The 107,120-nt window shown below is 47.3% G+C and overlaps 6 protein-coding genes across 10 annotated transcripts in view; 1 reads left to right on the forward strand and 5 right to left on the reverse strand.

Moving 5' to 3' along the window:
• Nucleotides 1-1,262: 1,262 nt before the first annotated feature.
• On the reverse strand, nt 1,263-23,708 carry myo7ba (myosin VIIBa). Its single transcript, XM_018757034.2, has 47 exons — nt 23,691-23,708; nt 23,435-23,536; nt 23,195-23,347; nt 22,509-22,693; nt 21,632-21,753; nt 21,375-21,517; nt 21,109-21,222; nt 20,358-20,511; nt 19,988-20,064; nt 19,760-19,879; nt 19,409-19,551; nt 18,183-18,393; nt 17,920-18,055; nt 17,562-17,725; nt 17,227-17,367; nt 16,566-16,724; nt 16,291-16,383; nt 16,078-16,172; nt 15,812-15,896; nt 14,763-14,981; nt 14,158-14,361; nt 13,810-14,022; nt 13,526-13,690; nt 12,952-13,236; nt 12,638-12,789; nt 12,378-12,504; nt 11,968-12,087; nt 11,673-11,846; nt 11,315-11,542; nt 10,561-10,728; nt 10,313-10,430; nt 10,037-10,163; nt 9,745-9,911; nt 7,782-7,963; nt 7,546-7,667; nt 7,302-7,456; nt 6,641-6,794; nt 5,770-5,925; nt 4,179-4,284; nt 3,974-4,087; nt 3,657-3,744; nt 3,426-3,532; nt 2,913-3,098; nt 2,662-2,778; nt 2,486-2,569; nt 2,241-2,360; nt 1,263-1,520 (listed from the first exon to the last, which is right to left on the reverse strand). Exons 1-47 carry the CDS (start codon nt 23,706-23,708, stop codon nt 1,425-1,427), a joined length of 6,669 nt encoding a protein of 2,222 aa, XP_018612550.2. The 3' UTR covers nt 1,263-1,424.
• A 4,167-nt stretch (nt 23,709-27,875) lies between these two features.
• On the reverse strand, nt 27,876-31,469 carry LOC108937266 (volume-regulated anion channel subunit LRRC8D). Its single transcript, XM_018757077.2, has 5 exons — nt 31,287-31,469; nt 30,522-31,220; nt 29,907-30,157; nt 29,337-29,714; nt 27,876-29,007 (listed from the first exon to the last, which is right to left on the reverse strand). The coding sequence occupies exons 1-5, from the start codon at nt 31,467-31,469 to the stop codon at nt 27,876-27,878; spliced, it is 2,643 nt and encodes an 880-aa protein (XP_018612593.2).
• Nucleotides 31,470-34,017: 2,548 nt separating this feature from the next.
• Nucleotides 34,018-63,943, forward strand: LOC108937456 (EVI5-like protein). Of its 2 annotated transcripts, XM_018757450.2 has the most exons (25): nt 34,018-34,203; nt 38,791-39,105; nt 40,142-40,331; nt 40,636-40,860; nt 41,068-41,142; nt 41,696-41,821; nt 42,433-42,576; nt 42,808-42,897; nt 43,178-43,275; nt 43,829-43,889; nt 44,565-44,618; nt 45,229-45,261; nt 46,719-46,859; nt 51,613-51,729; nt 52,330-52,470; nt 52,738-52,902; nt 53,268-53,414; nt 53,578-53,673; nt 53,903-53,998; nt 54,870-55,151; nt 61,369-61,711; nt 61,807-62,000; nt 62,171-62,314; nt 63,175-63,340; nt 63,507-63,943. In XM_018757450.2, exons 2-25 carry the CDS (start codon nt 38,885-38,887, stop codon nt 63,701-63,703), a joined length of 3,546 nt encoding a protein of 1,181 aa, XP_018612966.1. In that variant the 5' UTR covers nt 34,018-34,203; nt 38,791-38,884; the 3' UTR covers nt 63,704-63,943. The 2 variants fall into 2 exon arrangements, with proteins under 2 accessions (XP_018612966.1, XP_018612967.1); XM_018757451.2 differs by lacking the exon at nt 45,229-45,261.
• An 817-nt stretch (nt 63,944-64,760) lies between these two features.
• Nucleotides 64,761-73,862, reverse strand: engl (endoglin, like). Of its 2 annotated transcripts, none has more exons than XM_018757057.2 (18): nt 73,806-73,862; nt 72,896-72,994; nt 72,316-72,488; nt 72,087-72,224; nt 71,746-71,920; nt 71,355-71,523; nt 70,966-71,110; nt 69,502-69,694; nt 69,217-69,410; nt 68,663-68,818; nt 67,756-67,842; nt 67,395-67,625; nt 66,670-67,263; nt 66,464-66,542; nt 66,244-66,303; nt 65,735-65,836; nt 65,519-65,633; nt 64,761-65,386 (listed from the first exon to the last, which is right to left on the reverse strand). In XM_018757057.2, the coding sequence occupies exons 2-17, from the start codon at nt 72,954-72,956 to the stop codon at nt 65,521-65,523; spliced, it is 2,670 nt and encodes an 889-aa protein (XP_018612573.1). In that variant the 5' UTR covers nt 72,957-72,994; nt 73,806-73,862; the 3' UTR covers nt 64,761-65,386; nt 65,519-65,520. The 2 variants fall into 2 exon arrangements, with proteins under 2 accessions (XP_018612573.1, XP_018612572.1); XM_018757056.2 differs by lacking the exon at nt 73,806-73,862 and adding an exon at nt 73,108-73,435.
• Nucleotides 73,863-85,578: 11,716 nt separating this feature from the next.
• LOC108937133 (serine/threonine-protein kinase N1-like) lies at nt 85,579-101,600 on the reverse strand. 3 transcript variants are annotated; one of them, XM_029254421.1, is made up of 22 exons: nt 101,489-101,600; nt 98,066-98,366; nt 97,754-97,911; nt 97,361-97,469; nt 96,038-96,183; nt 95,204-95,426; nt 94,602-94,799; nt 94,359-94,468; nt 93,894-94,037; nt 93,730-93,805; nt 92,885-92,996; nt 92,593-92,677; nt 92,053-92,141; nt 91,831-91,906; nt 91,487-91,578; nt 91,083-91,259; nt 90,927-90,989; nt 88,376-88,452; nt 87,941-88,083; nt 87,617-87,724; nt 87,415-87,495; nt 85,579-86,746 (listed from the first exon to the last, which is right to left on the reverse strand). In XM_029254421.1, the coding sequence occupies exons 1-22, from the start codon at nt 101,504-101,506 to the stop codon at nt 86,543-86,545; spliced, it is 2,790 nt and encodes a 929-aa protein (XP_029110254.1). In that variant the 5' UTR covers nt 101,507-101,600; the 3' UTR covers nt 85,579-86,542. The 3 variants fall into 3 exon arrangements, with proteins under 3 accessions (XP_029110254.1, XP_029110253.1, XP_029110252.1); XM_029254420.1 differs by lacking the exon at nt 101,489-101,600 and adding an exon at nt 99,945-100,246 and having other exon boundaries at nt 97,754-97,899; XM_029254419.1 differs by lacking the exon at nt 101,489-101,600 and adding an exon at nt 99,945-100,246.
• A 2,775-nt stretch (nt 101,601-104,375) lies between these two features.
• LOC108937198 (trichohyalin-like) overlaps nt 104,376-107,120 on the reverse strand; it is a 2,958-nt gene continuing 213 nt past the window's right edge. Inside the window, exon 2 of the mRNA XM_018756994.2 lies at nt 104,376-107,120. This exon is cut by the window's right edge and continues 53 nt beyond it. Coding sequence (XP_018612510.2) covers nt 105,936-107,120 — 1,185 coding nt within the window. The 3' untranslated portion in view covers nt 104,376-105,935.

Here is a 107,120-nt window from a genome sequence, read left to right on the forward strand (position 1 = left end):
CAAAGCCTCTGCGACGCGCCATGTGCCCCATCCTGAGCCCAAGCATCCATCGCCTTATGTACCAACACAAGGCAGGCTATCCTCGACAAGGGGCTCCGTTATGAATTAAGGGCACAAAGATTATGCCTTAGTGCTCCTCCGTGAAAGGGCCAGGGCGGGAGCGAGCAGGAAAGACAGGGCCCCTTGTTGATCCCCTCACCACAGGGGACGCCTTACACAGACGCCCCAAAATAAGCGCTCATGTTCTCATCGGACAGATGTGGAGGACGAAACGGCGCTGCGGAGAAAATATTCCTTTCATACGAGGAGATCACAGCTGTACCTCCGACACATCGGCCCATTCTCCCCCCTTTCAGGGCAGCCCCATCGATATGTTAATGAGATCCGAGACCAGAATGAATGCGATGTTTTGTCAAGACCCCGGCAGAGTTGCTCTCCCACACTTTCTTCTTGTAGCACGAGCACTCGTTGACCGGGTTGCCTTTTACCTCGCCGCGCATCACCGCTTCCCCGTCGTCCGGGTCCTCCTCCAACACGGAGCGCTCGGCATCACTCGGCGAAGATCTGCTTATTCCTGCGGCAGAATTCACGCGGCTCCTCCTCGTCCTCCGTTTCGTACCGAGCGAACCACGAAGATGCTGGGGTTAAAGACTCGTTAAAGTGTCAACGTGGGACTTTGGAGGAAACACACGCTGAAGCGGATGAAGAGCCGACAGCAGACCAGAAGTTGGATAACAAACTCCCGGTCGGGTTTCACTGGGTAAAAAAATGACGGACGTCTCACAATCAGTCTTTTTATTTTGGTTTTTAATGTCATTGACAACTGCGCACAAAGTTCAGTACAAGGTAAATTTGACAAAGAGCCTGATTGTTAATGAGTTTACAGTAATTATCATTGAAATGGAAATAATGAAACATAGCGCTGCTGTCTCCTCCAGGTGCTTCAGTTTTTTATGATGCTTTATAACGAGGAAAGATTTATAATTAGGAAATAAATTCATCAAATTGGAGTTTGTTCATGCTGGTTAAGTTCAAATAAATTCTGGTGTTGTTTCCCTCAGCGCAAGTGCCCATTTCTGGAAACGGGTACTCATTGGAGTCCGCCCTCCTCGCAATGGCAAAGCTTATTGTTTATTCATATTGAAATTGAGATCTGTTCTACCGTATTGGCCCATCGTTTCATGGACTGGGATGCTTCACCCTTCATTCAGCAGCACGTTTGCATGTTTTTCAAGAGCGAAACTTCAGAGAGAGATGCTTTATATTGAAATGTTGCAGATGAGCGGAAAGCCGCGCTGTACTTCACCACCACCGATTCGCGTTTCACCAAGTAGCACACAGTCGGAGTTACATCAGCAGTCCCGCGCTTGGCACGGGTTACACCGTTCGGCTCACGTTCTTCCGTGCCGTTTGGCCTCCGCGTCTCACTCGGGGAGACGCCGGCTTCTTGGCCGCACCGCCTTCCTCTCGCTGAGGTACAGGTTGACGTAGGAAGTCAGCAGGTCGTCCATTTTGTAGCCCTTGGGAACGGAGACAAAACCGGCTCAGTTCTCAGCTCTTTTCCCCTCAGAAACAAAAAGAACTTTACCATGAAATTTAATACATGCAGTATATGGATTAAATTGATACTGAGAGTTCTTTTTTGCAAAATTTTGCAACCCTCTTGAATACAGGATTTTGTAAAATAGAGCGGCAAGAGTGTCTTATAGGTAAAGGTTACACATGGGGTATGATAGGGTACAATAGCCTTTACAGAGGAATAGAAGGGTAATCGGGTACAACACCGATTTTAGGGAAACGGTAGGGTACAACAGCTATTGCAGGGAATGACTGGATATAACAGCTCTTACAGGGCAATACTAGGGTACAACAAGTATTACAGGGTTATGTGCGAACTACTGTGGTGCAAACAGCAGACTGGCAAAGTCACACAAAAGTGTGCTCTTATTTCCCAGGAAGCAGCAGGGCCAAATAAAGAGCTGCATTGGGCCCAGAGCATCTCAGTAGAAACAAGTGGATGGAACGTCAGTCTACTGCAGTATTAGTACTACTGCTGCCATTAAAGTTTAAGGCCTGCTGAGATCCATTAAATATATATACAGATACACACAAAAAAAATATCTTTTTACTTTCTTGGCCTTTTCAAACATGGCATTGCAATTTCCACCCTTATTGAGCAAAGGTCAACGAGGTGGCAGCAGGAAATATGAGAATGTGAAACATTTCACGGGCGGCCTTACCAGCGAAGTCTCGCAGAGGAGCTTGTTCCCCTTGATGAGGTTGCCAATCGTCATGTGAAAGTAGGTGCTTCCGCTGCACCAGTTTGCGATGCGATTGAATGGGTGTGTTGCCAGCACATCCTTCGGTTCAGGGAACGGTCGTTTTTTTGTCAGTTTGTGATGTGAGAAACGCACGTAAACTATAATATCACATGTTCGTGAAAACACTGTAAATAGACAGGATAAGCGCTGAAAAGAGGCCTTACTTTGGTCTTGGGATGGATGATGGTGACCCCTTGTTTGCTGATGGCAATTCGTACAATGTCTGGGAAATTAGGCTCAGATGTTTGCTGGGACAAAAGGAACGTGAGTTTTACGACTGAGCGAAAGGAGATTCCAGCATCGTGAATTTATGTCCTCTGAACCATCATGCTTCGTTTACCTTTACTTCAAAGAAAGCGCAACCAAACGTAGGCCATCGGTGGATGATCTTCAAGAAGGCCACCTTTGCATCTTCCACAGTCACATCAGATTGTTTTTTGTAAGCACTAATTATGTTCTGCCAAGAGGAATATATGTGAGAACTTGCATTGACATCTTTTTTCTCATTGTTCACCGCAGCACATTTTGGACCTGCAGACGTAGTGCCTGCAGAAATCCACTTTAGTGGAGCTGCATGTCTCAGGTACCCACCTTCTTCCACTCCTCTGACGACATGGCCTTCAGCTGGTCGCTGGGCACGAGCTCCTTCAGCATCTTAGGGATCATGGGGAACTGCGACGTGTCACTGTCCACCTTCACCCTGAAGAGCAGGCCTGCCACGCTAACCATGTCCTCCTTTCTGCATGAGTGGTATCCACGCAAGTACTTGGGCAGCTCCTAAAAAACATGGTAAAGCTATGCCAGCTGAACAGTTGTCTGGGCAACAGCTGCAATTACAAATGGTCACCCGAGACTAAAGACACATTTACTTAACAGTCACTGTCCTCACAATTTACTTGATTACACATTAGCTTCATTGACAGAGAGTAAAAACGCAATATTTTACAAGAAATGTTCTAATTTTGAGTTCCTATTATATTACCATTATACTGTGGACTATCCAATGGAATCAAAAAATGTCAGTCATATGTTTTTTGAATTTGGTGCAGTCCTCTCTATAAGTGGAAATCCTGACTTTACAAAATCAGTGAACTCTCATTGCACCTGCGGGTAGTGGAAGATAAGGTCAGCCTCCAGATCTCTTCCTGGGATCACGTTGAACCACAGCTTTCTCATGAAGAACACCATGTAGGTCACGCTCACTGGCCCTCCTGCATGGCACAGTAAATTACTGAGACGCAGCAAAGGACCACCACAGCGAAGTATTGAGGCGTAGTAAATGGCATGTTTGTAGCGACACTAGAATCGCTTCTTTGTGCGAGTAAATTAGTTTACCATCCCTAGTCCTCCTCCCAAACTTTGACCAGTCAGTGATCTGTCTGAGACTGTCGAAAAAGTAGTCGGTTTCGTTCAAGCTAAGGACCTGAAACGAAGGAACAAAGTGTTACTTAAAACTTAAATTACTTCATGGCTGTACGAAACGTCAAACTTCAACATCGATTTTCATTTTTAATCCGCAATATTTCATTCATAAATATTTTATATGTTATAATTTGACGTTTAGTTACTTTTTACCGAATAGCATTTATTTGCAGCCCATTGTATATGACCCACGATCTTCGAAATAAGGGAGTCGTGTTTTTGCGACTGACCTTGTCCGGGGTTTTCACAAATATGCTGAATCCGTCTGCCGATAAGAGCACGAGCTGCTGAGCGATGCTCTGAATGAGGTCTCGGACCCTGGTGCTGGTGGCCACCTCAAAAATCTAAACCGAGACAAGTTTCCATGGGTGAGCAAACGGACACGGAAGGCAGCTGTGTGCTTGCTTCACTCTTCCGGTGACGGAGGGCCCTCACCTCCTCGGTGTCGTTGGGGAAGTGCACCTTGTGAAGGATCTGAGTGCTGTTCTGCTGGATCGCATCGACCTCCACCTGATGAGGGGGAAGTTTTCGAGGTTCCATCCTGCAGGAGAAATTTCCATGTAGCAGCAAGAAAGGATACCTTTTGGAGGGTGCAGCACAGTCCCCGGCTCGCACCCCGCAGCCATAAAGTGGTCTTGTTCTGAACCAGACTCCTACGCAAAACTGAAATGTGCTCTACGTCCTGTTTAACTTGGCTCAAGAGCTCGCTCACCGCAATTCATTACTTAGCGTCCGACTCCTACATGGTCAGCGGGGAGCAATTTGAACATGAAAAATTGATCATTACTTTGCATTTCCCAAAGCAGTATCTTTTCCATACGTTACTCAATAGCCTGGCGCAGGACCAACGTTTTTAGTAGGAATTATTTTGTCCTTGACACCAACTGCTGGTGCAGTATTCTTGTAAAGACATGAATTATGATGAGAAAAATCTTTCTCACGTCGAACAAAGGATAAAATAAGCCAACAAAACAGATAATTTCATTCATTTAAAAAATTCTGTAATTTGATACCCGTTCTTATTTAACTGATGAAAGTGACTTACAGTGATTTACTGCTTTATACAACAATTTTTACTGGAGCAGTTCAGAGTAAGTAACTTGCTCAAGGGTACGACAACAGGAGGTGGGATTTGACCCGGGGTTCTTAAAAGTTCAAGGTGGCCCTTTTGGGCACTACGCCACTGCTAACCGGGGAATGGAGTGGATTGCCTGAGTCCAGCCAGCATGAGTTGTCCAACTAGAAACTTCTGGCAACCAAGCAGCAACCATTGTTTTCCAAGTTCTCAAGCCACATTTTACTTTGTACCCGGTTTTCCAGAAACATGTTAATTTCAGTCTAGGACTGGCAGCACCGCAAAAATACCTAATTCACCAAAGCAGTGGTTTAGGGGGCAGAATATGAAGCATCAACAGGAACTACTAAACACTGACATCACAGATTGAAACTCTGCTGTATTTAGCATTTAAAAAGGTGCTCTGATCCACCATTACCTGCAACTAATTCGTTCCTGAAAACATTCAAAAAAAGTCCAGATAACGGGTAGAATTACATTAAATCACAAGGGAAAAATTCAAACTTGTTCCAAAACTATTCCAAGTTCACTGAGAAATAACCTTAAATACCATAATAAGAAAGTTGTGCGGCACGATTACAGAAAATAAATACCATTAATAATATTATACTGATAAAGTCTTAAAAATCAAAATTTATGAGGTCAGCTTATTAATGTGTGTACACTGGCTTAAGCAAAGTAAAGACGGGAGGGGAAGGTGATGGTGTCACTTTGAGCTCTTGCTTGGTACACTCTACCCACAATGCATTGCGTCTCACAGCCTCTAGGTGCAGTTTTTAATTGTGGTCCCAGTTCATACAGGGTGGATCCCCAAAACATTTTGTATCGCTAATGAAAGATGGTGTTAACATTTGCAGCGTGGACAAGTGAGAATGTGGACAGCGGAGATACGGGCACCGGGGTCGAGTGTGTTCTCCTGGTGTTCGGCCCCACTGCGCGGCGCTGGCCTACCTGAGGGATCCCTTCAGGCGCTGCAGGCAGTCCGGCGCTAGGGGTTCCTTGCGGCGGGACTCAATGAAACGCTGCGCATGCTTCAGCAGGGCCTGGCTTGGTGGGAAGAGGCCACAGCAGAGCCACAGCAACTGCCAGCCCCGCTCAATGCTGAACCTGAGGGACACGATACAGGTCATTCCGCTGTTCAGAACCGTAGTAAAGTATCACCCGTCTCCAAGAATTACTTTCTTCTTCCCTGTGTTGTTTTGGAGGACAGTTGCTGGCACAGCAGTTAGCACTGCTGCCTCTGGACCCCAAAGGCCACAGGTTTGAGTCTCACCTCCTGTCGCTTTGGAAAAAAGCATCAGCTATATATAATGTCCTTTATCTCAACATTTCTGTCACTTTCACTTTAAGTCAAAGTAACAAGTTAAGTGATTTGTCTGTAATGAAACCAGTTTTTACAGGTTTAAAAGCTAAGTAAATCGAGCCAGCCCTAAGTAATCATGGTTTACAGCTCCCGGAGTTTGAAGCTTTAGCAGAACCCTCAAATCCGTGATTAAGGACAATAAACATTGTTCAAAGAATGCCAACGTACTGATGACATTTTCATTATAGCCCACTGGGGCTATAAAATGTATTATACACACCAAAGCCAACAATGGACCATAAAGTCCTCAGAAGTAAATATATCTTTGATGCACGTTTCTGGTCAAATACTTCTCTTTCACCGAAAATGTCCAGTGATATTGTTTTGAAAAATGAAAGTTTGCCTAGGTGGAGAGCAGATAGAGGATTAAGACTCAGAGCAGTGAAGGAAGTCTAAATAAATGTCCATTGTGTGTGAGCTAACAGGCTCTAAGACACCTGATGGGCTTTGAAAACAGACCTATTGTTGTTGCTGGTCATCTGCTTCATGATCTGGCAGTATATCTCATCCCGTAGCGCCTTGTTCTGCATAGCAGGGCCAAAGATCTGGTCGGTGAGCTCCAGCGGACTCTGCGCCTGCCTGGTAGGGTAATCTCCCATGTACTTCAGAATGGGTGGAGACAAAGTTAAGGAGAGAAACACGGCGTCCCGCGATCCTTTTCGGGCTTTGAAGCGGAAAACAAACACATCGGAGAATGAAACATGTGAGAGCTTGTGGGCAGGTCACCCACAGAGCACATTTTTCACCAATACAGGGAATTCTGGGAGCTCTTTTCCCATCTATGCTCAGCGGGGCGGTTCTCTTTAACACCGGAGGACCCTGCTAATGCAACCTCGCAAAAATTATAGCTTGCCATATATTTTCAGTTATCATATATTATAAAAATTGAGACGAGGAAAGACCTCTTGCCCAACCTTCTCCGCAGCCTAAATGTTTACGCTTCGGATTAAGTATTTTACATCTGGTTCTTAAATTCTTTGTTTCTCAAAGTAGAAACAAGCTTTCTTTTATTATTATAGAAATATGATATAGGTAACATCATGATATAACCGCCTCTTTTTGCAAGACAGGAATACAAGAAAATCTCCTCCTTCAATTAATGTCAGCCCAGACTGGATATCGGTGAAGGACAAGCAGGCCTGATGGCTCAGGTCCGAATTGTTCATCAGCGTCTTCAGCAGCGGCTGCTTGATGGGTTCCCGGGAGCAGACCCACAGTCTCTCTGGAGCAGATCCCTTGTTGAGGACGTGACGGTTCAAGTCCTTGTTAGGCTGTCTGCAAGCATAACGTGAGGCACCAGAACGTGATCCCGAGTACCATGGCTCACTGCAAAAGTGCTTACAGGTGTCGCTGCCACGCGTTACCTGAAGTTCTCGAAGGAAAACTCTTTAAGTGAGGCAGGGGCAATCCTCTCCACTGTGCCAACGTCTTTCTGGGTGCTTTGGATGATTGTCTTCCTCTGATCTGGGGATAGGTTCAGCAGGCTCTGGAAGTACAAGCACATTCGTCATATTTGTATGTGTGGTTGCCTAGATGCCCTGGTCCCAGAGAAAAAGCAGGTGAAGTGGGATGTACCAAAATGCATCCCACAAAGCCATACCAGCACTTCATTGGTGGGCTTGTTGAGGGTGGGCAAAATCAAAATGGCATCAGTGGAAACGGCTCCAGTTTGGCCCGTCCTCTCGTTTTTGCCTTTAATCCAGCCATGGTCTGAAGAATATTCCTGGTCTTTGATGATAACGATAAGCTCCCCTTTCTTGTAGCTGAGGAAGGTATTGTCGTCTAAAGAAAATTAAGGTAATGGTTATTGTGGAAGCATTGTGTCTATTTCCAAACTTACCACAACTGTAGTAAGAAAGTGGTTAATTTCCCATCCAGTTGTAGCCCCATAGTGCTACTGGTTTGCTCGTTCATTTTTTTTGAGGGTTGAAGTAAAGTTTCATGATATCAACATATAGTTTAAGGAAAACCAGTTAGAGAAAAGAGGGATGGAACAGACAGGGAAAAGTTCGAGACACTTCTAGAAGTGGTTATAGAGAGTGTTCGGAGTGTGAGGAGAGGGGAGTTCAAATTTTCTGGTTATTCCAAAAACAATGAAAGAGAGAAAATATCGTTATTTTGGTTGTGTTTGTTCGTAGAGTGGAAGATACATTTCCGTTTTTGTCCAACAAGACATTGTGTTAAGAAACTGGGGGTTTTCAGCCCATCACCTCGAGCTGCCACGTAGAAGGAGACCACATAGCGCTTCATGCTCCCGGCAACACACCAAGTCGATCGGGCCTGCAACGTGGGGGTGTTTTACGCAAAGTTTAACATACTCCGGAGTATTCTAGGCAGTAGTTATTGCGTTTACGAATGGAAAGGTTCTCTGTGAAACTTCTAGAGTCTGTTTGCATGAAGGTGGAACTGTGAGATTACTGTCACGTCCACGCCCACAACTCAACGGACAGCACCTGACTCTGGTCCAGCACCTGACTAACTGCTCACCCTTTAAAAGACCCTCCTCAGCTCCCATACCTTTGCGGAATCTCGTCAGAGACAACTGCCCTCCTTCGTGACCTCCAGTGCACACTCAACACTTGTTCTCCGTTCTCGTCTTCTGGTTTTCGTCCCTTCGCTTTGTTTCCCGACCACGTCCACAGATCTTCCTTCCAACGCCGACCGCAGACCGACCAACCTTACACTTCATCCCCTGACCTCGTCCATGGATCCTCACTCTGACTCCGACCGCCGATCGACCGACCATTCACCTGTCCCCGACTCCGAGAACTTGCCTTATCTCCTGAATCCAGATGAACCACTCCGCACTTGGGTCCTGCCGTCCCGGTTCTCTCGGCCCCGTATGACAATTACTTGTTGTTTATAATATTTAAATACTTGTTGTAAAGGTTTTTATTTTATTCATCTTCAGGTTGTTTGCTTTTATTTCAATAATCTGCTGTTGAAGGGACTTTGGGTTTTCTATTTACAAGGTTTTTGGAAAATTTATAAATTTGATGTTTGTTCTGCTACCTCGTTGTTTGGGTAATAACATTTGAGGTCTGAGAACAGAACCCAGGGCATCGCCCACATAGTCAGGTAAACGGAGGGTTGCGCTACAATGTATTTTTCAAATGTGCAATAAGCTACTGAACGCTCTCTGGAATTACAGGTTACCTTGGGTGCCTGTCTATGGGTGGCTTATTAGTCGCTGGTTGGTTTCTTCTTGGTTTCTTATTGTGTATTTTCATTTTATTTGAGTCGTTCACTGTTGAAGCACTTTGCGTAAAGGTGAAAAACACGGGAAGAGAAAAAAGTTCTGAGATCCTCCCATCACTATCTCCTGCCTGGTCCTTCCCCAAACCTGACACACATCTACACACCACACTATCTGAAGGACAATACATTACAGTTGTTTCAGGGAAATGGTTCAAAAATTTGACTCGCAACCAAAATACCGATGGCTGGAAGGGCCGAACTGAAAGCCACAGCCCAGGAGACATGAGGCAGTAGCGCCACCCACTGTCCCACTTCATTTAAATAATCACTGGATTAAATAAAATTATTAAAAATAATGTCCTTACCCTGTCGGTTAGCTTCCTCCAAGGCTACCGCATAGACGGATCGCTCCCTCAGTCCCCCTAGGAACATGTGCAGGAGATCGACTATTTCTCCAGCCATGACAGCATTAAGGGTGAAGTCTCCCTTGAGCGTGGAGAGAAAGAGAGACTGCCCAAAAGCCTTTCCGTCCCTGAAGAAAGGGGAGAAAGGACCTTCAGTACAGACGCAGACGTTTTGCATTTCTTTTTTATCCGAGAGGACTATGCTGCATGGAATCTAGCTCCAGCTTCATCCCCCTGCTCTCCATTGCTCTACCTCATCGAGTTGACTGCAGTCACCTCGGGGTAGGACAGCTGCAGCAGTTTCCGCTCCCTCTCGTCAAGGAAAAGAATTTCGGTCCAGTTTATGGCAACAATGAACTTGTTTTTAGCTAATGAAGGACCTGCCAGTTTAAAAAATATAAATATATAATATAATGCAAAGATATTGAAAAGCAGTAAGTATTGAAATGGAGTATCTTATTTTTGTTTCATGCATTTGGATGAGACTGTCCTGAAACTTTTTCTATTAATTTGGTCACATGCATTTTACCTGATGTCCTAACAACTTCGAAAAAGCGGGAGAAGAACACGGGCCACTTCTGGCGAGCATAATCAACTACTTCTGCCATGACAGTGGCAATCTTCTTTCTGGAGTTCATGTAAGGACCCTAAGAATAGAAATGAATGATATATCAATATGGTAAAGGAGGAACTTTCAACGTGAGGGAGGAATAATGCATTTCAGAAAAATCACAATTTCATCTTCATTTTTAAGAAGGTTAATGGAATTAGATTCACCTGAAGGTGTGCAGTGGCGATCATCTGCAACCATTTCTCCTCAGATTTTGCTTCAAGCCAAGAGTTGCTGATGCATTCTTGGACTGCTTTCTTTGCGTCCTCCTGCGCACTGCTTGGCCCATACTGCACGTACAGGTGTTTTGCTCCGAGCTGAACCAGCTCATCCTCCTAAATGAAAATGAATAAAGCAAAAATAATTTCAATTTAAAAAATGTGTATATGACTCAACAAAAAGTTTAAGAATTTTGTTCGGCACCGTGCAACATGAGACGCATTCAGCGCAGTGAACGTAAATAGGGAAGACGAAGTGAAATAATTGTAATAGTTAGTCATGATTGTTTCTGTTATTACGTCTAATACTTAAAGACTCAAAGTTGCAAAAATCAGAATAATGTGTATTATTTTTAAAAAGTTTTTAATCATATTTGGCTTTTAGTTTTAATTTAATTCTTCAAGCACCATGCAATGCAATTAGTTTTCCCGGTCAGACCCATTTCAGCACCTTAATTTTATAACCTTTAGCTTCTTTTGACCTTTTGACTTATTGATCATTTACTTTCATTTAAGTACTTCTTATGCTTCATATTTTATTTCACCGATGTGAAGTTAAAGTTCCGAGAAACTCGTACATATGGTTCATTACAAGCGAAGAAGGAGCATTTCCTCGAGTCACATTCAGCACCCACTTCTGAAATGGCAATTTTATGTGTAACACACAAATATTATGCAGGGAAACGACAAAACACTCTTTTACTTTGTCACACTTGTACTCCCCGAACTTCAGACCACGGATAATCTGCCTGTAGATGAGCTCGGTGCTGATTGGGTCTTCTGCACAGTCATGCCAGGGTGTGAAGACCTCCTTGCGGAAGTACAGGCGCCAGGGGGCATGCTGCTCTTGTCCCCCTTTCCTCTTCACCTCCTGCTCACACTGCGATATTGCGTCCATCACATGTTCCTTGCCGCTGCCGAGCGACCACACCTGGGGACGTCACAGCGTCACAAACAGCAAGACCCTTTGCTTGGAGCACCCGGTGAAGAAAAAGCTTCAGATTCCCTCAAATAAATTCCTTTTTTTTTCACCGTAAAATAGCTTCTTGTCAAATACGTACTTTTTCATATATAGCGACATAGAGGGAGAATCCAAACGTGTCCTTCAGTTTGACTTTTTGAGCAAGGATGGAGCAGATTTCTTTGGAGGTGGAGGCTGAGTCCACGGGCAGGCTGATGTTGCGGCCATCCATCAGAGTCACCGACACTGCCATCCGCTTTTTAGTCCTGGTAGCCTGTCAGGAGTGAAAAAAAGAAGCGTCTATTTGGAAGCACAAGGGTTTTGTACATCAGAATGTAACATGTTTTGAAGTCCGGGAGTAAAGCCAAGCCAGGGTGCACTGCATTCGGTCTGACCTGCAACTCCAACCAGCTCGGAGGCTCCCCTCGCACCCCATTAGCGACGGTTCGCCGAAGCCTGTCGGCACAGTATTGTCCGTAGCCCGAAGGGCCGTTCCGAATGAAGTTTTGGAGATACTAATAAAGAGCAACAGAAGTCACACCAACAAGGGAGTTGTGCAGTTAGAGGAAATGCACGATTACTTGAAAGTTTAACGCTAAATTCCTACACCACAATTACATCTACATTCATTCATTTTGCAGACGCTTCTCTTCTTTTTTCTTAAAGAGACAGGGAGTGAAGGTTTATGGAGTAGATAGATCAGGAGAGAAGCGAATCCAAAAGAGATGTGTTTCAAGACTCCTATAATGTTCAGAGGGATCCGGCAGCTCCGAGTGAGAGAGGGAGTCCCGTTCCACCACTTTACCTTGATGAAGCGCTCTGTTGGAGGAAAGATACCAAGACAGATGGAAAGAAGAATCCATCCTCTGAAGTAACTGCCTCGGTTGCTATTGTCTGTCAGCTGCTTACAAATCTGACAATATATCTCATCCCTAGGGAGATGGAGAAAAATACAAGCAATCGTAATAAAAAGTTCTCCTTCTGCAAGATCATTATTTAAAATACTTAAGTCGGATTTAATATCGTGCCTCGTAAGGAAATTGCTGAGCACGTATGGGGTACTACCTCAGATCTCGTCTGACTATGGCGTATCCCACAATAATGTGCAGTTTCTCCAGGGATGTCAACGGCCGATCCAGGCTAGGTTCCTCATCGGCCGTGTTCGCCTCCTCTTTCACAGCAGCCAGCGTGGGAGATGCTGATTCCTGATCTTCTGTCTAAATGGACACAAACATTTGTTCAGCATTCTCAAGTGGAGCAAAAAATAAAAACACACAACACTTAAACCAGTTGCAGAATGACCAGTGTGATGACCACATTATATATTAGATATGTCTAGTATATACTGTATGCCCAACTAGAGAAGCCATCTCCTTCACCTCCTCCGGAATAATGGAAGGGTTTCTTTTCCGCATTCCTTCCTCTGGGATAGTGGATATCTTTCTGTTTCGTGCCTGCGCTTCAGGTATTGCGGAAAGTTTTTGCCTGGGATTCCCATCCTCGGGTACGGTGGAAGTTTTTCTGTTTCTTATGAGCAAATCTGAGAGGATGGAAGATTTTCGATTCCGAGCTATCTCTTCGGTAACGGTTGAAGTCTTCCTACTGAGCACCACCTCGTCGGACATTGTGGAAGCTTTCCTGTTTTTCTTATTTCTTAACAGTTTCTGTGGCGACAACGAAAACTCGTATGAATTACCACGATAATATTGCAAAGTCCCGGTTAAGTAGCAGAAAGCAAGACAAAGTGGGCAAAAACAAAGCAGAAACATTTCCGACACCATCTGACTGACACATTACTGTTACAGTCATATTATTGGCGATAACTTCGTTCATGGCAATTTAAATTATAAATATATAATCGTGTATTTCGAATGTATGGTTCAACATAATAACCATGGTATAGGGCAAGAGACATGAACGTCATCTGAAATGAGGAGCAAAGCAGCTGCAGACCTGATCGGGGCCAACCAGGCTGCTGAGACGTCGGTTTTGTCTTGGGATCAGGTTTTGCTGAGCCAAGCTGTTGGGCTGAGAATCTGTGATCCTCTTAGTCTGTTTCTTTGGTTCTGGCAGGTCGCCCATAAACCTCAGAATGATCCACCACACCGTCAAAGCAGCCTGTGCAAAAACGAGAAAAGTTAAGGACTTAAATAAGAGCGGCATCAACGTGAATGCGAAAGAAACCACGAACACTACGAAGTTTAAAAAAGAGCGAGAGAGTGGAGATAGTCAGGTACCTGAATATCATTTTCATCCTCGTGAAATAATAAGGGTTGTCGCAGCCTTTGGCGGATGTAGGAGGACGTGGCAGAACCTTGGAAGTACATGGAGGCAAATTTGTGGAAGCTGTATGCAGCAAGTTCGTCGTAGTCTTCTTCTGGAAGCTCATCTAGCATAGTGGTGTCATCGAGGTCTACCTCCTCCATCACAACCCGTTTGCTTTCCAAGTCCTCGACACAGAGGAAGACAATAATACAAAAGTTTCAGGCGGCAAGACCAGAAGCTGTTTAATACAGAGTGGCCAGCTGCAGAATTTGTCCCTTAAGCTAATGAAGCGTTACATTCCCACAATGACGTGTGCTCACCTCGAATCCCACCGGTGCTTGACCTTCTTGTCCTCCGACCATATTAGGCAAGAAGTCGAATATATTGTCCACCATCTCCTGATCGGTGATTGAATCTGTTTTGGCAGCAAGCTCCTTCTTTTGCCTGAGCACCTCCTCCAGCCGCCTCTGCCTCTCAAGGGCAGCTAGTTGCTCCGCTCTGCGCTCCTGGGCCGAGAGGAAGGCCTAGTAGGGGGAACAAAACCATACCGTGAAGGCCGTAAGGTATTTAGCTGGACCACAGGCATTGTTTCTGATCCGTATTTTTTAATGAACATTTTCTGCTATAATCTGATAGGAGGGGGTGCGGTGGCGCAGTGGGTTGGACCGGGTCCTGCTCTCCGGTGGGTCTGGGGTTCGAGTCCCGCTTGGGGTGCCTTGCGGTGGACTGGCGTCCCGTCCTGGGTGTGTTTCCCTCCCCCTCCGGCCTTACGCCCTGAGTTGCCGGATTAGGCTCCGGCTCCCCGCGACCCCGTATGGGACAAGCGGTTCAGAAAAAAAAAAAAAAAATAAGAAAAAAATTTGATAGGAAAAGACTGACAGCAGCTGTTTTGGGATGGCTGGCATCTACACATGGGGAAACTTACATCTTTTTTCATCTTGTTCACAGCCTTCCTGGCCAGCATGCCTCTGGTGTAGGCCTGCAGCACCCTCACAGCTTCCTGTTTGCGCTTCCAGTCCTTTCTCGCAAGGCATCCCCGGGTCTGCGTCTGCAGCAGGATGGCAGCAGCCCGCTTCTGCTTGTAGGAGTGACGAAGCTGCCGAGAGCGGACTGTAGCCTGCAGTCGAGCGAAGCCCAGCTGGACCTGGGAGAAAACATGGTAAGTAACTGACTGCTCAGGCTACACTGTACTGTTATTTTTGTTATAATTACTTAAATAGCTGCACTATTGGTGGCATAGCGGGTAGCACTGGTGCCTCACTACACCTAGGCTGTGCAGATTGTGTGGAGTTTGCATGTTCTTCCTGTGTTTGTGTGAGCTTCCTCTGGGAGCTCTGGTTTCCTCCCACAGCCCAAAGACATGCGCTTCAGCTGGATTGGTGATTCTAAAACTACTCACAGCGTGTGATGTAGGCATTGCGCCGCTCCGGTGCATAAATGGGTAAATGATTGTACGCGGTTTACTGCGGTACATGTAGCAAGTCACCTTGGATAAAGGTGTCAAATACTAATGAATAGTTTCTGTACATGGCTTTGGAAAGAGCAAATGCTACATGTACGTCCTGCAAAATGAATACATGCATAAGTAAGTAAAATGAATAAATCGCAGAGTCATCCATAATGATAATGTCCTTCAAGAGAATTCTACGCATTTCATCAGCGCATCATTGCAGGAGAAGGCAACAAGGAAATGTTCTTATTGTTAATATTTTAATAGCTGCGACACTGTAAGAAAATCTTACATTTATTTATTTATTTATTTAGCAGACGCTTTTCTCCAAAGCCACTTACAATGAATACTATGTCGTGTAGTGTATAGTGTTACCAGGCCACACACCTTATTCACCACGGTGACTTACACTGCTAGATACACTACTTACAATGGGTCACTCATCCACACATCAGTGGAACACAAATAGCAGGTATGTCTCATTTTACTGTTCCATCTACCACAGTGCTTTCAGGACAGCTTACCGTTCTGTAAAGTTTCCTGCCTTTGTAGCCTCTCCAGTGCTTCTGCAGAACCACGGCAGCCCTCCTCTGCTGCAGAAAGCGCATCCTGTAGGGCAACAGAGTGCAAAAGTGTAACAGTGCAGCGATCAGCCCAAATGAAACCAGAGCAGAACAAACTGCAGGTTAGATATAGAAAGGAAAGGCCTTGCTGTATCATCACCCCTCTGCAGCACTACAAATCCATCACGCGAACACCTGATGCCCAATGCCTCCATAGCTCTGCTTACCTGTGTTTGTAACCCCGAAGCACTCTCTGAATAATAATAGCCTTTTTATTCATTGCCCTGTCTCGCTCGAGCTCCAGTGCAGTGTCATGAAAATCCTGATGGAAAGAGCACAGCGAGCACACAAAGGTGATGGTGCAAGTGTACAACTGACACCATGAATGACCAAACCCAGAAGGTATGTTGTTCTTTATTTCTTTGGCTAAGAGATCATACCTTGAGAAAGACCTTTGTTTTTCCCATTTTCCAGTCATCCTTATCCTTGAGGACAGACTCACAAATGCTCTGGCAGCATTTCTCTGGAGGCTCCTAGGTAGAAGGTGCAGGTAGGATTTCTTAGTATCAAGGGTCTGAACGTGTTTGAAGAAGGTCTGGTGAGTAGAAAGTGCACCCAATGGCAGTGACACTACTATCTGAGTGAACTATTTCACTGCCATTATGAACACTTTCTATCAAGGCCAACCAAGGCCAAATAACAGTATTTCTCTCACGGTTTTGGGGTCACATTCGGAGGTCCTCAACAGCACGCGGTAGCGCTCCAGAAACTGCATAAAAGTGTGTCGGATAGGAAATCCTGCTTTGCGGATTCGGATCGTCTCCATCATCCCAGAGTACCGAAGCTGGCGTAGGCACAGGTCCCTGTCAAACAGCTGGAATGCGAATAGTTGAAGGAATATCGATGAGTGATGCGTATCAGCGCAGCATAAACAAAGAACACAAATGAGCAATGATTGCATGCAGCCTTTCAAACCAAAAGTATATAGTCTGAAATGAACATTTATCCAGAGAAACTGAAAGGCAATTCGTTATTTTATTCATTTTACGCAATATTTTAACGCATGAGGACGAGTGACTCCCTGCACATAGCATGTTAGCCATTGAAAGTCAGCTTGGGTGAACAGATGCGGGCTGATACTATGACACAGTGTTCATTGTTTGGTTAAAAGCATCTGCTAAATGAATGAATGTCAATATTGTATTCTGAGCTTTGTTCACCACTCTGTGTCACCTTGGTGAGAAGAGCATGTCATAAAAATAACCTGTATAAATGCGAACTGATTTGAACTGAACTTTACAAGAAGTGGGAATTTTTAACTTGTGAAAAACACAACAAACAAGAAATGGATCATCTTGACATGTGTCTGAATTTACCATAGGCTTCTTGAAGTCATTGGGTTTGATGCAGCGTATGAAGAAGGGCTGGCAGGCTGTAAGGGTTTTCATCAGGGAGTCTAAAGAGTGGCGGAACTGGCTGCTCAAGGTAGGCATACGCTTCTTGGTATCGGTCGTTTGCTGTGGGGAAAAAACACACTGCATGTTGAAAAAAAGCCTTCTCCTTGCGAAGTGTAGCCCATGTATAATTCAGTTCTCATATCTTTGCTTTAATAAATACAGTATTTCTTGATGTTATGGCAAAGTATCTTGATAATATAGGAAAAGTAACTATGTACAGACTGTCCCACTGGGAAAAGACCAAGTGAACTCACTTGTAATGAGCTTTTGGTGGTAACAGTCAGCTTGGGATTGGAGCTCGATGGTGTTTTTGTTGTGAGATCAGCTGCAAAAATCTGTTTGAGGAGCTTGTTAGTGGAGGTTTCCATCAGCTGCAGGAGATCCGGGCTCAAGGCGTCTCGGTTCTTCTCGAGGAAACCTGCAGAAGGTACAGTCAACAAACCGTAAGTCAACAGTTCTTAGTCTTACTCCTGGTGACCCATGTGTATGCAGATTTCTGTGCAAAGTGCACTGGTTATTCTTCTTATTATTATTATTCTTGGAGTAATACACCGGTGTGCTTTTCCTCCAGGCTACCTGCTGCCCATATCAGCCTGTATTGCACTTGTGTACCTTTGGCATCATAGTAAACAGCTCCAGCAAAATGCTGGATTCCAAACTGCGTGTCATGGCTGTTCTTTGGGGGGATGTAGATGTCACTCTTCTCATGCGACTTGTTCATTTTGTTCAACATGGTTGCGTCTGTACCCTGAATCAAACACAAAGAACCATAGGAAATTTCAGCGCTCGCAAAACGAACCGTCACCAACCGATTGCAATTTCTGCAACATCTGCACGGGCAGAGGTGAAGGTTTTCAGAAGGCGATGAGAAGAACCTTAGGAAAGCGGCTCTCCTCGTCAATGAGCGAGAGGATGTTGAGGCCCTTGATGGCGAGCACGTCCAGGGTGCGTTGGTTGTCATTGAAGTCGATGTGCTTCCACACGATGTTCTCGCGACTGTACTCCTCCTGCTCCAGCTTGAAGATGTGCTTCACAAAAAACTGCTGAAGCTGCTCATTGGCAAAGTTGATACAGAGCTGCTCAAAGCTGCGGCACAAAGGGAGCTTTAGATGAGCCCATTCAATTTTTCCACCGTACGTGTACATCTTCACGCAACGTCACCTTCACCTGCTAGCACAAAGTATTTTTATTAAAACGAAACTATGGTTAACCCTCGGGTTGCGTTCCCATCAAATCTGAACTATTTACAACTTTTATCTGTAATAAATAGGGTTGCTTCCATCTAACAACCATGAGGCTTCATGACCTCCGTGAGCCACACGATCCTAAAATACACGATCACCGGTTTCAGAGCATTTAATGTCTTTTATTCACATTTTGTACATCTGTGGTGTGCGCGATCCGATCTGAGCAGTCAGAGGTTATAAATGGGAGAGACTGTAATGCAGAGAAACAAGTATCTAAGAGTCAGTATCTCTCTCTCTCACACACACATGCACACAAACATGCACACACACGTGTGCGCCGTATCATTTCAGGCAAATGGTTGGTCGGGCAGGGGGTGCGGTGGCGCAGTGGGTTGAACCATAGTCCTGCTCTCCGGTAGGTCTGGGGTTCGAGTCCCGCTTGGGGTGCCTTGCGACGGACTGATGTCCTGTCCTGGGTGTGTCCCCTCCCCCTCCGGCCTTACGCCCTGTGTTACCGGGTAGGCTCCGGTTCCCCGTGACCCCGTAAGGGACGAGCGGTTCTGAAAATGTGTGTGTGTGTGTGTGTGTGTGTGTGGTTGGTCGGGCAATAAATTCCAAAAAAAAGTGCAGATCTGGTGATAATGATGAGGAATGAAGTGGGTTCAAAGGTGTTACAAAACATCATCATCTATGTTGTATAATTTCTTTATAAACAGATTTAATTTGCTTCCCAGTTTGGACAAAAACACCAAAAACAACCGCCTCGAACGACCCGAGGGTTAAATACGTGGCCGGTGAGAAGATGAATTTGGGCTACCGACTGCAATATCGTTACCTCTTACGAACCAGCCAATAAAATAGATTTTATAATGTGAAAATGTTTATGGGGAAAATGTGTATAACTGCATACAAACCTATTTGTGCTGAAATTCTCAAAGCCAAATATGTCCAGTAAGCCAATGGAGTGGCAAACATCACTGGAATCCTCAGGAGGGGGCTTGTAGATGACACTGTTAATTTTATCCACAATCCACACAAATAACCTCCCATAAATAGCCTGGGGGGGGGCAAAAACACAACAAGCAAGAACTTCACTCACCACCATGAACGGTTGGGTTTTAGGTTTCACTTTCACTTTATGTGTTGATACTAATTATGAAATTAAAATATAATTCCCAATTTGGTATACTTGATTTGCATGAGTCAGTACCTTTACAGAACTTTAAATAACATTATGAATATTTATTTATTTTTTTTTTTTTTACCTTGACTAGAGCATCCCTGCCATCTGTAGCCTGGGCAGAACTGAGTGGCTTGGAAACACTCTCCCTGTTGGTCATGACAGAGCGCTTGGTCAAGCTGCTGTCCAGAGCTTTAGTGTCCACCTGGGAAGGAAAAAAAGATTTCAGCATAGAGCCATCTGAGTAAAATAATGCGACACCATCGAATGAATGACTACAGTAGAAGTGGGAGTGACCATATGCAGCTCTTACCTCCAGGAGCTTGACAGCCATTGTGAAATGATGAGAGCTGCGAATGTCACAACTCTCCAAGTTATTCATGATGGTAGCTGAAGAGTAAGTATAAGAAAAACTGTTAGTTGTGCCATTTATGAGCATAAATTATGCAAGAATGTTAATTCTGTAGAATGAAATACTTCAATATACTATGCTAGATTGACTTCTTGGTATCTTGGCCGTATATTTTGGAAATTAACCTAAAGTGTTCCTTGCATCTAGGACTTTGAATGCTTTTCTCTTGCAGTGTACAGTTTGTGTTTCTCTTGTTTGTGCTGGAAGAGAAAATGCATTCCAGCCATTTTGAGAGGAGAGCACATCTGTTCTAGAAAGAATCTGACTTCACCCTCAAAGTCCACATTGCCCAAGTGAAGAATTGCAGCCAGTAGTTTGGAGATCTCCCAGGAGTCGTTCTCAGTGAACGTCAGGATCTTCATGGCGGAGCGGAAATGAGCGTACTCCTTAATGTCATCGCGCCCCTCGCAGCTCGTGCATTTGCCCTGCGCAGTCCATAAAGTTCTTTTAATAACACTGACATTAGTTTGTTAGTATATTTTTAGCAGTGATTGCCCAGCAGTGCTACTCACTTCTATACTTCTCTCTCTCAATTAGAGCCAAACATTAAGTAAAGCAGGATTATTGAAAAATCTGCAGGCCGCACTTTATGTACACCTTATTTCAAGCAAATTTCCTTGTTCAGTATTAATAGGTTGATGTTCCATCCAGGGTGTACCCCTCCTCCATTCATACATCGGAGGAACACACACACTCTCTCTGTCACTCACACACTATGGGGGAACCTGAACAGCATATATTTGGACTGTGGGAGGAAACCAGAGCACCCAGACACAGGTTAAAACATGTAAACTGCACACAAAGTGAACCTCTCACACCACCCAGGTGCTCTGAGATAGTAGTGCTACCTGCTGTGCCACTGTGCCATCTGAGATAGGATAGGATAGGATAGGATCACTGTGACCATGCTCAGTACAAGTAGTTATTGAAACTGGGTGGAACATTTATAATTCCATAATGATACAGGGGAGATTGATTTCTCTGATGTAAGGTGTTATACCATAACATAGTAGTGACATTACCATGGTAAGGTAATGATATTCTGAAGGATTCCCCAAAGACAGGATCTTCTTCTGCTCAGCTGGCATCCCCATCAGCATGCAGTAGAAGATGTGGTAGTTTCTCTCCTCTGGAGCCTACAGGGGTATAATACCCTGTTTACCATGAGCATTCACAGTATGTATGGTTGTACTCATTTCTTGCATAATGCATTGATTTTAGACTCGGGCTGCGAACTCAGTAACCTGCTGTGGTCTCCGATCCGCAGCTCGCCTGATCCCTTGCCTACCTGGCGACAGACCCTGGACTTCTCCAGGAGGTACTGGTCCACACGGGCGCCATCGATGGCCCCGCTTTTGTTGAATGTGATGTCGATGTACTTTCCAAAGCGACTCGAGTTGTCGTTGCGGATGGTCTTTGCGTTGCCGAAGGCTACCGGGGGCAATAAAAGAGTAGAAGGTCGACACCGTTGCTGTCAAACTGTCCGGTAAGCTCGGAAATGCACACCGGGGCAGAGACTGTTTTAAAGCCCTATGGATGCGTTACCTTCCAGGATGGGGTTGGCCTCCAGGATCTGCTGCTCTACCCAGGAATGCTGACCACTGACAGAAGCCAAGAACTGCAGCATCAGTTTGGTGCTTTCAGTCTTTCCTCCTCCGGACTCGCCGCTAACAAAGAGGAAAGCTCGTTATACTCATTTACCCCATCGGATGACAGGTATATTTCATCCTGAACTTGCTTTTGGTTCCTTAGAATTATGTACCACTTTCTTTCATGGAAATAAAATAACTTACCTGTTTATGTCATACTTCGATCATGTCCCACACACAGTCATATGAAGTGAGAACGTGATATTTTTTATAATGCACGACATTTTACGGACATCACGTTCCGAGTTGCAGGTACAGTACCTTTGTGCAACTAAAAAGCAAAACCGTTCACCGCAAACAGGTCTAGTAGACACCTTTATGAATTATTAATTCGCTTACCTTTACGATCCTAAGACTACATGTTATTAACATGTCATATATTAAGATATCCAAATTATTAATTTAACCAAATTATATTGGTCACTCTGTGATGGACTGATGCCCTATCCAAGGTGTGCCATATATAGCCCTGCACTCCAGGATAGGCTCTGGAGCACCATGACCCTCATTTGTTCAAGCAGTTAAGGAGTGAGTGAGTGAGTGAGTGACACTTTTGTCCAAAGGGACTTACATTCACTGTGAAGCTACCTAGTGTTACCTGGACAAATTATTTACCAATTTATACATACAGCTGTTGTTTCTGTTTCTGCTTGAAACTATCATCCCCGTTATTTTGCCTCGTGCCGAACCCCGCTTCGCATTTCTGCTTCCGGCATTTCCGGTGCCGCCTCTTGGAAGTCCTGGCAGCTGCGGAAATGCTGTACACTTGGTACCTGATGACGCAGCACTGATCCTTGTGGTTGCGACGCATGTTGAAGAAACAGTTGTCGGCAATGGCGAAGACGTGGGGGGGCAGCTCCCCCAGCCTGCGGTCCGTGTAGATCTCCGCCTGCTCGGCCGTGTAGATGGGCAGCAGCTGGTAGGGGTTGACCGCCACCAGGATGGAGCCCGTGTACGTCTGCAAACGGAAGGAGAGCGCCTGTCTTAGAGCGTTGGACGCATGGCTGGGGATCGGGTTTGTCTCACACTAAGGGGCAACTTCGACTAAACTTTCATATTTACTACCAAAAGCACGTCCCGTTTGCACTAATGTTCTCAAAATTAAGTTTTTTTTTTTTTTGATGGTCTGGAGGTTTTAGTCGTCTCGAGGGGACACAACTTTCAGTGTGGGGAAAGCGGGATAAAGTTTGCGGTGGGACAAATCTATTTCTGGACAGAGTGATTGCACAGGAATGGTCTCGATTATGAAATGGCAACACGCAGCGTCAATAGTCTCTTCGTGAACCCTTTGCCTTATCGAAAACAGATGAAGCAAAGTCAAATCCTCCTTGAATGGGAACAAATTGTCTTTCCTGTCTCTGAGTCTGTGCAGTAATGAAGAAGCGTTGATGGTGGCATAATTTAACAGAACAGCACGGTACTGCTTCAACCACGTGGCGTGGAGCGGAGTGGAACCTACGTAGATAATGCCTTCTTTGTGTCTGATCAGGAGGTTGCGGAGGAGCCCGGCTTCGTTGAGGTCCCCCAGCCGGATCATGTCGTCCACACCCGTCACCGACGTGGGGTGCATGGGCCGAATGGACTTCTCATTCTTCTTGCTGACCGCTTGCTCCTACCAGTACATGAAGATGCGAGTCAACGCTACCCAAGTTTTTCCTCATACCTTTAACGGCTCGTCGGCCTTTCACCCATCCTTTACCTTTCCTTCATCATCGATCAGTTGGAGCTGCCCGGTGTCCGTGAGCTTGACCTCTGCTCCAATTGGCACGCCGAACCCGGAGTCTAACCACACGTAATCTCCCTGCAAACCGAAACTCGTGCTCAGCTCAAAGCAGAGCTCAACATCTGACGGTCGTTGGGCGGACACACCTTATTTGAAAGACCCCTACAAAGCATTAACACCAGACATTACAGAATCCACCGATAAGTTTAAAAAAGAATGGAGGGAAGGTTACCTGTCTTAAAACCACCATCTCTAAGTTCTTCTTTTCCTCAACCTGAATATTAAAATGGACATTGGGTTAATATCAGCTCAGAACCGCGCCTTTGCGTCTCTGCGTTCGTCCCTGTATCTCATGATGTCGTCACGAACCATCTGTCGGGCGGCTTACGGGAAATGGCTGCGGTGCCGCACCCTCGCCGGGCGGTCGGCCTGCGCTACCGAATGCTGCTTTTCCCTGCAGTAACTACTAAGGGTAATTCGCTTCCGGCGAACACACTTTGAAAAGACACACAAAGTACATGTAGAACCTGCCATTAATCATTGTGCTTCAGACACACAAAGCTCAAAATTTTACGCCTTTCAAGAAAAGGATCAGCAAATGAGTGTAACTGTAAGTTAGTATGATAGGAGGACAATATTGTTGTATATGAAACCATCAGCCTGAAAAATTAGATAAACTGTAGCTGCAGTCTCTCTAGTTTTAGTGCTGTTTTCACCGTTCGTGCAGTTTAACTTTGAATCATATGCAGATGTTGACCTGTATTATAGGTCCACACCGTAATACCAGCTACACAACATATTCAACATATTCTATGACACCTGAATTGTAGGAGACAGCTGGGCATCATTGACCCTCCCTCAGTGTTAGGCCTGCGTACCGATATTAGTACCAGGGTCTTCCAGAACCGAGCCCCGCTGTCAATACCCTTATCGCAATGCAGCATCACCAAATTTCCTCATTATTTTTCTTCATCGCATCAACATGCAGCACTCGGGAGGAGAAGCCGACGGCTGGTTTCTGTACCTGACAGTGTGACTCCTGAACTGCGCCGCCGCATCCACACGGTCACAGTGAACGAGGAAGCGACTCGCCGGTCCAGCGCAGCACACCTTTATGGCCCTTAGACTTCGCCCTCGTGTACGATCACCACCCATGGATCCACCCAGAATGGCTGCAGGCTCAGAGGTGGGGGACAGGAATCCCACCCAGCTGTTTATTTTAACCCCCTCCTATCTGGGGCTTTCGCTCCATTTCCTTACACATTGCTTGCAAGCTCCCTGTTGGCTTTAGGCGTCCGCACAGAACGGTTTCTCAGCATCTCGATCTCTCGAGCGCTGAAAAATACGCAATTCAGCCGCAACGTTTCCTCCTCGTTGTGCCAGTAAAAACATACAGAACGGATAACAACAATTAAGTCACTGGTTTCCTAAGTAATACTAAGTTTTAATTAAATTCTTTTTGGCAATAAAAGCATAAAACAGTAGGTCGACCTCTGGACCCTCCATCCCTACGTGAATAAATGAGCTGTTACCAGGTTATAAAGGAGCAGTTATGTTGTAAACGGCAGATACTGGACATTACATCACCTTTACAGGTTTTCTGAGAACAGCTTGTATTGCAGGAGTTACTCCAAATTTTTCAAAGAACAAATATGTATATACAAGCATAATATTCTGCTGAGCTGCATATAGAGTAAACCAGACCTTAAAGAGGTGATTTTCATTTTGTTAGTTAGGCACAACAGTAAAAATGTACATGAGGTGACTTGAGTAGGATGACAGTGCTCATCTATTGATACCAGTAAGATCTGCAAAGTCATGAGCTGTGAGCAGTTCACTTGTGGACTTAAATCGGGGCCCTGATCTGATGGAGCGTTCACGACCCAGGATGTTTTAGTGAGCGATACGCTTCCCGTTATCGCTTATTGCTGCCGTGAGCGTGAGGTCTAGTTGCCAAGACTGAGAATTCCCAGAACGCCAAGACGAACTTGTGCTCCGTGAGGAGCAAGCACTGCATGATGCTCTTTAATTCTAGCCCTTAGAAATAAATTTTAAAAATGTATCTATTGACACGGTTAATGAATGAAAATACAAGATTAAAAGACAAGATAGAAAAAAAAATTGCTAGAAACATTAAATATGTTCAATTTAGGCGTAGTTTAAAATCCTAAAAAGGGCAAGTTTTCATTGTATGTGAAGAAATGTAATTTACTAATGAGCTTTACATGAAATTTTAATTGCAGGAAGGCAGTGGTCTTCAGAACATTAAAATGTATTAACTACGTGAAAAATTAAGACTGTCTTTCTCATAGAAGATTTATTTAAAAATTCAGCCTATGTCCACAGTTTGTATACTTACTAAGAATATAATTTAGTTTTAGCAGATAAATCTAAATATCGTGCCTCCACCAATCTACTACGAATCGCATTCTTCGTACCACCACTGACCACTTTTACTACCATCCTGTGCGAAAGGATCAAAACTAGTCTGCAATTTTCATGGGAGGCCTCCTGTTTTGGAATAAGCATCAATAGAAGAGTGGTCCTCAAGGCTGATCTTAACTGAACCCCTGAGAACCTCTCAGTGTTGGATTTTACTCATCTCAACTGGCATTTCCAGCAAGTAACATAAATGCCATGGACTACATGCGTATGTCGAAGCGTTGAACACTGGCACCTTGTGTTAAGAACGGCAGAGTTATGAAGTTTCAAGGACGTGAATATTTTACAGACTGTTTATCGTTAATTGCATTTTCTTCACATCTATTACGTCAAACACGTCTGTTTATTGTGAAGTATTATGCAATAAGCCACTGGATGTCACTAAATCACACCTAATTCAAATATGATTATTTCAACTCTTCCACAACATGTACAACTTGCTTTTGGTGTTTGTGAGCGTTGATCCCCACTAACATTATGATTAAAATGTGCAAGTGTTGATTGGCGTTAGACTGACGGGAGGACACGTGGGGGATCGGACCCAAGCGCACGTGAGTCGGGCGATGAGGAGAGGAGTCAAGAGAGACGAGGAAGAGGTTGCGAGGGCGGAGGGGAGCTGGACATATAGCGCGGTGAGGGCAGGCGCAAAGGGGACAGTTGTCTCAAATGAGATTCCGCGGAGAAACGGAGGTGGACCGGTTCCCTTTATACCTGGTCTGGCCGATACGGGTCAGGTGCCTGGGGCGTGGTGCTGGATGCGACAATTAAAAATCTACACTGAATAGGAGATAGTGGAAACAATGTTTTTATTTTTTTATTGCAAATCAGTTTTAATTTTAACAACGCTTTAAAGTAAAATATTATAAAATATTATAAAAAGTACGGCAAAGTATTTCTATTTTTTATAGCTGTACCAAAGATTTTTACAGAACTGAATCTATGAATAAATCTGTACCAAAATTTTACTGATTGTTGCTTAGAGGTAAAGGCGACTTTAGAGTCACGAACAAATCGAATTACAAACATGCAATCTCTCCCAGTTGTGCTGATGCAGAAATACGTTTTTTTGACTAACTCATTACCTTAAAGCCTTTATTAGAAAACTTCAAAGCATTAAAGTATGCTTTAGAAATAATTACAGTATATGTTATTAGTACATAATTTAGTACATCCAGAGTGTAGAAATAACAGAATTCCAAGGTGAAGAATGCTCTGCATTCCAGCACAGACGTCCCATTCCAGATGACTGGACTTAAAGCTCCGTGCCCCCAGCTGCTCATCCACTGCACGGAAGTTAGACACCGAACAGTGTGAGCTCCAGTGTAAAATAGCTTTTGTACTGAGCAACTAGTTTGCTCCTCCAGAAAACCGATTCATCACTCATGAAATAAACACAGACCGAGAACAGGTTCATCGGGAAAAACCCAGTGACTGATGTACCGAACAGACTGAGTCACTCTTCGCCCCCTACCAGTCACCTCACTTCTGTTATTCACCTGCCGCGAAATGCAACATCGGTTCCCTCCTATTGTATCTCGTTTACACTTATTCGTTTAGGTAATGCTCTTATCCGAAGCAGCTTACAATTACTTACCCATTTAGACAGCTGGGTAATTTTGCTAGAGCAATTTAGGATCGGTACTTTGCTTAAGGGTACTGCAGCTGGAGGTAGGAACCAAACCTGTGAACTTCGGCCCCAAAGACAGAAGCTCTAACCGCTACACTAGAAGGTGTATAGAGCCCCACGACCTGCTTCTTGCAGTAGTTAAGCTGCTAGACCAGAGTACTCTGACCAAGGACTAACTTAGGTTAAGTCATGAATATATTACCTATAGATAGGATGGATATTATAGCTGCAGCACAGATGGACCGCTGACAGACGGCTAGGTGGAGCTCCGGCTAGACATGGCCTGCGGAATACGTGCAGAGCAGAGGATTTACAGGCGACGTCCACATCGCCGTCCACTGCGTGACTCTATATCTGAGATTCCAGTGCCGAAAGCAGACTCCACTGGGAGGCTGAGAAAGCGGGGAAACTGTCTGAATCCCGAAGGGAATGCGAGTCACAGGAGGGGGGACGGGGACAAGGGGCCGCAGTGGGCTGCTGCAGGAACTCCCTGACATGGGAGGGCAAGGAGTGCAGCAGCCAGTCCTCCACCAGCAACCCGCCCCCACGCAGCCCGACGCAGTCCCCCAGCTCTGCTGGCAAACCGCCGAGGCTGTTGCCTCGCAGGTCCAACCTGGATAATTGAGAGAGGGAGCTCATTCCGGGCGGTACGGCGCCCAGGGAGTTGTTGGCCACAGACAGGCTGCTCAGGTGCGTGCAGCCGGCAAACAGCTCTGGGGGCAGCTCCTCCAGGCGGTTAGCGTTCACATCAAGCTCAGCCAGCATCACCAGCGCCCCTACCTCCGCGGGCAGCTGCTCCAGCAGGTTGCCAGCGAGCAGAAGGCGCCGCAGACGGCGCAGAGTGAAAAGTGCGAGCGGCAGGGCTCGCAGCTGATTGTGCGCTAAATCCAGCAGCTCGAGGCTGCGCAGAGCACCCACGCTGGCTGGCAACACCAGCACCCGATTGTGCGCCAGCTGCAAGCGTGCCAGACTGCGCAGGTGCTGCAGACCGAGCAGCTCCTCCAGCGTCCGCAAGCAGTTGTGGCTCAGGTCCAGACCGCGCAGGCTGCTTAAGGCCATCAGCGTGGAGGGCAGGCGCTCGAGCTGGCAGCCCAGCAGGGACAGCTCTACCAGGCCCGCACAGCGTCGCAGCCCCGTCAGCACCAGCAGCCTTTCACCCTCGTTGTGGACCTCCAGGCGGACCAGGGTGCTGGCCACCTCACCCAGCTCCCCAGGAATGCGATGCAGACCGCCACACAGGACCAGTGTACGCAGATGTCGCAGCTGTCGCAGGCTGCCCAGGGCCCATCCTCGGTTTTGGCCGTTCTCGCCACCCAAGTGGCCATTCACATGCAGCTCCTGCAGGCTACGCAGCGTGTACACCCACGCGGGGATCTCAGCCGCATGCGTGAAGGTGAGATGCAGCGCCTCCAGGTGTTCCTGCAGGACTGCCAGGGCTGCCGGGTCCACCGTCGCAGCACAGTGGTACAGGTGTAGCTCTCTGTTGGGGAAAGCAGAAGGTGTCTCAACCGCTCACAAACTGTCCCCATGTCACCGGCAGAGTGCCGCCTTCCCCGAGACCTTCCTCACCTCATCAGCTGTCTGACCACGAACCCTCAGCTGAAATGGTGGCTCTGAATGTGTTATAAGAACCAGCGCGACAAGATCCTTTGCTGAAAGCTGTGTGAAAATGGTGATGTTCAGAGGATACCCGAAATTTCTGTGAGCTACCTGGTTGCAAGGACTGAAGCTGCGATGCTTCGCTCTGTTAAGACCGCGTCATCGACATTCCTACAAACCTCCCTGTTGTTACTGTGCGATGCGGTGTACCTGAGCGACGTCATGCTGGACAGCTGGGCTGAGAACTTGACATTTGCCACGAGCTCCAGCTTGAGCACCTCTAGGTGGGCGAGGGAGAAGACGGCCGGCGGAAGGCGCGGCAGAGCCACCAGCTGCAACGCCGGGCGGCCCCGGGCATCGACGGATATCATGGATCGCAGCCTGGCTGCGCCCCAGCGCCTCTCCAAACTCTCCTCCAGCAGGCGGGTCTCGCTGACAGGTGACAGGAAGACGGAGAGCCGCTGGGCGAGCAGGGGATCGTACTGGTCAGCCATGTGCAGCAAGAACGCCAGGTCGTTGCGCAGGTCCGGGACATCCCGCATGGGGCTGGACTCGTGCAGTTGCCGGAAGGAGTACCGCCGTAGGGATCTGGGGGTGCGCAGGAGGAAGGCACCACAAGACTAACTCCGAAGATGGAATAATAATACTGAAAGCCGAAGAAACCGATGACAAAGGAATCACAAGCCCTCCGACCTGAGCGGACAACTTTTCGGAGAACATTCCCACCAGGCTGCGTCACACGGCTGGAGAGAGAAGCTCAGAGGCTCCTTCCGGACTCACCTGTAGCAGATCCAGGCGAGGGCGTAGATGGCCAGCAGGCCGAAGAGGCTGAGCAGACCCACGTAGGCCAACAGCAGCTTGTGAAGCACTGAGGCCAGGCTGTGGGTACACTCGAAGGAGCTGTAGCCCGTGAGAGCACGCGCTTGCGGCTCGCAGGTGTGGCTGAAGGAGATGGAGCCCAGCAGCGGTGCCGTGTAGCTCATGATCAGCGCAGTCTTCAACGCCTTGAACACCGTCTGACCCACGTACACCTGAGGCGGGAGTTTGGCCACGGGCAAAGCCAAGAGAAGGTCACCGTAACCCGGAAGGATGTCGTTCCGTCTATAGACCTACCTACGACAGTTCTCGGGCCTTTTTGATAGGCAGGCGTGGTCTTGTTGCAACATCAGCCGAAACATTTTTTAAAAGAAAAAGGTCGATAGCAGGAAACGGGCTGGAGGGGTTAGTATTTCTGGGAGGGGGAGGAACACGGAAGTATGTGGAGTGCAGAAATAAATACTTGATAACTGAACATAAAATTCGGTAAGTGACTTTAATTGCATTCAGATGAAACCTATTAGCTGTCGATGGGCGGGTCGGGATGCGAAAGGTTTGCGGAAAGGGGTGGGGCCAAACCTTGTAGATGACGTCGGAGGCCTCGCAGTGGGCGCGGAATCTGCGCACTCTTTCAAACAGCGCCCTGGCCTGCTCCCTGTCGCTGCGATCCAACCTCGCCGTCTCCGCGGCATCACCGGGAGGTTTGGTGCTTTCGGGTGTCGAGCGGGGAGGGGAGAAGGACAACAAAGACACGGAGGAAGAGCAGGAGAGCGTGGAGGGGCAGGGAGAGGGGGGAGCGGCAGCCGACGGGCAGCCGGAGCGAGCGTTCAGGCACGGGGACATCGCAGGGCTGTCCGTGCCCGAATCCCGACTTGAGCGTCCGCCCAAGGAGGGGGACCTTGAGGCAGAGGGCAGCTGAACGGGCTCCTCCGACCGGCTCGGGGTGCTGTCCATCTGGGCAGTGAGCGAGAGGGCGCGCGATGTCCAAGGAGACTCGGCACACTTGCCCAGGATGACGACAAAGTGCTCGATGCGAGCAGATGTGCGCGGGAAGTGGAACCAGAAGCAGCCGCTGGCCATCAGGACCAGGGAGTGCAGCAGTGCCACATAGGGGAAGAAGCGGGAGTACCACGGCAGAGCTTCGTGATAGCACACCTGGCTGATGTACACATATTGCTGGTAGTCCAGGTGTGTGCGCCGACCTGTCGGGGAGGCTGAAGGCTTGGGAGGTGTTTGGGAGGTAGGAGATATTCGGAGAGGGTTCGGCACGCGTACGTCCTTGGAGGGAGGAAAGGCACCGCGCAAGGCCTGGGTCGGGCCGAGTGAACCGCGGCCGGGCGACACGTCCAGCGGGTCGGAGGGGAGACACACCACCCCGTCCCGGGACAGCAGGAGTGTGCCGGCCAGCACGGACACCATGAGCATGAGCACCACGAGGTAGTCCATGAAAACCTCCCACCACGGCTTCAGCAGCCTGTAGCTCATCTGCCGCTCGTTCAGGGAGGACAGTTCTGACAGGGTGAACATGACCTGAATCTGGCGTGTGGGTGGGTGTATGTTGGATGGACAGTGCAGAGGTTATAACTGCTACCTTTGGCTCCAAAGGTTGCAGGTTTGATCACCACTTCTGGCTGTAGTACCCTTGAGCAATGTACTTACCCTACTGCTCCAGTGAAATTACCCAGCTGTATAAATGGGTAAGCAATTGTAACCTTAATATTGTAAGTTGCTTTGGAGGAGAGCATCAGCTAGAGAAGTAAATGGAGAGTTCAGGTGACCGGGAGAGGGTTCTTACAGGAAAAGGAGCGATGGGATGGAGGACAGATTGAAAACCTAGAGGACCCCTCTTGGGGAGGAAGTGTGACAAGACATCGAGAGCTGTATGACACGCAGTAGAACAACCCCGATCGGTGGTTATTGATTTATTTCTTTTAAATCAGAGCGTCACTTTTGTTACTTTGTTGCGTAAGAGGCTGAACGAGTCACAACAGAGGAGAGGAGTGATTAACATTCCGGTTGTGTCACCGGCTGCTGTTCGCCACCTACAATGACAACAGGGGCAAAGGAAAATATATATATTTACTGAAAGGGCAGAAAAGATGAGAGAGTTGGAAATAAGAAGGAGATTCAACTTACACTTTTTGGACCGGTTTCTTCACTGTTCCGACGCGAAACGAGCCCCCCTGGTTGTTCACTGGGCGGTCCGGCTCGGTCCGGTTCTCCCCAGAACAGAAGTTCTTAGAGCCCGAAGTTGGAGGAAACGTGGAGAAAAGTGAGCGCGATGATCGTGGAGGGGAAACCCTGGCGCGTCTCGGACCGGGAGGTGTGCGCGCCTTTCCTCGGATTATTGTCTCGTTGTCATGGAGAAGAAGCCTGGGGGGGCCGTCGATGGTACAGCGCGTGCATTCATCCCCATCCCCATGATCCCCATCCCAAACACACCGGACTCGCAGCGCTCGCTCACTTTCTCCCGTCGTCCACCCTGACTGACTCAGTGACTGCGAGCACCTTTTACAAACTTCAGCTTCTGCTCGATGCATCATTTTCACAACTGTTTTTTGCAACGCACTCGCATCGCATTTTTTTTAAATCGCTGGTTATACAGTCATGTATTTGCTGCGTTTATCGTAGAATCGCGCGATATGTGGGTACAGACACGTTAATTCCCGACATTGCCAAATTCACCAGAACACCAAAATACCAAACGTGGTATAAATATGGTACAGGACTGCAGACTGTTGCAGAACTTGAACGCTCGCTGCTACTCGCTGACGTCAATACCACTGATGTCCAGCAGAGGCCGCCAAACTCCAGCATCCCGTGGCTGTTAACAACTTCGATGGAGTTTATAGGTTCCTATTAAAAATAACTAATTATCTTCATAAAGGCTGCGCAACGGAGAGCGAGAGGCGCGTGCCGTAAAACTTTAGGAGGCTACAAAGGTTCACTTAATTTTGTTGACGTTTTTAATGGACTGTCATGTGTCTTCGTGTTGTGTTCAATAGGCAAGGTCTTTAAAAGTCTCGAATAACCAGGTTCCTAACAAGCGTGACAGATGATATGTAACGGCATTTATGGAATAGATGTTTATTATTTAGAAAATAATTTGCATGGTGTTAATACGACGAAGAAACAAATTAACAGATAGAAATTTAAAAATAAATGGAAAATTACTGAGTTTGAACACCACACACATTATAGACTCGATATATGCTGGGAGAGCTGGTAGCGCTGTGATGAGCGCTGTTGCCTTTAAAACCAGTGATAGCAGGTTCAATCCCCTTTTAGCTGTAGTATCGTTGAGCAAGGTACCTATTCTAGTGAAATTACCCAGATGTGTAAATAACTATATAAGTATCTTAACATTATAAGCTGCTTTAGAGAAAAGCATCAGCTAGAATGTCTGGAGTTGGCCTGTTTCTTCCCACACTGTAAAGACATGTTGTTCAGGGTCACCCACTCTGTGTGTGTGTGTGTGTTCCACTGATGTATGGATGAGTGACCCAGTGTAAGTAGTGTATCTAGCAGTGTAAGTCAGCTTGGTGAATAAAGTGTGTGGGCTCATAGAGTTCATTCATCGGAAGTCGCTTCGGACAAAAGCGTCTGCTAAATAAATAAATGTAAAACGAGGATGACTGTTCTGCCTTGCCATAGAAGGAGTCGCATTTTTCGGGTTACTTTGACAACAGACAATTAAAAACGTTGCTTTCACTGTATTGCCTTTTATTCTGTGAGAAGGTCTGGTCCAGAACCCCCGGAAGGGACAGATGTTTGTCATGTGAGATGGTGAAAGGGTCTGCGCTTTAAATGTCACCGTGTCCATTTCGCTGGATGCGTGCGGTTGCGAGACTTGTCCAATGAGCGGCCTCCGTTTTCGGCTGGATTTCTGCTGTTGTGACAGCAGCCCAATGAACAGCCTCCGCATCCTGCCGGACCTGCGCGGTTACGAGATTCGCCCAATGAGCGGCCTCTGTTTTCCCAGTGGGCGTGGCCTCCAGGTCTCCTTGAGGAAGCTCCCGCAAACGGACAGCTGAGTGTTTTTTTTTTTTTTTTTTTTTTTTCACCCCCTCACAAATTGGCAATAAGCTTCCATTTGTGGACACCGCTTCTGTCTGTAAACGTTGTCTGGGAAGGGACATTATTCATTACGGATATACTGTGTGTGTGTTTCTGTGTTTTTTTTTATTATAATGGTCAACCGGGAAAGGAAAAAGGAGTAAATATAATATATTGAGAAGCCGGTTACGGGGACTTCACTCAGGTTGGTACCCACACCACCACCACACGACACGGACGCATTCCTGCGTTTTTTCCCCTCATTTGCTCTATTTACTGAACTGACTGTGCTGTTACTTGACGCCGGGTCGGGTGTTGCTGTCGGTTTTTGGCCGTTTTTGGCCGTTTTGGCCGTTTCTGGCGCCTCGCCTCCTGTTGTCTGCGTTCGTTGTCTCCTCCGTGTCCGGTAGGCAGTGTGTTGTTAGTGTAGTGGCGCTGCGGGGACAGTGGCTGTGAACAAAGCGCAGATGAGATGTCACGTCAGTGTTTCTGTCCCTAAATGAACACGGCACGCGCCGCACCTGCCGCCTGACTCCCCCCCTTCTCCCCCGCCCTCTGGATCATCTCGCGCTGTGTCTCGCGCGCGCTCACGCACCCGTCCGCTTGTTAGCGGCGCGTGACGGGGTCCGTGCCGGGCCGGGCGGGAACGGCGATCCGCGGCGCGGGCCAATTATTTCGCGGTATTTGCGCCTCAGCCGGCGCATTTCCGCCGCACGCGCGGGCGCGCGCGCACCGCTGCCATGGCGCTCCGCTATGGTATGGAGGGCGCGCGCGCGCGCGCTGCTTTGCTTTCTGACTGTGACTCAATGGCCTACATTTCCTTTTGAAATGAGCGCGTTTGGTTTGCGTGCACGACGTGTGTCCACCATGGAGAACAGCTGCCCTTTTGTGCTTGAGGGAGATTGTTGTGGTGGTGAACTGGAAACCGTGGTGGGAGCAGAGCACGAGATCATCATCATGACATGTGCGCGTGCAGAGCTGGACACACACTCAGTGATCACTGGACAGTGTTCACGTTATGTGTCACAGAAGGTCTTCTTTTTGCTCCTGATTTGTTTTCCAGATGTTCAGGTAGGGGTCCTGCCTTTTTGAGGAGCGTCTAACATCTGACCGTTGTCGGATGAGCTCTTTTGCCATTCTGGATGAACAGATGATGATGATGATGATGATGATGCTCACAAACGGTTGAGAAGATGTGCTTTTAGATTCGGATGCTGTTGGACCCCTTCTCTTTCATCGTTGTTCAAAAGACTTGGAAATTGCCATGGGTGGGTATCACCTATTGGTGACACACACATTTTCAGAACCGCTTGTCCCAATTGGGGTCACGGGGAACCGCAGCCTACCCGGCAACACAGGGCGTAAGGCCGGAGGGGGAGGGGGCACACCCAGGATGGGACGCCAGTCCATCGCAAGGCAACCCAAGTGGGACTCGAACCCCAGACCCACCGGAGAGCAGGACCTGGTCCAACCCACTGCGCCACCGCGCCCCCCCCCCCCACTGGTGATATGAATGAATTAATATTAATTAATTAATTCCCATTTGTGGCATCACACATGACCACCTCCTGCTTTTGCCTTTTTGTGATCTTCGATCTTACAGTCAAGCCAAATGGAGATACTTAAAGTGAAAATGGAAGCAAATAACTAGTAGAAATAAATGGTGGTTAGAGCTGCTGCCTTTGGACCCCAAGGTTGCGGGTTCGAATCTCACCTCTAGCTCTAGTACTCTTGAGCAAGGTACTTACCTTAAACTGCTTCAGCAAAAAATGACCCAGCTGTATAAACTGGTGAATATTTGTTCGTTGCTGTGCAGGAAAGCGTCAGCCAACTGAATAAATGTGCGAGAGTTTTATATATAATATATATTTTGGTGGAGCACAGTGTGCAGTTGGGAAACCAGTTTTCATAAACTTTAAACAGTACCTTTATTTATGATTTATAGTGAACGCGCATGCTTTAGAGGGGACTTGTGGGCTCTCAGCCTGTTAAAAAGTACATCGTTTCCTTCTTTCTGTCCACCAAACCAGATGACTGGAAAGCGCCGTTATACATGTCAGGGGATGAGAGAGACCAGGAAGCCGAAGAACTGGTTGATCTGGGGCGCTTCAGAGCTCACGTCATCAGCGGAGGCTCAGAGCTCGTTGCCTACAGCCTTACATGTTATAAGCAGTGCCAGTATTAGAGCTTTTGGCAGCATTATCGCTGTCATTATGCTCTGTGTAACCCTGTGACTAATGGTGCAATTATAAGTGTAAGACCATATGTTTTCAGTAAATATATTGCTTATGTGACAGGGTAATAGCCATGCCTAAGGAACCGTAGCCCTATAATGAAAAGAATTATGCCGGACTGTGATTGGCTGTGCGCTACCTTTTATGTATGGTGAATGTTAGAGAGGTTTTTTTTTTTTTTTTTTTTTTTTAAATATATGTAAAAAAAGCAGTGCCTCCTGTAACAATATAAAACAAGTTGGTGTGATGAGCTGAGACTGCTTTGCACCTATTATTGTGCACAACGTGTGACATATTAGTTGCTTAGAACACACTGCAAGTGTATGTTTCCCATACAGCTGGTAGAGTATCATGTTCATGTGTGTAAAGTGCTGGACATCAGAACCCTTTGCACACAAGGAAGTTGTCTGGGGGTGGGATGGGTGTCTGAGGGAGGGCGTGTGGGTGCAGAGAGGGGGACAATAGTCTGGTCTGTTCCTGTGCGCTGGCAGGGTTAGGGAGCACTCGGACACGCTGACAGTGCCATTATTGTGCGTGGCCCGTGCACATGTCCGCAGAGCCAGCGGTACGGCTCTTTACGGAGCACGCTCGCTGTCGGAAACCTCACCCTGTGCTGTGGCACGGACCCCTGGTCAGGACCCCATAGGGATGCTGTTAGACCCACTACTGTTTTTTTTTTCTTTTTTTTTCCTTTGTGTGTGGGGTTGAAACCCAGGTTATCAATCCTTACTCAGTCCTGCAGTGCAAAGAAAGGAGCCTTTTTCCAAACTACTGCTTGCAACCTTTCTGTGTATTTGTGTTTCTTTTTTTTTTTTTTTTAAAAAAAAGTTCCAAATTCAGTCATGGAAAGCAGGGTGTTGCTTGATACATGATGGCTTATTTCCGTGATAAGTTTTAATAAAGGGAGTGCTAATGCCAAAGATGCTGTTTTATTTAGCTGCAGGAAATCTGTTTTGCTGTGCGGTACTGGCCATGAAAAACTTAGCAGTGGATGCTTGTCTGACCTAAGAACACCCACTGAGTTGAGACAGGAAACAGTAAAAGGTAGAGAACCTTTATTTTACATTTATTCATTTAGCAGATGCTTTTGTCCAAAGCGACATACATCTCAGCGAAAGTACAAGTCTTAACCCATTTAACTCGTTCTGTTGTTATGCACTATCATTTTTATTAGTGAGTTACTTGTTCTGTGTTTGCAGGAGGGATTTTTCCTTTACATGAAAAACAGGCCACATGTGAAAGGCTGCTTGGTTTTTGTAAATGAACTGTAGTGTGTGAGAAGTGCAAGTTGTACCTGTCTAAAAGTGATGGGGGTTATACCTCTGGTCCCCCCCTCATTCCTTGCCCCCTGTTGTAGCAGCCCCTTGTTTATGGTGTTGTATCCACAATTGCATATTCATTTGAGCTCAGAAGGTCAGCCTGGAGTGGCGGTTAATGGGCTCTTTGATGGCGCACCGAATGAATGCCAGCCTTGTCTGTGCCCAGTGTCTCTCGCGTCCAGCCCATTCCCGAGGTGCTTCAGCTGTTCGGACCATTTCTCGCTTTACCTTCTCCTTGCTGGGCTGGAGTGGAGTTTTGAAGTGCATCCCTAATACTGGTTGGGTTCTCTGTGGTCAATCCCACATGGAACGTAGAATGAGTTGGAAATTACATGTGTTCCTACGTCTGCATTCACAGCACGTTTTGTTCTTACCAAGCAAGCCCTTGTGATCATGGCGAGCTCCTGGTGCGTGGTTCCATTAGAGCGCTCTTCCAGTTACCGTACGCACTGCGCGGCATGTGCTCGCCAGTGCTGTGTTGCTCTTTCTCTTTCCTTGCATCAAAATCAGTGAAGCAGGACAGTAGACCCTTGTTTGCTCTGCAAACTCACCTTCATCTGCAGCTTTCTGTCCCCCCAGCATCCACACTGAAAAGCAGCAGTGCATTAGAGTGTATGTGTGAATGGGCCAGAAGTGGGGAACCTTGTTTTGTTTTTGTCAATACCGTTATCTCCCGTCCCCTGATGCACTCACACAAGTACACATGCTGGCATTTACATGGAAACGCACGCTTTCTCTCACACACACACACACACACACACACACACACACACACACACACACACACACACACACGCACACGCACGCACGCTGCGGCTAGCGCCCTCCTCTATGGGTTTTGTACCACATTTTTTCCTGTCCACATTCCACATGGTCTTTGCTGTTTTCTCTTTCTCGATTGCCTTTATTCTCTTCCCTGTCCACAACCGAACACTTGGTCAGTGTGGAGTATTTTTCAAAAGGATGCTTTTACACAGAGATGATACACTTTGTATGATGAGACGTGACTCATCCTATCCTATTGTGGAATATGTGTGATTCTATATTCATAGCGCAGTGTATATACAGTACTTTGTTTCAAGTACAGTTCAATGTAGGTGATCTAGCAGTGGGCCTTGGTGCACGATCTCCTACCCTACTGGTGTTAGGTATGGTCCTTTAAACATTGTGTTTGTTGTGAAACCGCAAAACAGCTTCTGTAGCTGCTTCAATGATTCTGCCGCTGGTCTCTTGTCTCAGGTGCCAGGAGTTTTGATGCAGGGTGCCTTCACAACGTAGGTTGAGACAGCAGTGGGAAAGGGTGCAGCCAGGACAGGGCGCTCGCGTCGTCGCGATGTCCAGTCCCCGGGGCAGCCCGCTACCTCCCCCCGAAGGCCTCCCCTCGCCAGCATGCCCCGATGTGGACCCGTGTCTGCCCGCCGGCAGCCCCCTGCTCAGCCCGGACTCGTCCTCCCACGATGTCACCCTGTCGGCCGCTGCCGTCTCCCCCGCAGATTCCGAGAACCTGAGCCCCGATGAACTGGAGCTTCTGGCCAAGCTGGAGGAGCAGAACAGGTAAGGCTTACCGCCTTGCTGCTTGCTCACTGCAGGGATGCACATAAACACACCCGCCGTTGGCAAGGAGAATGGGCCAGCGTGCGAGAGAGCTGAACAGATCCAGACATGCGTATGCATTATTTATGCACAGCATATCGAGAAATAAAAGTTTATGGTGTCTCTGCATCTTTGTCACTGCGCTTAGGCCGGTTCCTGCCATGTGCCAAGTTATTCTTCATGGAGCATATAGCGGAGCAGCTGTAAACCGTCATCGTGGCGATCAGCACGCTATGCGTGGCTTTGTTTAAGCCCTCATTTACCAAGCAACTGCTCCTTATTTTGCAGAAAATTGTGCTGTAAAAATACAAGTTTAAAAGCTTCATATCCCACATGAAAGAGAGCAGTTGGGTGATACACTAGCGCCATACTTTTATAAGTATTTTTGCCAAAGCAGTTTTGAAAAGCCTCTTTACCGTGTCAATCACCTGGATGAGGGCCGGCGGTCACAGGGGAGAACATGTTGTTTATCCTTTTAATTAGGAGCAAGGTTGTAAAAGGAGTTATGGCTGCATCCATTCCTCTGGCTGTTGTCAAGGGCAGGGTTGGGGTACAGGCACCTTTGGGCTACAAGAATTTGACTTTACAAAGAGTGTCATTTAATACCTCTGTTTTGACTTGGGGCATTTCTTTATGTTTATGGGGACTGAATTTACATTTGTTACATTTACATTTTACATTTATTAACTTAGCTGATGCTTTTTTCCAAAGCAAGATATAGTGATTATTACACACACACACTCACCTTCTTCCAAGGTGACGCATAATAAAAGAATAATACAATACACTGCACCCAACATCCTGCAGTCATTTACATATTTATTATATGAGCTGTGATTATAGATAGCCATATTACATTCCATAATTTGACAGATTGTCAAGTGACCTGTATAGCTTTTGGTACATGGCTCATAAGATTGAATCTCCAAGTTGTTGTTTCTGTTTTTTTCTTTCTTTCTTTGTATATGTTCTGCCCGCCCTTACCGCTCAATCCTAGGCTGTTGGAGGCAGACTCCAAATCAATGAGGTCGATGAGCGGCTCTCGGAGGAATTCGGGCTCCTCGCTAGTGTCCAGTTCGTCGGCCTCCTCGAACCTGAGCCACTTGGAGGAAGACACCTGGATCCTGTGGGGACGTGTTGTCAATGAGTGGGAGGAGTGGCGACGCAAGAAAGACAAGCTGCTTAAGGTGGGGCGGGGCAGGGCAGGCCTGGGGGTAACAGGCTCTGTAGGGTAGAACATCGACCCAAACTCCAGCGTCTGTACGAGGCTCTCGTAAAAATGTTTTTATTGCTTGTTTAAAAGCTGCCGCATGTTTATATTTTGTAAATATGTGGTATTGTAATTTTTCTCACTGCATAGGTCTTTTCTATTTACATCTGGAGTTGTAGCGCACATGTACTACCTGCCAAATGGACTTGCAGCTCTTAAGGAAAAATCAGAAGAAATCCCCCCCCCCCCCCCCCTTACTTTCCCTATTTCGTCCGCTCTAGGAGATGATCCGGAAGGGCATCCCACACCACTTCCGGGCCATTGTATGGCAGTTGCTGGCAAATGCCACAGACATGCCTGTGAAGAACCAGTACTCAGAGCTACTGAAGATGTCGTCCCCATGCGAGAAGCTGATCCGCAGGGACATTGCCCGCACCTACCCGGAGCACGACTTCTTCAAGGGCCAAGACAGCCTGGGCCAGGAGGTGCTCTTCAACGTCATGAAGGTAACAGGGATAAGAGGAAAGAAAAAGGGTTATTTATTTTTTTAAATTATTATTTTTCTTAATGCCCCTCCCCACCTTCCTTCCTTTTTTCATGGAACTACTTGTTTTAATCTTTGTATGCCCATTTTGCTCCTTATCCATTTTATGCGTGTCTGCTGTGCTCGTGCTGCTGTGTCTGTCCATTGTGTCTGTATGTTTGTGTTCTAGGCCTATTCCTTAGTGGACCGGGAGGTGGGCTACTGCCAGGGCAGCGCCTTCATTGTAGGACTGCTGTTAATGCAGGTGGGGAGGACAATCCGACACTCGCTCTGCTCCATGAACCCTGTCCCTCCATGTGACCTCCGTGTCCCTCTGGGTTAACTTTAATTACTTCAGAAGCAACTTTATCCAGCAACTTCGGTGGCTTACAGTTTTACGCTTTGATTTATCAATTGTCACACAAGAGTTAGTTAAAGCATCAAGGACATACAAGTTGGGGGCATCGGGTAGCGTCGTGGTTAAAGCTGCTGTCTTTGGGCGCAAAGGTTGCAGGGTTGATTTTTTTTCACCTACAGTTGTAGTACCCTTGAGCAAGGAACTTACCCTAAATTTCTCCAGTAAAAATTGCCCAGCTGGATAAACGGGTAAAGGATTGTAAGTTGCTTTGGACAAAAAGGTGTCAGCTATATGAATAAATGTAAATTGGGGTTATATTAGCTGAGTCCCCTCTTTGCATTTGGACCTGGGAGGGAGAGCAGGACAGAGCATATGTCCTATGGAATTCTGTGGTATAAAGTCTCTCGTAAACATCGCTGCTTTTTCCCTCATCCCCTCTTGCTGTTCCTGTCTCACCCAGATGCCGGAGGAAGAGGCCTTCTGCGTGTTTGTTCGACTCATGCAGGAGTATCGGCTGAGGGAGCTCTTCAAACCCAGCATGGCCGAGTTGGGCCTCTGCATCTACCAGTTTGAGTACCTGCTACAGGTTACGCTGCCTCACCTGTTCAATTCATCCGTCCCTTGTGAAATTCAGATGTTCATTTACCACCCTCTGGTACCTGTGCTTTATGAGGCCCTTTACTCTTCCCTGTAATTGGGGAAACCAGTGTGTAAGGTTGCTTTTTTCCCTAGATGGGCAGTCATTTAATTTAGTGTAATTTAGTTTCTGTTTGGATTTGAAATGTGTCTGAAAATACCATTACACTTTTTTTTTTTTTTGGATGCATCAGTAAACACATTTCATTTTGCTTAATATAAGAATATGAGAAAAATGTGTGTCCGGTTTCATTTTGAACCGTTTCATGACCTTTCTCCAAAGTCGCTTTGTAGTGTTGTGGCTTCAGCACAAGGAGGAGACAGAGACAGGCGTGACAACTTCTGACCTCTTTTTACTGCATGTTTGTTGCTGTCCCATGCTGGCTTTACTTTGCCAGTGCAGTGCTGGTAGCTCAGCAGAGAACAACCTCGCTGAAGTGGCCCGAACAATGAAAACATTTTGTGGACTGCTGCTCTGACAACTTTGGGTGATTTTTAGTGCCACATAAAATTAATTTTTGATTTATTTATTTAAATGAAAGCCTCCCTGTCAATCTGCAGGAACAGCTTCCAGAGCTCAACATGCACTTCCGCTCGCAGAGCTTCCACACCTCCATGTACGCCTCCTCCTGGTTCCTCACACTTTTCCTCACCTTTCTGCCACTGCCCGTCGCCACACGCGTCTTCGACATCTTCATGTACGAGGTCAGAGAGTGGCGGGGGAGGGGGGTGTGCATGCACAAAGTGTACCGTGACTTGACGTGCTGTGGTAGGAACACCAGTGTATTGTTGTTTCAACTGTAAATTGACCTCTCATTGATTTTTAAATAAAGGATGGCTCATGTCATGGCATCAGTATAGATCAGCCTCCGGCTAACTGAACTGCGTCGACAGCGTGTTGTTTTTTTCAGTTGGTTGTTGGTCCAAAATCCACAGGGTCTGGAGATTATATTCCGTGTGGGTTTAGCCATCCTACTGTACAACCAAACAGACCTCATCCAGCTGGACATGGAAGGCATGTCTCAGGTATGTCGTTCTGTTCCCTCAAACCAGTTGGAAGAGGTCACTTAGACCTTCAGTCTTACCCATAGAGATGTAAATTTACTCTATAGGTCTGTTTTTGTTTGCACAAATCAGGATTGATGTTTTGGCCATGTGCATCTACTTAGTGGTTATCTTTGTCTATCAGCAGTGCCTCCGCTCCTTCAGTTCTCGTAAGCAGTGTGTGCTTAGAAGCGCTTGGTGGCCTTTGCTCGGACTTGTTGGTTCATCTGTGCTTCTCCGGCTCTCGTTCTACTCTCCACAGCACTTTCAGAAGGTGATTCCACACCAGTTTGACAGCTGCCCTGACAAGCTGATCCTCAGAGCCTACCAGGTCAAATACAACCCCAAGAAGATGAAAAAGTACGAATGCTGAAGCACGCCGTCCGAGCTCTCCATACTCTTTCAATACAGGTGGTCCCCGATTTACGATGGTTCGCGTTAGGATTTTTTTCGATTTTACGATGGTGAGCTGGCGATAGAAATTCAGTAGAAACCGTACTTTGAATTTTGAATTTAGATTTTTTTTTTTTTTTTTTTTTTTCCTCCCCCCCCCCCCCCCCCCCAGGTAAGCGATACGCGTAGTGATACTCTCCCAGGTTGCTGGGCAGCGGCAGCGATCCGCATCTCCCGATCTGTCACACAGAAGTGTGTGTTACGTGTATTAAAGGCATTTTCAGTTTAGGATATTTTTTGACTTCTGATGGGGTTCGCAGAAAGTAACCCCATCGTAAATCGGGGACCACGTGTACGTGTTTTTTGATGATGGCCATGAGAAGCAAGCTGCTGAGCTGCTTTATCATTTTGAGAGCATTGTGTAAAGAAATTTGTGGGATGCCCTGGTGTTAATGTGGCTTAAAAATTGCATAATGTAGCAGAAGTGTGTTTTTAATGGACTGCTCTTTGGTGTCCACAGACTGGAAAAGGAGTACACCACTATCAAGAATAAGGAAATGGAGGAGCAGATCGAGATTAAGGTGAGAGGGTAACAAAGCAGTATCTTTGGAACTTTTCAGATTCCTCTGAGATTTACGTCCCTTTGGGGAGAAGCGTCTGCAAAGTGAATAAATGGAAAGGTAAAATGTAAATATGTCCATTAATGCTATTAACGGGTGGCACGGTGGCACAGGAAGTCTCATGGCGCCTGGGTAGTGCGAGAGGACATGGGTTCGATCCCCGCTCACTCTGTGTAGAGTTTGCATTTTCTCCCAGTGTCTGTGTGGGTTTCCCCCCACAGACAGGTTCACCCATAAGTGTGTGAGTGACAGCAAGTGTGTTCCACTGATGTATGTATGTATGGATGAATAACCCGTTGTAGGTAGTGTATCTATCAGTTTAAGTCACCTTGGTGAGTAAGGTGTGGGCTGATAACACTACATAGAGTTTGTTGGAAGTCACTTTGGAGGAAAAACATCTGCTAAATAATGTAAATAGCAGAGCTCTCTCTCAAAATAGTTTTTAAACCACTTTTTTTTCAAAATATAATTGTAAAAGTCTCTCTTGGTTTGCACAGCCCAACGTTAAATATACGTACGAACACATTTACATTTATTCATTTAGCAGACTCTTTTGTCCAAAGCGACGTACATCTCAGCAAAAGTACAATTTATGCATTAACATGATCATTGTCTCTCATTCTTTCTTTTGCTCAGAGGCTACGGACAGAGAACAGGCTACTCAAGCAGCGCATAGAGACTCTGGAGAAGGTGAGATCTGTCCGGTTCAGCCTCTTGCACTCGCACAGAAACACGTGTATAATGGAGCACCGTATTGACTGTCCCAGATATTCTCATATCGGTCAGTTGTCATTTGAAAATGACAGGTCTTGGCTACCTATCAACCAGATACGTTCGTAAGAGTAAGTGTGCTTGAATAGTGTGTCAGTGGGTTACAGAGTTACTGTAGGAATGTGCTATGTAACTATGTTTAGGTTGACTTGCTGAATGTCGCATGCTTTTCGAAGTGTGGTAGTGACTCTGTAAACCTTTTTTGTCTTTGTCCTTGCAAGTCCCCCCCCCCCCCCTTCCCCACAGCATCTCAGTTTTATGGCGTTTCCTTAGTCCTTTCTCTGCCACTTTTGTTCTTTCACACCTTTTTTCTTGTCTGTCACCTGGCTACATGCGGTGTGTTGTATTTCCTCTTCCTATTCTTTTGTTTTTTTTTTTTTTTCCCCCCTGCTTTTCTCCTTTATTTTGGTTTATGACTGTTTCCTTTTATTTACCTTGTTTTTATTCGTCTTTATCTCTGTATCTGTTTTTTTACCTCTTTCTTCCATTCCTCTTGTTTCTCTTTTCTTCGCTTCTTGTGGTGCTGTAGGAAAGTGCTGCTCTGGCGGACAGGCTCATACAGGTACTTTATGATTCTCCACAAAGCTCCTCCTCCATTCCCTCTCTCCCCTCCACTGACACTGCCCTCTTCTCCCATTCATACTTCACACTCATCGGTCATGCTTTGGAAGCAATGGCAATCTACTTCCTGGTGGAAAAAAAAATGGTGTGTTTGTGTGTGAATCTGTCCTGATGTGCATGCTCACCTGTTTGTGCACATCTTCAGAAATTTTTCAGCATGTACAACTTGTTTGACCAGAGGCTGCATGACATTTTATATTTATATATAGTTAAAGCTGGTATTACTTTACCACTTCCTTGGTATGTCGGTGCAGTGAGTAGCACTGTCGTCTCACAGCGCCTGGATGGTGTGGGAGGATGTGGCTTTGATCCCTGCTCAGTTTGTGGAGTTTGCGTCTTCTCATGCTCATGTGAGTTTGTCCTGAGTGCTCTGGTTTCTGCCTGTGATTAAGGTGAATTGGTGACTCTTGCTTGCCCATAGCTTGTGTGTCTGTGTGTTGTGTTGCTCTGATATATAGATGAACGATTCACTGTTGTTGGTGAACTCTGTCTCTAGCACTCGAAGTCACTGAGTGAAAAGGTGTCAAAGCACTGCATAGTATTCATTCTAAGTCACTTTGGAGAATGCATCTGCTAAATGAGTAAATGTGAATGTAAATACTAATAATCTAGTAATCCAGTTGTGGGATTGGATTCAGAACTGTACAGTTTGTCAGGTTCCACCGTTCAAAGGGTTGCATGACTGGCATTGGTGGAGATGTGTAAAACTAAGTGTGGAAGCTTGTAGTTCAGTTTTTGCTTGCTTTTTGACAAATGTACCGAAGTCTAATTTGGCCTCGTGTTTGAAATGCAAGTGTAGCAGATCTGCAGGGTAGAGAACATCGTTATTAGGAGTCACCTGGCTGAGGAAGGAGATGGTGCCCAGTATTGTGACTGTGAGCGATAACTTGAGGATGGGGGGGGCAAGTAGAAAGGACCCATTGCCATTGTGAAAGGAGCACTTAGCCTAAATGTGCACAAGAGCAACTGTAATTGCTTCTGGCTACACGATTTCATTACCCAACATGTCTATGTGAGTACACAAAATCTGGGCTTGAGTGGCATGCAGCACAGGTGACGTCACAGTAAAAAGACATCTTCCAGCCCCTTTGGTGTATTCTGGCTTTAGTGGAACTGCAGTGTGCTTTTTCGATTGAAACGGGAGTCAAGTCAACATCCGTTGTTTCGTCCACCTGTCAACATTCGTTGGCCTATGCGATGGTTAATGAAAATGAAATGCACCGCAGCAGGGGCGATCTCTCTTCGTGTTTGCATCTGCTTTGCATCTTTCTATAGAGCACCGGACCGTGCCTTCCATCTGGGAGGGCGTATGCGGCACCAGGGGAGGGATGGAAGGTGATATGCTGTGTTGGCGGAAGCTGGATGTCCATGTCTCTGATTCTTTCCCTGTGACTGCAGGGTCAGGTGACCCGGGCCCAGGAGGCGGAGGAGAACTATGTGATCAAGCGGGAGCTTGCGGTGGTGCGACAGCAGTGCAGCTCAGCCAGCGAGAGCCTGGAACGTGCCCAGACCACAATCCGGGAGCTGCAGCAGAACCAGGTATCTGCAGCCACGTCACCTGAAATGGGCTCTGGACCAGTCTCTTCACTGGGTTCGGAGGTTTAAAGTTAACCCTAAGGAGGGGACAGTGAAACTGAAAACATCACTTCGCTCTGCGGCCTTGCCTGATAAATCCAAAAATGGCTGACCTGCCTCTGATATGAACAAAGATTGGTTAAACATTTGGGGGCGGGGGCTTCTCTGCGAAGGACTGGCCCTTCATCCAGGGGGTCTGGAGTTCGAGTCCCGTGTGGGGTGCCTTGCAACAGACTGGCATCCCATGCAGGGTGTGTCCCCTCTCCCCCAGCCCTACGCCCAGTGCTGCTGGGCTTGGCCCTGGTTTGCTGCAACCCCACTTGGGACAAGCAGTTTCAGACTCTGTGTGTGGATGGATGGATGGATGGCTGGATGTCTGTACCAGTAAAACACTGCAACAGAGAACATGTGTGTTTGTGTGTATGTGTGTGTTCTTAGCATCCCTGGATACTAGCCTGAGTGCTCAAGAAGTTGTAGTTTACCTATTGCCTTTTTTAGCACATTGTGCCTGCAAAGCCTGTTTATGTGTGTGTGTGTGTGTGTGTGTGTGTGTGTGTGTGTGTGTACAAACATTACTTAATGTGTGGAAGCAAGTGAGCCTCTGGGTTTGACATACATGTATATTTTGGGTGCGTGTTATGGTACTGGGGGGATGCAGTGGCGCAGCGAGTTTGGCCAGGTCCTGCTCTCTGGCGGGTCTGGGGTTTGAGTCCCGCTTGGGGTGACTTGTGACAGACTGATGTCCCATCCTGGGTGTGTCCACTCCCCCTCTGGCCCTGCCGAGTCAGGTTCCAGCTCACCGCGACCCCACTCGGGACAAGCAGCTTCAGTGTGTGTGTGTGTGTGTGTGTGTGTGTGTGTGTGTGTGTGTGTGTGTGTGTGTGTTATGGTACTTTAAAAAATGTGGTTGTATATGTGCGTGTAGCTCAGACAGGATAAGAAGGGTGTCAAAATTACAGGGGGCGGGGTACGCCTCGGACAAGACACTAATTTGAATGTAGCTTGATGGTAGTTTTAAAGAGCTCTAGTGCAATGATGTGCCCTGCCTCAAAACCTCTACTTCCTGGCTAGACTCTGGACCACTGGGGCCCTGTATTGGATACTAATTTATTGACAGTCACATGAATGGATGGATGGAAATGTTTTAATTTTGTCATAGGTTCATTTCAGGTTTTTACTGAACTTTTCGTTGACCGAGACACAGTTTGGAGTGTGAATTTGGAGTTAGAAGCCAAGTTTTGAACAGACTCCCAGTCTCAATTGTGTCTTGTAGGCACTGGAATCCAGTGTACAAAGCAAGTGACACATCTGGCCAGTTGATACATATCTAGCCATGTATTTTCACAAAGCTGTTTTGGCTGTGTAGTTTGTTTCAAAAGCAATACTTTTGATTCCTCTTAGGAGTTATAGTCTCACTATTATCTGGTAGAGCTCTGGTATATGCTGTATTTTATGTCCCTATATGTGAACGTGTGAATGACTGTGGGCGTTGATGTCTTCAGATGGTTTCTTTCTTGCAGTTACTGTGATGTTCGCATGTTCACCGCCTCGCAGAGCAGCTAGTAATCTCTCTTTCGGTCAGCTTTGTGGTTTCAAGCACTCTCAGAAATCTCACAAGCTCACCAAGTAACACACTGAGCAGGGTGGGGTTCCTCAAAGAGTGGTTCACACCTTAATCCCCTGGCAGTGTGACACACTGAGTTTGTAGCAGCTCTGTTAATGATTTATCTTTCAGATTAAAAAAACTAGAAGGTTGAGATTTGTACCTATAGATACATCTGCATGAAACGGACAGGGTTTAGTGTGTAGCCTCTTGGTTTAGGTTACGTTTTTCATACTGGTCAGTTGTGTTTTAATGGGCTCGGTCTGTTTTATACACAATAACACTTTAAGTAAGCATTTTTTGTAGTAGTGTCAAGTTACTCAGTGACAGGTTCTTGTTGTGTTTTCTTCTTTAGGTTAGGATGTCATAGTTGCAAATTGAAGCTTACCCTGCTGAGGATAGCTGGTAGCATAGTGGGTGGTGCTGTAGCCTTTGGACCCAGAGGTTGCTGGTTCAAATCCTATTCCTGGTTGTAGTACCCTTGAGTAAGGTCCTTACTCTAAATTGCTCCAGTGAAATTACCCAGCTGTATAAATGGGTAAATAATTGTGTTTCTTGAGGGGAAAAGGAGCTAAATGTAAATTTCCTAGTGGTCTATTTTGAGGCCACGTTTGGTGTATTAAACTTGAAACTACATGGACAAAAATGATGCTACATAAGAGCTTCTGCTGCCACACCCAGTTACTTCCCTTGTGGTCACAAACACACCAAATGTGTATTTTTGCTTTTATTTTGGATCCGGCCAAGTTAACTTGTTTGCTTTGTTAATAAACGTTTTTAATCTGCTGGATGCAAAAAGCTCTTTGGTTCTTTTGGGTAATGACCAGATCCATATGTAAGTTTAATAAAAAAAAAAAAAAAAAAAAAAATTATGGTACAGAACAGCTTGATAATTTGAAAAGAGATGGTAGATGTAATTCCCTAAGAGACAAGAAGGATCACATTGGCTGTCAGTCATGATTTATCGCTTAAATATTTTACTTGTTTTTTGTGAAGGTGACCAGTTGAAGGTTTTTATTTTTTTTTTATTTTTTTTCCTTCTCTTCCCCCATCCCAGTCTTATTTAGATGGGTGGCATTAGCGTTTGCTTGGTGATTTATGTCAACTGGATGTCATCATGTTATATTTGTGTTCCACCGACGTTGTTGACAGTGTAGCCTTAGCAGTTTCGCTTTTTTACTGCCATGCATGTTTTTGCAAGCAGACTGCACCGGAGCCTGTTATCAAGTGTGTGCATTTGCTTACCCGAAGGTCACTTCTTCTTTCATGCACATCCTTTATTTGCAGCTCTACAAGTACTTCCTGCCTTTCTTCTCAGAATATTGGAGAATTTATTGACCTCTACGTGCCCTTATTGGAGGCTGAAAACTGTGTCTCTAGGTCGAACTTTTTCAACCTTCTGATTCTGAAGGTTTGAAGCATGCAGTTTTTAATGTCCTGTTTTTGCTGTCCATGTGATGCTTTGCTAAAGGCAACGTGTTGCTGCAGTCTGTTTTTCTTCCAAATCAGGTGTGTGAGAGGCGTGTGTATGTCATAGATGCAAGGGCATGGACCATACTGTGCGGGCAAAGCCCATTATCACTCTGCCGCCTCTCTAATGCTACATTAATTCAGTTTAACTTAACGGATATCGCTATCAGCAGAAAAGATATTGACGTTATCTTGAAAATGAAAGGTTATTAAAAGTTTTTCAATGTAAAGAAAAGAACCTATGTATTCTCACACAATTCCACCACTGCTGGGTCACACCTTCCTATCTCTCAATCAGTGGCAGAACAATGATTTCTAAATTCCATTGTTACGTAGAGCAGAATGGTCCATCGTGCTGTTTGCGTAGACAGTGTTAACGTTTTTGGGGCCGAGGGGGAATTGCCAGGCCGAGGTTCTCACACCCACAGCTCATAGCCTCCCACTCTTGTTTAAAAAAAAAAAAAAAAAAAAAATCCCAGGTGAGTCTCACTCCGAGAGAGACTTGTGGGGGCCGAAGCAGTCAAAATGTCTGATAAGGCTGCGACCTTTTGGATACTGCTGTAGTGCACACATGCCCTCGCTCACCCTTAAAATACACTTTCCAGGTCTTTGACAAAGTTTGCTGGTGACAAAATGTGATGGCTGTCTGAACTTCAGTTTATCTTTGACTTCTTACACACGGTAATGCTCTGTGTCAGTGTGACACCGGCGAAATTTCTCTTTTCAGTGTGTGAGAAACAAGGCCTGGTGTACAGATTTTCCAGGCGCAAGTGAATCAGTTTCATAAACTGTAGTCTGTAGGGGGGAAACTTGTGCTTGTCCATTGTGTTTCATATTGCTACACCCATTTTCAGTGCCCACTCAGACAGGAACTTGGCCTTCAATTGAACTTTTATTTATAATCACAGCACTTTTTAACTCCCTGGCCACCACACTGCTCTTTCCATTTTGCCTCTGTTGTAAGCCAGGACAGCAGTCAGTGTCTTCTTGGTTATTGCTCCTTTGGGAGATGGCAATGACTGTACAAGCGTGCCTCGATCTTGGATCTTGAATTGTTCGATTTTGATAATCAGCGTTCTATACATTTTGGTTTTTAAGAGCACTGATTTGATTGCCCCAGTCACCCACAAAAAATATGTGTGTCAAGTGTGGACATCCACAAGTTTCAGGGGGGGAGTTCAAGGATGGATGTGTATTGCCTCTGATCCTGTGTGGCCCATTGGACCTTTAGGTATACACTTACCCAGTGGGTCACAACCTTTTCACAACTATTCAAAGGCAGCATGACCAGCTATGGTGGATACTATGTGTTTATTTAAAAAAAGGTGCAAAAGTTTATGGTGGGGTGTCCCATCCCTTTGGCCTTGCGCCCTGCATTGCCAGGTAGGGCTCCGGCTCGCCGCAGCCCCACTCAGGACAAGCGGTTGTAGACAATGTATGGATGGAAGCTTATGGTTACATTTTTCTTTTCTGCTTTTTGACCGATGTACTAAAGCACTGTGGTCAAAGTAAACCACTGGATACGTTTGCTGAATTTGACCTTGTCCTTCATGCATTATGATCATGCTGTTTTTGCACCCAGTGGAGTCTGAAAGTTGCCACCATTTCAACAGCCTTCTCTGGTTGTCCCTCCTTGACCCCCAGTACACAGAAGAATTTGTGAATGGCCTCCAAACACAGCTGGAGCAGAGCCGACTCCAGGAGGCAGAGCTGCTGGGCGCCTTGAAGGAGATGCAGGACAAGGTGCTGAACCTGGAGAAGGTGAGGTCATAGCGTCTGTGCTTTATGTATGTAGCTGGGCGCGTCTGCCTGCACGCACACACACGTACACGCACACGTCCAGGCGCTCGCTTGCTCGTGCGTGTGTGAGAAAGAGTAAGTAACGCTGCCTTTTGCGGCTGAGAAGTGTGTGGGGAATTTGCACGTTCTGAAAACCCGCACTGGGTGGGGCCTTCACACCTAGGCTCACTGATGAGAAAACTGCTTTTGAGCTCCTCTGAGCCACTTTCTCTAAGTGGGGTGGGGTGATGTGGGATGGTAGTATTCAGTCTTGAGCAGTCAGTCCCACTGAGCAGTTCCTCTATGCACTAAAAGTTCATCACACTGATCATCCTCAAATGTTTCCCTCACCCAGCGCTCCCACTTCCCTTTCTCCAGGGTATCTAACTGTGCTATTGTAATATGCAGTATTATATTTGTGCTTAGCCGCAAATGTGCTATCATATATTTGTATTTTATTCTGGCACAATTCAACATTTATTATAAGTAATCCATATATGTGTGGATTTGTATTTTCTTTTGCGCGTGCATGTGTACACACGTTTGTTTTTGCATGCGTGTGCACGTGTGTGTCACCTCTAGAGGAGCAACTCCCTGCCGGACGAGAGCAATGTGGCACACCTGCAGGAGGAGCTGCGGCTGGTGAAGCTGCGGGAGTTGGAAACGCTGCGCTGCTTCAAGGAGATGCAGGACACTGTGGCTGAGCTCAACCAGCGGTGGCAGGTACATTGTAGAGGATGCTGGGAAATTATCGCCACGCCAATATTAACTATAGGGCAGATGACAGCCCTCAGTAACTATTTTAAAAGTACTACAGCAAGTTCTGTGTAAGGTCAACAGCAAATTGAGCTGTCCCAAAATCCAGCCAATGAAACCTTACATTGTACTACAGTAGTATAGTACAGTGTACATGGGTTTCTTGGACACTACAAGGACTCAGTGGTGGCAATTTAAGGCAGAATTCAATCTGTTTGCTCGTATCGCTCTCAGCACCACACGGCCCGGGGGGGTGGGGCTGGCCACTGGAAGGAGTCGCCCAAGAAGAATGCCATTAACGAACTCCAGGACAAGCTGATGGGGGCACGTTTGCGGGAGGCCCAAGCCCAGGCCGAGTTGCGGGAGGTCAAGTTGAAAGCTCTGCAGCTGGAGAGTCAGGTATGACCCTTACGTCTGCCAGTTGCACAGCACTGCAGAGACCCTGCCCTGATTCACCGCAGCCGTGCACCGTAATATGTACGTGAAGCCCTTAGTTTACTGTTCCATACTGTGTCTGCTGAGGTTTGTGTCCAGTGACCGTGTCACGTGTCTCCATGACTCCATCTCCGCTTTTCAGCTCAGTTCACTTGCACGGTACAGTGTCGGCATAGCTCTGCAAATGACAGTGTTGCCAAATCTGCAATGGTATAGACACTTTCTGAGGTGTATGTAAACACAAACGACATCTAAACAGACTCCCAAAAAATAGTGAAAATGACAAAACCAGTAAAAAGAACGTGCCCTTTCTCTCCTCTGTGTCTTAGAACCAGATCCACAGTAAGTTGGTGAGCCGCCAGCAGCAGGAGAGCACCGCTCTGCAGGAGAGGGTGCAGTACCTGATGGTGCAGAACAAGGGGCTGCAGGGCCAGCTAAGTGAGATGAAGAGGAAGCAGGCAGAGTTCGAATGCAAGGTGATGTCACGAGCGGTGGTGTTAGTAGAGCCTGATTAGAGTCCTTCCCCGAAGCCACCCGCCATCACTGTCTGCTCCTGGTTGCAACTCAGCCTCCGCTAATGGAGCTGCCCGGGGGTTTGAGCTCACCTTCCGTGCCCTCCATCTGCTCTGTGTCTGACAGAGTAAAGAGGAGGTGATGGCGGTGCGACTGCGAGAGGCTGACAGCATGGCCGTCATGGCTGAACTGCGCCAGAGAATCGCGGAGCTTGAGATTCAGGTACTCTGAAGAAGGACAGGTCTTTTTGCCCCTCTGTCTGAATTGCAAACATTACTGTTTGTTTCTGCGGATTTTTCAGACATTTGTGAGCCTTTTATTATTATTTGCTGAGCACATGAGTACATGTGAGCTATGTGTGAGTGTGTTATCATCAGTTTGCAAGGCACAAGGTGTATTCAGGCGTGGCCCAGCCCATCAGGCAGTTATCCGGTCTATTTTTGTGCTGCAGAAGGAAGAGGGTCGAATTCAGGGCCAGCTGAACCACTCCGATTCCAGCCAGTACATCACTGATCTGCAGGAGCAAATTGCTGAACTGAAGAATGAGGTCAGGACCCCCCCCTCCCACAACAAACCACCTGCACTGTTAAAATATCAACATCTACACTTGACTCTCCGTGTCCGTTTATCCATCAGTCAATTTCTCCATCTGTGCAACGACCTCTTGTCTAGCAAGGTCACGAAGATTTCGAAGGAAGGCCGGTTACACCATGAACACGATTTGAGTCCAGCAGCGTCAATATTGCAGTGCTTTTTAAGAAAGTTCAACAGTGTAGAGTTTAATTTGTGGTTAGAATGTGGAAACCACGGTTCACCAAAAATTTGCTAGTGATTGCATTCCAACAGTTGTCTAATTTGACCAGTTTACCAAAAATATGTGACACAGTTGTAATGTAAGCATCTTGCCTTTTCTCATGTGCTAAATGGTTGTGTTTTTAAGCCGCACCTTTGACACCAAAACCCATTACAGTGCAGAGATATGAGAATGCAGTTGTTTTGGCCTGAGCTTAAAAAGCATGAAATGCAGTGTCACAGTTAGTCTTTCCTCTGTGTCACTGGTGCACCTGTGCCGCTCTCAATTTCCCAGGGGCATCTGTGAGAAACCGTGGAGCCTGAACTGTGTCTGAAACGTAACTGCCAGAGCAAGGTTCTGTCCTTAACATTTTTGTGGAAATAGATTTTTTTAGTAACTTTCTGTACAGACACGCATTCCTTATGTTGACTCGGTTTGGCTCACCATGTTCAGCTGGCATGAAATGCGTGATTTAAGTGCGTGCGCAACGCAATAAAACGGAGGAGAATAAAAATTAGAATAACAGGAATGCGTTGCGCTTCTGCTTGTATTTCCTTTCTCTTTAGTTTGGCATCTGGTTTTGCCCATTCTCTTTGTTACACTTGCTTTCGCTCTTTCTTTTTAGATCAGGCAGCTTCGTGGACAGCCCTCCGCATATCAGCCCTCAGGAGGGGGAACATTCCAGGACCTGTGTCTCACCGGCAGGAGCCCAGGAGAACGCGACTACCTTAGCTCAGATGAGGATCTGCTGCCAAGCCCCTTGCCAGCCAGCACTCTGTACACCTCTCTCCCAGCACCCTGCTGTCCTTCTCCACACCTGGCGAGCGAAGGCAGCAGTGACAGTGACGTGGAAGAGAGAGACACCAACACAGATGACACCCCACCTCCCCAAATCTTCCCTGGTATGGTGTGTACTGAGGGCCTGGACCACTGAAACGGACCAATGACGCTACCATGCCGAGCTGAACTGTTCACTGTTCCAGACTGTGTGTCCTTCCTTCCTGGTTCTGTCTTCACGCCTACCGGATGTGTTCTCTTCTTCTCCCTCTCAGCAGCTCTATCTGGCCCTCTTTGTCTCCAGGAGTCGTAGAGCTCCGTTGTCTTTCCCCCCCCCTCCATGAGTGGTTGAGTGGTTGTAGGTACAACCACTCTTCTTGGTCCTCCACCACTTTCCCCATTTTGACTGGGGTGGGTGGGTGGCCCACCCACTGAGGGAGCTAATGTTGGCAGAGCCCATATACTTCTGGGTGAGTTGCAGCTGTTCCCCTGGGTTATAATACCAGAGTGGAGGACTTTGTTGGACTGGGGTGGTATGGATTCCAGTCACTACCCACGTCTCGTGCAATGAGAGTCCACGGACTCGTGTCCGGTGTTCTGTCACTTGGCCCTCGTCTTCAGTATAGCCAGCAAACGGTTACTCGCTGTCACTCCTGGGCTGTTCCATACTCTCCTTGTTTTTTTCTTCACTGGTATCCAGCTGGAGACGGTTTCCCCTCCTTCACCCTGCGTGGGGCTGTATGGGAGATTTTGGCCCACCTTGGGTTCCACCTTGACTACAGTGGAGCTCTGTGCCGTCCATCGCTCTCCATCTGGCTTTCAGCATAGTCACCCGTGCCACGCACTTGGCAGGGCATTGTTGAGGGATCCAGCCAGCACCTGATGCACCCAACATACCCATGCACATTTTGGACAGAGAGGCTGGAAGAGAGACACGGATCGCTGTAACGGAAGGCAGTTCTCCACACTTTTGAAGAAGAGCATGGCCTCATATTGTACATACACTACATTAGAGCTACTTCAACTAGATGATATACATAGTTTACAAATATCGCCATATGAACTTATCTATGTATGTTTTTGTGTGTCATGGGGAGACAACTTATTTCTTATCTGTAATATATTTTGGGGGGGAGAAGATGACATTGCCAAATCTTTTTTATGTTATGTACGTGCTATTTATTTGGATATTTTTATTTTTTATATATATGTAAAATTCTTAAAACCAATGAACAATGGCAGCCAAACTTTTTATTCTTCTGTGGCCTTGTTGTTCCGTGCCAACTGGATCTGAAGGGAAGCTGGGTGGGCACAACATCGAGGGCTCACCACATATTTCTCTTGAAATGCGCTGCTCATAGGCATGTGGTTCTTGATTATGATTTCAAAAATTACACCTAACCCAGTTAATTATGAATAATAGAAAACTGTTATTACTATGATTCCGAGAAAATGGCGCAATCGCTTGAGCTGATTCCATTCAATCCACCGTAAGGGGGAGGGGGGTAAAGGACACTGCAGTGAATCTTAGTCTGGACTCCATGACCTGTCATTCTGCAAGTAGTATGTTCACTTCCTCAAGATTCAGTTGCTCGTTTTTTCAAAAATGAGGATATTGGTTCTGTCAGCAACTCCACTCCACCTTCAGAGGTGTCCCTGGAACTGGGAACCATCGTGTAACTTTTTTTTTTTTTTTTTTTTAAAAAAAAACCCTCCCAGTATTGTTAGCCCTGCAATCACTGAGACTCACGATACTGTTCTTACTTCTGCACACGAAACTGTATTATGATGCAGAGATAGAGTACCACTAGCACACTCCGTCTGTGACAGCCCATCCTAGAACTACTGCAGTCTGTTAAGGAGAATTTTGCCCGAAGGTTCCAGTTTGCTAATTTATGTGCAACAGTCTTTCTTTTTTTATAATCATTTTCCTCTGTTGCTTCTTAAAACACACCTTGGTTTATTTTTTGCTATAATGTTTCTTTTTTCGTTTCGTGTTTCATTGCAATTTGGAAGTATTGCCGTTATCTTTTGATAACTGCTGGCCACAATTAAAATGAATATGCAGATTTTTCATGTGGCATGAACTCATCGTTGCTAGTAACAAAATTAATCACAGAAAGGAGATCTAGAGGTATCCGCTGGTGTAATGTGTGAAGTAACCAGTTTGTATTGGGTAACTGTGCCAGTCTGCTCCAGCTGTTACCAGGATGCGATTGAAAGCAGGTTATCTTCACAGTTGGAATTAGCTGCCCGCCACTCCCTGAAGGTGCCCACATTGCCTTCTCTGTTGTTGCTCTCCTTTGGATAGGTTGAGATAGCGTCAACAGTCCGTCCCATCTGAAGAAGGTACATTATGTACTGATTTTTACCCTTTTAACATTCTGTACGTTGACAATGGACTGCTGCTGACCTACAGTTTCCGAGGATTCGGCCAGCGCCCTTTTGTTGGCATTACCCTATCATTCCGGCATCAAGCGTGTGTCCTTAAGCTGTACGTACTACCTTCTTTGTGTTACAGCGGAATGAGTCCTGTAGGGTTGAACTGTGAAGATAGTCTGAGGAGCCTGTAGGAATGTGAGCCCTCGTGAATTTGCTGGAATCGCTTGGAGCGAAGGACTAGGTCATCGGTGATGTGAAGTGTCAAGGGCGCGGAGGTTTTAACAACAGGGTAAGATATCGGCGTCGGATCACGTCCAGCATTCCCGTTGAGCACTTTAGCGATTGGACTTGAAAGATAATTTGTCGAAAGAGTCTTTGAGCACTCTTGAGTTTACAGGTTCTCGTTTTGCGGTCAGATTGTACTGCGCTTACGAACACTGCTGTGTAGAGATGTGCTCTGGTGCCATTCCGATGCCAGTTGTAGTACTAATTCAATAATGGTGAAAGTATCAGTAATTACGAGAACCATTATTTCTTTTACGGTACGCACAGACATCTTGCTGCTACATTCCTGGTAGGTTTTGTAGTTGGAATCGGTGGTTTGGTGTCAAGGTAACAAGGTACACTTTTCCACTGTCTTTTGCAAATGTACAAAGTGATATCTGCAGCGTATTAGTCACAACGAATAGGATGTTGGGTCTGGTGGTGTTTACTGATGATTTAAATTAACAATTCAGTGTTCTGTACTTGAAGAGAATGATGTGAAATAAACATTCACACTTTAAAGTCTCAAAACCAGACATCTGTGTTCTTCCATATTTTTTGCAATAATTGTTCATTGTTATTCGCCGCGCCGTTTTAATTCTTGCCTGACAGGTGTTTGATGTTGACATTTGTCGCTTTCGTTCACTTCACAAATCACTCACCGGTACAGTAATGGCAATGAGAACATTCTGAACTGTCAAAGTGCAATGTCAGATAGCACCAAAGGAAATTTCCCTCACATATCATTTGAATAGGTTTCAGATGTTGACTGTTTCTAGTTAATGGTCATATACGACTTGCCTCGTGTGAACGCAGTGAGCGTTTCGGCGTTCGGTGCCGTAAAGAAGGAGGCGTTTCGAAGCCTTTCTGCCTTTTATGTATGAACATCTTTTTTTTTTGTAACTGTACCAAGAGGACTTGGCTCCGGGATGAAGGTTCAGCCTGTAAAGGCTGCTGTTGGGACAGCTGGCTCAGGCTTCACCCCAAAGCGCAAGTGTGTGTGTGTGTGTGTGTGTGTGTGTGTGTGTGTGTGTGTGTGTGTGTGTGCGCGCGTGCGCGTGTGCGTGTGCGCGCCCGCACCAACAGAGAGGCACTTGTTGAGGCTGCGCCCAGGACACGAGCCAACCGTTGCTGGAGCTCTAGCTCAAGGCCGCGGAGTCTCCTTGCTCCCTGGTTCTGTCCTTTAATGCAGCTGTTAAAACGTGAATCGGGAATCCGCTAACAGAAAGAGGAGAAACGCTGAATCTGAACAAACACCCAGTAGAAAATGAACATATTCTGTGTTTCTTGGTTCATACAACATCTTTGGTGTCATTTTAAAATGTCTATTCCCTTTGTGTGCGTGTGCGCGCGCTCGGGATGTGAAGACCCGAGCCGATTAGACGTTGACAGATTCTGAGGCTGGTAAGTGTCTGTTCTGTCAGCTTTTAAAGAACTACTCTACTTCTGGGTTCATGTCAGTTTTTGCCGAATGCCACATGATCTCTTAATATTATATTATATTAACTATCATAAAAATAGTTTTCTGTATGGCTCTGTTGAAATAATTCTTAGAAAAGTGTTAAAAGCTGGAATTACCAAGTTAATATTATTAGAATTTCTTCAGTATTTGCATGTATATCTATCTATCCATCCACCCACCCCCCGCCCCGACTTTTTTCTGTTCAGTTTCACTTAAGGCCCATTAGAGTCACATTTTTTTTCCAACATTTAAAAAAGTCAGTGCTTTGCTATTGTAGTGCATCATTAATCTACAGGACAGGTAGTTTGGAAACTATTTATTAACATAGTGAACTAGATTTTTTTTTTTTTTTTTTTTATTCAAAAACAAAAAAATGGGAATTGACTGTTACACCGATGTGGAACTCAGTGGTATTTAAGTTTTAAATACAAGTTTGAAAACTGCCACTCAGAGGTCATTTCAGACTTTACTACATGTCTATTAATGTTACCATTTGCCATCTGTATTTAGAATAAGGAATGATGTGATATAACTTGTGGCTGCCGGTAGTGTTACCGTGATTCTGTAAAGCGAGCTGTTTTAAATATGTTTCCTTAAAATTTACTCTTAACTGGGCTTGGTATAAAACTGAGTCGCTCACGATCTTTCGTGAACCGCTTGTCCTGGTCAGGGTCACGCTGGTTCAGAGCCTATCCTGGAATCAGTGGGCTACAGGTGGTAAACCCTGAACAGGACGCAAGTCCATTGCACAAGTGTAAAACTGTAAGCTCTGCTTGTACCGCTGCATAAACAGTGTAAACTAGATGGTATTACACCGCTTTTTCGGAAGTGCTCCTTTAGACATAAATCAGTTGATCATTAGTACCAGAAAAGGAGACACTGAGAGGGATCGTAACGACTACACACTTAGATTACACAGATACGTCATAATGAAAGGCACTTATTTAATTTTTTCTTTTTCCCCCCTTTTTTCTCAGTACTTTTTATTGTCTGGCATCATAATGGTCTCACTGGGACACGACTATTTTAGTGACTGCTGTCTGAGTTTTCTTTTCCTTCCTTTTTTTGTTACTCCTCTTCTCTGAGCTCGTGTGTTCACGTAAGACTTTCGAGGCACGAGCAGGATCTTGTGATGCTCGGCGGAGAGGAGGCAGCAGCTGTCGAGCAGTTTAAACTGGTGCTCAAAGCAGAGGAAGTGTTATTTGATTCCAGCTGAGAGCAGAAACGGTGTCAGCAGGGCCACTCTACCGGTCAGTATGTTTGTTCATTCAAGGACAATTGGGTTCACTAACTGTGCTGACAGTTAGCAGACTTTCTCAGGGCTCAGATTCCCTTCTGGTGTTGGGCTGTTGTGGCTTACATTTCCGTTTCCACGAGATTCCAGAGTTCGAGAGAGCGCTCTCACATTTTTCTCTCTTTCCCCCCCCCTCTTTTTTCTCCTTTTTCTCAGTTGTTGTGTTCTTTTGTTGCACTGCTTTTTAAAGTCTAAAAGTTGTGTGATTAAATAATCCAGAAACTGTAATGCACAGATTGAAATAGTAATGAATTTTGCATAAAACAGTGCAAATTAAGGATTTTTTTTTTTTTGTTTTTTCCTCATCACATTAGAGGCTTGCAATTTTGAATATATTAGACGTCGATATATATCAATACATTACTCTTGCTTTATTTATATTTACTTTTTTAAAATATACTTTTTTAACAAAAATGTATTAATAGTATTTTAATACTTTTTTATATCACTTTAAAATATTAGTCATTCATAACTTGTCACCAAACTAGATTTTTTTTTTTTTTGGGAATTTCTTACATCTGTGTGATGTTCAGTGTTCTGGGCAGCAGGTAGCAGACTGGTTACAGCTGCTGCCTTTAGTGTGGAGGTTGCAGCTCCAAATCTCACCTCCTGCCAAGAAGTCGCTTTTCTGAAAAGTGTCAGCCAACTATATAAATGTTTTCCCATTTCATGCAGGTTAAACGACTCGCCCTTTACTGCAACTCAAAGTTGACTTTTTCTCTCCCCCCCCCCCCCCCCCCCCCTTTTTTTGACCAAATACAATGAATGCTACCCTCTATAGGTAGGAAAAACCTTCTGGCTCACAGAGATGGAGATTTTATGAACGGAGTGAGTCGTATTGGTATTTCTGATGCAAAAGATGATTTTAAATGGGTTCCCCCCCCCCCTTCCCAAATGTGAATTACTTCCACTGTTTGCTTATGTTGTTTTTCATTGCGACTCCAGCAATCTCTGCTGCTGCACGTCAACAGCTGGCTCCGCATCTTCTGCCATCTGCGCACCATGCCTCGCTCATTCCTAGTGAAAAGCAAGAAGGCAGGATCCTGTGCCTCACGTCCCTGGACTGCCTTGCGCTCTTCGGGCTCCACCCTGTGTCACACGTCACCCCAAGATGCCCGCTATGTTGGAGGGCAACAAGGCGCCCCTCCTCATGCGAAGCGCTCATCTGAGGTCAGAGCGCCGCTCCATCCAAGTCCCGTCTCTCCTGGGACGGCGGAATGCACTCCACTCCTACCGCTGCCTATAAAGCTGCATGCCGACCCTTGTCTTCAAAACCCTCAGCCCAAAGGTACGCACCCGCAGCGTCGCTTATTTAACCTTTGAGCTTGAGCAGAGCTGCGCTGCGATGTAAGCGAACTCATTGAAATTTGTATCCCATGTCAGAAGAGCCCCGCTCTGCTATGGCTCCTCCTGTGTCTGCTCAGCCCTGTGTGTCGCTGAACCCCGGGGGTTCTAGAAGGGAACAGGAACTGGAAAGGCTGGTGTTGGCATTGCTGAACACCAGGTGCAGGGCTTGGCACACGCGCCCCCACCTCCTCAATAAACTCCCTCAACCCGCGTCTACCCTGTGTGGAGAGGTAAGCGACTCTTCTTGACTACATGTCAGATGTGGAGGGCAGGTCCGAGGGCACTTTAGGGATCAGGATTCCACTCTGGTCTTCTCATGGTTAGTGTGTTTCTCCTCTTTAAACTCTGGGGGGGTGCCGAGCAGCCAGGTGACAAGAAAAGTAACCTTGTGTCTTTGCAGCTGTGCACCTCCAGGTGTGGCCTGCAAGACCACCTGAACAAGTGCAACATCCCCAAGCTGGAAGCAAATCTGGCTCCACATACTCCTCATGGTCCCATCCCTCATGCCTATGCACCACAGGTGAACCCCTGCTCCAGAGTCAAGGTACAAGGTGGTCCTCCCTTTGACTTATTTATTTATTACATTAGTTGTAATGAGCATTAATGGAACTATTACAGCGAAAAGAGAGATATGTGTATGTAGGGCAAGCAAAAATGCTTCCATGCATTTGCTCACAAATTCAGTTTCATAACCAATGAAACACCCGTTGCATTACATCCAGTCCTCACCAAACGTGATGAATTTGATCAGTGAAATCGGCGAAATCCAGTTGCGAGAGAATCAGACTGACGAAAAAATCTGTTCCTCAATGAAAACGGGTCTCCTAAGATTATAAAATAATGTACTTTTATGTATGACAGGGAGGTGCTGTGTTGCATTACAGACACATTTGACTAGGTGATCTTTGATCAGATTGTGCGATTAGAGATGTGTTTAAGCTCTCGTGAGGGTGTGGCTCAGATTTGATAAGACTTTGCTCATGTTACTTTTCGCTAAACGTAAGGAACTGTCTGAACGTGGTTAAATGAATTTATTCGATGTTTGGTAAATTTCTTCGGTCTTCCCCTGGCTATTTGTTCTCCGCTTACTCCGTTGTTACGGTGCTGGCTGCTCTGAACCGATGACCGGAGTGAATCGCCTGTTCAAGGCTGTAGGACTGTGTGGTTGTGCTGTTTCCTGAATCTTTTTCAGGATCCTGTGAAGGATATGTATGGAAGTAGAATGACCACCTAATAGACCACCCTAAGAGAAAAGAGTATACACCACATTTCCATAACCCACTGCAGTGATTCCCCCCCATTGTGTGGGATTCTGGTGGCTTCATTGTTTGCCTGTAAGCTTTGCTTTCGGACCCCTCCTCCAACTCTAAACGTGGCGTGTGTTGTGATTCCTTGTTGTCTCAGGATGGCCGGTTTAGGTGTAACGTGTGCAGCAAGGTGTTCAAGCGCTCCTCCACCCTCTCCACGCACCTGCTCATCCACACCAACACGCGGCCGTACCCCTGCCAGTACTGCGGCAAGAGGTTCCACCAGAAGTCAGACATGAAGAAGCACACTTTCATACACACTGGTGAGCTTCTGGAATGTGGATGCACGTTGGTAACACGCGCACGCACATGCACACAAAAACGTGTCCACCTTGACTGCGTCGCGCAGCCGTCGGGTAACCCGTTCAGAACGCTGGAGGTCAGCGCTCTTCTCTGCTCTCCCCCCACCACCCGCACCCTCCTGCTCAGGTGAGAAGCCCCACGTGTGCCAAGTGTGCGGCAAGGCCTTCAGCCAGAGCTCCAACCTCATCACCCACAGCCGAAAGCACAGCGGCCACCGGCCCTTTTCTTGTTCCCTCTGCCAGTTAGGCTTCCACCGTAAGGTGGACCTGCAGCGCCACCAGGATTTGCACTGCAAGTACCGCGCCTCCTCCAGCCAGTGCTAAGACTGGAGCGCACGCTGCCAAACGCACAGAGCACCGCTTCAGGCACGCGCAAAGAACAGCCTGCACTCCGAAGCATGGGTCATAGGTCATAGGTCGGGTTCTGCTTCTCTTCAGCAGTCCAGTGCTGGAAGCTAAAAACAGAGGTGGATTTGGAGTTTATGCAGACTGGACAGTCGAGTTACTGGATTCAGAAGGCGTGATTTTTAACATGTTACACGTAAGAGAATTTGCCGATGTTGCTGCCTGCAATTTTCAATAAAGGTTTTTTTTTTTTTTTCTCTTCTCTTTTACAATTTGATGTTATTGGTATGTCATTTATCTACGTACATGTGTAAACATTATGTATACTCTTGCATCTATAACTCACATAAGTGCATATTACTAGTCTGTGTATAAAATATGTTCTCAGTATGTTGTGCATATGACAAATGTACAGACAACAGGTGTAATGATCCTGTAAACTAAAGTTAAACTGGGGGCAAAAAAAAAAAAACAAATCAACTGAAATGTTTCTAAAAAAAAAACTGGCTTTCAACGGAATGTAAAAGTGAAATCATACATGTCTCACACCACCGTTGAGCAGTAAGGCTTTAGCTGTTTCAACTGCACTCGCAATTTCTCCAGCAGTCAGATTGTGTGCAAGATATGTTGAACAATCGCACAAAAAGTCTAGGGTAATGGAAGTGTTACAAATCATTTTACAAAAATATCACACATTCATTTTCATGGAAATGAACTAAAGCCGTAACAAGTTCTCTGTATTACACATCAGCCACCATTGTGTGTGTTTTGTGTAATAGTGGGTGCAAAACCAGCTTTCAGAAGTGAAATACATGTAAACTTTATTTTACACACATTATTGTACATATTACATCTTGCATTTTTTGGGAGAACCTTACTCCCCACCCTGCAGCCCCACACCCAACCTGGGTGTAAAACTTGTTCCTCACATATTTTAGGCAGATTTATTAAAAAAAAAAAAAAAAAAGTAGAACCACTTAACTATGGAGTGGACAACACAGTTAATTTTTTTATTTATTTTTTTTTTTTTGCACAATGACCAAACTCAGAACTCTTATTTAAAAATGTCCATGGGTGCTGGTTTCCTTTTAGTAAATTCATAGCAGTATAGTCTGTAGGCTGCCGCTATACATGAACAGAAAAAGTAGAGCGAATCCCGTTTTATTTTACATCAAACAGTGTTTTGAGTTTAAAAGACAATACTGTTCCAGCAGCCCCTCAAGTACCTCACCGTGCCGTGTAACTTACTGAGAAAACAAACGGGGCCAAAGAAAGTAAACACAGTTGCGCATGTAAGTATTAGTGTCCTCTCCACCATTTTTACACAATTTTGCCCTCATTCGAAACATTATAGCTTACAGTCGTGCTCAGTTGAGTTACTTTCCTAGCTTGTTACTTGTGCAGTACTCTTGGGTTTATTCACCTTCTTCCAGAGTCTCCAGCTGTCAGGCAAGTTTGAGCAATAGCTTGTAACTTACTACCATAGCTGCATTCTAAACATGGGCTTTCACACTTGGGAGGGAGATGAACATGCTGGAGGCAGAGGTTAAACAACTAACGGCGACCACGTCATCTTCCTCCCTCACTCGGTCACGCACTCGCTCTCTCACACACTCTCAAACTGAGATGTTGCGTCTTCTGTTCCTTTCCCTCCTTTTTTCCCTAGAAGTAAGATGCAAAAACCATCTTAATCGCTTATGAAACACACTAGTCACCTCCCTTGTTTTGTTTTTCGTTCTATTTTCAGCCTGGCGTTTTAAGCGAGGAAGATACTCGGGAAGAGTTACACATTACCTCTACACCGTGCTGCTGGACTGTTCCAGCAATACGGGGCTGTTAGAGGTTGACGTTTGCTCTGCGGTGTCCATCGGGCTGCTTCTTCTCGGAACCGGAGCCATCCCAGCGATCCCTGATGTACGGCAACGGTTCTCATTGACTTTCACGCAAGCTTCACTCACGCCGTTGGTCAGTTGTACTGATACATAAAGCACGTTACTGCACATAGGCTACCTGTGTGGCTGTAGATGCACCAGAGGGCCCCCATAACACTGATTCCCATCAAGAAAGCGGCAAATACAATCCCCACCACGGAGCCGGTGTCAAATCCAGGACCTGGGTAAAAGAGAGTTTAGCATGTTTTGAGAGGCATCCGGCAGGTGAAGAGGGTACGACCACCGGTAGCGGCATGTCAGCTAATGCATCGGCTGATACCAAAAGCAGTGCATCAATGGCAATTGCCAATGCAGGTGTGGTAATGCACAGAAAAGGAGGCAGTCAGGTAAAAATCAGGGAGGGACATCTAGTAGCGTACTGGTTAGAGTTACTGCCAAAGGTCGCAGGTTTGATCGCCACCTCCGGCTGTAGTGCCCTTGAGCACGGTACTTATCCTCAGTTGCTCCAGTTAAATTACCCAGCTGTGTAAATGGGTAAATAATTGTAACCTTAACAAGTCGCTTTGGTGAAAAGCGTCAGCTAAATGAATAAATGTGAAAAAGCATAAAAGTGAAGGAGAAACGTACCGCCACCTTGAGGACTTGGCTTAGAATGCGACATCATTCTGGGCCTGAAGGCAGTCTGACCTTTATACACACACAGAGGTAATTAAATGCAGGAAAATGTTGAATTCATGGTGCAAATGTGATTTAAGACAAAAAAAAAAAGTACATTTACACATTACAGTTGCTTTGTCATTAAGTGATTGGAAGGAACTCTTTGTGTGCTGCAGCAGGCGCTACTGACCAGCAGAAGGTACAAGGGAACGGGACACTGCCACAGGCTCAGTCACCACCATGGGTCTGAACAGAGTCCTGTAGTAGCACTGAGAGCACGAAAGAGAAACGAGCGTGAGTAATCGAGATACTGTGCCTGGACTCTTGATATTTATTACTGCACGGATATTGCTGTGGTTCCGGGGGCCAATTTTCTTCTCGCTGGAACTGCGGTACCTTTTTGTAGCTGGGGTTGGGTGGAGAAATGAGGGCTGGGATGCGAAGGCCTTCTTGGCAGCCAGTGAGTGGAGCGGCTCCAGTGGGTGGGGGAGGAGTGCTGTTGGAGGTGGGGGCGGAGTCTGCATCGCAGTGCCGGAGCCTGCAGTGCAGGAACTGAATGGAGTTGTTATAGACAGGCCGCAACACGAAACTGAACCGTAGGCGCCGAGGAGGTCGGGCCATCTCTTCTCCCCCCTCCGCCCCCTTTTCCGGATCTTCTACCTCCTCTGCTTTGCCTCCTTTCTTTCTCGTCTTTCTTCGCCTTTCCTTATTTCCCGTGCCCGCTGGCTCTCTTTCACCCTTGTCTCTCGTCCCGCGTCCTGCTACATCCAGCTCGGCTTCCTGTGTCCTCTCACTGCTGTGGGTGCTTGTGCCATTGTTCCTCCCCCCTCTCTCTCTGTTTTGGCGCATTGTAATCAGTGTCAACGTGGGGTCATAAGAACAGCCATCCTGGATGACTGTCCAGCCTGGAGCTGCCTGGGGGTCTGACAGGGGTGAAACCACACAGGACCAGACCTCAACAGCCCCGGTCACAGTGCCCTTTGCAGATACCTGAAAAGACACAAAGCTGGGGCTCCCATCAAAATCACACACGTCATCCAGGCCCTGACATGCGCAACCGACTTGATGTTCGAAGAAAGTCAGGAGTTATAGGGCCCAGGCAACATGAAGCACACCCTGACCTCCACGTAGAGCCGACTCTTGGCGGCGATGACACAGGGTCCCGTCTCCCTCTGCTTGTAAGCCTCTGTCACAAAGAGCTGCAGGGACAGGAGCGGCGTTGATGTCGGGCCATCCAATACACCTGGTCCTCTTGCCCCTTGCTGGGCCCAAAGGCCCCTGGCTCCCTGAGGTGGGGGCCGCAGCCCTAGGGGGCTGCTGGAGGGGCGGGGCACCAAAGCAAAACAGCTGATCTGGAAAGTTAGAAGGGAGGAGCAGGGAGTCTGTCAAACCGACTGAAAGGTTTTCATATGGAGTCTTAGACTCACACACGCCGATAGCTCGACCAAAGGAAGAGAGCAGGTGGAAACCGTATGCTCTCACCTGTATAATCAGTGGGATTTGCTCCTCTCCTTTCCCATTGTGGTCTTTGTGGTCTGGGTCCAAGGACCTCTCCTTCCATACCAGCACCTTTTCAAAGGCATGATGGGAGAGAAGTCAGGCGCAGACATTGCAATTCTTTGCTCGGCTCCAGTACGAGGAAACGGGGATTACGGCCATTGTCTGTCCTGCATTTGACACGCAGCAGTTCAGAGCAGTTTCCTTTTCCCGCTGCACCATTTTATCCTATTTCTCCAGATTCCCTGTCGCCGCAGGGAGTGACTTATCTCTCCACAGTTTCCCATCCCATGATGTCGCCCTCGGGCATCCACACCTCTACCTGCTGTGTCTATGCACAACTTCTGCATCGCTCGATAGTGCACCCAGGACATTCTCCCGTCGCCAGCCGGTGTTTACTTACTTACTATGGCTGTGGTGCACCGGCTGCAGTAAACAAAACGGTTTCCTTTAATTAGAATTCTTGGAAACGCCGCAATGTCTAAATCAGGTTGAATGGAGTAGAACGCCATCCCCCGTTGTCTGATGCGCGATAAAACTTTAATTTCATTCCTTTCAATCAGCCGTGGTTTAGAAAGCTCTGCGGTCATCTGCAATTGCGCTGTGCCTCTCTAATAAATCTAACTGTGGCTTGTTTTTCGTTCCGTTGTTTTTGTTACCCAGAATATCTTCCTCTTATACAAAAAAAAAAAAAGAAAAAAAAAAAATGCAGTGATAAGCCAGGCTGGTTACAGTCCAGCAGTTTAGTCCCTGGCACCCTTTATTCAGAGAAAAGTTTTCTACATTTTTTTTAAAAACAAATGTTTTTAACAACCTGTCACTCAGTTGTTTAACCTGCACAGGTTGCAAGTGGTAGGCTAGTTGCTGTAACCTGCCATGTGTGGTCTCTTACCATGTTTTTGTACCGCACCCCTCTCGGCTGTCCCTCTAGCACAATGTCTGTCCCACAGGAAATCACTGGGAACACCAACAGGAAGTGGGTGCCGTTGAACTGCGCCTGGCATCGGGGGTCACGCAGCGTTACGCCGGATACCGCAGAAGGCAGAAGCTGAATGGAGGAAATCCACGTAGAGAGCAAACGTAAGGTGGAACTGCATTAATACATTTCCAAAAAACTAACAGATCACAGTCTAGAACGTTACTCCGCATTTAGCGCTTTTATTTTGGTCACTAATTTACTCATTTATACAGGTGGGCAATTTTACTGGTGCAATTTAGGGCAAGGACCACGCTCAATGGTACTGCAACTGGAAGCAGGAGTCGAACCTGTGACCTTTGGGTCCAAAGGCAGCAGCTGGAACCAGTCCACTACCAGCTGCCCCTTTTTAGTGCAATAGTTCGGGTCATGCACCTTCCTTAAGGGTATTATGCAAGGTAACCGGACTCAGGACTCTTGCGGTCACAGGTCCAGCGCTCCTTTACCTTTGCGCGTGTCCGAGGGCTCACCTGCAGGACACCGGCGTCGACGGCCACGCTGAGCTGCCCGTCGTGACACTGTGCGCTCGCTGCCTCGCTGACCGCAACCCCGGCGTACGCGGTACTCCCTTGTTGTCTCAGCCATTGCCTCAGCCTGCTGTCCTGCCCCCACCCTTGCCCTGCCCCAGACCATGCAGCCAGGGAGTGCATGGAGGGAACACGGCCTGTACACCAAGAGAAGCGAGAAGCGTTGCGCCGTGCAGACCTCACAACCTACGACTCGCGGGCAGCCGTGTTTTCTGACCTGGTTCTGACCTGGTTCTGCCCTCGCCAGCCGGATCACAAAGCGATTGGCCAGGTCGGCCTCCGTGTACGAGGTCGCCGCAGGGAAGCCCTGCTGCTTGGCCCAGGCCACCAGGTCACGGGTCACGTGGAGGTTTGGGTTAAGCGTGCTGGTCATGGTCAGATCAGGCTCTGAAGGGTAAAGTGGAGACACTGTGTTGGAGGACTGGAAAAAAAGAGAAAAGACAGATTGATATCACTGGACAAAAAGTTGTAATTCTTTGCTTTAGAGTTCAGATAGTCTGAAAATTCTGGTGCTTTCGAGGACTCTGAAAATTCCTCACAGAGGATTTGAAAATGCTTTTTGTCATTGTGTCCCATGGTCTCATCACGAGGCGTCGTGTACTTTGTGTTAATAGCGACACGCCTTTATGCTCATACCATTTGCTCTCTTAGCTAACATGGCAAAAATGCGCTGCTCTGTCACCATCTGGCATTTTTACATGTTATTGATACACTGGCTTCTTGTGTTATGATGACTTAAGATACTGACTTCTTTCCATTTATTTTAAATTGTTATTTCTTCACATATATTTTTTAACATTTCGGTGTGTTGCAGAGCAAAAGCATCAGGCTTTTCTGCACTCAACTTCACTAAAATGCAGGAAAACAGAACAGGAGTCTGGGACCACATTAATTCATCTTGCTTTCGCAGTGTTTGCAGCTTGTGTCTGGTGTTTACGAGCGCTGGTGATCAATAACAAGATGAGGAATGCTGCACATTTACGAGAAAAATTGGTCAAAAATCAGTACTGAATAGGATTTGGTGAAAACAAGGTTATTGAAAATGAATACAAGATTATTTCATTTAAAATATTTAATTCATAAAAATTTGTTAGCCAAACCAAAAAAAAAAAATTGTTTGCCAGCTAGACGATGACAAATGCCGTGCATGCTCATTTGTGATGGATCGGTCAGAAATCTGCATTTAATGGGAGCTTGTGGAGATTAGGTTTTTTTTTCCCAGTCATTTTTGTTTTAAAGTTGTTTCAAGTAAAAAATTGTGATAGACTGGTATTCTGTACAGGATCTACTCTGCCTGAAAATTTGTGGCTCCTGGACATGCTCTAGACCGCCACATCTATGTCTTGACAAGGAGCTGTTAAGAATGGGTAGCTGGATGAACATGTCACAGTATTATTTATTGTAGATTTATGAGATTTTTACGGAGCCTGATGCGTACATACTTAGTGGGGCATCTGGGATATTAAGCTTCTGTTGACTTCGACAGTGGTAAAAGTGATTTTGAATTTCCAAACAAATCGAGTTACGAACAAATCAAGTTACAAACAGACTTGGCCCAGGTGCGTTTGCAAGGTGGAGCCGCTGTATTCCCATTCACCCTATATACTGTATCTCAAGCATGGATCCCACACATCGCTTGTGCTGCCCTGCGCTGCTGTGGCGGACGTCCAAGTACGAGGGAAGTGGACTCACATAGACAGAGATGTGACCCTGCAGGCCGCTGGCACTCAGGGCCCAGTTCACAGGGACTGCGCTGCTGAGGATCAACACCAGCTCGTACCAGCCGGCGTTGGCTGTAGGGGGCAGCACCGAGACAGGCACCTCCACCTGCAGCGAGCTGACAGGAGGCGGGTGGGAAGGAGTCACGCACTCAAGTTAAATACCACACACAAGACATCTAGAGGAAAAAAAAATACAAAGAACATAAATACGGAGAGTGGAAGAATAACCCGTAATGGCATACGGTCTGTATTGTCTGTGGTCCTCCTGGTGAGAGATGATTTAATTTTTACTAACTTTCTGTGTTCTCACACGCCCAACAAGCAGTGCGTTTCTTCTGCAAGATGGATCCAGCGGCTCACCCACAGATTCCAGACCCTGCTGACGTCAGCCTTATTATGTGCACTTCGACGTGCTCGCCGGCCCTGCCAGGGGTGCAGCCTCGTACCTCTTGGGGCTGCAGGACAGAGGTCAGGTAATTGTGGGAGAGAAAGAGGGGCTGCAGCTGGCAGACGCTGGGCATTGTGGGATCTAGAGGGAGGAAAGGCAGGTGGGGAGAGGGACGGGACAGGGAAAGAGGTAAAGTGCAAACAAAACAGGAAGGATGCGCATGAGATGGACAGAAACATGTTAAAGATATCATCTCTCATACCATGACATGCATATTTATGGTCCTCGTGGCACCGGCCGATGCCCCAGCAGCCGTGCCAACAGACGTGACTTTTAGTCCCCGTCCCTCTGTGCAAGGCTCACCCTCTCCCAGGCGAAGGTACACCCGATTGGCATGGACTGCGTGGTTGAGGGAGGAGATGGACGAGTGATGCTTCAAGCCCCAGCGCAGCAGTCGCCGCGGTTGCCAAGGCAGGGAGGGCATCTGCTCCACCTGCAGGGCCACCCCTCTCGACTGGACGCTGGAGTGAGCTGAAACCTGGCATGCGGCGCGAGCGCAAGTGTTACCGTTTCTCTTCACGCTTGTGTCCACTGTTGTTCTCATCATCACATCTTTAGTTGTTTTCCCATGTAGCGCATCCTACGAGATGTTCCTCTTACCCACATTACCCACGCTTGCAGGCCGTGGTTGAGGGCACACTGACCTGCACCAGCACTCCGAGGCTAGGAGGTAGCCTCTCGCCCTCGAGCCACCAAGACACGGCATGCTGGGAGCTCAACACGAGCATCACAGGGCGGGCGGAGGGGCGGGAGTAGAACAGGGGCCGCAGGATTACGGTCACCTTGAAGGACAAATGGTCGGGATAAGGTTTTGTTACAGGTTGCGGACTTACTGACCGTGCGTAACTGTCCCTCGCGCTCATGACAGAGTACCTTGCTTGGCCGGTCCAGGGCGCCTCCTCCTCCTACGGAGATCACGTGGGTCTCTTTCGCCCCGCTCTCCCTAGCCGCACAGCCAAGACCTGCCCCGAAGCTCTCTAGCAGACCCTGCACAGGGTGATGCGCCCCCACCGGAGACACCGGGCACGGCGCCTCGGAGCGGCACACTGGTTGAGAGAGGCACGCTCACTTTGACGTTGCTGTGTGCTGAATCTCAGAACGGCGGTATCCACATCCGTAAAACCTCCATTAATAAACCAGGACGTAAAACTTCACTGTATTCTCATTAAAATGTCATTCCACTGCACACACGTTAAAGGACAAATCAGCGCACAGGCTTATACGTCACATCCATTTCCATACGATTGTTCTTAACAGAATGCGGCAACTGAAATGAAAGCGGTGTTTCGAAAAACCTCATTTTAACGAAAAGAACTTGCAGCGATGGGAAATGTATAATAAACAGCAAGGGCTAATTCAGTTTAGTTTCCACAAGCGCTAGAGCTTTGCTTTGCCGTGACTCCCCACTGAGGACGACCCATGTTTGTGCCCCCACGCTGTGCCCCCTCCTCACCTGCAGTTCTTTCCCCCAGCAGCAGGAGGCAGAAGAGAGATGCCCAGGACCGCCACTGCATCGCGGGTCTTCACAGTGAAGCTCCTCCGTGGGACATTGCTGGAGGAGGGGAGGAGAGGGAAAAGGAAAGAAACCAGCGCGATTATTATTATTATTGTTATTATAAACGAACTGTTTTTTTTTTTTTTTAGTTATGATTGCAGGACACGTACAGCAGCACGATCGGCACTGGGAACTCGACTTTCAGGAATATGGCAGAGAGGGACTTTCCACGCGATCTCCCAGCGATCCCTCCCCCACTTCGTACCCTCCTCCTCTCGTGTTTCTGTTGAGTTTTTCCCTGGAACGGCTCTGACTCGCGGCACCAGCGGGGAAAACTCTTCGTTTCGCCGAGAAACACGAATCCATAGACGAGGAGGTTGCGCGCGGAGACCTGCCCACCTGCGAGCTGTGATCGCGAGCCCGCCGCATCCGGCGGGGCGCGTGAACCTGCCCGGCTCGGCTCGCCCGCGGCACGTGCGCCGCGCGGACCGGCGGCCGCCTCGCGCCTCTTGGACTTCCAGTCAGTCGCGCTTCGGTCGTAAGCTGGTGTCAGTCCTTCGAGTGGCTCCAGCAGTAGAAACGCGGGAGCGACGCGCTGGAAAACGCACTTAATTTAAACCCGAGCGACGCGGGGTAAAGTAAGTCCCGGTCGGACCCGAACACAGAAGAAGGGCGACGGAAACGCGCGGAGGTGCGCGCGAAGTCATAAATTCGCGAAGAAAGAAAGCAGATAGATGCTCTTCCTCGCACCGTCCGTGCGCTACGTACACAAAAAAAGTCCGCGAACGAGTTGAGGGACGCAAAAGTAGGCGCGAAAGTGAAACGCGCACAGTTTAAACTAGCCTCGGCTCTGGTCGGAGACTCGTACCTGAGGAGGGTCGCGCGGACGGAGAACAGCGGCAGCCGCGCGGGGGTCCCGCTCGCGGGGCTGTTTTACCACGCGACGACTCCCACGCCCCCTTCCCCCCCCCCCCCCCGCGGCTCTCACACCCACCGGCACGGACCAATAGTCCACAGATGGAGTTCAGGAGAAAAACACGCGCATCTTCTTTGAAGAGCTCGCGGAGAAGAGCTGAAGAAGCCGCGCGCGGCCCCCCGCTGGCCCAGTGACAGAGGGCGGAGGAGAGGGTCGCGGCGCTCGTGCGGCTGCTCGCGGCCCCAGGGAGACTGAGGATTGGAGGACTGGAGGACTGGAGGGGGGGGAGGAGACGGAGATAAGGCTTGGGAGAAGGAGGGATGTGGATGGGTGGATGGGTGGGTGGGAAGGACGCGATGAAAATGGAAAGTGAAAGGAATCCTGACTGGGCTGGGAAGTGGCCCTGCATAACTGACATGTTGTGCGGTGATGGGAAATGAGGGAAAGATGTAGAGCTCCGTAACCGGACACCGAGTCGCTCCGATTCCAGACGACAGCAGTAGTCATCGCTGCTCGTCACTGCTCATCCTTCGCCTCTGAGCTGCCCTATGGTGGAAGTGGGGAAGAACCTCTGGATGTTCTGCTGGTGCTGAAAGTCTCGTGCAAAACATCCATCCTGGTAAAATTGCAGGACAAGGGGAAAAAAAATGAGCCACAGGGTGGGGACACCCCGTAAAGACAGATTTAACATTGTTTTAACAAGTGATCCGAAGCAAGGATGACTTTGCTGGCGTATTAAATTCGGAGTCACGCTGAAGTTGAAATGTACGTGAAGTATAAGAAAAGCCTTGGGCTCTTATTTATATCTATATTTACGACGCCCGCCTTTTTAAGTCGCGTTTCCGCTCGGGGCGGAGTGCTGCTTCTAAATCCACAGAAAGCCATCATCTCTAATTTCATTAACGGGCAGCCGTAGTCCAAGTGAAACGAGAATGGCCTTGGAGAGTAGCCTGCACCAGATTTGGGTTTCTCACCGACAAGTGCTCTCGAACGGACCCCCTGAAAGGGCCATGGAAACGATGGGGATCACCTTGGTAACGCTGAGCAGCAGTGATTTGTACCGTGCCCGTAGTAGACGGCCCCTGTTCTAGAGTGCTACCTCGCTGATTTAATCCACATCTCCAACATTTGCAATCATTGCAACTCTAAGGTTTTGCTAGGTCGATCGTTTTTTCCGAAGAACGCTGCAGGCCACGGATGACCAATAAATCCTCCCGTGCAGTTATTTATGTAGTTTGTAAGCTGGTCTAAAATTGGTACATTTATTATCTCTTCTGCATTTATGTATGTATTACAGGCTCTAACAGATTTGAAACCATAATGCTTGTTTGTGTTATAATTGTAATACGCAGACATGGATTGTAGGACTTTTCAACTCATACATTTAGTTGATGCTTTTCTCTGAAGTGGCTTACAATTACTCTCTAATTTATACAAGTGGGTACAAGTTTTAGGGTAAGTACCTTGTCCAAGACTCCTACAGCCAGAGAGGGAGTTTAAACCTGCATCCTGTGGATCCAGAGTCAGTAGCTCTAACCGCTACGCTTCCAGCCGTCCCCATGTTCCTATATGAGATGCAACAATGCATAAAATTCCTGTCGGTAATAAAACATAATGCAATATGTGGTAGAATATATAATGCATTTTGTGTTATTTTTGTTTTGTTGAAAATTTTCTTCCATGTGGGACACACGTGATACTGGAGAAATATTTAAATAAACCGTATTAGCATAACAGCGCATTAAAAATAACTGCCAGCAGGAAATATTTTGGTCTTTAGCTCAGCCTCTACAGTGCGATTTAGAATATCCCAAACAACGATATCAGCTGCATGCAGATGTCTCGCTGAGGTGGCCTGCAAGCGGCATGAATGTGCATGTGTGCAGTAGATGCCAGGTGTAGCGTGCTGTGCAGTGGATGAACTGATAAGACAATGACCAGCAAAAGGACTGAAGGCTGGAAAACATTACGGGTTCTATTTCTGTGTTCTTCTGGTGCTCCAGCAGTTCTGCAGCAGTACGTGTGGAATGAGCTACCAGACAGACAAGCAGCCAAACCAGCTGTATCTGCATACTTTCGACAACAGCAGTTCTGATGCAGGCCAGCTGGAGTAGCCCGAGTGTGTGTGTCTGGACTATGTGTGTGAGCCTGCGATTTGCCCGGTTACAGGAAATGACCATTCTGTCTGCATGTGTGTGTCTTGGGATGTATGTCTGCGCGAGTCACGCGCCGCGCCTCTCGGTGAAACGACAGCTGAACGTTTTATGCACGTGCGTGTGCGAACGCGGCGATTGCAAAAAAAGGGGAACGCTTGTAATGAGCTGGGGAAAGTGAGACAAAGGGAGAAACGGAAGGCGATGAGGAGGAGGAGGGATCGAGGCTGTGGTTAGATGGGATGAGGGATAGGGAGAGGGCCCAGGCGCAGCGAGGAAGGAAAAGGGGGAGACAGACGGTTGATAAAGAGGCGGGCGGGACTTGCGTGTCTGGTGTGCTTGGCTGGCCGGGCCACCCGTGTCCTTCTTTCTCTTGCAGTCTTGGAGTCCCGAAAGTCACACCAGTCTCAACAGTGGATACCACAGCGCAGGCGCACACTTGACAACACATGGTTTTGGCTAGATGCGCAGACCGCAGCCAACGAAAACAAAAGCGTTGCTATCGGACGGTAAAGAATGGCTTCGCCTTGGCCGAAGGAAAACATGGAAGTTGTGCGTGATTTTGTATGTATTTGCGGGCCTCTTTTCCTCTGGAATTGTGAGTCGGTGATTAAGAGATAAATTAACGGACCAGGGACTTAATTCTGCAGCCCTTGAAAGAACTGAATGCGTTTGTTGCTTCTCGCAACCGATTTGGGCTTCGTTACCTCTCCAAGTCCATATACAGTGAAAATACGGCAAATATGCGGGAAACCAGCCTCCTGGTTAGGCTCGGTTGAACTTTTACGTGATCTCAACGCATATATACCGAAAACATTTACTCGGACCCCTTTCAGCAGAAGACAAACTGTTTTGAAGGAGAAGCAGTGCAGAAGGTCACTGAGAAGGACTATCACCGGACCAAGTAATAACACCATCTGGCCTGTGACTCACCCTCCCCTCTTCCCCTGCTCTCAGCTTTACTCTCTTGTCGGCCTTGTGTTGTCACTTTACCCCGTGTTTGATAGACTCCTCTCATCATCTGCTTCCTTCTCCCTTTCCTAAATCCTTCCCTCCCAGCCTGTCCAGCTTTTTAAATCTTAGCAATAGACGTCTCTCTGGAGAGTCTGTCTGGTTGGCCACAGCCTCCGTCATGTCTGACCCTATCAGTACAGATGGATGGGTGTGACTGTGGAGTAACCTGGCTCTGGTGCTCTAGCACAACATTCTTCTGCCTTTTTAGCTGCTTTGGCACCAGAAATAAAATAGAGAGAGTGTGTCTCATTTCTGAAGGTGCTCTGATAAGGCGAAGAAAGACAGAACCGAGAGAGAGGAAGGGTGGACCACACAGGGTGGAGAAGCTGTCTGATATATTTCGTGGACATGAGGGCCTCCAAAATGATTCTGGAAGAAAGGCCACCTTGCAGTGCCAGCCGCCCCCCCCAGCCCCCAGCGGCCTGCCACCCCACTGCGATATCTAAATTGTAACTCCCTCTATCTCAGCCTTCTCTCGCCACGAGGTGACAACCCAGGACATCATTGTTAACGCTCCATCTTTTTCTCATTCGTTCCCCATTTCCTGACATCTCTCGGTCAGCATGTGCTCTCAAAAACGAACTGAAAATGGGAGGCGGAGCAGTTATTGGATGCAGACGCAGCCTTTACCCTCCTCCTGACCGTTAATGCGGTGGTCTTTTCTCAGCATGATGGCAGAGAGTATTCTGTTCTCTACCCCCCTCCTGTTTCTGACCTGAATGCCACCTGTAAGGGGACAAAGTCTGGAGAAGCACAAGGTGCCGTGGCTGTAGTGTAGGCCTACGTAAGGACGTGGGGACGTTGTCAGCGAATTAAAACTTGCAGTTGTGCGCCAAACGCACATTAATATAGGTTCATGCAGCAGCAGTAGGTCTGCTTTTATTGATTAAAAATTTTTCATCTTCAGATTAAATATCTAAGTATATAGAAACTCCTCTACTTATGTAAATCCGGATTTAGGAGAAAAATTCCCGGCATACACATTATTTACAGATAGAGCTTTTATTTTATGCAAAACATCTGAGATACGTGAAGCGCAAGTCGTGTAGCCAGACAAGGCAGGAGGCTGCATCTTCCCAGTTCCCGATTGTTTTGAGTCTTTAACGCATCTCTAGTTAGTGTAGTGCTTTTTTCCCCATATTTTTTTAACCCTTTTCCTTATTCACAACGCCTGTGGTAAACGTGCACTTGGAGGAGAGCGAGAACCGCCTCGCAAGGGTACAGCAGTCGATTTGGAGACGAAATTGAAAATACTAAGGAAGTATAAAGGTGGAGGAACAATACAGCGTATAGCACGGGATCCAGGTCTAGCCGTATCGACTGCGAATACGACGGCGAAGGATGCTGCGCCTATTAAGGAGCACGTGAAAGGAAGAGCTAGCATGGAAACAACAGCGAGGAAACGTCAAGGTGCAATAACAGATGGAAAAGTTATGTTGAGCGGTGGGGGAGAAGGGGGAATCTGAAATACGTAACTTTTGACTTAACGTAGGGTTGAAGAATGGTCTGTTTGCGTAAATCGAGGGCGTCTGTAGTTATGTGCACCAGGCAAATAATGATGGAGATGATTTTTTTCCATCCTGCATGTGTCCCCCTCCCCCTTGAGCTTTGTGCCCTGTGTTGTCTGGGTTAGGCTCCGGTTTGCTGCAACCCCGCTCGGGACAAGTGGTTTCAGACTGTGTGTGTGTGTGAGATTATGTTTTTTTGGCTGCATTGTCCATGAGTCCCATCCATTATCAATAACCATAGGCAGCGTTGCTGTGGTACTGAGCCTGTCCCAGGGTACACCACCTGTCCATCACAAGGCCATCACACACACAAAGGACCGTTCAGAGTCACCGGTTCACTTGAAACACATCTTTGGACTGTGGGAGGAAACCAGAGCACTAAGAGGAAATACAAGTGGATGGAGGGAGGGAGGGCATGCAAACCCCTCACAAACGAAACCAGAATTAAACTCACAGTTCGGGAGCCGTGAGACTGCGGCACGACCTGCTGTGCCATCATGCAACCTTGGCTGAGTTTTGTTTAGTTAATTTGACTGGTCCCGTGGAAAAACGGAAAGAAAAATAATTGCGTCATCATCAAATTGTTCCATGATTGTTGCGCCCTTTGTGTAGATCTCTTTGTGCATGGTAAGAGGTTAAAATTGTATCCATTTTCACAGCTGGATATAATAGCGGCGCCCGCGGTAAAAGCATTGCACTGAGTGCCAGTGGCCGGACGGGCGAGAATGAGCAGAAGAAGAAAAGGTGTCGTTTTTGGAGTATTCGCTAACATTTAGATTTACTTTCTTTCTTTACGTTTGGTTTTATGCGTTTGTTTCAAACAGATCGGGCCCGTCCTGCTCCGTGCCCTGTCCTGACGGTCGGTCCTCTGTCTCGCCCCGGTAAGCACTGCGTCTCCTCCTCTCCAGGCCTTCAGAAATGATCCTGCAGGGTTTCGTTAGACAAGGCCGCGTAAAACCCTGCGAAACTTGGCAGCTTTAACCAAAACCTGAATTTGATCGCGGCGGGAGAAAGGTAAAGCTCGGAGCCGGATGAGCAGAATATATTGTTTAAGCATCTTTTGCGCTAATTTCGTGTACAGGAAATTTTGATTTGGTTTGATTGCTCCGCCTTTCTGCGTTCAGTCATAAACACAAGACGCTGATTCTTGTGTTTTAAATAAGTAAATAAATAAATAACTAATCGATGTTTTGGGAAACTGATACCCTTCAAGGTTAGTCGCTTTTGTTCCGGCAGCATCGGGAGGGAAAGAAGACACTCAAGGTTGTGTCTTGTTCTCTTTTGCATCCTGTGACAGCGGCTGCTGTAACCGCAGTCAAAATAAGACACCTTCTTATTGCTTTCTGAGAACGGTTTTATGTGGACTCCACCTCCTAAGTGGAACAAAACAGATTATTTTTCCTTAAATACTTGTGTGCGTGTTCCGTTATTGCTGCTTTCACGTACGCTCTTTTGCCATGCAGATTTATAGCCTTAATAAGCAACCTTAGCATGAGGTTCCATTTATGTTATCATTTATAAACATTTATATTTATGAATGTCTGCCTGCAGTAAAAAAAAAAAAAAAATTGTTGTTTGACTGTTGCATTGTATGTTATTTGATGGTTTTAAATTTAAGAAGACACCTTCTTTTCCCAGCCTGATTTAAACAGAATATCTTCTAACGTCTGCGCTGGACAGCCACTTGGCTTACCTCACATTTGGATCCTAAAATTCTGATAATAATAATCACAATAATTCTTGGGCCCAAATGCTCATAGGGTCCAAATTCTTTCATTAACAACTGCAAAGTATACTCTATATATATATATATGTATACATGAAATTAATTTAAATAAACTAGTTAGAGTTACAGCACACCACACAACCACCAAACACTGAGAAAACTGATAAATGTATAAAAAATTAAAGAGATTTTTCCTTTGTTTACGTAAAACCGGAAGGAGAAAAAACTCCTTGCCCTGTTTTTCGTAAAAGTTTTGAGGGGAATTTCTTTCGTTATTTATTTACTTACAAACGAACAAAATGATGAAATCCCTTCCCGAAACACAGCTGTTTCTTAAACAAACAAAGAAAACTAAGCTCGACTGACAGGATGATGGACGATGCTCAGATGACACCGACGAGGGCCGGAATCATCCTGTTGATTGCCAGGATGAGGGATGATGCTCGCCGCTATACATTACCGTCACACACACTCCAGCACACCACATATGAGATGTATCTCTTACTAGAAACTCACTTTGCTGAAAAAAACTCTGTTTCAGCGGCTTGGACTATCGTTTCATTTTAACTATTACCATACAGAGCTCCTGCTTGCCTCAGAGAGCTCTGTTTCTTGAAAAACGTGAGGTTCACATTGTGTATTAATCAAAACGTAAAGTGCATCAGCATCACTCCGCAATCTCACGACTCTTTCTTGTCCACAACCATAACGTGCCCTGAACCAAAAGGTTTTCAAGGAAGCGCTAGAAGTTGAAAAGGCAAAGGAAAGCCTTACATATCAGTTTCGAACCTGAAGTGATAAATGCGTGCACTTCCCTGGAAAAGCTGTATCATTGCATTAATGACTCCGAGTTCTTTGAATTACTGTTCATTCACTGGAAATGATACTTTTCAATACTTCTAGCTCAGCAAAGACGAGTTAGAAACGTTATAAGTTATTACAGTAAGTAGGCAATTGCCTCATGATGTAGCGTTAATAATAAAAGTAATTATGATGATGATGAAAATAAGAATTTTTATACAGTACAGCAAAAAGAAGCTTGTCTAGGAGCTTTATAATATAAAAGAAAGATACACCGTGGGTTACAACTGTGTAAAGCATTTACAAGTTCTAATATCAGCACTTGGTTTTGAATGACTTCTTCTCTCTTTAAAAGACAAAAGAAATTTTGCACATATCGTGAGAAAAAAATGAGTGAATCTTCTGCAGCTCAGGTGAAAATAATCTTTTTTTTCCCATTTAAATGAAAAGTGGCACAGGTTCTGCAATAGGACACACATCCATGGTGAGTGAACAAATCTAATGAAGAGTTTTTTTTTTTTTTTTTTTTTAAGAAATTTCTTTGCAAGCAGTTCTTTCAGACACATGAAGGATCTCTTATTACCACCTTGTGGTGAAAAGTGTAAACTGCTTTTAGTAAAAACTGTGATTTTGCACTTGCAGCTGTATCATAAAGCGTGGGCCTCTTGCTGAAGAACTTAACTGGGACCGAGAATTGCTTTCCCGAAAAGTTAGTTAGTCAAGTGCGATACGGAGTGCGCCGGGGGCTCCTCGCCCGCCCTACGATACGATTCTATCTCCGTTCCATATGCAGTTCCTCGTGCGTGAAGCGCACGGGCACGGAAGGTGGTTTTGGACTGAGCGACAGCACAGCACTCGGAGAATCGCGTGTCTGTATCCGTATCTCCCTGTGGGTGAAGTGCGCTTTTATTCACTCCGAGTTGTACGTTGTTTTGGGGAAAAGCATCTGCTGAGTGAATCGGTGTAAACGTATCTATACCTCTGTCTCAACCAGGACGGCTCGTGCATGTTTTTAGTCCCCCGGCAGCAGTATTTACAGGGCAAGAGTGTTAAAAAAAGGCCCAATAAAGAACGATGGCCAGAGGTACACCAGCGTGTTTCAGCTCATCTGGGGCTCCACCATCCCTTTTTTGCCCCACTGATACCCAATACGAGCAGAATAATAAGAAAAAATATCACAAGTGTGAGAAGCTTGAAAAGCAGTTTAAGTTGGATGATACTTACGTCGAAGCGCAGAAAGCAGGGGCACGTTACATGGACGTGGAGGATGATGGAGAGGCAGCGTTTCACCGATGGTAGATGAGGAAGGGTTAGCATCATCCACAGCACGTTCACTTTCTGCGTGCTTCTCCACTCTTTTGGACCTGCTGCTTGAAGCCCGGACCTCCTCCGCTCAGCACAGCACCGGGGCCTCCGCACCAGCGAGGAATCGCGGCATTGTGGCGCTTGTTTCATTACTGCGCCTTTATCGACTCCCTTCACCGTGTTTACGTTTACATTACATCTATTCATTTAGCAGATGCTTTGGTGAAAGGGATGTACGTGTCACAGAAAAATGCAAACCGCAAGAGGGAACAACGGGTTCAGTCGCCGCACTTCCACACGGCCGCACCGGTTCGCCAGCTGCTGGAGCGCGCAGCTCTCGCGTGTGACTTGTTCTTTCTGCAGCTGTAGGACCTCAAACGCGTCTTAGCGACAGCGAAAGACGAAGATATTAACGCACACGACTCAGGTCCTTTGTAGCACGAAGGCGACATGCTGAGCGCTGGACCACGCAGCTCCCGCTTCATTTAACCCTTCTGTACTTTGAGATGAGCGTCAAACAATTCCATACGTGCTTCGGGCTGCAAGGCTTATATCATTTCTTGTTTCAAGGCTTCACCTCTTGACCCAAAGGAGTACAGAAAGAGTTGAGAGAGCGCTCTCTTCAAATGTTCTGTGGTATTGAAGTTGTGCTTTAAGATACTGAGTTTGTAGTTGGTGGTTCAAGAACTACTAAGGGTAGCAGCTACTCATTCCAGCAGCAGTTTAACAGGTACTTCAGGCTGCCCTCATTTTCTCCATCTCTTCACCTGAAGCATTACTGAGAACTTTGAGAGATGGTTCTTTGTGGTGTTGTACTTATGCATCAAGTCAATCCTTTTAGGGTTGCTAGTTCAAGGTTCACTGTGGGTGATGGCTCATCATTCCATGAGTGGTTTAACATGTACTTCTGGCTCTGCTACTTTATAAGCAATATTTTTTGACCTCAAATGTTACTGAGAAGTTTTACCAGGGTCTGTCTTTGGGTAGCTGTGTAGCATTGTACTTAAGCTTTGCTGCAATAATTTTGGGGGTGTTGGTTCAAGCCCAGATCAGGCCAGTTGGTCCTTCTGTAGTATAAGATGAATTTTTGGGAGAAGGCTGTTGCTGCATTGGAGTAACTCAGAAGTTTCAAAAGTCTGTTCTTGGGCAGGGAGCTTGTCTCCTGACCATGAGGTCTGTGGTTTGATCCTGGGAGTGGCAAGTATAGACCACAGGCTTCCCCCACTGCCCGTGGTACCAGTGCTGAGGATCCATTGGTGTGAGGATGTTTTGAGGTGAATGTGGAAAGGAAGAAAGAGGGGGGAAAAAAAAAAAAAAAAAAACTGCCCTGTGTGGGGCAATTCTCTTGCAAAGATGTGAACATAAAATTTGTTATTCCTACCTACTAGGTATTTTTGTCTTGTGCACACACACGTCACCTTTTTCTCTTCTTGCCTTATGGTTAGTAATTGCTCTGACTGATGCACCATCTTTCACTCACACATAATTAACAGCTTACCTGGTATTTGAACCCCAGAGCTCCTCCATTACAGTACAACACCAGAACCACTACACCACACAGCTACTAATAGTAACCAGGCACTTTTTTCGTTACTTTATTTTTTAGGAATTGCATTGCCAATTCTTTTTTACGAAAGGTAAAGGTTTGATCACCAGATTTCTACACAATAAACCCAATTCCCTTACTGCATCCTACAGGTGTCTTTTGCCTGAGGGCTTATTCCTGCACATGTAGTACTTTAAAACCACATTAGTGACAATTAAAGAGAGAACACAGCACTAAAACCAACAGAGGCTTGAACACAGATCCCCCACAACACAAAACCAGCACACTGACCACTGGACAATTCAGCCACAATATTAATATCCTTGTTTAGGTCTTTTGCACTTTAATATGTACTTTTAACAATTTCAATGTGGTGTGTTTTTTAGGGCATCACCTCTTCACTTGAAGTGTTACTGGAAAGCTTAAGAGGTGGCTTTTAGCACTTTGTTTGCTTAGTGACAGCCTTTTTTGGGCAAAGCATCAAGAGGAAACAAAGGGTTGGATTGCTGGAGTTCCATGTGACAAGACCACTTTTCTAACTACTGGACTACAAGACTCTTTATGGACATGGCTTTCTACGCATGTGTTACTTTAAAAACATGCTAGTGATAATTAAATTACTGTCAACAACCCTTTGAGATACAAGGCTTAAGTTAGAACCCCAATGAGAAAATAGTAGAGGGGTGCGTGGTGGCACAGTGGGTTGGACCGGGTCCTGCTCTTCAATAGGTCTGGGGTTCGAGTCCTGCTTGGGGTGCCTTGTGGCGGACTGGCATCCTGTCCTGGGTGTGTCCCCTCCCCCTCTGGCCTTATGCCCTGTGTTGCTGGGTAGGCTCTGTGACCCCATATGGGACAAGTGGTTCTGGAAGTGTGTGAGTGAGAAAATAGTAAACATAGATAAAAAGATGGAAACCTATGGCCATACCCCAGGTAGATGTTATAAAACACACTTATTCTGGTCTTATATTGTCCATCTTTTGTCTTGCAAGAGGAAATTATTACACAACATCCACCTGCTACCCAGGTGAAGCTGGTACTTACACTGGAATGGCAAACAGAGATGTGTCTTAATGACTTCAGAGTCAGCCCGCAGTAGAATCTCATGATGTTTTGGTGTGAGCCTTTCACTGATAACTGGCTGTTAGTGTGTGCTGTCAAGTGATATTTGCATATTGAACTGCATTTTGGGTATAATCAGACATCCTGCCTACTAACAGTCACCATGGTTGGAACTTATAGGTCCTATCAATGAGAACAGCTGTTTTGGTTTTTTCTAAGGTACACTGGGTGTTATTATTAATGAATGAGGACTTGTTTGTGGAGGGGGAGGAACAAGTCTTAGGTTGACTGATAATTTCTTTGAAACAGTATTTTTTCATAGATTCTATAAAAATTCTTCTTTACCAGGTAAGTGAATAGATTACATCTTTGACTCCATTGACGTGTGGTGGGAAGTAAGCTGCAATTACAAATGTGTACCTTCTTTAGGTCAAATTCCTTCAGCACAGGAAGCTTTTTATGTGTAGTGCAGAAACAAACTCATTGTTAGTTCATATCTTGGTGGAAAATGTGCTGAAACTCTGTATGATCCATGGTCAGTACAACACTATTGTATCGAAAAATGGTTGTAATAGAGAGGTACTTCTTGTAGCAGTTTATTCTGTGTAAAAAGTGAATACACCACTGGGTTTGCAGCCCTTCACAAACCAAAAGGAAATACAAAATAATAATTAAAAAAAAAATTACTCACTCCAATGAGACAAAGGAATATTTACCATGGCAATGGATCACAGTGAGCTGTAATTCTTACAGGAGGTGCAAAAATGGTCTCATCATGATTTGTAATCAATATAAAGCAGCATACAATGAAAAATGTCAATAAATGTCAAACCACTGTCATCACTAGTGTGTCTGCAGACCTCTACCTGCCTTGTCCATTGATACAATTGTTGTCTTGCTCTGTCTGTCTGTCTGTCTGTCTCTGGGAAATGTTTAAGGGTCATTTTCAAAGGAAATATCTTGACAAAGATATTAATGCCAAAGAAGACCTTGTGAGGATGTTGTCACAAAATAAACTGCTTTCTTAAAAAAATGAAAAGTGCAAAAAATTTGTTTGTTTTTGACTTTCTTGTGTTTTTGTTTCGGGTTTAGGAAATGTTAATTGCATATTATATTGAAGTGAGAGTCAGTGTGAAATCACCACAGCGATACATAAAGGACACATGTAAAAAGGAAAAATGTAGTTTCAAAAAAGGGCAAATAACACTGTAGAACAACGTATATAAGAATTCAGGTGCAATTAAAAAAAAAAAAAAAAGTGGTAACCACTGTTGTAAACAAAAGGACCACGGCAGTAATAGACAACTTCCGCTCTCTTTCAGCCTCTTTGCAGCTGTCTACATGGATTGCCTGCTCTTCGTCACTTCATCTGGGAATGACAGACAGCACAGCTTTCAAGATCACAGTGTAAAGCTCTTATCTTCTGCAGCACATGGGCGCCCTTCAGCCGACCTACACCGGAGCGAAGGAATCCTTTGCACCCAAAGCCCCTGAATCACATTAAAGCACAGGGAAAATATCCATAGACCGGCTATATAAGTCAGACAATACCTGCCCAGACCTCACTCTCGTGGACCCTAGCAGAGGTCTGAAACAAAATCAAAGTCCCTGAAAATTTCCTGGTCCTTGCGGGAGATTGGACGGGGCTCCTTGGGTGGTGTCAGGGTGGGCCTCTCGGTGGTGAACTCCTCATCAAAGTTGCTGACATCTTCCTCCCCGCTGATGGAAGGCACAAAGGGAGGGGGCAGCTTCTTCTGGAAGAGTGCTTCCCAGTCCACGTCCTGAAAGGGTGAGGGGGACCAGGAGCAGGCAGACATGTGATCGGCATCCCTGCACTGTACGTTTCAACCAGTGGCACGATGGATAAGGCATCTCGCTACAGAACAGAAGAATCTCAGAATTGCTTTCTGTTTGCTCATTGCTTTCAGGTGAAGAACCTGCCTGGACAAATTCTTGCTTGTGCTGCATTCCCCTTGAGTAAGGTATTTTTGTTGAGTTGCAGTTGCAGTTATTTGGCTGAGTTACAATTATTTTTACCCTTTCATAGGGCAGAAGCTCAGTGATGTTGAGCTGCTATGCTATAAATGGGTAAATAATTGTAAGTAGCTTAGTATAAAAAGGTATCATTTCAAGGTGTCTTGGGTAGAGGCTTTGGCTAAATCATGGTTACTAAAAATACACCTATAACAGTTTTGTTGACTTAATCTTGTGCTTTTTCTATTTGCTGTACTGCTGAAGCTTTACTATTTTTCTACAGTTTAAATAGCTGTGAAATAGCGAGTGAATAAAAAAGATGATTCGAATTGTGAAGAAAAAGCAGTGCATGCATGGAGAAAGACCAGATGGCACAGGGTGGAAAAAAGTTCAAGGGTCTGATGAAGGAAATGATGGTAACACAGGGAATGAGTAGAATGGGGAAGGGCAGGATCAGCGAGCACATCGTCCTTACCCTAAAGAAAGGCTGCTTCTTCACTTCCTCTGCATCCTTCTCCCCCGACCCAAGGCGGCGCTCCGGATTCCTCCTGAGCAGCTGAATTTGACAAGCCACATCTTTGAATCGTGTGCCATCGTTTTGCATCCCGCATAACGGCAGCTCGCAACTGGAAACAAACTCCGCGGGTGGATTTGGCCGAGGGGGCGGGGCAACTCACCCGTTTCATGAGGCTGGTCGCTTCAGCAGAGAGGAACTGAGGGTAACGAACTTCATCGTTGACGATGCTGTCAAACACTTCCTCTTCCTCGTCACCGGGGAACGGAGACTGACGCATCCAGGCGCAAACACACAACCTCATTAAATTACATGAAATATATCCTGGGACGTGAAGCCTCTTCGTCAATAAATGTTAACTGCTTAAATCCCCACACAATATCTTCCATAACGATACATGATTTAGTGTTGTCAATGTGGTGAAATTCAGGTTTTTTGAAAGTGACCTTCGATAACCTGTCGCGGGTGAAGGCAGTGGTTCTCTCACCTCTCCAGCCAGCATCTCAAACACCAGTACTCCCAGTCCCCACCAGTCCACAGCCCTGGTGTAGCACGTGTCTGTCAGCACCTCGGGCGCCAGGAACTCCGGCGTGCCGCAGAATGTGCTGGTTTTGTCTCCGTAGCCCATCCCTGGGTCAGGATCCAAGAAGAGATCAGAGCCGAGCGCTCCCGGTGCCAACGTAACGCACGCATCTCGTGTACAATTGGTGGATGCCTTTAGTACCTCTTACAAGCACAACTTACATTTAAATGCTTTCCCCATATATGCAACGTTACAGAAAAAATTCTATCAAACGACTTACACATGAAGTACAGCTGCAGGGCCCCTAACTGGACATCTGTCTTCGTCCAGCTCTTTCGTTTACATGATCCCAACATCCCCTATGATGTTTTAAGTCCTTCCATTGCAGTCATTCCCTACCTTCTTTACAAAGACCAAAGTCTGCAATCTTCACATAACCATCTCTGTCCAGTAAGAGGTTATCCAGTTTGAGGTCCCTGAAAATGAACACCAAAGACAATGACCAAATATTATCCAAGGTAACAATATTTTTGCCCTATGAATGAAACCATAATTTCAAAGTGATACATTTTTTTTCCACTGCAGTTCACATTTATTCATTTAGCTCATGCTTTTCCCCAAAGCAACTTACAATATTGAGGTTACAATTATTCATCCATTTATACAGCTGGGTAATTTTACCAGAGCACCTTCTAGGCTTAGAGTGGTCAAGTGTGTTAGAGCATTTGCCTAGTAGTAGAAGACTTCAGTGTTCACATCTTTCCTTCTTGGCTTTTGGGTTCTTGTGGTGAAGTGACTGACTTAGGTCAGAATGGAGTGGTATTCAAATGTGCTCTAAGTGAGTCATAGTGGGGGTTTTTTTTTGGCATCTCTATTTATAAGGTCTCTTTGAATACAAAGGGCTACTAGAAGCAACTCTTCAGCTAACTGGTTAGAGTGTTTACCTACTGGTAGAAGAGTTGAGTGTTCAAGTCTTTCCTTCTTAGCTTTTGGGTCCTTGTGGGGAAGGTGATTGACTTGGGTCAGAATGGAGTGGTGTTCAAATGTCCTCTAACCAAGCTATGTTTATGCAGTGTTTTTTTGGCATCTCCACTGCTATGGTCTCTTTGAATATCAAGCAATATTACAAGTGGCACTTTAGTCAAGTGGTTAGTGTGTTTGTATGGTAATTAAGAAGTTCAGTGTTCAAATCCTTTCTTTTGCCTTTGGGTTCTTGTGGTTGGGGTGATTGACTTGGTTTGGAGTGATATGGGGTTATAACCTCTTCTGAGCAAATAATTTGATATTTTTTGGTATGTCTACTTCTAAGGTCTTCCTAATACCTGTGAAGTAGTATGTGGCCTGGTGAGTAAGGTGTTGGTTTTGTGTCCACAGAGTTAGGTGTTCAAATCTCTCTTTATCCTTGTTAACTGTTTGCCCTGGAGGTACTGCTAACATTAATGCCTTCTGAAAGTACAAGTGATGTTTGAGGGGAAAGTTTTTGAGAATTCTGCAACTTCAGTAGAATAGGTATTGAACGAAGAACATACTAAGCTGTACCAGGGCTTTGGTGGAGTGGTCAAGGCACTGCACTGGAATTGCAAGTGTATGGAGTTCAAGTCCCAGTGCCAACCAACCTTGGAAGCTGAATGCACCTGGTGGTGTGTGCGGTCCCTGGTGGTGTGTGCGGTCCCTGGTGGTGTGTGCGGTCCCTGGTGGTGTGTGCGGTCCCTGGTGGTGTGTGCGGTCCCTGGTGGTGTGTGCGGTCCCTGGTGGTGTGTGCGGTCCCTGGTGGTGTGTGCGGTCCCTGGTGGTGTGTGCGGTCCCTGGTGGTGTGTGCGGTCCCTGGTGGTGTGTGCTCTGTATGTAGCCCTTATTGGTAGAGCCTGTAGGCAGGTGGTTTTGCCACCGCAGCCTTTTTAAAAAAAAATTCCAAAGGGCCCCCTCCTCTCCAGGGAGGGTTTTTTTTGTTGTTGTGCCAAGCATCCCCCTCCTCCAAACACCCTCTTACACCACATACTCCAGCACCCTTAACTGCTGGCACCAGTGGCAGGCAGGTGTGTATTCCAAGCTTGTCTTCTATGGGGTTTGAACCAGCAACCTTGCCATCAGGAGTCCAACTCCTTACCTCCTAGGCCACCCCACTGCCTATCAAGAAGGTGTTCAAACATCTCTGTCATTCCTTAACAGCTGGATAGAGCAGGAAAATTTCAAGTGACACTAAAGAGTAACAACTACTAAGGAGGGCTTGAACTAGCAACCTCACTGTCAAGAGTCCAACTCCTTACCTCCTAGGCCACCCCACTACCTATGAATAAAGTGTTCAAACATCTCTGTCATTCCTTAACAGCTGGATGGAGCAGGAAAAAACTCAGGTGATGCTAAATGGGAATAATCACAAGGCAGGGCTTGAACCAGCAATACTATAGGTGGCAGCTCATACACATAAGCCCTGTGCTACTTGAGTTAAGACCCTTCAAACTTCAAACTCACACTGAAGGCCAGACAATCCATTAGTCATAAGTGCAATTTTTATGGATTCAAAGCTGCAACCACAGGAATACGTTTATCAATGTACTGAGGGCAACATCAAGAGCCACATGTGTTGCTTACAGCTAGATGAAAAGAAACACCTCTGAGGAATGGTTTGAACCAAGCACCTTGAGCATGGGAGACCTGGTCTTTAACCACCAGGCTGTTGAAGACCTGCTCAGAGGCTCTTCAAAACTTGCTCAAGGGTCCTGCAGCTGGAAGTGGGGCCCAAACCTTTGGATCCAAAGGCAGTAGCGCTAAGAGCTACGCTACCAGCCATCCCTATTGCTTTTAATTGAAGCATCTATATCGCTTAGTTTTACTCCTCCCCCTCTATTATTCAGAGCCATTCTTTAGGTCAAGGGTACAACACTTTGCCTTCACCGGGGTGAAGCTCAGCTGCTGAGTCCTGAACGGCTACGGACGGGGCGGTGCTCACCGGTACACAATTTTATGTTCGTGAAGAAACTGCAGGCCGAGAACCACGCACGCAGAGTAAAACCTGCACGGAGAGACAAGCGCGCAGTGAGGACACTGTAGGGACACGCGGACGCACGCACGCACGCCGAACGCGAGCGGGCGGAGCGGGGCGTACACGGCACGGGGCTCCGCGAAGACGTTCGTGTGGATGTGCATCATGAGGTCGCCGCCGGCCGTGTATTCCATGACGAAGCACACGTGCTCCGGTGTCTGGAAGCACGCAAACAGGTTGACCAGGAACGGATGATGGGATCTGGTGACCGTCTCGAAGATGCGCTTCTCGCACGTAAGGCTGCAGGTATGGCCGGGAGGCGGGAATAGGAAGGAGACAAGGAGAAGGAGATGATCAGACGAAACGTCGCGGTGAGCCCAGTTCCTTCACGTTTCGGCTTCGACGTGTCACACGGCGCTGTACCGCGGTGGCACTCGTGTGTCCCTATGAATGACTGAATGGAACAACGGCGGTGACGTGCGGAGTGAGAGTCCTGTGCTCGGCGAGGCGGGCTCCTTGGCGCGTACCTCTCCACCTCATCCCGTGCCAGAATGTCCCCCTTCTTCAGCGCTTTGATGGCGTACAGACTGCCTGTCTTCTTGTACTGGCACAGCAGCACCTGTGGCAGACAGACAGACACACACACAGGGGGCATGGAGAGGTAGGGTGAGGGGCAGCAGAAGCCCAGGGGTTACAGGACTGGATCAGTGACCAAAGGGCTCAAGGTTCGAATGCAACGGGCAAAACGCTCGGTTGAGGGTATGACAACGTGTGACATAAAACACTCTGAAAACGAGCGTATGGCGACCTTATCAAAAATGCCACCCAACAATGGGTGTCGGTTGCAGGTAGGGGCTTCGCAGCGGCTCACCTTCCCAAAATGCCCTCTTCCCAGCACTGCCATGAGCCGGAAGTCCTGCAGACGCAGGGAGGTTTTCTTCTGCTTCCTGCAGACACATGACAAGATGCTCTTTAAAAGGGAAATCGCTTTTCTGTCCCGCCGTTTAATCACCTTCGTAAGGCCTGTCCGTAACGTTAGGGTCACTGTCATCGGTATTACACGTAGAACACGCTGGGGGGGCAGGGGCTTCACCTCTGCTGGGAGCTGTGGGATGGAGTCCTGGACGGCCGATTGAGGGCAAGGTCTCTGGCAGCGGGGGACTCGGTCGCAGGCGCTCGTACCTGAGCGATCGAGGCACACAAAGGCAGGACCCTGTTGCATTACAGGAAGCACCGTTCTCCCTCTTGCCGAGCCCACCCTTTTTAAGCGGGTAAGGATTTCCCATCATGCCATCTGGCTGCTTCCCCATGTAAAATTCTCATTTTCTCTACAAATTACATGTCTTACCTGTGCAGCCGGACCACAGCAATCGTGCTGTGAAAATGAAAGCTTCTCGATCAAATTATGGTCTAATAGGACTATTCAGCTACACCCCCCCCCCCAACCCCCAAACTCGACCCCAAACCAGACCGCCCCGTTGGGCCCCATTTCTTTCCTGTCTCCTCTCTGCCAATTCTGTCCCTCCTGCGTGGTCCGAGTGACGAGGGGGTATCGGATACCAGAGATCCTCGATGCAGCCCCATCCGTCGCCCCCCCCCACACACACACGCCCCACCAAGATCCCTGGCTAACCTGAGCCTGAGTGTCAGATCCCTTCCTGCTGCCATCCTTTGGAGACGAATCCCCGTCCAGGTTCAGCTTCTCCACAGGGATCTCCCTACAATCAGCAGCACACATTTGCAGCGAAACACGCGGAACACACACCGAAGAAATGTAGCACAAATACACGGTACAACCCTACCTGCCCTGTGTCTACATGAGTGTGTGCTGGAGGAAACCTTTCCCCAGGACCCGAGTTCGTAAAGGGAAGGTGATGGGGAAGCATCTTTTATGGAAAATGTAGAACATGAAGGACTGATCTTACCCAGACTGATGGGGGAGCGTGGTGTGGTTGCCTGTGGGGATGGCGTTCCTCAGGAACCGCAACCACGTGCCGATGTCCACGTTCATCTGCCGGGCCCGGAGGAACGCCTTACCTGGGTAAACAACAATACGCAACACGTGGAACGCTAAAATAAACCTTTACACAGCTACTCCCGTACTGTAACGTAAATGTTTATACATATCTCAGACAAAAAATGACTAGGAAGGTAATCAGGCATCGTGGATATTCTGATAACGTTTTATGCAGCTGTGATGAGCGTTGGTTCATGTGGTGGAAAGAAACAAATTAACTGCGCTTTAGAATCACGCATCTGCAACTTTGTCTCTTCCTCCTGATGTAATGAACACATTGCATTTTCCATGAGATGTACGTCGCTTTGGAGAAAAGCGTCTGCTGAATGAATGAATGTAAATGTTAATGTAAATGAACACGCCGGCAGCGAACGACTGAACACACATCCAAACTGGTGTAACTGCCCCAAAGGTTAAAAAAAGAGATGAGAAAAATATTTCATTCACCAGCAATGCTGTGACATCACGTCGGTGATGCTGATCATTGACAATATGTCAAGCAGAAAAATCTTCATCGGGTCTGATGAAAACATTTTTTCTTTCCCTCCAAATTCACGCGAGTGACGATGCACAAAGCGACCACTAGGCGGCGATAAGAAACGACAAACACACACCTGCGGCTAAAGCTGATGGAGCGATTCCAAATCCTGCTTATAGTTTGTTTGTGTGTACTTCCAGCTGACCTCTTTACTAACACATTCACGCACACTCGGCCACGCGAGCGCACGTAGGTCCCTCTCATTTCTCCCTCACCTTGCTGCTTGGAGAAGACCTTCTTCTGCCTCCGCAGACGCACAGCCCTCTGGAAGGTGGGGTTGAAGAACATCACCTGTGGGAACACAGCGGCGTGGTCCGGTCACGCGCTTTCTCAGCTCTCGCCCGTATGGGTTTGGATGTTTGCGTCGCGGGGTTCCCACCTCCGCCAGAAGCTCCCCCTGCGGCTCCAGCTCCAGCCGAACCCGATGCCTCTGGTTGTCCAGGAAGTCCTCCAGCCTGAGGTACTTGAGGGCGCACAGGGACCGATAGTCCCTCCAGTAGACTGCGATCTCCATCTCCCTGGACTGAGGGACACATGGACACCACACTCATTCCTGCCATCATGTTTTGGGGGTCATCCTGAGGCCTCCATCTAAAGCCACGAACACCAGTGACTTTCATGCTCCCACCAACTTGCATAAGAACATTTCCACCAAACGTGTTCAGATTTTGGCCTCTACTCAAGGCTGCAACAGTCGTGTTCTTTAGCTCAGCTCCTAGTCCTTGGAGCCCTTGGAGCCCTTGGAGCTCCAGCTTTGGAGGACCTCAGGCATCACGCTCTGTGCGCCAGTAAAGGGCACAATGTCCCCTGACACAAAGAGGCAGAGGAGCACAGTGGTATTTACCCTCTCCAGCTCCACAGTGAAGGTCTGCTCCCACACCTGCTCCCCCATGGGCTTCCAGGCCGTCTGAGCCACCACGCCGCTCTCCAGCTTCAGCACGGCGCTCACCTCAGCTGTGCACACGCCACGTATAGACACACGCAAACTGTGTGTTTTCTAGGCAGGATTTCACCGGACTGAATGTTTCCGACAACACATCACCATACGCTCACACACACACATGAACACAATCGCTGCTTCGCTCACTCGACAGTTCATCGGCTTTGCCCGGGGCCTTGCTGCTCATGCTGTTGCCACGGGAGTACAGTCCCTTGGTGCCGCGCATGAAGGAGCGCCCCTCCGCGGGACACGCGTAGCACGGGAGGGGAGCTGAGGACCCACGGCTGCGTCCCGGCACAGCTTCCTGGAGACCTGTGCAGCCCAGGAGGCGAATCTGCAAGGACCCTGAACGAGGGTGGCGACGCGGTCGGTAAAAGTGACAACCGACAACAGAACAGCACTTACATTAATATTTACACAGGCGCGGACGCGGACATTTCTGCTCTCCTTAACGCGGACAGTGATGTAACGCTGGCAAACACGCTTATCGCACAGCTTACGTTCCGAAGCTAAGCATTCTGGGAGAGACGAAAATTACCGAGCAGCCATGAAAATTTTGGGTGTAACTGGAAAGCATATCGCGGGTTCACGGGTGCAAGAAATAAACCGTAAGCCAAGGAGTGCATCTTTCTTGAATTTAGTCACGTGCTTCTGGCTGTATTAGACTTCGCCATTGTCCAAAATCACACTTGCGAACCCAGTGCTGGGCAGAGCTGGGCTCAGCCGCCGGATGCAAATGGGAGGATTACCGGTGAGCGGTGACGGCTTGCTGAGCGTGCTGTGCTGGTTGTGCTGGTTGTGCAGGTTGGGGCCGCCGTAGCGGGAGCTGAAGGCCGAGGAGGCAGCCAGGGCCAGCTCCTCCGTGATCAGCCGTGCCTTGGGGTGATCCTCCGGCAGCTCAGCCATCCGCTGCTGCAGGGAGCGACGCAGGATGTCCAGCCGTTGGGACGACTCGCTCTGCCGAGCCTGAGCCTGAGAGGGAGAGGGACGGGTTTACGGTGCGATTCCGTCCGTCGGCAAACCTGCTTCTTCACCGTCCATGAGAAGGTCTCTATAGCATATGATTATTGCTGCTTTACCTTAATGCTGAAGGACATTAATTTAAACTACGTTCAATTCTTCCCTTCATCGAAAGGCTACATCTAGCAGTTCAGGTCAGTACCCCTTGTTCAAGGATACTGTAGTATGATCCTTCATGTGATTTGAACCTGTAGCCTTTTGGTCACAAGTCAGCTTTCTTGCATTTGCATTTATTCAGCTGATGCGTTTCTCCAAAGTGACTTACAGTGATTTACCCATTAATACAGCTGGGTAATTTTACCGGAGGAATTCTGGGTACATACTTTCCTCAAGGGAGCTATACCTCGAGGTGTGATTCTAAACTGCGACCTTTCGGCCCAAAGGCATCAGCACTAACCGTGAAGGTAGCGGCTACCCCCTTAACACCGTTTACCTTAAACCGAACGTGTTTAGCGAGAATAAATTGTCACGTACGATAGCGGAGGAGGTAAGAGGTCCAATCGCGAGTGGCAATCGTCAGCATGACGCAGTCAGGAAATTGGAGGGCATGCGTGAACTTTCACCTCTGACATGGCCTTCCTGTCCTGGGCCTTGGCGGCCCCCAGCAGACGCAGTGCGTTCTTGGCGCCCTCGGCAACGGCGTGTTCCACCCGGTAACGGTGCCACAGCTCCTCGACCCGCAGTTCCGCTCCGCACAGGTCCGGTCTGCCTGTGGAGCGAGGTGGGCCGGGGGCATCAACACTTGCCGTGGACCCGTCTCAGGGTGCCGCTGACCCCACGTGAAGGCAACTGACTGAACTGTGAACAAAGCAACTGTACGAAATGGGATATTTCACACTTTTTACGCTAACGTCTCCTCTTAGATTGGAACTCTTGTGACGGATCACGAAGGTGAATATACGCTGCCAACGTGCCGCGACCCGCATGCAGTAGAGCTCTATCATGCTAGGTGTTCACGTGTCCCTCATCAGCACCAAGAGAGAGTGATGAGATCAACACCCGCGTGGATTCGCGCTCTACAGGTGAGCGCCAGGCTGCGGTTCTTCGTGCAAACATGCCTCCCAAGGGCGGCAGCTCCACAACCGGCGCTGGGTGCATGACGGTGAGTCGAGTTACACGTGCTCCGTTAAGACCAACCCTCCCACCAACAACGAGCGGAAAGCAGGCTCACGAGGAGGGAGAGATGGCATTTTATTCCCGGAGCTGCTGCTCATACAGGGAGTCAAAGTGGCGGAAGTAACATAACCGCAGCAGTGTGAACACCGAACATTCGAGCACCGACGTAGGCGTATCGTTCTGAAATGGGGGTAGAGGGTGTTTGAAAGGTGAGCTTGAAAGTGTCTCGAGAGCGGAGGAAGGACGTCGATGCAATGTGAGGGTTCGACATGCCCGTGTCTTTATAGTGATCATCTAATGAGAGGACTCGAGCTGGTATAGATGTGGGGTCCAAACCGCAGGGCCTTCACGAACACAGATCTCGTTCATGCTTCAGGAAGCCTGCGGAGATGATGTTCCGTGATCTCGATCTTGCTAACTGAAGAGGTTCACTTAACTGGAAAGAGCAGCGGGGACTAAAATATTTACATCCGCTGTCCTTTCTTCCCCCATCATCAGAATCTGCTTTTTCGGGACTTATTTAAGGCCCCTACGAGGTAATCGGCACAAATCTGAATGTAACACGATGTCCTCTTTACTTTTGGTTGATGTTCTAGGTTTACAGCGCGCTGCCAATGTGGTGAGGGGTGAACGCTAACAAGGCTCATGTCATCTTGGTGGAAGGGTGATAACGTTTTTGAAAGCTTCAAGGTCAGGTTTCAACAACTGGGACAAGAAGGACTGAGGGGCAGAGAGGCCGAATGGACAGTGAGACAGACGGACGAGTGGACCTTGCACATCTTCAGCCTGTGCGGCCTTGCGGATCTGCATGCGGATGATGTCTATCTTCGTCTTGCTGTCCTGCAGCATCTGCTGCGCGGCTTGCAGTAGCTTCTTGTCCTGCGGTTTGGAGGTATGGGAGGCGAGAAGAGAGGAAGAGAGGAATGAAACGATGAGAAGCATGATCTTTTGCAATTTTTCCCATTAAAGACATTAAAGTATAGAATTTAGGGGCGACTTCCAGAACTTGAGCCTTAGCCATTACACAACATCAAGAGAGAAGTTTCTGCTGCACGAAGCACCGGGACAGCTATGATGCAGCAGGGCCAACAGGACATGACTCGGGGGAGTGGGCAAGAAGTGCTGAGAGATGTAAGCAAGGGCCAGGGGGCCATTCCCAGTACCTTGGTGGCACCGTTGGCATAAATGGGGATCATGTTCTCAGCGCCCTGTTTGACCTTGAGTTCGATGTTGAGCTGCCGCTCCAGAGCCGCAATGCGATCCTGGGTGGCGGCCGGACAGCTGGCGGCTCCAGGGGAGCGGTGGACATCTGGGGGCAACACTGAGGAACACTGATATGTATACACCAGCTGCTTATGTGCCGCGTATGTGTACGGACACACACACACACACACACTCTTGGAGATTTACATGTAGTGCACACATGGACCCACATTCACGCAGAATCTGCCCAAAGTACACTCCTTATCACTCACCACGTGTTTCATCTGAACCCTTCACCACAATATGGGCATCCAACTCTTGCAGCTGTGCATGCAGGCTGTCCAGGCGACGGGTGGAGGTGCGCAGCTGGCCGTCCACCTGCAGGGCGCAGCGCCGGTCAGTGGTGGCTCGCCGCAGATTCTCCGCACCCTCCTTAATCTTCAGCTCTTTACGGATCTCTCGCCGAATGTGCTCCCGCCGCTCGTCCAGGCGCTGCTGCACGCTGGAATCGGCCAGGTCCGAGCCTTGGTCCAACCCCAGCTGCTCCAGTACTGACAGCCCGCCAGGGTCGCTCTGTCCATCGAACATAGAGGGGGTGGGTGTGCGTGCGTGTGAGGAAGGGAGGCAGTAACGGCTTAACAGATACACACAATTCTACAGTTGACTGGACCGGCAACCAAAACGTGACAGGTTTGGTACAGGCGTACCTGCATCGAGACAATTTACCGTACCCCGAACTGGTAAAACACCAAGCTGTGCAGATGAATGACAGCGTACGCTGTGAGCACGGTAAACTACTGTTTGTCACAACTCGCTTCCGCTGGTGGCGCCATGGACAGGGTTGTCCGAGGACAAATAAGATCCTACTGCGCAAGGGAGGCGGAAAAACGGCGCGAATATTACGTGTCAAAATCCTCCGTCCGTGTTGTCCTGAAACAGACGCCTTTGCTGTGGTTTTGACAACCAGGTCCAGAAGGTGTTCCAACACTCCCTATACCGGGAAGATCTCAGAAAGGGTCATGGATGGGAATGAACACTATCAGGTGAGTCCTGGCCCGGCTAGGACAAGCACCTCCCGAGCTCAGCTCTCCGGGATCAGGGCTGAATAGTCCTGCCGGTCTAAGTAGCTCTTACACGGTCCCTGGTTCCGGAGACACCCGGCATACGCTAGATTTTGTTTGAACTAGTCTTTCCATTGAATAACCACGACTTAGTTATTCCTTGAACGGGCTCTCGATTCTCGAAACTGCACGTCTCAGTCGCACAATCTCTGTAGCCCGTTTGTCCAAGAGATCAATACCATTACTGTCATTACTCCATACTACACAGTTCTTAGGTTTTATCGGTAGATTACCTACAGTTCAATACTAATTCCTAATATGCAATACATGTGCACTACTAAGTCGGGGGGGGGTGACTATCATGTGACTGATCGTGTGATCTGGACCCGATACGGAGGACACATGGCGCCCGAAACCAAAAGAAAGTTTAAACCACTTTCAGGTGACATGAGAAGTGATGTTTGGCACAGAAGGGACTGCTGGTAGTGCAGTGGTTAATGCCGTCCCTTTGGATCGGAAGGTCGCAGGTTTGATTCCCACTTCTAGCTGTAGAATCCTGAACGAGGTACTTACCCTCGATTGCTCTAGTGAATTTATGCAGCTCTATAAATAAGTGTAAGTACCTCAACGTTGTACATCGTTTTGGAGGAAAGTGTCAGCTGAATGATAAATGTAAGGGTTCTCAATGACGTGTGGGCCGTAGGGGTCCGAGGTGCGGAACTTGAAGCGAAAGAGGCCTGCGCGTACATTGTAGGGAAATGCCGCAGAGAAAACGAAAACGCATCGACGAGCACAATGGGAAACGCAGGGCGACGGCCGGGGAAATCCTCGGCCGGTTTACCCAGAGTCGCCGAGAAGGGGAGAAAGACGGCGAAGCACGACTGCGAACCCGGCGAGGGAAAGCGCGAAAGGCACAAAAAAAAAAAAACACACGTCGCGCTACGCACAGCTTCACGCACAGCAGGCAGATGAAAGTCGCGAACGAGTGGGGCCAGGAAGGCGGCGAAATACGTCAAATGGCTCTTTTTAAGGAAGTAAATAGAAGAAGGCAGACAGAGCCGCAAGCCCTGATCCGACCGCAGTGCCGTACCGCCGAGTGCGTTTCAGGGTGACTGCCATCTCCAGCCGGCTCAAGATGGCCCTCCGCTACGGCTCCCACGGTGGCCATGTCCCCCCGGCACCCCACCCGGCTACGCCGTTGCCGGCCCTCTTTCTCTCGAGCGTCGAACCTTCTCGGACTCGCTCCTTCTTACTCCCCTAATCCAGGCAGAACTTCGCGTCTCCAAACTGAGTGCTGCCACAAAATGGCAAGAAAAAGAAAGAAAGAAAGAAAGAAAGGGAAAAAACCCTCCGCTCTTCTGCCGAGAATCAAATGGAAACAGCGAAGGACTGAGCTCTACCTTACCACTTCCTGTTCTGTTATAGCCCAGAGAGAGAGAAAGAAAAAGACACACACACACACACACACACACACACACACACACACACACACACACACACAAACACACACACACACACACACTGAGAGAGCTGAGTCGTGCTGAGGGCTCTATAGGAGTTCCTTCCTGCTGCTGACCCTTCCTGAACAGCTCACAGCAACACCTTTCATTTCCATTCTACAGTGTGTGTCTCTGCAAAGTGTCTCTTTGTGTCCTCGGCCGTCTTGGTCTGCGCCGCGAGGCACTTGGGTCACGGCGCTGTCCGAAAGGAGCGCGTAGCAAAGTCCCGAAAGCCTGCGGTCATAACCGGCAGGACTGCAGCCGGGCAGCAGGGTCCAACTGTCCATCAGCTTGGGGGTCGCAGCGGTAAGAACGCGGAAAGACACGCTCACTTAGCTCACACCTTTGTCTAAGGTGCCTCACAATTATTTAATCATTTTTACAGCTGAGTAATTTTACTGGAGTAACTCAGGGTAAGCACATTGCTCAAGGGTACTAGAGATGGAGGTGAGGCTCAGACCTGCAACCTTTGGGTATAAAGGCAGCAGCTTAACCACTACACCACCAGCCCACGCGACCATGTGCACACACACCTGATGGCAAGCGGGAAGGATCCTTTAAACTGGACACACTAATCACACTCGTGATTTTTGCGCACCGCCGCAGCTTGCGCCGAAGCCGTAGCCCCGAAAGCGCAAGTTCTCCGCACACGGCCCTGCGGACGCCGAGCGTCGCCACGTTTCCGCCACGCGGTGACGGAGCTGAGATGGAGCGAGAGGAGCAGTGAAGAAAAGTGATTGAGGGAAGTGCGGAGCGCGGGGTTACGACACACACAGCGGAAGTGGCATGAGGAGGAGGAGGAGGAGGCCAGCAGGGGGCGTAGTGGTTCAGACGCCGCATTTCACGTTATAGCTGCCCGCACTTTACAAAAGTTGCCCCAGACTTGTAAGAGGGCAGAAACCCAACACACACACACACACACACACACGCACGCGCTGAGATAAGAGTGAAGCTGGCCACTCGCAGATGGAAGTGAAAGAACTTCGCATCAAACTACTTCCTGTGCCTCCACAAATGAAAAGCGTCAGACATCCAGACGGGGTGGAGGACTTAGACCCTGCGGCGACCATCCCCCCATCCCCCCCATCCAAACAGTGCCCAACGCCACCTCTCCCTGGGAGGCAGGGATACCTACACTGACGACGATCCCCATTCATTCTGGCCGGGCCGCACTCCAGCTCCGACAAGCAGGGCGCCTGCAAGCGCGTGTCTCGGGTGACGGGAGAGCCTCTACGCGTCTCTCCGAGTGTCAGTTCTCCTGCTCGCCACAACATACGGAACTGGTCACTGCAAATAGATCCTCTTAAAGCAACATCAACACGTTTTACCGCCGCGTAGTTGTGCAGGTCACAGTGTTTCTCACACACTCTTTGAGGCGACGGTGCGCGGAGGGCTCTGCTCGCCAAACACACACACACACACACACACACACACACACACACACACACACACACACACACACACACACACACACACACACCCCTGTGACTCATACAAGCCACAGAGTCCCATCACTCCCTTTCTCTCACCTACTGACTGCGACTCTGTGCGGAAACCGTGCCCATGAAGGCCATCGTGTTAATGAAGCTTTACTGGAGCATCCAGCTCTATAAATAGCAGGGCCCTCTTTTCAAAGCGGGGTCGCACTGGGGCGAAACCTCTTCCCGGCCTGCCGTGCTCCAGTTCTCCAAATCCCCCGAACCCGCGTCTAACGTGACACGTTCCGTAGCGGCGCTGAGCCGAGCAAACCTTCGAAACGAGGCTGCTGCAACGGAAAGCCCTGCCGCCGAGTTAAAGAAGGTTCAACGTGTGAAACGCACGTACTCGTTCGTCTCAGTGGAGCCTCTGAAAATTTCAGATACTAAAATACGGTAATAATGGTAATAATAGTAATAGTAATTTATGAAACATCTGCAATATAGATCAATAGGAGAGTGAGTGAAAATAAGACTCTTGTGATATATAGTATAATATAAACTGATTTATTGAAGGTTTGTGAATCGTGGGAACATGGTTTATCTAAGAATTCTTCTATCTTCTGGCCAAAATTTAGAAGTGCAGCAGCACATTTAAAAAAAACGGCATTACCTTTAATTTCCAGCTATGATTTGGTGGAACTGCTTGACCTCACGACCTGATGGCTGTAGTGAGTTCACATGTCTGGAGACACTTCCGTTCTCATAAAAGCTGACGTTTTCTGGCATCACATTACTTGTTCTTTATTACACTGATTGTATTTTCAAAGTTGTAAAGCGGGACCCTACAGGGTGCTGTCCTTGGACCATTTAAATTTGCTGGTACAACTTCAAATACATTATTATTATTATCATTATTATAGTATACAGTATATAGTACTTATGCTATATACTACTTATACAATATACTATAGTTTAGTTATATATTACATATAGTATATAGTAAAAATAATAATAATAATAATAATAAAATCACTGTTGAGGGATATGCTAATGTTTCTGCATTAAGTATAATAATAATTAACAGCAAGGCGATTCTGACGCAAATAAACACACATTTTGTCAGAGTGTAAGTGAGCTCTATTTCAAAGCCCCCCAGAGAGGGGGCGCCGTCTTAGCGTAGACATCCTTTTAGTTCAGGCTAAAGAAATCTGCAATCAGAATAAACTAATTTGAAGATACCAGACGGGTCTGCATGTTTGAAAAAGACATGGAGTAAAACTTACTTGTACCGACTGGTTAGCCATCCTCTCATCATAGTCCTCCAGAAAGGACCTGGCCTTCTACATACACAGACCGCGATTCTCAACATCACCTTGGTGTCGGCAAAAAACCTCCTCTTCGCTGTAAGCGGTCTTCGTGCGGACAACCATTTCCGTCGAGAAACGAGGCTCGGGCGCTGCAGCTCGTCTTATTTCATAACAAAGTGGATAAATAAACCTTTGATTGATTTGATTCATCGATTCATCTTCTCATCTCCCACATTGTGGACAGAGAAACTGCAATCCTTTCCCAAAATGCCCCACGTTTCTCCCCAGATCGTGCATTCGTTCTTCTCGCGCTGCTGCGCTTCTGTTAATCCACAGAAATAGCAACGAGCATTTGCGATATAGCCCAAAAAAATTAAAAAAAAAAAAAAACAATGATCAAATCTGCCCATGCTCGGATTTTATGTAAACTACAAGGCCACCTGTCACACATCGCATTTCACTACCTAGCAGCACACGTCAGCGGCGGCCCCAGCTGGATCCCCCGCAAAATTCCTCGCTGAAGAATTTCATACCTCATTTTGGTCCAGATGAATGAGCTGCAAACGATGATCACCAAGTCAGGAAGAGGAATGCTCTGGAAGGTGACCCGACCGCTCCATTTACCCCCCAGCGTTTTTTCATTTACACCTCGGTGTAAAACTATACTTCATGTACCAGCTGCCCAAGAACATAAGGGCCTGAGACCATGAAACATTTTTAATACACCAGCAAATGGGACTTTTCTTATAAATCTGACCGTAACACATGAGTTCCGTAGTAAGTGTAATAAAAAAAAAAAAAAGCGAATGCATATATATTCTAATTGTAGAAGGCAGAGGAAAATCACACTGTACTGTCACGTGACACATTATTACATCATTCGCATTGCTTTATCACAATTACAAGCCTAAATATGCGGAAGCTTTAAATTAAAATTGTATGAACTGTAGGGGAAAATAATTTCACGAATCGTACACAGCGTTCAAGCCGAAGAGCCATTTCTTGCGGACGAAGCTTCTGGATTCCCTGCACAATCACTAACCCTCTCTGTTATACATTTTTTTTAAAAAACCGTTAATGTTAATTGCGCAAAATTACAATAGCATCATCAACGTCCGGCTCAGGACGTTACGCTAGGACCAGATCTCCTCTCAGAGCAGAGAAGATCCATCTTCAGGCCGCTGTACCAGAGCTCTCGTCTCCATGACATAAGGAACGAAGCCATTCCATTTAGTAGATTTAGTTTAGGACCTGAGTCGGGTGGAAAGTACTCTCTAGTCCACAAGACGCTCCCCAGGTTAACATTTGTTTTATTTTCACTCATTTTTAGCATACAGATGTTTTCGATCGAAGACGCGTGCTTTGCTCAAGGGTGCAACAGCAGAGCTCCTCTTGGAACGGTGTTCCATACCGCATATCTCACATCAATTGTACAAAATGATATAAATCGATACATATTTTCTGCAATTTATATAAAATTGCTTCATTTTTACATACAAACCAAAGCAGAGCTGAATCATCCTGGTGTTGTATGCATGCATATTTCAGATGGTTTCATAGACTCGTCACACAAAAAGGAAAATAATTTTTACTAGAAGCACCTCAGCTGATTTCAGTAGTAAAAGCAACCAAATATTGCGAAACACTCCGGGATAGTTGAAGTGCACGAGATAATTAGGAACAATTACAAGGAATTACAAGGAACGCTTGTAATTAAAGGAGAGACAGCAGCTTGATTACCATGCATTTTACTTTGGAATGTGAAGTCGGGAAATCGAGTTTTCATCTTAGCGAGCGACAGCAATGGCGACACAAAGAAGACAAGTGCAGCTACTAGCACAAAATCTTAACCACGTGCTGGAAAGGTTCAAGGAGAGTACTTGTTGGTCACCCAGCCATGCAAATTCCTGCATGAATGTTACCGCCAGAACCAAATTAGCCAAACTCTTCCCACACGGCATCCTTCTCAGGACCCACATTGGTCCTATTGTCCCTCGCTGCGACATCATCGGTCGCCCCGTGAAATAGCTCATTGCTCTGGAATGTAGCGCCCCTCCCCAGTGTACCCCCCACTCCCCGGCCCCTCTCCATCTTAACCAAAAGGCCTTGGTGAAAGAAACCCAATCAAGACAGTCCTCCGTCTCACAAAGCCTCGGATTGAAGTTCGCCGGACCAAGTCCTGCTCTTCCGGCTCCTCCTAAACACGAAGGAGCCGTCCGCTCCGCCTCTTGCGTTTTAGTCTTCGTTCACTTGATTACCCTTACCGGTTTGGATTCAGGCTGCTGAACATAAAGAATTCCTTCCAGACAAGACCTGGCTGCGAAGAAATACATTATAAAAAATTATCCTTCTTCCGTAAAAACTATTGATACTTACCTGCCTCAAAATGTCGGAAATATTCACGTTCGGCTTACCCTATCAGGTTAGAATTTTATTGAGAACAATATTCAAGTGCTGTCCCTTACTGAGGAGTTCCACACGAGCTGCTTTGCTCATGTACCTCGTTGCGAAGGCTGTAAAATGACTGATGCATCTCTTGGATTGGTTTGTTCTTTATGAACATGGGGTCTGGTATCAACATGGGCCACATGTCCAGTTGGCCACATTGCGGAAGGTGTTCTGCTGTTACATTTTGACTGATGAATATTAAGAGGAGCACAAATGACAGTCTTGCTGAGGGTCATGATGTATTATATGGTCATGGTTGTACAACGGGCAGCAAAATAACAACCGCTACAGCGTAGAGTAGGAAAGGTATGCAGAATCAGGTGGGGCCCTATCCAGTGAGGCGGCAGCAGGTGCACCAGCTCGTCTCAAAGGGCGAAAAGCAGACCCCCGGCAGGCAGTTTCAACCTTTTCAGTGATGCGTCTCCAGCTCCACCACCGTCCAGTCTCCCTGAGGACACCTGCCCTGGGCATCAGGGGAGAAACAGCTGACAGACGTGACTGTGGCAGAAGGTGGACTGAGTGGGGGCAAAATGGAAGGCCACAGGTTGGTTTCCAGGGGGCTGAGGGTGCCCCCGATGCCCCCAGGAAGCAGGAGCATGGGAGGGTAGATGTCTCCAGCCAGCAGAAGGGTCTGATTGATCAGTTGCTGGACAACTTCCAGCTTGTTATTCAAGTCCAGGTCCAGTTGGGTGCAGGATAAGGTGCTAGAGGGAACCTGAGGGGGCAACTCGGAGTTCACAATATGCAATGAACGCTTAGGAGAACTTGTCACGATTGGGACTGAGTAGGGGGGCCTCATTCTTTTCCTTTCTTCCTCCTCCTCTCCCTCGCTGGTCTCCATGGCCTCGTAGATGGTACAGAGGCCAGAGGAAGGCGAGAGAACGGCAGAGCTCTGTGCCTTAAGCTGCTGCTGGTGTTCCAGCTCATGCTGCTGCCATTGCAGCAACAGCTGTCTCTGTCTACGCTCGTGCTCTTGGTGATGAAGCTGAAGCTGCAGAAGCTCCCATCTCTGCTCTTTCAGCAGCCTCTGTTTTTCCTGCCACTGCCTCTCCTCCTCGAGCTTCAGCCGTCTTTGCTCTTGCTGCCTCTCCTTCTCTTTCTGCTCTACCTCCAGCTTCAGTCTCTTCAGCCACTCCTGCTCTCGTTGTTCTGCCTCCAACTTCAACCTCTCCTGCTCCCGTTTCTCTGCCTCCAGCTTCAGCCTCTTCAACCTCTCCTGCTCCCGTTGCTTTGCCTCCAGCTTCAACCTCTCCTGCTCCCATTTCTCTGCCTCCAGCTTCTGCCGCTTCAACCTCTCCTGCTCCCGTTGCTCTGCCTCCAGCTTCAACCTCTCCTGCTCCCGTTGCTCTGCCTCCAGCTTCTGCCACTTTAGCTTTTCCTGTTCCTGCCTCCTCTGGATTTGCTCCAGCTGCAGCTGATGTTGCTCCAACCTCCGCAGCTGCAGGTTGCTCTCTGCCGTTGTGCTTCTGGGCAGCTGGCGAATGAGCTCTATCTGCTGGTCGGGTGGCAGGTGCCGTGTGCCGTTCTGTGCCAGAGACTGACCACGTCTCAGACTTCCATGCTGGGGCAACAGCTGCCAACACCACCTCTGGTG

Source organism: Scleropages formosus, chromosome 8, assembly GCF_900964775.1.
Source record: "Scleropages formosus chromosome 8, fSclFor1.1, whole genome shotgun sequence".
Classification (NCBI taxonomy): Eukaryota; Metazoa; Chordata; class Actinopteri; order Osteoglossiformes; family Osteoglossidae; genus Scleropages; species Scleropages formosus.

What these genes read in the sequence shown, in the direction of transcription:
- myo7ba (XM_018757034.2), bottom strand. An exon ending in AGGATGAAAATGATATTCAG is followed by an intron (nt 13,691 to 13,809) that starts GTACCTGACTAT and finishes GTTTTTGCACAG; the next exon opens with GCTGCTTTGACGGTGTGGTG. An exon ending in TCCCCAACGACACCGAGGAG is followed by an intron (nt 4,088 to 4,178) that starts GTGAGGGCCCTC and finishes GTCTCGGTTTAG; the next exon opens with ATTTTTGAGGTGGCCACCAG.
- LOC108937266 (XM_018757077.2), bottom strand. Translation starts at nt 31,469, where the DNA reads ATGTTCACCCTGTCAGAACTGTCCTCCCTGAACGAGCGGCAGATGAGC. An exon ending in CCTCCGACGTCATCTACAAG is followed by an intron (nt 30,158 to 30,521) that starts GTTTGGCCCCAC and finishes CTCCCGCCTCAG; the next exon opens with GTGTACGTGGGTCAGACGGT. An exon ending in CTCGCCTGGATCTGCTACAG is followed by an intron (nt 29,715 to 29,906) that starts GTGAGTCCGGAA and finishes GCGCACCCCCAG; the next exon opens with ATCCCTACGGCGGTACTCCT.
- LOC108937456 (XM_018757450.2), top strand. Translation starts at nt 38,885, where the DNA reads ATGTCCAGTCCCCGGGGCAGCCCGCTACCTCCCCCCGAAGGCCTCCCC. An exon ending in AAGCTGGAGGAGCAGAACAG is followed by an intron (nt 39,106 to 40,141) that starts GTAAGGCTTACC and finishes GCTCAATCCTAG; the next exon opens with GCTGTTGGAGGCAGACTCCA. An exon ending in AGGCAGAGTTCGAATGCAAG is followed by an intron (nt 53,415 to 53,577) that starts GTGATGTCACGA and finishes TGTGTCTGACAG; the next exon opens with AGTAAAGAGGAGGTGATGGC.
- engl (XM_018757057.2), bottom strand. Translation starts at nt 72,956, where the DNA reads ATGCAGTGGCGGTCCTGGGCATCTCTCTTCTGCCTCCTGCTGCTGGGG. An exon ending in AAATCCCACTGATTATACAG is followed by an intron (nt 67,626 to 67,755) that starts GTGAGAGCATAC and finishes CTAACTTTCCAG; the next exon opens with ATCAGCTGTTTTGCTTTGGT. An exon ending in TTCCCTTGTACCTTCTGCTG is followed by an intron (nt 66,304 to 66,463) that starts GTCAGTAGCGCC and finishes GTGTGTATAAAG; the next exon opens with GTCAGACTGCCTTCAGGCCC.
- LOC108937133 (XM_029254419.1), bottom strand. Translation starts at nt 100,022, where the DNA reads ATGGCCACCGTGGGAGCCGTAGCGGAGGGCCATCTTGAGCCGGCTGGA. An exon ending in CAAAGCCGATGAACTGTCGA is followed by an intron (nt 94,469 to 94,601) that starts GTGAGCGAAGCA and finishes GCGTGTGCACAG; the next exon opens with CTGAGGTGAGCGCCGTGCTG. An exon ending in AGGGGGAGCTTCTGGCGGAG is followed by an intron (nt 93,806 to 93,893) that starts GTGGGAACCCCG and finishes GTGTTCCCACAG; the next exon opens with GTGATGTTCTTCAACCCCAC.